Below are 144,179 nucleotides of genomic sequence, written 5' to 3'. Positions count from 1 at the left end.
GTGTGTGTGTGTGTATAAATGTATCGGATACATTTGTTTCAGAAGTCAGGCAGTTTGTAAAACTCAGCTTTTCGGTTTACAAAAATGAATTTTCTTTCATCTCTCCATCCACATTCACCTTAGAAAAGAAGTACTCGTTTCTATGAGGGTAGGAAAACGGAAACCTTGCCACCACAGGGCACTTAATCATTTCTGGCCTGAACTTTGAGCTTTTGGGGGAAATGTCAGTTAATTGAAGGTTGTCACCGTGACACTCTCTCCGTGAGGTGGCGGCCATGTGTCTGGTCAGGGAGTGTCTGCTGGCTCCATCCTGGACCTCCCACTTCTGGGCTGGTCCAGGTGGGCCTGATCCAGTGTCTGCACAGTGGTCTCTGCCAGGCAGAGATGCAGGTTTCCTTGGGCCATGATGGCTTCACGCTGGCTTCCTGTTGCACGTGCCTCTCAGAGGTGCGGCCGCGGCTCCTTTCGGCCTCTGACGGTCTTGTAGGTGACACTACCGCCTGGTTTCATCCCCAAGTCAACCACTGACCCCTTGGGGTGACAGAGAGATGCTGGGTCCCTTTCCATGGCCCCTGATCCTCAGGGAATTGGTGATTATTGATGATGATGGGGTAGAGTGGTCTATCCTCTCATTCTTAACTGGTGAGGGGGACACTTGGGCCAGTGTTCTGACTTCAGAAATCTGAAATCAAGGGGAAGACACAAATCCCCTATATTCAGAGTCAACTTTAATCTCCAGGGAGGGTCTGATCCATCACTCCAGAGGGAAAGGGGCACACAGTTCTTACCCTTCTTTTTCTAACAAGTGACTCCCTATTCCCCTGCCCTCGTCCATCGTCACTGTATCTACAGTACTGCACTGGACTGGTCGCCAGATAGAGCAAGCACTAGAGAGTTGGGATTTTTAGAGCCCTGACCTCTGGGAGAGGTGGGGGGCTGGAGATTGATTTCAATCACATGGCTAATGATTTAATCAATCGTGGCTATGTAATGAACCCCCAATAAAAACTCAGGATACTGACGCTGGTGGAGCTTCCTGGTTGGGGAGCACATTGATGTGTGGGGAAGGTGAAGCACCCTGGCTCCACGGGGAGTGTCATAGAAGCCTTGAGTCTGGGACCCTCCCAGACCTTGCCCTAAGCCTGTGGGGTCAACACTAACTCCAGGTTGTTAGTGTCAGAATTTTACTGCAGTGCACCCGGTTGGGGTGAAACAGCACAAGTGTATATACCTAGGAGCGGAATTGCTGCCAGGTTATTTTCCAAAGCGTTTGACCAATTCACACTGCCATCAGTACTGTATAAGTGTTCTGGTTATACAGTACACTGGTTACTCCTTGCCCTATACAAACGGCAGGCTGTCTAACTTATGCCAGTCTGGAGGTACCATTGCTTTCTTACTGTGGTTTTAACTTGAATTTCCCTTTTACCCAAGGAGATTAAATATCTTCTCATACAGTCATTGGCCATTCAGGTTTTCATCTTTTATAAAGTGCCTGTTTAGCTTATTTTTTTTTCTGTTGAAATCAGTAAATAAAATCTATCATCTTTTTCTTATTGATTACTTATACATGATATTAATTTCTGTCTTGACTTTCTACTCTCATTTTGATGTCTTTTGAAGAATTTAAATATAGTAGTGTTTATTAATCTTTTTCTTCACGATTTGTGCTTTCTAGGTCTTGTACAAGAAATAAATCTTTACCTTCAAGGTCTTTTTTTTTAAACTACTTCCACACATTTTGTTTTATTTTGTTTTTTAACATCTTTATTGGAGTATGATTTCTTTACAATGGTGTGTTAGTTTCTGCTTTATAACAAAGTGAATCAGCTATACATATACATATATCCCCATATCTCTTCCCTCTTGCGTCTCCCTCCCTCCCACCCTTCTAGGTGGTCACAAAGTACCGAGCTGATCTCCCTGTGCTATGCAGCTGCTTCCCACTAACTATTGGTTTTATATTTAGTAGTGTATATATGTCCATTCCACTCTCTCACTTTGTCCCAGCTTACCCTTCCCCCTCCCCATGTCCTCAAGTCCATTCTCTAGTAGGTCTGTGTCTTTATTCCCATCCTGCCCCTAGGTTCTTCATGACCATTTTTTTTTTTTACATTCCATATATATGTGTTATCATATGGTATTTGTTTTTCTCTTTCTGACTTACTTCACTCTGTATGACAGACTCTAGGTCCATCCACCTCACTAAAAATAACTCAATTTCGTTTCTTTATATGGCTGAGTAATATTCCATTGTATATATGTGCCACATCTTCTTTATCCATTCATCTATCGATGGACACTTAGGTTGCTTCCATGTCCTGGCTATTGTAAATAGAGCTGCAATGAACATTGTGGTACATGATTCCTTCTGAATTATGGTTTTCTCAGGGTACATGCCTGGTAGTGGGATTTCTGGGTTGTATGGTAGTTCTATTTTTAGTTTTTTAAGGAATCTCCACACTGTTCTCCATAGTGGCTGTATCAGTTTACATTCCCACCAACAGTGCGAGTACCTTCAAAGTCTTAAAGATGTTTTACCATATTGTGTTCATAATTAAAATTTTTGATTTTCACATTTAAATGTTCAATGTACCTGGAATTTATTGGTGTGTATCACATGAGGTAAGGGCCCAATTTCATTTGTTTCTATATAAATAACCAATTATTCCCAGCACCAATTATTGCTTGGTCCTCCTTTGCTACTAAAGTGTCAGCTTTATTGTAAATCAGTTTTTCATGTATAAGAGGTTTGGTTCCTGGTTTCTAATCTTTTGGTTTTAATTGAGGTATAATTGACATACAGCCTTATTTTAGTTTCAGGTGTATAACATGATTTGATATTTGTGTATGTTATGAAATGATCACCGTGATAAGTCTAGTTAACATCCATCACCACATATAGTTACAGAATTTTTTTCCTTGTGATGAGAACTTTGAAGATTTACTCTCTCAACAACTTTCAAATATGCAGTGTAGTGTTATTAACTATAGTTGCCATGCTGTGCATTACATCCTCATGACTTATATTTTATAACTGGAAGTCTGTACCCTTTGTATCCCTTCACCCACTTCACTCACCCTCTACCTCCCTGCCTCTGGCAACCAATCTGATCTCTGTAACTATGAGCTTCCATGAATTTTTTTTTAGATTTCACATGTAAGTGGGATCATATGGTACCTCAAGATCCATCCATGTTGTCACAAATGGCAAGATTTTCATTCTTTTTTATGGCTGAATAATATCCCATTGTATACACCACATTTTCTTTATCCATTCATCTGTTGATGGACACTTAGGCTGTATCCATATCCTGGCTGTTGTAAATAATGTTACAATGAACATGGGATTTTTGAATTGGCGTTTTTGTTTTCTGTGGGATAAATACCCAGAAGTGGAATTAATAGATCATATGGTAGTTGTTTTAGTTTTTTGAGGAAGTTCTATACTGTTTTCCACACTGGCGGAACCAATTTACATTCCCATCAACAGTGTATGAGGGTTCCCTTTTCTCCACATCCTCACCAACACTTGTGATTTGTTGTGTTTTTTTTTTTTTGCGGTACGTTGGGCCTCTCACAGTTGTGGCCTCTTCCATTGCAGAGCACAGGCTCTGGACGCACAGGCTCAGCAGCCATGACTCACAGGCCCAGCCGTTCCGTGGCCTAGTGGGATCTTCCCGGACCAGGGCATGAACCCGTGTCCCCTGCATCGGCAGGCAGACTCTCAACCACTGTGCCACCAGGGAAGCCCTGTTGTGTTTTTGATAGCAGTCATTCTAGTAGATGTGAGGTGAGATCTCATTGTGGTTTTGATTTGTATTCCCTGATGATTAGTGATGTTGAATACCTTTTATGTACCTATTGGCTGTCTGAATATCTTCTTTGGAAAAACGTCTATTCAGGTCCCCTGGCCAATTTTTAATCAGATTTTTTTTGTTGTTAAGTTGTATGAGTTCTTTATATATTTTGGATATTAGCTTCTTATTAGATATATGATTTGCAAATATTTTCCTCTATTTAGTAGGTTACCTTTTCATTTTGTTGGTGGTTTCCTTTGCTGCGTCTCACTTTCTATTCTATTTCGCCAATCTATTTGTCCATTTTGTACAAATACCATACTGTCTTCATTGCTCTTTTTGGCATCTGCTGAGATGAATTACTCCTACTCATTCTAATACCTTGATTATTCTTGATCTTTTGTTCTATATACATACATATTGGAATCAGCTTAGCAACTTCCATTAAAATAAAAACTCTTGGAATTTTGATTAGAATGTTATTAAATCTAAAGGTTAATTTGAGGATAATTGACCATTATATGATATTAAGTCTCTCAATCCATTACTATGGTATGCCTATTTATCTGTTTAGGTATTTTTAAATAATTTACAATATAGGTCTTGCACAATTTTAATAAAATTTATTCTTAAACATGTAGTCTATATGTTGATATATATTGTTGTAAATTGTAAACTGTTCTAAATTGCATCTTTTAAAAAATTATATTTTGAACTTTTTTTTACCAGTATATGGAAATGAAAAATATTTTTACATTTTGGTTTCAAATCTGACAAACTTTTCAAACTCTCTTACTAATTGTAATTATCTATAGATGCTTTTGGGCTTTCTGTGTACTAAATAATATAATCTGCAAACAACAATAGTTTTGTTTCTTTTTTCCAATCCTTATATATTTTCTTTCTCGAAGAAAATTTTCTTGAAGGAAAAATTTTCTTCTTTTTATTATTCTGGTGTTTTTTTTTAGGTCTCAAGATCAGAGGGTCAAGTTAATTATGCTTCTCAGTTCAGGGTGAATTATCATAATGGATTCATGCAAGACACTTCTCCATCATTTATTTATTCCTTGTTTTCTAATGCTCTCCTGTCCCATTGCCCTCCCCCTACTCCAGAGACAGCCACTCCAATATGTTTAATGTGTAGACTTTATTTTGTATGTATTCTTGGAAGAGAGATATTATTTTTTTTTGTAGGAATATATTTTTAACTTGTGCTATATAGATCATTCTGTTTCTTTTTATATTTAAATATATGAATACTTAATCCACCATTTCTAACTGCTTCATAGTAAATTTATATTTTGTCTCTTCGTCTCTCAGTAATGGATGTCAGAAAACCCCTTTGCCACACAAATACAGCTACAATAAACATCTCTATATATATTCCCTTACAGACCTGCATAAGGGTATATTTGGAATCTAATGAGGGAGTGGAATTGCCAGCTCACAGGGAATGCATATTCCTAATTTGATGAAGTGGTCCCCATGGTGTTTCAGGACAGCTGTTGTCAGCAATACCTGCTGTTTCTGTGCCTTCACATGTCCTCTGATATTTAGCATTATGCCATCTTCCTAATTTTTGCCAATCTAATAAATGTAAGTGGATATTTTATTGTTATTTTAATTTGCATTTCTTTGATTCCTAATGAGTTTGAACATCTTTTCATATACTTGTTAGATTGGGGGTTTCTCTTTTGTAAGATGCTTGTTTATATTTTTGTTCATTTTTCTATTGTGTTTTTGTTTTTTTCCTTGTTGATTTGCAGACATTCCTTGTATATTTTATATATTATTCTCTTGTTGATTTAGTCATCACAAATATTTTTTCCTAGTCTGTCTACTTTCTATTAAGTTTGTCCATGATGTCTTACATAGAACAGAAATCTTTCATTTTGATGTAATCAATTTTATTCCCCCTTCCATTTTTTTTTTGCCTTCTGATTTTGAAAATTTGTTTACAAAGTCCTTCCTTGCCCCTGGATCACAAAAATGTTCTCCTGCATTTTCTTTGATTAATTTTATATTCATATTACCTTTCATATTTAGGTCCATCAGAAATTCACCTTCCTATGTAGTATCAGGTTTAAATTCGGATCTAATGATTCATTCTTTCCACTTGATTCATGGTGTCACCTTTGTTACACATTCAATTCCTATACACAAACGTGTATATGCATTTTGTGTGTGGGTGTGTGTATGTGTGTATCCATAGATTTGGCTTAAACTTGTGGGTTTGACCCTGAGCTCTCCATTTTCTTCCATTGGTATGCTTATCTATTCTTTCTCTACGACCAAAAATATTTTTGTTAATATGTCAATATGACTTTGTAGACTGTCTTAATATATTTTCAGAAAAGACCATTTCTTTATTTTTATTTTATTTTATATATATATATTTTTTGTGGTACGCGGGCCTCTCACTGTTGTGGCCTCTCCCGTTGCAGAACACAGGCTCTGGACGCGCAGGCTCAGTGGCCATGGCTCACGGGCCCAGCCGCTCTGCGGCATGTGAGATCGTCCCAGACCAGGGCATGAGCTCATGTCCCCTGCATTGGCAGGCAGACTCTCAACCACTGCACCACCAGGGAAGCCCCCATTTCTTTATTTTTAAAAGGTGACTTACCTATCCCTGAATATTTATTCTTGTATGTAAAATTTAAAATTTATTAAGTTTCTAAAAAATCCAAACAGAATTTTATTGTATAGAGTTTATACACTAATTTGGGCAGAATGTCTATAACATTAAATCATGCCATTAAAGAAAATGAGATACAATATCTCTGCATTTATTTAGATATTTTTAAATGTTCCTTATTGAATTTTAAAGTTTCTCCATAGATGTATATCCTCAGTGAAGCTTTTTCTTAGATACTTTATAGTTGTATTGATTTGGGGAGCTATGTTTTATTTTTAATTATATTTTCTATATGGTTAGAAAGGTCATGTAGAGATAAGCTGATGAGTCTTGTAGGTTAAACCTCTCTCTGGGCCCTGATTAGGTATGTGTGAAGCCACTCTCATCTCTATGTTTCTTAATCTTTCTTTCCTACTTTCTATTTGTTTTTCCACGTGCTGCTTTTTGGATAATTTATTCAGCTGTAACTTCCAGTCAAGTAATTCTCTCTTCAGCTGTGTCTAAGGTACTCCACCTCTGTAGTCTATTTTTAGAAAAAAAATTCCCTCAAGTTATCTTTCTTTTCAAAAGTAGGTTTATTGAGATATAATTTATGGCTGATAAAATCTCTAATTTTAATTGTTCAGTTTATCAGTTTTGACAAAATTATATAATAGTGTAACCATCACCAAAATCAATATATAAAGCATCTCCAATCCCTTCAAAAAATTCCTCATAATCTTTTATAATCAATTCCTTCCAACTCTTCCAAGCTCCTGGCAACCATTGATTTATTTTCTGTCTTTATAATTTTGCCTTTTCCAGAATGTCATTTAAATGAAACCATATAGTATATAGCCTTTTGTATTTGGCTTCTTTCACTTAAGCATAATCTTTTTCAGACTTATTCATGTATCTTGTAGTTTATGTATTAGCAGTTCATTCCATTTGGCCACTGAACAGTATCCCAACATATGGATGTACCACAATTTATTTGTCCATTCTCCAGTTGATATAATTTAGGTTGTTTCCAGTATTTGGCTATTATGAATAAAAGCACTATGAACATTTGCTTACAGGTCTTTGTGTGAACATATGTTTCACTTATTATGAGTAAACACTTAGGAGTGAGATTTCTGGATCACATGGTAAATGTATGTTTAATGTCATAAAACACTGCCAGAACTCTTCCTAACGTTTCCATACCATTTTGCATTTCCTCTGGCAATGTATGAGAGCTCCAATTGCTCCACATCCTTGCCAGCACTTGATATTGCCAGTTTTTTTTAAGTTCAGCCAATGTAGTGAGTGTACAGTGTTTCTGCAGTATATTTTCAATTTCAATTATTATATATATATATAATTTTTTTTTTTTTTTGCGGTACGTAGGCCTCTCACCTTTGTGACCTCTCCCGTTGCGCAGCACAGGCTCCAGACATGCAGGTTCAGCGGCCATGGCCTATGGGCCCAGCTGCTCCACAGCATGTGGGATCCTCCCAGACCAGGGCATGAACCCGTGTCCCCTGCATCGGCAGGTCGACTCTCAACCACTGCGCCACCAGGGAAGCCTCATTTATTATATTTTTTATTTCTAGAGGTTCTATTCATTTTCCCCCAAATATGCTTAGTCTTTTTAGATATGCTTTCTCCTTCCTCAACTCTCCTTTACTTTTAAAAATTATTATATAAGTTTTAGGTGTACTGCATTATAATTCAACATCTGTATATACTACAATGGCAACTTTACTTTTAAAAAGCATATTAAACGGAGTTTATGTTCTGTGTCTAATAATCCCAGTATCTTACCATGTTTTAAGGTCTTATTCTGTTGTCTTTGTTTTCAGCTGGCTTTGGTTCATGATTTCTTGTTGTTGTTTATGAGCTATATTACTTGCAACTTTACCTGTGGGAATACTTTGAGGGTGAGGTTGGAGATGACTTCCTTCAGATAAGGAAGGCATTGCTTGCTGTCAGGTGTCTGAGGAATTACCATCCCAGGACTATTTAAGCTAATTTCTCACCCTGAGATTTTTCAAATCAACCAGTTAGTTTGAATTCAGTCTGTGAACCTGCCTGAGTCTGACTTGAGATTACACACTCTCAGGGGAGATTTCTTTTCTCTCCTCTACTCACCACAAAGACTTGAGACAGATCATTTGCCTTGTAGTCCTTAGAGAGGTGGGTTTATTTCCAGAGCACTCTTATACTGGGGGATAGCATTTAGGTAGCTTCCAGCTTTTTTGTTGGGGGTCTCCAAATACACACTATTTTGAGGGGACTCTGGGCTTTGCTCTAGCAGCAGGAAAGACAGGAAGGAGATGGAAATGAATTGGCAACCACCCCTATCTACTACAAACACTATTTTAAATAAAAATCACATTAAAGTAATGAATGGAAACACAACCCTAAAATGAGGAAATGCAAGGACACAGGAGTAGGAACAGAATCTTTACAGGTTTAAAAGAATTTTTTTTCTTTTACCTAATGATTTATCCAATTTTTACATTCTTTTCTAAGGTTCTTTTCCATATAGGCTATTACAGAGTACTCTACAGAGTAGAGTTTCCCTGTGCTCTACAGTAGGTTCTTGTTAGCTATCTATTTTATATATAGTAGTGTGTATATGTCAGTCCCAATCTCCCAATTTATCCCTCCCCCCCAACCCCCAAGAATTGTTATAGGTTTACCTGAAGATGTGGAGTGAGTTGACTCCAAGGTCTTACACATCTCTTCCTGCGTTAAGATTCACACATCATTATCCCATTCTAGAAATGTTCCTTGAGTTCTTTGCAGTGTGTTGATAAGAGGTCAACTAGCAATAGCAAAGCATTTTACTTCCTGTTCTTTAAAAAATATTAGTAGATGGGGCTTCCCTGGTGGCGCAGTGGTTGAGAGTCTGCCTGCCCATGCAGGGGACACGGGTTTGTGCCCCAGTCTGGTAGGATCCCACATGACGTGGAGCAGCTAGGCCCGTGAGCCATGGCCGCTGAGTCTGCGCGTACCGGAGCCTATGCTCCACAACGGGAGAGGCCACAACAGTGAGAGGCCCGCGTACCGCAAAATAAATAAATTAATTAATCAAAAAAATAAAAAATATTAGTAGAAGAATATAGTAGAAATAGTATGGTAGAAATTAACACTTTCCAACTCATGTGAAAACCCATCTGGGAATGTCAGTTTATTTTCAATACTGACAGAGATTGAATTTCTTTCTTTCTTGTTGTCTGGTGAACTTGTTAAGATAAATACTAGAAGCAGAATTGCAAGTTCAGATGTATGTTGATTTTAAATTTGGAGAAGTATTACCTAATTTTCCTTCAGATACTCTACTATCAGCAGAATGTGAGGGTTAATTTTCCTCTCTACCCTAGTCAACATTGGCTATAATTTTAAAAATTTGTTTTTTGCATAGTCTTTTGTAGTCTTGTAACAGTTCTCATAAGTTATTACTACTGTCATCTATAAATAACTAATCAAATTCAATGTTCAGAACCTCTACCAGGCCAATATTTCTTCTTTCAAAATGCTTTGTTCTATCTTTTCAAGATGGTGTTTGGGTATAGGGTATAGATGTATGTGATATCGTGGCAGCTAAGGGGTCCTTTTGCCATCCCCTGGATTCTTGATGACTCCTTTGGAGAGAATCTTTGTCATGCCTGCTCAATGGGCATCCTACTGGCATCTGCCTCTTACAGCTGTTGAAGATGGGACTTGGTTCTATCACTACCCCATTGGCTAAATCCCACCTAGGTTCTTCTTGGCCTCACAGAACTTGAGTCTCACCACACTTTCCATCTGGCTGCAGGCTTGGGCCATCCCCTCTGCAACCTCTGCCTTCCATGGGCTCCCCTTCACTCTCACTGCAGGCCTGATGCCTTGCAACACTCTACTACTTCCTGCGTTCCTAGGGTAAAGCAGTGTGAGGATTCTGGCAGCTCTCTCACTAGGGAAACATCCTCAAGGTATCCCAATGTACATATGCTGAGGCAAGGCAGATAAAGGCTGCCAGCCTAGCAAATAGTAGGTACATAAAGTCTATTTTCCTTCCCTTCTCTTTCTACAGTAGGCAACCAAATGTCTGGCTCTGATCCTGTCACTAATCAAACATGCCAGAATAGTGGATTAAGAAAGAAAAGGAAATAGTTCCACTGCTGAAAGATAAGCACTCTGACCATTCTGATAGATATTCATCTCCAGACTTTTTTCCTGTGAATATTTGAAATCTATGTTAAGGTTGAGGTAGGGGGAACATCCTTCTCTTGTCTCCATGTTTCCAAATGGTAGGACCTCTAGTAGAGTATCAATCCTAGCCTTTCTCTAATGCCTCACTTAATCCTCTGAAGAGAAGGGGCTGGGAGAAGAAGTTGGGTCTGTGAGGCTCAGTACCTCCACCTTCCAGAGATAGGCTGAGAGCCCCCATTCTGCTTTGGGGCTCCCTGCTGTGAGTTTTACAGAGACAAGATTTGGTCCTGCTGAGGGAGCCTGTGTTTGTCCAATGTAGCCTGTGATCGAGTAGGCAAGGAAGTCAGTTGTGGGGTTCTGTATTGGGAAGTTCATAATAAGTATTTTCTCTCTCTCTGTCATAGAGTGTTTAACCCCCTATGGATGGTAATTAAGTTGTTTCCATATTTTACTATTAAAACACAGGCTTTGTAAACATTCTTGTATATATTTCTTTTCTGTTTGCCTGATGAACTCATTAGGATAAATTACTAGACACAGAATTGCAGGGTCAAATGTATGCCGATTTTAAATTTGGAGAGGTATTACCCAATTTTTCTTCAGTTACTCTCTCATCACCACAGTGTGGGAGTTCCTTTTCCTCCACACCTTAGCCAACATGAGCTATAATTAATTAAAAAACTTTGCTCATCTGCTAGCTTAAATATTGTTTTAGTTGCCATTCATTTTATTACTAGTGAGCTTGAGCATATCTTCAATTTATTTTTCTTTAATTTGCTTGTGCATGTTCTTTGAGAATTTTTCCATTAGGGTGGGTTTTCCCTCTTCTTTGATTTGTAAGAGTGATTTTTGTGTTAAGAATCTCAGTCCTTTTTTTTTTTTTTCTTGCGGTACGCTGGCCTCTCACTGTTGTGGCCTCTCCTGTTGCGGAGCACAGGCTCCGGATGCACAGGCTCAGCGGCCATGGCTCACACGCCCAGCCGCTCTGCGGCATGTGGGATCTTCCCGGACCGGGGCACGAACCCATGTCCCCTGCATCGGCAGGCGGACTCTCAACCATTGCGCTACCAGGGAAGCCCTGTGCTTCTCTTTTAAGAGAAGGAAGCGTTCTCCCAAAAAACATCCCATCAGACTCACATCAAATATCTCAGATGGTGTAGGCAGCATAGCTCTGAAACCATCATTGACAAAAAGGAGGAGTTTTCTGGCTTAAAATCATGGGTTCTCAAGGTATGGTCCCCTGACCAGCAGCATCAGTGCTTCTTTGATATGAAAATTCTCAGGGTCCCCCCTCTAGATCTACTGAATCAGACACTCTATGATTTTATAAGCCCTCCAGCTGGTTCTGACGCCCCCTCAAATTGGAAACCCACTGGCTCAGGGCCCACCACTGGAGCTGGGTAGGTTTATGCCCCTTGAATCACATGGGCTGCTTAAGGGATGGATGGAGTCCTGAACAAAACTGAGATTCTGTGAGGGAGGAAGGGAGAAACAGATGCTGGGGAGGTACCAATAACGTCCACTATGTGGGACAAATCGTTCATAATTCCAATCCCAGATGACCTTTTATTTATTTATTTATTTGCGGTACGCGTACCTCTCACTACTGTGGCCTCTCCCGTTGCGGAGCACAGGCTCCGGACACTCAGGCTCAGCGGCCATGGCTCACGGGCCCAGCCGCTCCGCGGCATGTGGGATCTTCCCGGACCGGGGCACGAACCCGCGTCCCCTGCATAGGCAGGCGGGCTCCCAACCACTGCGCCACCAGGGAAGGAAAGCCCCAGATGACCTTTTAAAACCTACCTTTTTAAATTGAACTATTAACGTATGCACATAGTGAAATTTTGTAATTGTGGAAAAGTATAGGTGGGCATACAATGCTCACTTGCTTTTTCATGTAATATATCGGGAGATAATTTTATGTCGACGCCCATAAATCTCTTTCATTCTTTCTATTATTCCATTTTATGAATGTTGCATAATTTCTTCCATCAGTCTCCTGTGGATGGACTTTTATGTTGTTTCTAGTCTTTTGCCAATACAAACAATGTTGCAATGAATGCATATCTGTGTCCATATATCTTTGCATGAGAGCAGATATGCAGAGGTGGAATTTCCAGCTCAAAGCGAGGTCCATTTGAAAATTTTGATAGATATTTACCAATTGTCTTCCACCGAGTGGCCACCAATTTACACTCCTACCAAGACTGTATAAGAATGCTCGTTTCCTTGCATCCCATCAACTCTAGGTAGTACCAACGCTTCTAGATCTTTGATTATCTGATAAGCAAAATGTTATTTTCATGTGTTTTTGTTATTTAAATTGGTATTTGCTCATTTATGAGTAAGGTTGGGTTACTTTGTGTTATTTTCTTATGCTTAAAATTCACTTTTACATCTTCTCCTCGGGGCCAGCCACACAGACATCCATATTTAAGTGGTTTCCTCAATGAATTCTGGCTTCAGCAGCTCATGCAAAAAAAAAAAGGGTTCTTAACTCTAAGATTTTAAACAGATGTTTTAGGGACTTCCCTGGTGGCACAGTGGTTAAGAATCAGCCTGCCAATGCAGGGGACATGGGTTTGATCCTTGGTGTGGGAAGATCCCACATACTGCAAAGCAACAAAGCCAGTGTGCCACAACTACTGAGCCTGTGCTCTAGAGCCTGTGAGTCACAACTACTGAGCCCACGTGCCACAACTACTGAAGCCCGCACACCTAGAGTCCACGTTCCGCAACAAGAGAAGCCACTGAAATGAGAAGCCCGTGCACTGCAACCAAGAGTAGACCCTGCTCACCACACTAGAGAAAGCCCACGTGCAGCAACGAAGACCCAACGCAGACAAAAATAAATTAAATAAAATAAAATTTATAAAAAAAGATAAAGTGATGTTCTAATAGAAAAGAGATTAAATAAAGCATCTCTGGGAGTGATAAAGAAGGTCAGTGCTGTTCTATTTGCAAAAAATTTGGCTTGTTCAGACGTTTCAGGAATTCCTGAAAAATGTCTTGGGCACAGGGTGGAACAGGTGTATTTCTTTACCATCCAGAGGCCTGGTTAAAATGGTTTTTAACCCTTCCATTGACAATTACGAATCGCATCAAGTCTGAGCTTTTGGTGGAGACACGAGCTCTCCTTGTGTAGGATGAGGCGTTTACAGCTCCAGCATGGGACTCTGATGGAATCCCTCACAGGACGCCCTGTTCTCACCCTGCTGTTGTTTTCATCCCATTCCTAGGGCCTAGTTGATCTTCTGTGAGTCGCTTTCAAATACCAGCTCCTATGGGTCTTGTTAAAATACTTTATCATGCCCATCTTTCTTGGCAGGGATGACCTTTAACTCAGCTTTGCTGTCACTACCTGACTAGGATAACCTCCAAAGGAAGGTTGCCATGGTGATCCTGCATTCAGCTCACCAAATCTGGCTTCTGTATCTTATTAAATGTTCCTAAAAAGGAAATCACACAGAGACACAGAAGAGGATGGTCATTCACCGTGTAGCTGTCATGTTCTCATCGCCCTCATCCCTCCTCCAACGTGAGTTTGTTCACTCATGGCCCCTCTGCTTCTTTCCTAATCCCAGCTGCCATGCTAAGTGCTTAAGTCTTAGGACTCGAGGGGGGTGGAGGGTGGTTAGGCAAATGTCAATTTGCCTTTCAAAAGACATTTTTGCAGCTCAAATCTAACACCACTGGCAAATGTCAGAAGTGGATGTATAATGAGGTTATGTTAGAAACACTAATTGGATGGATATTCTTTTTTTTTTTTTGTGGTGCTTTTCCCCTTTTTCCTGGGGACTCTGTTTTCACAGTGGCTCTCATTAAATCTGAAGAGATTATCTCCTTTAAGCTACAAGCTCCATGCCCCCTTGTTCTGGGAGAGACAATTGCTGCTGTGGACTTTCAGGAGATTGTTCTGTATTCACCCCATGGTTGAAGGAAGAGGGGAGAAGGCAGAAATATGTGACACGCACAAGAGTCTGCAGGAAGGCAGATCAGGCACTCCATTTTTGGCTAACAGTCAGTCTGGCGAAAGGGATGATTGGGCATCAGGGAAGATAAAGTCCGCTCTCAGAAATAGCACATGGACTCTGCTCAGTATTATGTAACAACCTAAATGGGAAAAGAATTTGAAAAAGAATAGATCCATTATAGGTATAATTGAATCACACCTGAAACTATCACAACATGGTTAATCAACTATACTCCAATATAAAATAAAAAGTTAAAAAAAAAAGGGCAGTGCTGCCCTCAGTCCCTGAGGGGTCCCTACCAGCCCTCCACCCCCGCCTCTAGGAGCAGGGGGCCCACATCTGCTCTGAAAGGAGGGGAGGCCTGACTCTCATCCAGCACACAAGACACAGAGAAGAGCAGTGGGATGCTAAGCAGGCAGAGAAGAGAGCTCTGCTGCCTGGGGCCAGGTCCTCGCCTCCTTCTGGAAAGTCTTTCCCACCGTTAGTTTGCTAGGGCTGCCATAACAAAATACTGCAGACTGGGGAGCTTAAACAACAGAAGTATACTTTCTCCTGGTTCTGGAGGCTGGAAGTCTAAGATCAAGGTGTTGGCCAAGGCACTTTCTTTTGAGGCCTATCTCCTTGGCTTGCAAGACAGCCGTCTTCTCCCTGTAATCTTTACACGGTCTTCTCTCTGTGTGTCTGTGTCCTAACCTCCTCTTCTTATAAAGACGCCAGTCCTCTTGGATTAGGGCCCACCCCAATGAATTCATTTTCACTTAATTACCTCTTTTAAGGCCCCGTCTCCAAACATAGTCACATTCTGAGGTTCTGGGGCTCAGGACTTCAACATATGAATTTTGCTGGAACACAGGTCAGCCCATTATACCCACCTGTTCCTGACCGGGCCCTCTTTTCTGGGCCACTCTTGCCCTCACGCTGTGTTTGTGGGGGGAACAGCCACATGTCTCAGAAGGAAGACATGGAAGCATGTCTCAGAAGGAAGCAAACCGGGACAGTGTCTGGAACCTCATTTTTACCAGATGTCAACTGTTGTTATGATGGAATGCCAAGAAAACTTGATGTTTAAATAATATAATAATCTGCTGTTGAAAAACATAATAAAATATAATGTTCCGATAAAATAATCAAAGTCATAGATTAGGTTGCTCATAATATTCTCTCATGGTCCTCTGTTCTTCTCTTCTGTTGCACTCAGCAGAGCCCTAATTGATACATTGCCTGTAGAATGATTATTTTCTTGTTCATGCCATTCCTGGTGATGGATACTCCATCTGGGCAAGAACCACCACTGCTCTCTTCACCCTGTATCCTGACCACCTTGCACAGGGCCTGGCACACACCATGTGCTTAGAAATAAACTGTGAGTTAATGAATTTATATGCATTCTTATGTCTCCCTCTCTCAGAAAATAAATGACCATGGCAACAGATGCTTTTTGAGCAAGTGAGTGTCCACCTTCCACATACACTGGGGAAATCCACCCACAAGTTCTGAATGGGGAACACTTCTTTAGAGAGGAGAGGTCCCCCCCTCCTCCAGAAGTCTGCCTTGGCCCCAAAGTTAAACACTGACTCTTCCCTTTCCTTTCTTTTTATAAGGCCAGGCCGTGTGGCATGTGGGATCTTAGTTCCCCTACCAGAGATCAAACCTTTACCTCTGCATTGGAAGCGTGGAGTCTTAACCACTGGACTACCAGGTAAGTCCTCTTCCCTTTATTTTCTAATAGACCAACACAAACACTGAGCTTTTTAAAAGCTTCACCAAGACTTGAAGGAATTACATGAAAGAAAATAAAACCTTAAAATTGGCTCTGGGGTTTCACTTCCTGCAAAACACATCATCCTGTCTCTGTCCTCACTCCCCTCCCTATAGCAAGCTTTTGGCTGAGCCCCAGGTCTGCCCAAGTTATGAGGTCTCTCCTTCAACACTTGATTCGGTCTGGTGTTCCTATCCCCTCACCCCAGCTCCCACCTTAGTTCTAGAGCTCCCACCCCTGTGTCTGGCCAGGTTGGAGCTGTCAGAAATGAGCTAGCATCAAAATCATCTTTGGAGAGATATCCTCTAACTCCTGCAGAGATCTCCTTCTACGTTTTCAAAACTTCAGATCCACCACTCAATAGAAGCATTTGCTTCCAGATTTGTTCATCCAGATACTTACACGGGACTTGTGTCTGCACCCTGTAAAAAGAGGCACCAGAATGCTCTTTCCCAGAAGCAGGGAGAGCCTGTTCCAAAAGGAAAATCGCAGCTTCTGTCCCAAAGCCACCTGAAATGAATACTTCAGGCTCTGGCTTCTGGCCATTCGAGTCTCAGAAATATTAGGACTCAATGTCAGAGACCCTTGTTTTGCAGACCTCTTCACCCATAAACTAGGGCCAAGGTGACACTCTCAGACATTAAGGGACAGTGAGTTGGCCTGGAAAGTTCAGCTTACAGCAAAGGCAGTAAAGACTGTCCAGTGAGGAGTTTGCTGGCACAGAAACAGCATGGTCTCGGGCCCCTGATGCTTACCTGGGTCACTCAGAACATGTCCCCCACGCAGGGTGAAGCCTGCTAAGGCTGAGTGCAGTGGGGAGGAAAAGAGGGTATTGTAATCAGCCCTTCACTCCACAAACGCAGGACAAACTCCAGAGCACCCTGGCTCAGATCTTAAAAGACAGGGCTTTCCTGGGGATGGGGGCAGCGGCGGCCTGTGCCCGGCTCCTTGGAGGAGGGGAGCCACACAAACGCCCAGAAGTTCTGGGGAGGGCCAGCCCTGTCTGCATGGGGGGGATGCTCTGTCCTAAAATACTCTGCTGCCCATTCCAGCTCACAACCTGCTTTCCAGGGACGGGGTCCTGGTTTGTCCCTACCATGACCACAGGCTGCCTTGTCTCCAACCCTCTCTTATTTTTATTTATTTATTTTTAATTAAAAAAAATTTATGTTTATTTATTTGGTTGTGTCCGGTCTTAGTTGTGGTGCGTGGGCGGCGCACAGGCTTCTCTCTAGTCATAGTGCATGGGCTCTAAAGCCTGTGGGGCTTAGTTGCCCCGGGACACGTGGGATCTTAGTTCCCCAGCTAGGGATCGAAGCCGCATCCCGTGCATTGGAAGGTGATTCTTAACTACTGACCACCAGGGAAGTCCCTTTCCAATCCTCTCTTGTATCACCTTCTACAAAGGGTGGCAAACAGACCACACCTGGGCTGTTCCTGTGTGGCCACCTGGAGGGTGGTGACATATTTCTAAAAGATGTTGACTGTTTTTGTCCCTTGATTATTCTTGTCTTTGCTTCCCCTACTCCACCGTGATTATCTTGCAGCCACAGCAGCAAGAAGTTATGTCAAACTCAACAAATCCAACAGAGTCCCACATGCGACTGTGCTTCAGGGAAGGTGAGATCCCCAGGCAGTGAGCATGATTATGGAGACATCAAGGGTAGAAACCCGGAAGCTGGGTGACCATCCTCAGCCCCACCAGCCCTACCCTGAGGCCCAGAAGAACAGAAATCAGTCCTGGACCCTCCGACAGGCATAGAAACAGTGGAGGGCTGGCCTGAAGCACACGGAAGAGAGGAATGAAGGGGGTGCTGGTGGATGCCTGGGTTGATAAGTTGACACCAAGGACCAGATGGCACCCCTGCCCCCATGCTGTGCACCAAATAAGTCCCCAGGATTAAGGCATAGTCACAGGGAGGTGAGGAAATTCTGAATTGATTGAGTTAGAGTTTCCCCCAGCCCTGTGGAGTGATGGCTCAAAACAGAAATAAACTTGAGTTATAGAAAGATGAGGCAAGTTTTATTACTTGAGCACCGAACTGAGGAATGCGATTCGTGTCTGCAACACATGTTTCAAGACTGAAAGGCCCTTTCTTCAGGGGGCAGAACGCTGGGCTTATTTACAGATTCGATGTTGGAGAAGGAGGGAGGGGGCGGTCTTGAATTAGGGAGTAGAGGACACAGGCCTGTATGCTCAGGGGCAGAGTGGGGATGAGGGAGAGGCACGTGGAGGGGGGGAGGGTGCGGGTGGCTGGTTAGCTTCTTTGTCCCGGGAAAGTGGTGAGGCAGGGGGCCAGTGACTCAGCATATCATCAATTTTCCAGGACCTGGGCTCAGTAGGGAATTTTCTTTTAGAAGCAGGAGATGGCTCTGAGCTGTGCAGCCAGGCCCTCTTCCTGGGACCAAGCTCCAGCTCAGCTCAGCTCAGCATCTCCTCAACTACTTGTTAACTTTTTTTTTTTTTTTTTTTTTTTTTTTTTTTTTGCGGTACGCGGCCTCTCACTGTTGTGGCCTCTCCTGTTGCGGAGCACAGGGTCTGGACACGCAGGCTCACCGGCCATGGCTCACGGGCCCAGCCGCTCCGCGGCACGTGGGATCCTCCCAGACTGGGGCACGAACCCGCGTCCCCTGCATCGGCAGGCGGACTCTCAACCACTGCGCCACCAGGGAAGCCCCACTTGTTAACTTTTATAATACAACCATGCCCATGAAAACTTGCCGACATTGCCACTTGCTGGGTCAGCTGCTGACAAATAGCTTCTCGATGAAGAACTCTGATGGGTGTGCTCTGTGATAGGGGAACCTGAAATAATTGTGCTAAGCCTCATGCTGGGTGTTGAAATGAAGACAGAGAAGAGAAGGGACCACAAAAAAAAAAAAAAAAAAAATAGAAAAGAACGTCTGATATTCCAGCAAAGAAATTCCCTGATCCATTTTTACAAGAAATCCATATTTCACTGTTTTAGGATAAATTCTTTTAGAATGGATACTGAAGAGCTAAAACCATCTCCTTTTAATTTCCTTATTCCTTTCACCCCATCTTGAAAGCACCAAAAAGACACATAACAAACAGATGCAATGACCTCCTTCAAACCAAGCAATAAACAAGGCACGATCGCCTTGCACGTGCCGCGTGCCTCCTGCAAAAGAAAAGCTGCTTCTGACCAAAGGGTTCTATTAACACTCTCTCCTGGAAATGATTCAAGCTTGAGTTCCCTTGAACTGTACCTTCTGTGATCACCTAGGTGGTATAGTTAGCTTAATGGGTGCAATTATGAAAATGGCTCTTGTTAACCATAAGCCCGGTAGCTTTCCACAGTAACTGTGTTTCCTAGCAAGAAACTGGGAATGGGTCCCTGACTCCAGGTCTTCCAGGATCCTTACAGGTAGAAGGAGGAAAATGGGTCTAAAACCCTGGATTTCCAATGGTGATGTTTGGAACCTTTAAATTCCTTAGAATCTTCAGTGTTTGTCCTTTGGAGGAGAAGAAAGCTAGGAGCCACCTACTCCCTCTTAAGATGGAAGGGTTCTGTTTGTCAGTTTCATTTGAGGGAGGTAAGGTCTATGTTGCTGAAATAGATTTGAAAAGCACTGACTGTGACAGCCAAGAATGGACCGTAAGTCAGTCTTCCCTTCAAAGGGAAAGTTGGGCAACTTGGGGTCTTTGGTGAACTTTTGCCTGGACCAGGGGGATCTTGATCTGAGTCATATAATACGGTACTGAGGAAACCAGTCCCATCCATGTGGGAATGATGCCACTGAGGTTTTGTGCAGGTTTCTGCCCTACACTGCTTGACTGAGGGTCATGACTAGAGTGTGATAGCTTTTCTTGTCAGTCCTAGTTTGAGTTAACTAGTACTTTAAAGAGGGTGGGCTGTCCTACGGAGAGATGCAACAGCTTAAGCGGGTGTTCATAGGGACAGATGCACCACCTTTTGCTGTTTGATCTCAGCGTAGTCTCTGGGGCAGGAATACCAGTGTTCTTGGTCTGCCAGTCACTATCTCTTTGACCGTGGCACCTTTTTTTTAAAAAAAATATTTATTTATTATTTAGTTATTTTGGCTGCGCCAGGTCTTAGCTGTGGCACTTGGGATCTTTAGTTGCGGCACACAGACTTCTTAGTTGCAGCACATGGGCTCTTAGTTGCGGCATGCATGCGGGATCTAGTTCCCTGACCAGGGATTGAATGCCGGGCCCCCTGCATTGGGAGCACGGAGACTTACCCAGGGAAGTCCCTGACCTTGGCAACTTTTTAAACTTCAGCCTCTTCATCTGAAAAGTGTGGAGGACAGAGACTATCTTATGAAGTTATTGTAAGAATGGAATCAGATACTTCACACGTAATGTGTAGCATGGTGCCCGGCACAGAGCAGGATCTCAGTGTATCATTCCCGTTGTCATCATTATCCTGAGAGTGGACGCGTAGCTCATTGACTGAACGGTGCTGGGGCTGCACATGAGCCCAGGGAGATATTCCAGTGGAATATGAGGCACGGAAGCCCAGTGCCATCATTCAAGGATGAACTCCAAGTTCTCTCCTGTTGCATTCAGGAAGGGCAAGGTCTCCTGCTCACTGGGTATGCTACTGATGCTGATGACAAGCGGTCCTTGGAGATTTACCGGGAGGGCATGAACGAGATGGCTCCATTAGGCAGCTTTTGAAAGAGCATCTTCTTGAATTCTCCCTCCCAACCTGGTCTTGGGAAGTTGAAGTAGGATCATCTGTGTCCAGTGCTGTGGACCTTATGAAATGCAGCTCATTACAGAAGCCAAAATGCTTAGTGGATTTCCTGAGGGGAAATGGTACAAAATAACTTAACAGAGAATGGCTTGAAAGAAGGAACAAAAAGGCGTTTTGTTCCTTAAAGGAGAATGTTGAACACTCAGTCCAAACACCCCCATAATAATTCATTACTTTACACCAAGCAGACATCTTTTAAATTAGGCAGAATACAAATGAGTCTTGTTTTGTGCCATTAATTTCAATGGTTTTACAAAATATTTGAAGCACTGGCTTTTCTGCCTCCTTTGGAGGCAGACCAAGTCAGGCTGAATCTACTTGTATTAAAAGCCATTCATGGGACCCAGCCAGCCCCATCTTACAGATGGAGCACCATATGTTTGGGCTTGCCCCCACCCTACCCCCATATGGAGTGGTCATGTGCAGTCCAAGAATAGAATGCATTATTTCTCTACGTCTGCATTTCTGGTTCACCTCTAACCTACAACCACTTTGCATTCTGGACAGAGGTAGGCAAGTTCATCTGGAAAAGATTCAGAGAGATGCTGAGTCAGAAGGGATGATTTTGGTGTTCTTTTGTCCCTTCTAGACTCAAGACATCAAATGCAATCACATCCAAGAGCTTAGTGCATCTATAAAATGGGACTTGGAAGTATTCCATTTTTACTTTTCCAGGAATATATTAGGCCTTTTAACTTGAAAGCGTAACACTGACTTTTTATTAAGGTCATGAGGCTCTAGAAATAATGGATTAAGGTGGTTCTGGCCCATTCAAAAGCATTTGATCTTAATTTGATGCTTCTTGGGGGGAAATCCCAGAATGGAAAAAGCAGAAGTACTGTTGCTCAGATGAGACTGGTGAGTATGGAATCTGAATCATATCTACAACTAGAGTAAGCCTTGAGTGTTTGGAAGGACTTGATGGGAAGAAATGGACCAAAGGTATGTAAGAGAGAAATGCTCGTTTTCCCATTTATTCAGGCTGGAGTGGTTGAAAGAGCATGGAACAGGGAAGTCTGGTCTTTTCCCTGCTTTTGACCTTGAGCAGTGATAGGACAACGTTCCTCACCTGTACAATAAGGGAAATCAGGTAGAACTGGCCAAATAGATTTCATCTTTCATGTCATCTTGCATTGATGGGGTACTGGCTGAGGCTGGGCTTTGTGGGCAGCGTGGTGAGATGAATTAGATGTTTGCCGTGAGCCCAGGATCTGAGAGTGTGTTACCACTTATTGGATTACATCCTCAAATGTCTCCAAGGTCCCCTCCAGCAGTAACATTTTGTAACTGTGATTCAGTTTGTTCAACAATTGACCTTCAGAAGCATGGGCACCATTTGGAAACCTCTCAGTGACTGAAGAAGGGCACTTCGGCTTCCAAATCATTCTCTAACACCAGGAGAGCCTCTGTACAAACTCCTATTTCCATTGGCACATTGCTATGAAGTTTTACTTCCTCGCTAAGGTACTGTTCTAGCAACAAACAATTTGATGTCATGGTAACACAGATGCAGCTAATCTGAAATTCTGATTTCAAGGAGATTGTAAGCCAGGAGCAAGAGGCAGATAATGGAATTTCATCTTGTTTCAGATTGCTATAGTGTGGCCCACATCTTCTTACAGTTCTTGAAGTTTCAATCAGCCATAATCATGGTGCTCGAGTTACCAGATGTCTATTTTCTGGGTCCTTAGAGAGGGAGCTCTACAAATCTAGGTCTCTGACATCATCTGACCCTGTAGGATGGGCTTTCAAGTAAGCTGTCTGAACCATTACCTGTAACAGCATGTTAAAACAGGACTTTCTGTCTCCTTTAGCTGAGATGCCAAAGGCCAAGAACAAAACAAAAGCAGCCAAGCACCTTCATATTCCAAAACCAGGAGCTAGACATCTAAGCAGGGCTTACAAAGGGAGTGACTTAAACCAGTGTCCCGACCCTCAGTCCATCACCCATCTCAAGGGTATAAAGGAATCAAAACTGGAAACTGAAAAGAGAGGATATTTGGGGGGAGAATTGTTGGTATGTGATGCGACCCACCCCATATCCCAATCCACACTCTGTAGGGGAGAGGAGCCATCTGGAGGACCACCTGGAAAGTTATTATTCCCTGGAATTGGAGGACACTGTGGACTGTGACCTGATATATGTATGAGTTAGAAGTTAAGGTACCAGAGCTGGGAGAATCAGGGCTGCTGGGTGGCAGCGTGGTGAATTTCCCATGTGTCAAAGGAGATTTGTCCTAGAGATTCCTCAAGAGGGACTTTGACCAAGAGATACAATTGGAAGGGTGACAGACCAGATGTCTGATAATCCTTGAGTGCCCACATTTTACCATTGTATACCTAAATGGTGTTTGAAAACCGTGTGTGTGTGTGTGTGTGTGTGTGTGTGTGTGTGGCTTTGTGTTAGTCAGGAGAGACTAGACTTGTGTTTTGAAACAATCTCCAGTTTTCAGTGGCCTAACACAATAAAGGTTAATTTTGCACATAACATAAGCAGTGAAGGTTGCTATTGAACTCTATTCCACACTCAGGGACCCAGGCTGATGGAGGTTCCCTCATTCTGGAGTTGTTTCATCTCGATCCTGCAGTCTCTTTGTGCACCTCATAGGGAAACAGAGAGCCAGATGGCTGTGTGCTGGTTCTTATGTTTTATTCCAGAAATACCATGCCACGCCTGCCTATAGTCAACTGGCCAGATCTAGTTACAGTTAACCCCCAACCGAAAGTGGGGTGGGTAGCGTGGAGGGCAGATGGAATGCTTCTTGACCATTGCTGCCTTTGCCACAGGCTTTTTGATTGTGACCCTCAGTGTACAGGGACCTGGCTGGCCTCAGGTGTCAGTATCTTTGTTTTTTTCTCTTGAGTTGGTCATATTCCAGAAGAAGTCTCTTCTACTCTCTTACCTAGAGAGTGAGGCCTAGTAGCCAATCTCTGGAAGAGGGAAGGAGGCAGAATGGGTGGTGAGGGGAGTCTCAGCACTGAGTATGCATAGGGTCATTCAGTTCCTCTGTTCTGTACATATTCTTTGGTTTCATCTGCTTCAATGTTAGGTGTGGGGGGAGTCATCATCCAGTTTCTTAGAGGGGAGAGGAAATCAGAGGGTCTAATCACTTCTTTAAAGTCTTTTAACCAGTTTTCCTGTTTTTAGCCTCATCTTCATACCCAAATTCATGGGCACCTGGCGCCACCTTTCCTGCTGCCAGCTTAGAGCATAGCCAAGCCATTCACCCATCTGTTTTTCATCTTCCCAATTCTCATTTCTCTCCCATATCTTTATGTGCCAGAGAATCTGTATCCCTTTTAAAATATTTTAATAGGGCTTCTGAAGGAAGTAGAGGTGGATGGATGCTTTAAACCCCCATCTTGATGCAGAAGACACGTTCTCACAATTTTTAGAAAATCCCCTTTCTAATAGGACGCCCACACCTTGAGTTGTGTATACATCTTACTTCCAACGTTTTCACTGGAACTTGGGACAGCTCTGTCCGATTGCCATTCAGGAAGAGAAAATGAGCATTTTTACTCACTCTGTCTTCCTCCTCTTTAGCAAGGATAATAAGTAGATTTCTTAATTTTGGAGCATTTTTGTAGATGACAGACCATGGTTAATTCAAGGAAGCTTGGTAAGAGTAGGGCCAATGTATGTGGAAAAGTGTGTTTCCTTTCTCATCAACCAGATAACATATTCATCTACCCAATATGCCCTCAAGACCTAAACACTGTGCTCTGAATGGTACCATAAACCTTCAGAGTGGGAAAGGAAAACATTGTGTGGCTTTATCATAAACTTTTTCAACATAGAAGAGGCAGAGGGTCTCTTAATGTTTTAAGAGTTTATTTAATGGTTTATTTGTAGCTTGATGAGAGCCCATTTTGTTCTCTTTATAGGGAGTCATAAAAGACCTGATTTCCAGAAACACATTGTAATTTAGCTGGTTCATTTTTTTCTCAGAGAATATGGTGGAATGAAGGGAGACTTTGGGGAGTGGGTGGTGTATGTGAGACACAGGGACACCATGTTGAAGTTACAGCCTGGACTGAGCTCTCGCAGGCTTTATTTTGTCTCCAGTAGAAACGAGTCATTGTTTGTGCTTTCCAAAGGGAGGACAAACAAATGCTTTGTGCTTGGGGTTTAGCTTCTGAACCCTGGTATAGTGTTTAGAAGATTATTGGGACTCAGTTAATCAACACTGCTTTTACATGCGATCATTTGACATCTTCCAGTTCCCTGGTGTAGAGCTAAGGCCCTCTGAGTTGAGCTCTGATGGCAGTCACCTGATGTCACGTCTAGGAACCAGGGGCTAGAATTACGGAGCTAGAACAATGTCCTCTGCACCATCCAGGCCAGCTTTCTGCCTTTAGCACATGCTAAGGAAAAGTTCAGTTTGAATCTAGCCTATGACTTAATGTTTCCCAGGGAAACCTCACTGTAATTCCATAATGGAAGTCACATTGTTCTTTAGATTCTCTCTCAGGATTGGCAAGGACAACGCCTAAGTCATAAGCAGGCAAGGCTCCTCTTTGTGCCCCAGTTCTAGAAAAAGGCTAGACCCCCCTCATTCTGCATGCCTTTTTAAATAGGCTGAGTTCAGAGTTACGTCTGGTATAGGCAGGAGTGGAGCTGGTGCCTCGATTTCACCTTGCTTCCTCCAACATCTTTTCATCAGTCTTGATGACTGTCCTGTCAATTTATTACCTTAAATTTTTTTTTTTTTTTCTTCATGCAGGCCTCTCATTGCTGTGGCCTATCCCGTTGCGGAGCACAGGCTCCGGACGCACAGGCTCAGCGGCCATGGCTCACGGGTCCAGCCCCTCCGCGGCATGTGGGATCTTCCCGGACCGGGGCACGAACCCATGTCCCCTGCATCGGTAGGTGGACTCTCAGTCACTGCACCACCAGGGAAGCCCCAACCTTAAATATTTTTGAAAAGGCACCACTTTGTAGAATGGGCTTCTCTTCTGTCCTCTACCCCCACCTCCAGATATGATTCAGGGGAGAACCTCCTGTTAGTCTTTCCCCCTTTCTTTTTAACTGAGAAAGCAAATTGTGAGGCACATGACTCTTTACCATGCTGCATTTATTCCTGCCATTCATTTCTTCCTCTTGTAAGTGGGAGGCTCACATTTAAGACTGTACATCCTTCATGTCCACGGAGAGGGTAAGAATAATGCCCTTGTTCAGGATGGGAAACTGGAGATTATGGTCACATTAGTGGGATCCTGACTGATGACATCATTAGGTGCTTCGATCCTGCTCCGCATAGCCAAGAAAAGTCCTTTTGTCCCTAGGTCAGAAGAAAAAGTATAGGCTCCTGCTAACCCAGCTGAGCAATTTGAGGAGCTCCCACTGCTTTCCTCCTCAGCTCCTCTTCTCTGTCTATTGTGACTCCCATTAGAGGGTGGCAGGAGACTTCCACTATCCCTGAAAAGGATCAGGAGAAAGCTGAGTTGCACCCGAATGGCCTATGCAGTTGACAGCAATCCTGGGAAGCTGTAGTATTTCCTGAAAGATTGGACTGGAGACTAGCAGACTTTCAGAGGTCATCACAGACCTTCTGAAGAGGCACCTTGGAAGCTGGAGCGGAGGGTGGTTGGGACTCCTCCACGTACCTGCTTGGAAGTTAACAACATCAAGTTAAAAGTGGACAAACCCCAGATAACTAGGGATCAGTTGAAGCTGGTAGAGGAGACATGGACAGCCAGCATCTGGACATTCTGAGGCAGAATACCACTGGAGAGGGGGAGACAAAGCTGCATGGAAATGCTATGAAATAAGACACCCATACTGGCTGCCCCTGGAGTGGGAGAAATTTGCTCCTGGCAAGTTTCTGAAGATGCACTGCAGGAAGGACAGTATAGGTTATGAAAGTTTGTGTTCTAAATATTATATGAGACAGGAGACTGTTGTAGAAAGAGCATGGGCTCAGAAGTGAGATCAGTTGTCACTTGTTGGTTGTTACGTCCTTGGACAAATTACCTAACAAGTCTGATCTCCATTTCTTCATGTGGAAAATGTGGAAATGTGGAATTATATCTATATCTATCTACCTACATCTATATCTATCTCCACTAACATAGTGCTTGGAGAAATGTGGACACTTGGTGTATTAGACGTGGGAAACTAACATTCATCCCTACTCCCTTATGAAGTCTCTGCTATATTTGTGGGGTTGGAATTCTGAGAAATACACTTCCCAGCATCCCTTATCAGCAGGATTCTAATTTAGATTCAGAATGGGAGGCATTCAGGTGTGATTTAGAAGCAGAAAATAAAAACAGAAGTCACTATTGCACCTGCAGATTTTTGGACAGTTACATGAACTTCAGAAAACAGTAGACATGAGCTTTTGCCAGTGGCTTCTGGGACTGCCCCCTAAAGTTGACCCACTTTAGGGCAATGGGCAGCATAGATCACTAGTGGCAGTTTTTTTTGGGGGGGAGGTCTCTGTACTTTCTCATTTCCTGAAAGTTAGTTTTGGCTTTCCCTGACTTTATCTTCTCAGTTTATCCAATAGTATTGTAAACCTCTAATTCCCTGCACTAAATCCCTTCCTGTTCAAAATACCTAGGGAGGTTTCTGTTTTCCTGGCTGAATCTTACTAACATATCTGAGTTTTAAAAATACAGAAAGAATGGTGAGAATGAATGGTCTTATGTTTTCCTAATAAAAAGAGGAACATTTGTAAATCTGAAAGATGACACTGAGGGCTAGAATTGTAACAATTGGCATTGAGAATTGGGAAAACTTGGCTCAGGTTTAACCAGGAGAGCTTGAGGAAGAGAGGATAGGAAGTCATAGGTATCTGGGTAAGAAGTGAAATTTTAATTGCTTATCTTTCCCTGCCACTGGACAAGGAATTCTTGACAGCAGAATGATCTCAAGCAGAATAAATTGAACAAAGAAAAAATGTAACCCTGAATGGAAAAATAAGCTTTCTAATACTGATGTACATGAGACTGTAGGTGGAGAAGAGCTGATTGAAATAAAGAGATTTACCCCATAATAGATAGAGGTGCACCCATGTAACCTATGGTGGGAGGAAGAAACCTATAACTGCAATGAAATGATATCTCTTTAATGTTTTATTAGACAAACCTCCTGACCCTTTTAAAATAAATGTCATCTGCACCCCATTCAAATAGCCCTTTCAAAGTTGGTTAAATTATAAGTTTGTCTTCCTATTATCTGAGGGAAAGCATGAGACCTTCCTCCCATGCAGACCACAAGGCACTTCTCAGAGAGGATCTCAGGTGGCACGTTGGTATAACAGAAAGCCTATAGTTTTGATGCATTCAGCAGTGGAGGTGCAGTTGTCAGTCTGCTTCTACTTGTGAGAATTCTCTTCACCCTCTTCTTCCACGCAGCTTTTCAGTAAAGACAAAGCCTTATTTTTTTTAAAAAATTCAAGTACAGTTGATTTACAATGTTGTGTTAATTACTGCTGTACAGCAAAGTGATTCAGTTATACATTTTTTTTTAATATTCTTTTCCATTATGGTTTATCATAGGACATTGAATATAGTTGTCTGTGCTATACAGTAGGACCTTGTTGTTTTTCCATTCTATATATAAAAGCGTACATCTACTAACATCAACCTCCCACTCCATCCCTCCTTCAACCCCCTCCCCCTTTGCAACCACCAGACTGTTCTCTATGTCCATGATTCTGTTTCTGTTTCATAGATAGGTTCATTTGTGTCATAGTTTAGACTCCACATATAACTGATGTCATATTGTATTTGTCCTTCTCGTTCTGACTTACTTCACTTAGTATGATAATCTCTAGCTGCATTACGTTGCTGCAAATGGCATTATTTCATTCTTCTTTTAAATGACTGAGTAGTATTTCATTGTATATATATACCAAATCTTCTTTATCCATTTAGGTTGTTTCCATGTCTTAGCTATTGTGAATAGTGCTGCTATGAACGTAGAGGCACATGTATCTTTTTGAATTATAGTTTTGTCTGTATATAGACCCAGGACTGGGATTGCTGGATCATGTGGAAATTCTATTTTTATTTCTTGAGGAACTTCCATACTGCTTTCCACAGTGGCTACACCAGCTTACATTCCCACCAACAGTGTAGGAGGGTTCCCTAAGACAGAACCTTATTTTAAACTCTGAGTTTGTTATCTTATTTTCCACAACAAAATCAATCCAGATAAAGGAGCAAATATGAAGAGAGACTTCATCAAGTAACAGAGATGTGTCTCTTCCATGATCTGTTCATGACTGCCCACACCAGACTGGGGTTGACAGAAGCAATTTCAATATTTTGAATTGTCCAGATGGCTCCTCCAATCTGAGCTTCCACTTTCCTCTGGGGCTTGAGTGCAGTTCCCTCCAATGCTCACAGCTGACTGGATGGGGGTGGAATACCTGAGGGGTGAGGTCCAAGAAATTCCTGTCTTTGCCCACCTGGGCCACCCAAGGGGAGATTTCTTTGAAGAGACTCTGAAATGAGCCAGGGATCAGTCGCTCTGGGGTCCACTCGGTGTGCTGGGCCAGATGGAAGACAGCAGTAATGAATGAACATGAGCTAGGGAGGACATGGCTAGTCAAGGCCACAAGGAGCGGGCAAATGGAGATGCTACATCAGAAGATAGGGCATAGAGATGCCAGTGGCTCAGGACATGAGAGGGAGCAGACTCAGAGCCCTCTCATCTTGGACATAGTCAGAGGAACTTGTGGTTGCTGGGTTGGGCATCTTTCATGTATAATTTTGAATTCTCATGCCAGAGTACAAGAGATGCATTAAGGTGTCTGGCTACCTCTAACTCCAACTTTTTCTACCATTCGGTAGATTTGGTTAGATAATCTATTGTTTTGGAGGACACACATATATTAGGATAAGTAATGACCATGTTGATAATATATTTCTTGAGGAACTATTTAGGGTGTTTGTAAAGACATAAGGTTGTCCTTATATATATGTGGACATATTCTGCCTGTTGCATTTGGTAGAATTAAACGTGTTAAGTAAATCAAGAGAGCAGATCCCCTACAGTAGGGACTGGGGTAAAGTGAAGAGATTAGGAGGAGGGAACCACAGTGCGTGGCCACGGTGAAGAGGTCCAAGAGCACAGCTTATTGTTGATCGGGTGGAGCCAAGAATGCAGCCAGGAACACACTCAGCAGCCCGCACCCAGCCCAGTTGCTATGGTTAGAGGGTCTCCTGCAAGAAAAAGAGCACAGTCCTGCTCGCCCAGCTCAGAGATCTATGGAGCTGCCACTACTTTCATCCTTAGCTCCTCCTTTCTATCCGCTTGACTCCCACTGGTGAGAAGCAAGAGAATACTATCCTCCATGAGAAAGACCAGGAGAGAGAGGATATGGGCTTAAATGGCCAATGGAGTTAACAGCCATCCTGGGAAACGCTGTAGCATTTCCTCAAGGACTGGACAGGTGACTGGTATTACAATGAGAAGAGCTGCAAACCAACCACGGAAACTGTGATTAGAAATGGAACACTGAGGTCTTGTTAGCCACACCTTGGGGGAAGGCACAGTGGGAAGAAGATGAAGCCATGAGGGCTGGGCTTGGATTGGAAGAAACAAGCTGACACAGTGGACAACAGCTGCCTACTGAGTGAGCACCTGCCTGTCCTTCCTCCCCCTGGCATGGCAGAGACCATTATCCACAAATCAGCATTCTCATGAATCCAGGTGGCCTCCCCTGGGGCAGCGTCAAGACCTAGAGGGGTGGCGGGACTGGTGATGGCAGGGCTGACTCCTTAGGTGGCTTTTGTGAATTGGCAGAAATTGGCACCAGTGTGGCAGCCAGCTGCTTGAGCTGTCCCCTGTCCTTTGCTGTCACCAAGGAGGGGAAACTTCCCAGAGAGGGTAGTTGAGAGTCTATCCATCTATCAAAATTCCACGCATTCAAGGCCCAGCTCATCTATCATCTCCTCTGTGAAACCTGTTCTGAATCCCCCCAGCTTGGATAGGTGGTTCCCTTTTATTTTGCCCTGCCTTGGTTGTACATAACTGTTCCATTAGACTTGAACCTGCAGGGGCAGGGGTTATGTCTCCCACAATGCCCGGAACAGGGCTAGCTCCTTGCTGCCTCTCAGTGTGTCCATGAAATTGAATGAATGACTGGACGATGACGTGCTTAGGCACACTGCGAGCCTTCTCCTTACCTGTTCTTGTTGGTGCCATCTGTTGAGTGGCTCGTTAGTTGAGGGTTGTGTACTGTACATGTGGACTACACTCCAGAGCTGCCCCAGAGCTGGACGGTCACCACGCTTTGGGAGTATGGGAGGATAAGGGCCAGAGTGTCCCATCCCTCCCTCTCCCTTTGTGGTCCCTGTGTGTGTAGAGGAAAGGGGAGCTGTCTTCATAGGTGTGTGAACTCAGTCCCTAGGGCTTGTTTCCAAGTTCTGCTTCCCCTCAGTAGTAGAGGTCGTCATAAAGAATGGTAAGTTGAAGAGGAAGAATCTGTAGTGCGTGAATTAGAGAACTAACAGCAAGGGGAACACCTCACTTTACTGCAGGAATTCAAATGCCCCCTCCTCTGTGAAGCATGTCCCCTAGTGTCCTCCCGGGTGAACCTTCCTACAAGCAGAGTTCTTTGCTCCTTTCTTTCTGTTCTCTCTCTCTCTCAGCAGCAATCTGCTCATTCCTCTACATTAACCCTTACAGCGCTGTACCATATCTCTGCCCTCCCTCCTCCACTCCCACCCCTGGGCTATGAGTCCCTCAAGACCATGAACAGAGTGTTCATGTGTCATGACACCTGGTGGGAATGCCCTGATGTTTCTTAAAGGAATGGATATAGAGATGAATGAATGAGTGAGTGAATGAATGCGTGGGCTTCAATTTCTGTGCAGATAGGGAGGCAGAGATTCATAGAAGGAATTCTCAACCTGGGTTAAACTCTAGCTTGACTACTTACTAGCCATCTGATAAGCCATGGGCCTTGGCCGCCTCATCTGTAAAATGGGGATAAATAATCCTGACCTTACGGCGCTGATGGAGGAGGGAGATTATCTAGTCAAGGTCCCCAAGGCAGTGGCTGGACACATGCTAGACACTCAACAAATGGACAATTCTAAGACTACTTGACTCAGGGTGTTGCAGGGATACCAAGCCATTTGGAAAAAAAGTGCCTCTTCTGGAGTGCAATAGGGAGGGAATTGAGGGGCTGCCAACACTAAACTAGGGGTGCCGACCGGCATTCAAAACCCTCAGCTGTCTGTTCCACTACTATGAACACTCCTGCAGCTCTCTGGTAGAGGGAGGTGGAGAAACCTACCTATTCTGTTCAGGTACGGAAACCGAGGTCTGGGCAGCCCATCTGGTGAGTAGCCAGAGAGAAATGTTTTCAGGAAACAGGGAAGCACCAGGACATTCATTCATTCAACAGGCATTCCTTCATTATTGGGCAACTACTGCCTGTCAGGCCCTCCTACTTGCTGCAAAGACAGCCAAGGAGGTGAGCTGAGCCAGGTGGGAGCTGAGAACTCTCCACACACTCGTCCTTGCCCCTTGAGCCTGGGAGAGTGGCTGGAAAAGAAGGCAGTGAGTTGCCCTGCATTTATCAGCTGCCTTCTGTGGGTGAAGGACTCAAGGTGTCTCATCAGGTTCAATTCCAAGAGCATCTGAGCCAGGAGGTGTCTTTTCTTAGTTTACTGATGAGGAAACAGAGACAGGAGGTGAGGCAGCTGGACCCAGCCCACGCTGCAGACAGAATGCTGTAAAGGAGAGGTTAGGCCTGGCTGGTCTGAGGTCCCCACGTTTCCCAATGCTGCAGAGGGCTGGAGGCCACCTCTCTGCTGTAACCCAGTCTGGTATGAACACCTAATTTTGAGGCATGCTGTTGGAGCAAAGGTCCTAACTAGGATAGCTGGTGACATCTTGCAGAGGCCACAGGGAAGCACCAGGACATTTCCCAACCTGTATCTGTGGTCTTGCTCGTCATTCATGCCTTTCTGTCCTCTGTTTCATTGGTTTTACTTCTCGTTTCCAGCCTGGCCTCTGCCAGAAGGTGATTCCACATTTTTCTAGCAGCCCATTGTTTGGCTGCCCCCATCTCATTCCCAGACACCAGGCCAAGCGACCCAGCATGTGCAGGTGGGAATGTCTAGTTCCAGCTTCCCTGCCAAGTTCAAAAGGTAGCAGCTGCATGCACAGGGCCCAAGGCTGTGCAGCCAGTGCCTGTCACTGTCACTGCACTAATGAGAGTTTCCACTGGGTGGGCCTGGGGGTGACAGCTTGGGGTGTGGAGGGGCTAGCGGCTGAAACTGGTGTGGGAACAGCACCTGTGGATCACTCACCACAGCTGGATCACTCACCAGCAAGGCTAATGCAGACCCCAGGGCATCAAGGGATGCTGATCAAAGTGAAGCTTAGGGGCTTCCTGAACCCCTTTGGAACCCGAGGACTTGGGTTCAAATCCCAGCTCAACCACTTCCTAGCTTTTTGATCTTGAGCAACTTAACCAGCTTCTTTGCCTCAGTTTTCCCATCTGCGAAATGGGAATATTAATAGCATCCACATGAAAGGGGTGGCCGTGAGGTTTAAATGACTTAGTCCATGTAAAGCATTTAGTTAGAGCTCAATAAACATTATCTGTTCTTTTCTGGTCCTCTGCCACCCCCTCCGTGCCCCATCACCCTTCTGCCTGCGAGCCCTCACAGATACTATTCAAAATAGTTGTTTCCCATCACTGGTCTTGCCTGACTGTCCTAAGATGCCTCTCCTTCTCCGTGTGCCTCCCCACATTTCTAGAATTGAATTTGCAATCTGTACTCACAGGGCCACACAGATCATGTTCTCTGGGTTAAGGGATGTACCCATGGAATACAAGAGGGAGAAAAGGCAGCCACTTCTCTAGGTTTGGCTTCCACAAAAACACCAATGTGATGAGGCTCTGGTGTCTTGCCCAGTGGTCTAAAATGCCCAAGCAGCCCTCCTGCCTGGAGCGTGTGGGAGCAGGGGTGATATGTGAAATATTCAACAATTCAGAGGGGCCCTGACCAATCAGACTGGACTCTGGCCACAGTGCTGGATCACGGGGTACTGGGGGCTGGGGTCTGTAGCTCTTGACCAGTTGGCAAGGAAGTAGTTTAACAATCGACATTGCTGCACAGGTATGTTTCTGGGTCTATAGCAGCTCCCCTGGTGGGAAGAGTCAATGAGGGGCCTGTGTGGAGTCTTGGTGAAAGGAAGGCAAGTCCTTTTCTCTCTCCATGACCACATGGTAGAAGGTTGAGAGAATTAAGTGGTCTTGAGGGGCTAGCAGGGTGGGCTGGTGTTAACTGTGTTGGCTTTGACATCAAACTATCCACTTATGTGTTTTGGCATCTTGAGCAAATTCTTAACCTCTGAGAACCTTGGTTATCTAATCTGTGAAATGGGGGCAATGAAACACACAGGGCTATTGCTAAGGATAAGTGTGATAGAAATCACCAGAATGCAGGGCCTAGCTGAGGAAGTGGGAGCAACCTCTGTTCCTCTTTAGTATGCCTTGGTGTCCTTTCCATCAAGTGGGACTCCTCCCAACTTTGGGGATCAATGAGGTACAAGTCTTTCTTCGAAGCACTCACACACCTGTGCAGCTCATGCTTGTTCTTTCATTCATGCAACGGGGGTTTACTAAGTGCCTTCTCTGTGCCGGGCACAGTTTCAGCAGCTGGAGAGGCTTCAGGGAACACACCAGACAGGGCCCCTGTCCTCATGGAGCTTGAATTTTGGAAGGAGAAGCAAGCAATATGGAAGCCAAGCCTTTCCTCCTGCATCAAGCACTCAACAGTCCTGAGTCCTGGACGTGACTGACAAAGGAGCAGTAACAATAAAACCTGCTAACCTGAAATCAAGGAAGAAAACCCTCAGAAGCCATAAATGAAAGCATGGCCTCCAACCAGAGGCCTGAGCTGGGCTGCTGTGGAAGAGGTGCTGGGGTTCAGGAACTGGGTCTGGGTCAGCACTTTCCAGCTGGGGCTGTACCTCAGCACCAGCTGGGGAGCTTCTGGAGATGCACAGGCCACACCCAGACCAATCACATCAGAATCCCGGGGTGTGGGGTCCAGGTACTGGTGGGTTTTAAACTCCCCCAGTGGCTCCAATGTGCAGCTGAGCTGGCCAGGGTCTTTGAAGTGGGGCTGGGGATGAGCCTCCCGTGTAGGGCAAGAGTCATGAAGGTCTCTGAGGAGGTGGAAGGAGACTGGAAAAACTCCACCCACCAGCTCAGCTAAAGGGGTAAAATGCTGGTCATCTACCTGCAGGGGCCACAGGGGACAAAGTGTCACTGTGAGAACTCAGAGCTCGTCTGCGCCTCCTGAGAGGGCCAGGAAAGTGGTCACACTGTCGTCTGTTGCCAGTGCCCCAAGAAAAGACATTAACCATAACCGTGGAGGGTGGTCACTTCTGCCACCCAGGGCACAAGACACTGCTATGGAAAACAAGTCCCCACTGAACAGTCTAGAAGGGCAGGCAAACAATAGACAGGGGAGCAAATATGTCAGTGTTTCCCAATCCTGGCCGTGCACTAGAAGGAGTTTTTTTTTTTTTTTTTTTTTAAACTTATGTCCCTCATTTGTTTCTGGAGATATTGATTAAACTTGTCCCCATTGTGGCCTGGACATGGGGGTCTTTTATGAATTTTCTCAGGGTTGAGAACTACAAAATAAGTGAGATCATTCAGATGGTTTATAAGGACCACCTAGCAGGATAATGTGTATGTAATAGAGAGTGATAGGCTGAGAGAGACTTGCGACAGACTCCCCGGGAGGTGACGTTCAGTTTGAGACTTGAAAGATGAGGTAGGTGTGTCCTGCAAGGAGCTGGAGAAGAAGCTTTCCAGGCAGAGGAGACAGAATGTGCAAAGGCTGGAATGAGTCTGGAAAGTACTAGGAGAAGCAAAAAAGCCTGTGTGGCTGGTGTGTAGTGAGCCAGAGGGAAGGGGAGCATTCAAGACTACATAAGCCATGGTAAGATGCTTCGAATTCTCTTCCAAGGGCGAAGGAAAGCCACTGATATGTTTAAGCAGGGCAATTACACGAGCAGAATCCTAAAACTCATGGCTGCATGGATTTCATTGGCTCCCACTTACCCCCACCCGACTCTTCTCTCTGCCCCATCCTTTATTTGCATTTTCACAATTACTCTGGGAAGAAGGTAGGTAGCTGTCTTCTCCATTTTATAGCTGAGAAGGCACCAGTGTTGAATGACTCATCCGTGTCCCCTGGGTTCTTGAATGGCAGGCTTCTGGATCATCTGGTACCCATCCCAGAGCTCTTGCCCAGAGATACTCCTGAGCACGAGAAGTCACAGTTGTTGTTACAGCGAGTCCCCGACATATGAAGCTCAAAGATGCGAATGTGCGTTCGCATGTCCAATTACGTAAGTTAGTTCACATGTCTGGCGTACATTGTCATGTGTGCGCATCCTCTGCAAGTAGCTGTACTTTTGTGTATTGGGTTGGCCAATATGTTCATTCGGTTTTTTCCATCAGGTGGCTCTAATAGCACTTAGTTGTCTTTAACTTCATTCGAAACGATTTTGTTAGATTGTATGTGACAGCTGTCATATCAGCGTGCATTTAAAAAAAGACTTATCAAACTTGGTGAATTTTTTGTGTAGCCATTTTAATATTGAAGATGGAAGGAAAAAACATTTTTGGCATACTATTCTTTATTATTTCAATAAAGGTAAAAACACAACCAAAACACACACACACACACACACACACACAAAAGATTTGTGTAGTGTATGGAGAAGGTGCTGTGACTGATAGAACGGTCGTGTCAAAAGTGGCTTTCGAAGTTTCATGCTGGAGATTTCTCCTTGCTGGACGATTCTCCATGGTTGGGTAGACCAGCTGAAGTTGATAGTGATAGAGACACTAATTGAAAACAATCAATGGGTATACCATGTGGGGAGATAGCCAACATTACTCAAAATATCCAAATCAAGTGTTGAAAAGCATTTGCACCAGCTTGGTTATGTTCATCGCTTTGATGTTTGGGTTCCACATAAATTAAGCGAAAAAAAACCTTCTGGACCATATTTTCCACATGCGATTCTCTACTTAAATGTAATGAAAACATTCCATTTTTAAAACAAATTGTGACGGGTGATGAAAAGTGGATACTGTACAACAATGTGGAATGGAAGAGATCATGGGGCAAAGGAAATTAACCACCACCAACCACACCAAAGGCCAGTCTTCACCCAAAGAAGGTGATGTTGTGTATATGGTGGAATCGGAAGGGAGTCCTCTATTATGAGCTCCTTCTGGAAAACCAAACAATTAATTCCAACAAGTACTTCTCCCAATTAGACCAACTGAAAGCAGCACTCGACGAAAAGAGTCCAGAATTAGTCAACAGAAAACACATAATGTTCCATCAGGATAACGCAAGACCGCATGTTTCTTTGATGACCAGACAAAAACTGTTACAGCTTGGCTGGGAAGTTCTGATTCATCCATTCAACAGACATTGCACCTTGGGATTTCCATGTATTTCGGTCTTTACATAATTCTCTTAATGGAAAAAAATTTCAATTCCCTGGAAGACTGTAAAAGGCACCTGGAACCATGCTTTGCTCAAAAAGTTTTGGGAAGATGGAATTATGAAGTTGCCTGAAAAATAGCAGAAAGTAGTGGAATAAAAGGGTGAATAGGTTGTTCAATAAAGTTCTTGGAGAAAATGAAAAATATGTCTTTTATTTTTACTTAAAAACCGAAGGCACTTTTTGGCCAACCCGATACTTTACAGTGCTGTATAGAGTACAGTAGTATGGATACCGTTATTTCAAACTCAGGATGTCTGGAAGCAAGCGTAAAAGCAGTGGTATATAGCCGATTGTGTTCGTTGGGTACCTAGGCTAACTTTGTTGGACTTACAAACAAAGTGGACTTATGAATGTGCTCTCAGAATGGAACTCATTCATACGTAGGGGACTTACTATACATTGAGTTATATTCACTGCAACCCTGGCCGTGGGGATGGGAAAGTTCAATCCTGGCTTTCCTTGAGCAAAGCAGCTCACCCCAAAGTAGTCTTCTTTGCAACAGCCAACATCCCATCACAGACACTGTCCTGCAACTCTACCGTGACAGCCTTGTTCTAGAAAATGAAGGTGCTTTGAAATAAATCAAAGGGGTGTTTTGCGGCGCCAGCCTCACCTTGACTTACCTCAATGTTCCGCCCTGGAGTCTGCAGTCCTTGTTGGCTGGGCCTGCTCTGTAGGGTCCACGTGGGCCACGGGGTCATCTCCCCACTGCCTGGTTGTCAGCCAGGCAGTAATATTCTACTACTTCCCCAAGGACTGACTGCTGACAGCTAGTGCTAGATCAGTTTTAGGGAAGCCTCTTCAATACTTGAACATGTTGTCATGGCTGGAGTATTTGGGGTTTTCTTGACACATGTCTTGGAACCCCTTGGGAATCCCATTTACCACCCCAAGTTCTAGGGGGAGGTGGGATGGCTGAGGAAGTGGCAAGGAAGACGGAGACAGGCCACAAAGGACCTTCAGTGTCCTTGCTGAGTGGCTCTGTTGGGCTTTGGCTACAGCCAACTGGGGTGATTCTAAACACATGGGATGACCTGGGGATGGAGAGCTCAATGCACTGTATGTGGAAACTCGTCCCACCACCTGGGCCACTAAGGATGGAAATGAAACTCCTACCCTCATCATGAAGCCCAAAGGTGACAAAAACATTGCTTCTAGACAGTAACCATGGAAACCTCTCATTGCTATGGATGGCCCACCACCAGAACAGCTCCTTGTTCTATGGCATAGAGTGCCCCCCTCTCTCCTCCCCTCCTGCCACTTCACTACATTGCCCCAGGCCAGGGCTCCGGTCCCCAGGAAGAGCTATAACTTGGCTCTCCAAGGTTCACCCTGATCTTGGTGGGTGCCAAGGCAAAGAGCCCTGGAGAGGAGAAAACGAAAGGATGGGGATAAAGATGGGAAAAGATGATGACATCCGGCAGTGCTGGTGAGAGACAGGCAGGCTGGGGCAGACTGTCAGTGTCATTGGGGATGCTATTAAGGGCATTCATGAGGCAGCATGCATGTCTGGAGTCCCATCTGACTGGCATCATTCATTCCTGTTCCTGTTCGATTCATTCTGGAAGGGAAGCCTTAATTAGGCATGAAGAGATTTATCAAACAGCAGCCCCTTGGAGCTGGTAGTCTCTTTGCCATCTGGACGGATGGTTTCTACCTTGTGACAACAGCAGCGGGAATGATTTATGAGGTCCCACAGCTCCACCCCCTGGGCCTGGTAAAACCTGAATGGCTTTTGTCCTCTCTAAAAAAGAGCGAGATTTTGCCTGTGCCGATGGGCTCATGAGCGGGGGTTCACAGTAAGGTTTGCCCGACTCTGTGAAGTTGATGCCCAGACCCGTGGCAGCCAGGAACTTGCCTAGGCTCAGTTTTCAATTCACAGTGACCCAGCTGCAAGGATGAACAGAAAAAGCCCTGGAGTGGGGACCAGAAGACCTGGATGCAAATTCTTTTGGTGAGCTATGGGGCTTCATGTGTTTTTTGCCTCAGTCTTATGACTTATACAATGGGGATAATGATTTCTGCATCTTCCTAACTCACGTGATTCTCTGGAAGTTCCTGTGACACTACTATAAGACACAGAATGACTTTCTTAATTATACAACCCTTGATAGGCATTGAGGATTTAATCCAACAAACATTTATTGAGCAATTGCTGTGTGCTATGCACCACCCCTGGTGCTGTGATGGACATGGATGAATAAAACACAGTCCCTGCCCTTGGCGAGCTTACAATCTAAGAACGGTCATAAGACAAGTGCACAATAGCTATAATACAAGGCAGAATATGGTAAGTGCCATGAGAAAGGTACAAATAAAGTGCTACGGTGGTTCAGCGGAGGGAGAGATCCCAGTGGTTGGTAGATCGGGAGGGGGCTTCATGAAAGATGTGGTTTCTGCATGGGCCTTGAAAGAACCAGGAGAGAGTGTTTCAGGGGATGAGAACAGCAAGACCAAAGGCACAGAGACAGGAAAACCGGGCACCCCTTCCAGGAATGACGGCTACTCTAGATGGACTGGTACAAGGTGTAAAGGAAGGATGGGGCTTTACTGGATGGTCTGTAATGTCAGGACGAAGACTTGCACATTATTTTAAAAGTTTGTGAATGGCTGGAGATAAAAAAGAAAAATCTCTATGAATGTTTAGGATGGACTGGAGAACACGCAAGTGTGCCCAGAGGAAATCTGGGAGAGGAAAGGAGACTGCTGCTGAAATTGAGAGACCAGAAGACAAGGATAGTGCAAGAGTAGCAAGGGAATGCATGGAGAAGACATGAAGATGACTTTAGGGTCTCAGAATTGGGGGGTTGAGAGGATCATGGGTCTTCTAACAGTGAAAGGAGAGATTGTAGAGGAAGGGGAGGCAGAGATGATACACTTGTCTTCAGAGATGTTGAGTTTCTGGCGCTGCCGGAGCAGATGGGGTGAATGACCAACGAGCAGTGTGCAGTCGAGCCTGGAGCTCAGGGGAGGCGCTAGGCTGCCGGAAGTGTAGGACGCCTCCGAAGGAAGGCGGGAGGTTGCTGATGAGACTGTGCAGGGATGTGATGAAAGGGGGCCAAGGAGAGGACGCCAAGGCGGGGAAGATCTAAGTGTGGGGTAAGAAGGAGAGAGGGAAATAATGGTCGGATCTACCTCAGCTACTTTTTAGATTAAGGTAAGGGTGTCAATAAATAAATCATAAATACATAAATAAATAAATACATAAATAAACAACAAAGGGGCGTTGGCAAAGGAGAAGAGTCACGAGAACGTGGCTTCCTGGGCACCAAGGGGACAGCGAACGTCCAGGAGGAGTCAGTGTAGAGCCAAGCAGTGCAAAAAGCTTGGTGATGAGAAAGGGCTTTTGACGTGGCAGCTGAGCCTCTGGTCCCAGGAGCATGGGGGCCACGAGGGGGTCGAGAGGAAAGGCGGTGCCAGCACCAGAAAGCCCCCCACCCCCAGGCCTGGTGGTGAAGGGACGAGCCACAGCAGCCAGGACGGGTGGAATGAGTGTCTGTTGGTGGAAAGAGAGGACAGAGGCAGCAGAGTGGCTGAGGACCGGTGAGAGGATGAATGTCGTTTCCCCAGAAGTGGGAGGAAGGAAGTGAAAGGGGAGGGGAGAGATCAAGAGATTTTGAGGAGAGACTGCATTTCAGATGATCCCACCTCTTCACTGAAGGAGGAGGCTGACGGTAGGGGTCATTTGGGGGTTTGAGGCAAATGGAGAAGATCTGAGGGGCTTCAGGGTGGGTGATGATGGGGTGACTGGGAATTGACTGATGGTCAAAAGGAGGTTGGCTGATGGAGCACCTGCTCCCGGAGGCCTGTGGCCACTGTTATTACAAGGCAGCAGATCAGGGTACCGGGTACCAGGTACAGGCCGGGACTCCGTGGGGCTGCCCCAGACTAGCTGGGCTGCGTCAGAGGCTACAGAGGAACCTCAGGCAAGTTGAGCTCTAAATAGGAGAAAAGGACAGGCTGCCTCCTGATCATGGTGCCCAGATGGAGAGGGCGAGAGGGGAAGGGAAGCCGAGGTCTCTGGAACTCACGCCATCACAGGGCCAAAGTGTTTTGGCAGTACAGGATGTGCGGGTTGGGAATGGTGATGTGTGGATTGTCTTGGGTCCCCAGACTTCTCTGGAGAGAACCCAGAGGCAGGTTTTAAGAGTTCCTTCCCTTTCCACTCCATCAATTTCAGTTTAAGGAACAAAGACCAAGAAGAGACAGAAAGAAAACCGTGTTTTCCAAAGAGCTCTGGCCCCTTTACTCCCCTGCAGGTGGGCACTGGCAGGTACGTGGGATGCAGGGCCAACTCCAAGACCTGACATCGGGTTCCTCTCTGCACTCACCACTGGAACCTTCTGGAACCCAAGGCCTTAGCTAATCCACTGAGGCCCCACTGGCAATTTTGCCTGTTCCCCAGGGCACTGCGAGCTTCAACAACGAAATGTCTTCCAAGGCCTCTGAGATTCTCAAGATGAAAGGCCCTGGAGAAGTGTAAAATGTGATACTAATTATTTCCACTTCTTGTGAGAAGTCCAAACCACTCTGTCCCCATAGAGCCAGTTAGGGCTGTTGCTTTTTTAAATATTAATTTTCTAATGCAAATCCAAATCTCAGACTTTCAAGCGGTCAACAAGAAGAACAACAAGGGAGGACACACAGAGACATAGTATCGTGATCTTGGTTTGGAACTGGAGCGTCCGCGTGCGAGGGTTAATAGGTTCTGAGCACCCTTCCACTGTCTCCACTGGCTTCCCGTCAGGCATTAATTTAGAGCAAATGTCCTGCTTGAATTGCCATTGATTAATTATGTCGTCTCATATGCTTGGGAGCGGATCTTGATCCCTTTTCTTAACCCCCTTCATCTTCAATATAATGTTTTTTGACTTATCTTTCAAATATATTTTAAAACACCGTCATTTATCAGGCAAGGGAATGAATCTAACAAATCAAGCTGGCTAATGGCTTGTCTATATGTGACAGACATTCCAGCCCCTAAATTATCGCATCAAGCCCAGGTTTCCCTGGGGAGACTATGTCCAGTATTTGGATACTACATTTGGCTTTGGGTTTTGAAAAAAGTCCTTAACTCTTAATCTTAATAGGGGGAAAAGGATTTTTGCCAAATTCTAAATCACTGCCACCTGTGAAAAGAAGGAGGTGGGGGATGGACATTGGAACCTCTCCCCACAGAGCTGAAAACCTCAGTGTTGGAGCTCAGTGCCGGCAAGTGCTGGCAAGTGTGACGATCAGGGTAGGAAAGTGACAAGAAAGTGACATTGACACAGCAGTCTGGCTGCAGAGACACCCCCCCCCCCCGCCCCGGAGTGCAGGATGCAGAAAGCAAACACAGTGGCTGTAGAGAAATGGAGCTCGATGCTTAGCATTTTTCCACACTCTGGGGCCTCACACTCTGGGGCTCCTGAGGCACCCAGGAAGGCAATCATATATATTTTAAAGGGATGACATTTATCTTTGCGGTACCCTTTCAAGCTTTTGCGGCGGCTTCCCTGGAGGCAGAAGGGAATAGCACAGTCCTTCCTGTGACATTCTAACAGAGCAGGAAGGAGGCTAACCCGGAGGATGAAAGCCCAGGGTCCCTTCCTCTTTGACAACTCAAGTGGCTTTAAAGAACAACCACCACATGTGGGACACGCTTTTGCCTTATTCGGGGCTGGAGTGCTGACTCTTAGTAGGAAGCTGCGATTTTTCAAAAACACGATTTGGAACACCCTAGCAATTTAGTGTCATCTGCCTGCTTGGTCCCAGGTTCTTGGGGGTTCTTGCAAAGCCAGAATAGGACCTGTCCACTGTCTTCTCCAGCCTTCTCTCCAGAGCTATGGAGGCTGGTCTGGGACAGGTGGGTCAACTGTGGTTCGTCCTATGGGCAGTTCAACTCTAGGTTCATGGAACCAAGTCCTCAGCTCTGACGTGGCCTCTGCTCCTTTTGGTGACCTTGTGCTCCTTGGCTGGGCTGAATGTTCCAACCTCCCTCTTCCTGGGAACAGCACCATTTTAGACTTGGGTCAAGTTGTCCCCTCTGGTGTTGGCTCACCCAGAATCCACATTTCTCAGAGGCTCGGGGCAGCTGCCAACAAGTGGTTCTCCAATCATCCATGAGCCCAAAGATCCCTCCAACTTGGGAGGCAGTCATCCAGTCATGGGACTGACATCTCTTCCTGTCAAGTCCTTCTGCCCCCAAAGATGCTCTGAGTCTCAATCTGATCCAGGTGGGTTCTCCACACCTTCTTCCTGTGGCTTATCTGCCTAATGCTAGATGAACACCACACAGTTATAAATACTCAGGTCAATATATATATGCAGGTATAGATATATATATTCTGGTCACTGTTTTACACTTGAACAAAGAAAACCACGAGCCTGCTTGTTCTAGAGTTTGTGCCACCCCGACTCCCATCTGCCTGTGGTGTAGCTGGCAGGAAATGTGAGCCACTGAGTCCCACAGGGCGCTCACCTTACGTGGCCCCGTCGCACTGGCCGACAGTCAGTTTCAAAGCCCCCTGCTCGTGCAGGTTCTTCAGGGCCTTGAACTCCAAGGGCATGGTATGGGACCGGCCTGGGAAGTGTAGCCGTACTTGAGCTGTCGTAATAGTGGTACTTGACGGGGTTCTGGTTCTGATCTAGCGGAAAGGGCCAGAAGCCATAGAGGTAGATCTGGTTGCAGAAACGCGTGGCCAGGGTATACATCAAGAGGCCCGTGGTGGGTCTTTTGATGTGAACTTTGTTAGTCAGCCAGTATCTGGGGAAAAAAAAAAGAAAAAGAAAGTGAAACAAAGAAACAAAAAAGAAACCTGAGTTTGCGAATTATCCTTTCCAGGAAGGGGAAGATTTTGTCCTGGGCCACAGCCTGCCGCCTGCTGAGGACATGAGGTTCGGAGATGAAAGGGGCTTGCCCAGGTTCACCTGGGTAGAAAGGGCATGACCTTGACTTGAGCTCAGGCTGGTTGAAACCTAAAGCAGGGTCTGGCAAACTTTTTTCTGTAAAGGGCCAGGTGGCAACAATGGCTTGGCTTTGCGGCCATACTCCTGGCCTCTGCCATTGTAGCCCGAGAGCGCCACGGGACAACACACACGGGTGTGGCTGCGCCATAGTTTGCCAACCCTGATAAAGGGCCGCCTCTTGCCTGGTGCCCACTGCCTATTGCCACACCTGACTTTGGCAGGGGTTGACCTCCTTGCCTCCTAAGCATCACAGATTTCTTTCCCATCCCTGCCCACAGGCCCCACACCCCACCCCCTTCCGCCTCTGATGCAGGCTGCCCATCTCTCAGCATACGTGGCTTCCCTGGAGGGCAGAGGGAGCAGCAAACAGCGGCCTTCCCTGTGAGGCTGGGTTCTGCAAAGGAATCTGTCGGAAGTATGAGAGGAAACACGGGGCGGGGGCAGGGCGGGGAGAGCAGAGCTTTAGGCTAAGGGCTTCCTGTGTTGAGTGAGGTACATAGAGGGCCTTGGTTTACCTTAATCGAGAAAGAAGTGAGGAAGAAACCATCTTCATTTCACAGGCTAAGCAACAGAGGTTGAGAGGCGGTTTCAGTGACAGTTCTGTCTACAACTACCGGTGTGCCTTTGAGCAAGTTGCTTCTTCCCTGCTGGACCCCACTTTTTCACATTTATGCAACGATGGGGCACAGACCAAGGGATTGCCAAGACAGCCTCCAAGTTCCACCACAATCCAGAAGTGTCTTCAGAAGTGGGAAAATAGACACTCTCTTTGCCATCATTTTTTATTTTCCATCATGGTTTTTCTACCTGCTTGGATTTAGAACCCACTGGGACGCAGTGGTCCAACCTCTTTATTTCTAGTAAAACCTTCCACGTACCCAATGCTGAATCCTTTTAGATGTAATGTGTATGCCTTGGTGGAAAGCCGTATTTCCCTATCACAAAGTCCTTACTACTGTGTCTCCACCGGACAGTGTCCGTGGTTTTCTGTACTCAAACACACTCTGTGGGCCCCCATCCCACGAGCTCCCATTTGCTGCTGTGAAAAACACCCACCCCCCGTCGGAAGCACAGGCCAACGACGTTCCCCGCGGCACAGTGATGCCCAAGACTATAAAGTCACACGTGTCAGTGAAATTCATGCCGGAAGGTAAAACGATGCTGGACAGAATGCTTATGTATTGCTGAAAGTTACAAGTGTTTTACGTTATTAACAGTGCTTCTAGCTCAAAGTTTGGGGGCAGCTTCTCTAGAAGCCCAAGTACACCCTTTTGCAAGAGGCTCCTTCTGCAGCTCCAAAATAGGAACCCCCGAACATTTCAGAGACTCAAGCTTAAATCCTTTAGCTTTTGGGGGAGGCAATTAGCCTTTGTATCAGACAAGGTTATAGATTCCTAATAACCCATATATTTCAGTCAATCATATACTATTGGATATAATAAAACTTATTTCAAGGCTCCCTCACACCCCATCCTGTCTGTCAGGCCAGGGTGATCTGAACTTCCCCCCTAACATTGATGATGGAGTCTGTGGTCCCCAACGGCCGGAATCAGAGTGACCGTGATTCTTCTGGGCTCTGCATGTGGCCCACTTTCACAACGGCTCTTGTTTCATAAGCCTGTCAGTTGAAGGCCCCTTCCTTTGTACCCTATCCTTTTTCATCTTGTCTGAGCCAAGAAACTTCCCTGAAGCTGAATTTTCCAACCTGGAATCAGACAGAGAGGCAGAGGCAGAGGACAGAAGAATGGCTCTAGTAACTGCAAACACAATACAAAAAATAATAGGAAAAGAGTTGGCGGACATACCACAGAACTTCATCATTTCTGTCCTGCATGGTTGAGAAGTTTCATCCCAGCTGATACGTAGGAGGCATGGTGCTGGCTCAGGGGGGTGCTTGATGCTGAGACTGGGGCTTATTAGATAGGGAGCCCTTCCTTAGACTACCTCAATACTCTATACGCTCAGTGGGGTTGAGCTGAGCTTGGGAGGACCCTGGGGGTTGAAGGCAGGAAGAGTGCATGGAGGAGAAGAATTCAGAAGAGCAGCAGCTGACACCTCGGCTTAACTACATCTAATCATGGAGAGCTCACCCCCTCTTGAGCTACTCCATTGCACTTTCAGCTTTAACTTAATGGTTCACAACCTAGGCTGCCCCTGCCTGGAGCTTTAAGAGGACCCATCCTGGGTCCCACATCCAGATGCAGCCTGGACGCTGGGATTTTTAAAACCTCCCCCAGTAATTTAAATGTGCAGCCAAGGCTAAGAAGCCCTGCTCTAACTGGTAGGTGGTTCTGCCAAAAGAACCTAAGAACGAGACTTATTTAGAGAAAAGAGGGGGAAAAAGTAAGCACAAGGGATAGTCATCGAGTTTTAAAGACAGCTGGGCCTGGAGAACTCATCTAGCTCAGCGGTCTGGCAGGGGATATAGCTGAGCGAGCTGGGAGTTGGGACGTGTGTGTAAGGAAAACTGACACTGGCCTCTGTGTTGCCAAGGCAATAGGGAGTGGGGGGGACTGTGGCATCTAAAGGGGTAGCTGGTTTTATTGTTGTCTTGTACGGTCATGTAAAATTTTCTGATTTTTTCAAAGGTATCAGAAATCTGGATTTTAACACAAATTCTCCAAATTTTTAAATGTTGGCAACTACTTAAAAAAATTGTTTTTAAAATCTGGTGAGTCCCTATTGGGTGAGTTAACAGACCATATCTATGGGTAATCCACGGTTCTCCTGGATTGAACTTGTCCTCTTCTTTCAATTTACAGAGGAAAAAGTGAGAATCCAGGGTGACTTGCCAGAGAAGAGGCAAACCTCTCACACAGCTGGTCAGATAGAGCTTGGATAAAATGCAGCCTCCCCACTCCTGGTTCTTGGGCTTTTTTCACTCCATAGTGATTCTGGGGGGTGGGGGCGTTGTCGGGGTTGGGGATGAGCTGGCTGCAGCTGCTGTTGACACTATCCAGGGACACATGAGCCACGGGCTGTGTCCCCTCATGAGACCATCTCAAAGACTGTTCACTCCCTGAGAAATTCAAGCCCTAACAACGGCCACATGACAGATTAGGGATTTGCGGTTTGCTTATTTTCTGATTGTAAGGCCTTAGCAGAGTAAGGCTTTCAGAAGTAAATTTCTTTTCAAGCCATTGCTGCTCTGCCCAGAGAGAGGCAGTGAAGCATTGAATCAGTGGGGAAACGTCCAAGTAGCTCATAGGTGGGTCTGAGTTTACCCAGACAAGTGCAGTGCCCTCCCCGTAGATGTGCCTTTCCCCTACATGTCCTCTTGGTGAACTCTCTTTTTTTTTTTCCCCTCAAACTGAGCACGTGAATCACGTCTTCCTGGAAATGCTCCCTTTGTTCCACTCTCTTCTCAGCTCAAACTGAATTAGTCATTCCCCCCTTATTATTATGAGTTTTGTTTCCATGGATCCTATTGTGCTTATCAACCCGAGCTGATCCTTCATTACCCTATGGGTTGGACTCCCACTTGAAACTGTACTGCGATCTCCCCAAGAGCAGAGGCCATGCCTTACACTCCTTTGTGGGGTCATCAGAGGCACCTGGCTCAGTGTGTGGTGCAGCCAAGGCACTATGGCCGAGACGGCATCGCTCAACCAATCCTCCATGGGCTTGCCTATATCTCTCAGCATCCCTTGTAAATGAGCTGGAGTCACATGACCAGTTCTGGCCAATAGACTGCAATAGGAAATGGTCCCTGCTGGACCAACTGTTCCCCAAGAGCTTACTCCTGCCTTGGAGAACCTCAGTGCCTCCTGGAAAGATGATGTCAGCCTAAGATGAAAGAAGCCTAAATCCTAGAATCACTGGTTGGAAGACAGCTCCAACTAACCTACATCCCACTTTGCGAGGATGAGAGATAAACTTCTGTTGTGCTAAATCACAAGGGTTTCAGGGGTTGTTATTGTAACATAAACTAGAATTGATTATCCTGGCTTCCATGGCGCTCGGCAACTTAGGACTTAAATGGAATTGAAAAATGGGAAGAAGTAGAAAAGGAGAGAGGGGGAAGCTAGCAGTGCATGCAGCTTTGTGACTCTGGCCAGCTAAGACAGGAATAGAAACACCCAGCCTCTCAGATCTGCTGCCCAGAATCGCTCACTGGGAAAGGTGTTAACAGCAAAAGAGGCTCCGGAATGAATTGAGAGCTCAGTGGCAGGGAGGGACCCTCTCATTTCCGATTCTGCCTCTGTGGGTAAACAAGAGCTCCTGAGTGAGGTCTGACAGGGACACGGGGACACCGTTTAATGAGCAGCTTGTTCTAGAAGCTGACAGTTATGCGGGAACAAATCACTCTCCATTTCCTTTATCGCTCCTCAGTCGCCCTGGCCAATTTAGAGACTGTGTGCATGGCCGACTTGTAGACGATTTCTTTCCTTGAGATAACAGCTGGGTGTTAAAACACAAACTAATTAATTTTGCCTTCCTAAACGAGGTTAGCTGGGTGCATCCAGGATGCTGTATTGACAATGCACCTTTAATATCCCAGTCTGGAGGCTTTAATTAGAAGGCAAAGTCATCTCCAAAAAGGCAGTAATCATTTTTCAAATTCGTTACCCCAATTGCCAAGACAATTAAGTGGCATATTTTATGAGCATGGACGGAAATAAATGAAGATTGCCAAAATCATCACCAAAGCACACTTGTCCTTCTCCCTGGATTCCTGTGCTCGGTATGTGGCAAGCATGGTGGCTGCCATGGTTGGAAAAAGTGACCAAAGGGGCTTTCTCTAAGAAGCTGAAAGCACTTTGTGGGATATAGCTCATATCATCCTTAAGGAACAGGAATGCCTCACAGGTGGTCATCGAGGGATACTTGGTGATGCTTTGCACAGGATCACCAGCAAAGCCAGAAACAGGGCTCTCAGACTCCTGTTCTCTCATCATCTACATCACCAGCCCGGTCTCTGGTCCAGGGGCCTCAAAGCTCATGGCTGTCTTTCCTTGGGAGCACCTTAGAGCTCTGGTGTCTTGGGGGGCATCTCAGGATGTAGCTTCCCAGCTTTGTGGAACTGGAGATCGGGGGGGTTGTTTCAGAATTTGGGGCTGGTGTGCAGAGCTGGTTAAGCCCTGGGGATGCTTGAGGCTGATTCCTGGTCCCCAGGCCTCCATGCTTACCCAAGCCAGTGCTCTCATTCAAGTAAGCCAGGCTAGCCTCAAGTATTACCATGCCACCAAAAGCTCGCCCATGACTCCTGGGGTCCACAGGATAACATCCAGCAGCCTCAGCCCAACCTGTGCAGCCCTTGAGATTTGGGCCTGAAATCCCTCCTACCACCTGGCATGCACAGCCACACTGCCACCAGGAACTTCTGGTCTCTTCCAGGACACCACCACCTCCTACTTCTCCTGGCTGGCAACTCCTTCTCAGCTTCCCTGAAGGAAGCCTTCTAGGACCTGCCTGGATGGTTTTGTGTACTGTATGTTGTTCTTTTCCTATCCTAGCACTGATCATGCTATGCTGTAACGATTTGTTTACTTGTCTTCCTCCTCCCCTACAATTTAAACTTCTATGAGCAAGTGGGTTGACTTCTTGCTTCCATGTAACCCCAGATCCGAGCATAGCTCACCCATAGAGTGGGTGCTTCACAGATCTCTGTTTAATGAAGCAGTGAGTAAAGATTAGCAAGTAAGGGTTAATGTCTCCCTTTGGGGGCACTGGCAGGAGAGGTGGAAGGAGCCTGGCCTCACCCTAAACCCTTCTAGGCAGCCACTGGGTTCTCACATGTGAAAGGTGGGCTAACAGCATCCTAGACAGTATGTTGCCAAAAGAAAGAAGGAAAAACCATGATGCCGGTTACTTAAGGCGTTCCTCCTGCTACACGTGGGGGTGGCCCCAGGGAGTCTAGAGACTGCAGCTCCCACACAGGTATCGCTTCTGTCGCTAGAGGCCCTGCAGGGACCCAGCAAGACCATTTCTTGGGGGTTTAAACCTTCTGGCTAGATTCTGGAATCTAAACTGAGGCCACTACAAATAGAAAAAAAAAGTTATATTTAACCTCATTCATAATTAAAGGAAAATTCAATTTCACACAACGAGATGCCATTTTTCACGGGATTGGCAGAGATAATAGTTGTTGATAACACACCATGTTGGGGAGGTTATGTGAAAATAGGTATTTTCAATAATCATAGGTGGGAGTGTAAATTGGTAAATACCTCTGTGGTGGGCAATTTGGCAATCTCTATGAAAACTAGCAATGCTTATAGCATACATCCATCTCTCTTTTTTAGCAATGGCACATCTAAAAAGCAAGACTACATATATACATATGTGTGTAGATGCCAGTCCAGGACAATTGCTGTAATACTGATCATACGAGCAGAAGACTGGAAAAGCTTGCGATGCCCACTGATGCCTTCTGCTAACAGAAATTATGGTCCAGACATGGTGGAGTGTAAGGCAGCTGTGAAGGAGAATGAGGTGTTGCATGTCGATATGGAATAATTTCCAGAATTTAGCAAAGTGCAGTACTTAAAACATGCTCCCTTAGGTGTGAAAGTGGATATTTCTGGAAGGATACACATAGAAAAACCAGTTTAATAGGCTGCTTCTGTGGAGGAGGGCTCACTTTTCACTTGAAATTCTTCCATACTATTTGGCTTTTTCTTTTGACTATGTCCATTGCTATTTAAAAAAAAAATGGAGACAATCCATTAAAAATGACCAATGCCATCTGTGCTTTAACACCCCAGACCTTCCTCCCTTTCTGTAGGTAACACCACTATGCAATGCACTTCCACACTCCGTGTCCACTGGAGGAGACTGGGCCTCAACTCCTGTGACCAGCCCTGGAGACTTGCTCTGTGGACTCTGATAGGCATGTCTGGGAGGGGCCCCCTCCAGGCTTAGCTGGTCTCTCCCCTGCCTCCCTGCACCCTGCTTCCTCTCTCACCCCGGACCTGCCCTCCGGCCTCAGGTTCTGCTCCCCTCTGACAGGCAGCAAGGTCTACTTTGCTGAGCTGCTGCTCCAGCCCTGGCAGTGGTGCCCGCTGGATCAGTGCCTTTTGAGGGCCTAGGCTCAGCACTCCTGATGCCTAATTAAGCATGAATTCACCGGCCTTCTGTGCACTAGGCTTGTGGGCTGGGCGGCTGGTTACACAGGCCAGCCAGCGAGCTGCTTTCCTGCCCAAGGGCAGCCCTCTCTGTAGGTCCCAGCCTTCCCCATTGTGGTAACTGAATTAGAGCCATTCACTACCAGCTGCTGACCAGAGCTTCCCACTTCCTGCCGCCAAATTCAATTGCCTGGGTGTCCTTCCCCTCCATTGCTCACGCCCCTTGCCAACAGCCAGCCAGGGCACTGTGCCACCTTGAGGGCCGGCAGAGCCAGAAGCTCCTGGAAGCCAGGTTGGGTCAGGGGCAGTGAGTGTCAAAGGGCAGGCCTTCTGCTCAGTGTCTCTGACTCACGCTGCCCACTTCCCTGTAATATCCAGGACCGATAACTGCCACAGATGGCAGGAATCTTGAGAGTACATGGTGGGTAGAGATTCTCCTAGCACAGGTGCGTTGAATCAAAGGCTCTCTGTGTGTGGCGGGGTGGGGGGGGGGCGCGGGTACTATCTAGCCCAACTGTTAAAGGCTGAATTGCATCCCCTCGAAACTCATATGTTGAAGTCATAACTTCCAGTACTTCAGAATGTGACCATTGGAGATAAGGGTCTTTACAGAGACAACCAAGTTAAAATGAGGCTACTAGAGTGAGTTCTAATCCAATATAACTGATGTCCTTAAATCTGGAGACAGACAGGGAGAATGATGAAGATGGCCATCTACGAGCCAAAGAGAGATGCCTGGAAGAGATTCTTCCCTCAGAGGCCCCAGAAGGATTTCTAGCCTCCAGAACTGTAGGGCAATACATTTCTGTTCTTTAGGCCACCCAGCCTGTGGTACTTTTTTACAGCAGCCCTAGCAAACTAACACCCTAACTGTATAATACATATTTCCCTCTCCACAGCCCAGTAAGGGGCATCTCTTGCTGTCTGGACATCTCCAAGAATGCAGAATTCGTCCATTCCTAAGAGGCAACTATACTCATTTCAGATGATCTTTATATGTTGGAATGTTCTTCCCAGTGTCCAGAGGAAACCAGACTTACTCTAGATCCTTTTCCCGACCCTAGTTCATACGTGGAGACTCACAGCCCAAATCTGCGAGCCCTTCAAGGGCAGGAGCCTTGATTTATTGATTTTTGTGTTCTCCCAGCACAGGCCTGGAACACTTGAGGTGCCTGCAAGTATTTGCTGAATAAGAAAGATTGCTCTCATACTCCTTGGAGACTTCTCTTCCCAAATCCTTTCAACTTTTGAATTTCTTTGCCACTGTGGCCCCTCTCCAGCCTGGTACCCAAAACGGAATGTGATTCTCCAACAATCCATCGCTGACCTCCCTGACTCTCCAAGATGTTACCCATCCATCCATTGCTATGGATGTGTATTGCTGAGATCACATTATCCCTTTGAGCAACCACACATCTGCTGATGGTTGGTACTGTTTATCCCTCTTTACCTGTACAACTGTTTGGAACCCAAGTACAGAATCTTGCATTCATTCATATGAAATTTCTTCCTCTTAGATTGGCTCATTGTTTCAGCCTGTCAAGAGAAATTTGGATTCAACTCTAAGGCCCCCAATATTGGGAATTCCCCAAAAGTCACATCACCTGTGAATTTGCTAAGCAGACAATTGATGCCTTCAAGTAAGTCACTGGTAAAAATGGGGACAGTTGGCAGGACAGGGTGCTGGTGGCCTGTTCTTAAAGATCTCCATGAAGTCAACATTAATCTAATCAATTAGTGTCTTTGGGCATCAATGGTCAACAGACAGTGGTCAGTCTATGTGTCAAGGATATGGGAAGGTGGGCGGCAGTGGGAAAAGCAGAGACTTTGAAGCCTTTACATGTGGATTCTAATCCCCCTCTTCCCATCTGAGTGATCTTGGGCAATCCTCTTCACATTCCTGAGCCTGTTTCCTTATGAGTAAACTGGGGATGGAAATAGTATCTATCCTATAAGGTTGTTCTGAGGTGTCCTGACCTTCCCGCTTGTGCTGCTTGGTGGGGAAGCTGCCCTGTGCTTGCGATAACGGTGCTGTGCAGGTGGAGTCTTGACATGCTGCTATCCACTGCGGTCTCCTAACACCACATCTTCAGTGCAGCAGCTCCCAGTCCTCTGAGCTCATAGCACCCCCAAATCCAGAACTGGGTGGGTGTGAATTTCTGCTGCATCTGGTGCATTGCACTAAAGCGAGACAATGTGGTTAAGTTCATGGTTGTGACTCTTACTGGCTGGGTGACCCCATACAAATCACCCAACTTGTCTGGTCATCAAGTTCCTCATTTGTAAGATGAAGACACTAGGGTGCTCAAAGTCAATTCCCACTTGACACTCTGATCAACAAGCACAAGGATTCTAATTTCCTCACACTTGTTATTTTCCACTGTTTTGATAATAGCCATTCTAGTGGGTGTGAAGTTGTAACACATTGTTGTTTTGTCTTATATTTCCCTAGTGATTAGTGATGTTGAGCACCTTTTCATGTGCATATAGGCCACTTGTATATCTACTTTGGAGAGATGTCCGTTCAAGTCCTTTGGCCATTATTGAATTGGGTTGTTTGATTTTTGCTGTTGTTGAGTTATAGGAGGTCTCTATATATTCTGGATATTAATCCCTTATTAGATAATATGATTTGCAAATATTTTCTCCTATTCTATGGGTAGCTTTTTAACTCTCTTGATATATTGTCTTTTTGGCACACGAAGAGTTTTAATTTTGATGAAGTCCATTTTTATCTATTTTGTTGTTTGTTGCTGTTGTTGTTACCTGTGTTTTTGGTGTCATACTTAAGAACCCATTGCCAAACCCAAGGTCATAAGGAGATTCCCTACGCTTTTCTATAAGAGTGAATTTCTTCTAAGTGAATTGTACACTTTAAAATGGTTTCAATGGGCTATACTATCAAAAAACCAAAATAATGAGTGTTGGCCAGGATGTGGATAAATTGAATAACAAGTGTTGGATGAATGTGGAGAAACTGGAACTCTTGTACACTGTTGGTAGATTGTAAAACGGTGCTGCCACTATGGAAAACAGTATGGAGGCTCCTTAAAAAAATTAAAAACAGAACTATGGCATGATCCAACAATTCCATTTCTGAGTGGATATCCAAAAGAATTGAAAGCAGGGTCTCAAAGAGCTATTCACAGACCCATGTTCATAGCAGCACTATTTACAAGAGTCAAGAGGTAAAAGCAACCCAAATGTCCATTGATGGATGAATGGATAAACAAAACATGGCATATACATACAATAGTATATTATTCAGCCTTCAAAAGGAAGGAGATTCTGACACATGCTACAACATGGATGAAACTTGAGGACGTTAAGTGAAACAAGCCAGTCACAAAGAAGCAAAGACTATATTACTTTACTTATACGAGGTATCTAAAGTAGCCAAAATCATAGAAACAGAAGGAGAATGGTGGTTACCAGGGGTTGGATATATGAGGAAGAGGGGACTTGTGTTTAATCAGTACGGAGTTTTGGATTTGCATGAAGAAAAAGTTCTGGAGGGTCTGTTTCACAACAGTGTGAAAATACTTAACACTACTGAACTACACAGTTGAAAATGGTTAAAATGGTAAATTTCATGTGGTGTATATTTTACCACAATAAAAAAGTGTTTATCCTGTCCCACCCCATAAATGGGGTGTTTTTGTTGGACAACAGATTTTTAATGAGGAAATAAGATTATTCTGCAAACTACAACCCATATTGGAACTTTGAGGTAAAGTTCAGGTGAATTTGACTTAGTCCATTGTTCTATAGACTCCTTTATTAAATAGAGCCTAAATAATTTTCCCTCCCAGTGATTTCACCCTCTGGTCCTGCTTCTACCTCTTGAGTCTACAGGACAAGTCTAATCCCTTGGTTGGTGGTTGGTGGCAGCTGCCATGATCACAGTAGTTATGACTGATTGTCTGTCTCCCCTGTGTTGGCACAGGACACACATTCTGTTGTAGGTATTGCTCCCCAGTATAAATAGAGAAAGCAGGGCACAGGAGACAAGCCACCTGGTCAAGGATGTTATACAACCAAGGGAGTAACGGAGCTGGGATGTGAACCCAGGTGTCCCTACCTCCAAAGCTCATGTTCCTGTTGCTAGACCAGATTGCCTCTTAGCCAGATTCCTCCTCGGCCTTATTCTCTATGACCCCTTATTGTTTTCTCAGATGCCTTTGTTCTGCATCCCTCACCAGCTCATTCTTCCTCTTGCACCTGGTGGGAACAGAGGCAAGCCCTTCCTCTCAATACAGACATTGCCCACCTTCTCAGTGATGCCCTACTGGACCCAAACCCTGTAGGGCCCAGTGTCCGCACAGAGGGAGGGGGCCATTGTCAGAAATCCATCCCAAGGCCCCTGAAGCCCTCATTCCTGCCCCCTCCCCTTGCTAAAAGGAGAACCCTTTCCCATCCGTCTCTCCTGCAGTATTTCCTCCCGGGAGTTCCTGCAAAGGAAGATGTTGCAATCTCAAGATTAACAGCCTGTTTGTTTAAAGGGCTTATTACTGGTGCTTAATGCTATTTTGACAGGTGAAAGTGAGTCAATTATAGCTGGAAATAGTTCCAGCTGCATAGTTCCTTCCAGGTGGTTGCCCATTCCCTAGCCAAGGGACCTCTTTTCTCTTTACCAAAGGGCACTTCGTCTCTTTCCCTCATATCCTCTGACCTCCAAACCACATAAAGACTTTCCTCCTTCCAGGAAGGAACAATGTTAAAGGCATGGAGCCTAAATCCATGAGAGGCGGGCTGCTGCAGCATCCCCGCTCCATGAGGGGGTGAAATGGGTGCTAAAGGGAGGCTTGACAGGTCAACCTCCAGGATAAAGAATGCAGCCCTAGCGAGCCTGGGTTCATACAGGTATCACTGTCCTCCATCAGCCACGAATGTGGCTGCCTCTCATTGAATGTCTCTCTAGGTCTTTCTTGAGGGCAATCGGTTCCTGTATTGACACCCATCCTAATTAGACCAGTGCTGGTCACAGGCTTGGGTGCCTCAGGTCGGGGGTCACCTTTATGAAGACAGCAAGAGTCCTTTCTGGGTGGCTCAAAGGACTTCCTAGGGTCACACCAAGTTAGGCTAAGGCCCCAATGAAGATCATTTCAATGTCCCCCAGAAATTGTCTTGTGTCACCAGAGCAGGACTGTGAACTGCCAGGTGGTTGGATGGACCACTGGATTCAGGGCCAAGCTGGCAGTCAGGAGTGTCATGAGATGTATTTGTAACAGGTATCTCACAGTTAATATGCCCAAGAAAAAGCTCTCTTCCTCAACATGCCCAAACACACAGAGACTTCTTCCAGACTCTCCCATCACAGAGAATGGCACCACTATCCACACATCTGCTCCAGCTCTAACTCTGACAGTCATCCTGGATTTCTCTCTTTCTCTCACCCCTTGAGGTCCTTAAATAGAATCCATTAGCAAATCCTGCTGCCTCTACTCCAAATGTTCTAGCAAATCTGACCAAAGTGTTGCATATCTACCACCACTGTCCCAGTCTAAGCCACAGTGATTCCCAACCTGGACTCTTGCAACTGCTTTCCAACAGATATTCCTGCTTTCCTTTTTGCCCCCCTGTGGTTTCTCCTCCACCCAGTGGCTGTCCAAGAATCATTCTCCACACTGCTCTCTGGGTGGGGGCAACAGATTGCTCAGAACTGGCACACACTTGCCAGCCTACTTCTCCAGGAAGGGAGGCTCAGAAAGGCCAGGTGACTTGCAGAGGTCAGACAACGAGTGAGTGGTGGAGCTGGGCCGCAAATGCACCTGGGAAAGGACAACTGCCTCTCGAGCACCCCCCGCACCCCGTGGCTGCTCACCCGCGGACGGCGTGCAGCAGGCGCAGAGAGGGGTATGCAGTACGCACGTTGACGCGGTGCTTCAGGATGAGCTCGTTGACCCACTCGACCCGCTCCTTGCCGCCCCTGGCCATGAAGGCGGGGATCCACAGGATGCTGCCGTTGAGGCTGTGCAGCCGCTGCAGCAGCTTCTCCCGCCACGTGGCATTGACCAAGTCCTCGAAGGCTCGCTGGATGACAGAGGGGTTCATGGTCACCAGGTCTGTCTTGAGCCCCACATCCCGGGCGTACTCCTGCACTGGGGCCAGGTTGCACCTGCCGGAGAAAAAGGCAGCGATGGTCCTTTCGGGGAAGCTGAGGCACTGCTGCTTAGACTTAACTTTATCCATCCTTTATCTCTCCTCGCATCCTTCTCATCCCCAAACAAAGACCTAGGGCATCTTCCTGAATTCACCAGGCCCTCCTGTCATCCCTGTTCTTTCTTCTCCTGACACACATATTGACTGGGCCCTTAGCATATACATAGAACCTTGCTGGGCCCCAGAGTTGTACAATGCCTGCCTGTAAGTCAGCCCTCAGCCCACAAGATGACCATGCTATAGGCAGGTGTGACCTGGTCACATTAGGTGACAGAGTGAGGGCTCTGAAGACACACTCCTGGGTTCAAAATTCAGCTCTGATATTTTCTACCTGTGTGATTCTAGGTAACCCGATCAACCTCTCTGTGCTTTCTGAGAGCTTCCTCCTGGCTAGGGAGAAGCCACAACAGTTTTTTTTAGCTATGATGGACATCACAACAGCATCCCCTCCCAGGGATTAAGGCAGTCCCTAGACACCCAGTACTTAGAACGCTGCTGGACCACAGTGAGAGCCCAGCACATGTTAACTGTTACCATCGTCCTCACGGGGAGGAGCACCGGGTGGGCTTCCTGAGGTGGTGACCATCACAGGAAGTCTGGAAGGATGGCAGAGCAGAAGCCCATCTGTGGATAAGGCACCTCAGAAGAGTGTTTCTCCAGCTTGCAAGAGCAGAAGAATCATCTCAGGCAGTGGTTAAAAATACAGAATCCCGGGCTTCCCTGGTGGCGCAGTGGTTGAGAGTCCGCCTGCCGATGCAGGGGACACGGGTTCGTGCCCCGGTCCGGGAAGATCCCACATGCCGCGGAGCGGCTGGGCCCGTGAGCCATGGCCACTGAGCCTGCGCGTCCGGAGCCTGTGCTCCGCAACGGGAGAGGCCACAACAGTGAGAGGTCCGCGTACCGCAAAAAACAAAAAACAAACAAAAAAACCCCCAGAATCCCTAGGTCCCTCATCTGGAGGTCCAGATTCGGCAGGTGAGCTGAGGAATTGATATTTAGTCTTATAACCAGGCAGTTTAGGAAACATGACGCTATGGCATTTCAGGCCCAATAAATGTATCACGGGGGCCTAGGGGTATGAAGCAGTGTGGGTATTTAGGAGAAGGCAGGTGATTTGCTCTGATGGGGGCATATTGTGTGGAGGAGATGGGGTGAGAGAGGCAAGCAAGGTGAGATAGCAAAGGGTCTGCGTGTCAGGGATGCTGCCACCTGGCAGCCAGTGGGGGTCTGTACACAGTGGCGCCGTGTGACTTTTGTCCTGAAAGACCACACAAGTCGGCCCCATAGACAGGCAGATCTGTGAGAACCATAGAGTAAAGGTCAAAGTACAGCCACACATTGTTCTAAGTGGTTCTCGCCGTGGTGTTTCAGGTCCCTCTTTTCCAAGTGCGTGTGGACCGTTGCGGACGTGAGTCCTGGGAGAGGCAGAGCATGCTGTGGCCGTGCCTCTCAAAGTGCGGTCCACTCATCGGCACAAGGGTATTTGAAATGCAGAGTCTCGGGCCCCACCCCAGACCTGATTACTCTGCATCTTGATAAGCTCAGATGATTCATATGCTGGTTATGTTTGGAGACACTGGGCTAGAGCCTAACGGAAGGACTTCAGAGACCGCCAGCCAAACCGCCCAGGTTACAGATGATGAAACTGAGGCCCAGAAAGGGGAGTGACACACTCCAAGTCACGTGACAAATGGGCAGCAGAGCCAAGACTGGACTCCAGACATCATACCACTCATCTTGCTGTGCAAGTGTCAAAAAAACAAAACAAAGCAAAACACAAAAACTGTTGGTTAGAACCTGCTGTGGCCTCTGGAAATCCTGGGGCCAGGCTGGGTGGAGCACTGAAAACTCAATATGGAAACCAGGTCAGGAAGGCCGCCTTCAACGCTGCCAGGCTCCCCAGGAGGTGATCAGACCCTGCCAGGGTCAGCTTTTGCTCTCTGACCATACCTTTAACGCTCTCCGCAACTACCCTCACCCCTTCTCTGGCTTCCAATCAGACAAACCTGCCACTTCCCTTCTCCTCTCCCTTCTCCCCTCCATCCCCAATTTTTCGACTGGAGAGCTTTGAGAAACAGGACTGAACCACTGGGTACGCCAGGCACAGACAGAACCTGGGAAAGGACAACAAACTAAGACAAGCGTGGCTGCTGGGCTGCCGCAGCTCGTGCATCACCGTGGATGCAGGAGTCAGCACGCCACCTAATCCCATGTCCTGAGGTCCAGGGAGCTCTGTGATAAGGCCGCTTCCCAAAGCCCGGGACAAGGCTCTCTTTGCATCAAGAAAGTCCCGATAGAAACGTGAGATGCGGTTCTGCCAGCGCTGGGGTGCTGTTTGGGATGAAACTCGAGGCTCTGTGTGCCCTACTTTTGACCAGGGGACAGCAAGGCTTTGTTTTTGAGTTGGGTTGGGGGTCAGGTATCAGGGCCGTGAGTAACTGTGTCCAAATGTGTCCCCAGGCGACTGGAAAATGAGAAATGAGAATGAGAGCTCATTCTCTCTTTGGAGAGAATGATGGTCAAGTACAAATACAAGTTTCTCTGTCGCCCCTTCACTTCCCAGATTTTGTCTACAGGAGAATAAAGGAACTAGTAGAGTACACCTTAAAAGAGTTTTCCAAACTTGGGCCAACAACTGGCCAGCCCAGGAGACTTTTTTAACCAACCTTTTGTGCTGGGCTCTATCCAGTGGTCAGCAAACTTTTTCTGCAAAGGGCCAGATAAATATTTTAGGCTTGTGGGCTAAATGCTCGCTCTGTGGCAAATTCTTCAACTCTGTACAACTAATTCAACTCTATATCGCAGTGAGAAAGCAGCCACTGAGGATATGAGAATGAATGGGCATGGCTGTGTTTCAGTAAAACTTTATTGATAAAAACAGGTTATGGGCCATAGTCTGCCTGCCTCTGTTCTAGACCAACGGTTCTCAGTCTTGGCTGTACAAGATCCTTTTTGACCCACGTCCTAGAGAAATGGAAATAAAAACAAAAATAAACAAATGGGACCTAATGAAACTTAAAAGCTTTTGCACAGCAAAGGAAACCATAAACAAGATGAAAAGACAACCCTCAGAATGGGAGAAAATATTTGCAAACGAAGCAACTGACAAAGGATTTATCTCCAAAATATACAAGCAGCTCATGCAGCTCAATACTGAAAAAAAAACAAAGAATCTAATCCAAAAATGGGCAGAAGAACTAAATAGACATTTCTCCAAAGAAGATACACAGACTGCCAACAAACACACGAGAGGATGCTCAACATCACTAATCATTAGAGAAATGCACATCAAAACTACAATGAGGTATCACCTCACACCAGTCAGAATGGCCATCATCAAAAAATCTACAAACGATAAATGCTGGAGAGGGTGTGGAGAAAAGGGCACCCTCTTGCATTGTTGGTGGGAATGTAAACTGATACAGTCACTATGGAGAACAGTATGGAGGTTTCTTTAAAAACTAAAAATAGAACTACCATATGACACAGCAATCCCACTACTGGGCATATACCCTGAGAAAACCATAATTCAAAAAGAGACATATACCACAATGTTCATTGCAGCTCTATTTACAATAGCCAGGACATGGAAGCAGCCCAAGTGTCCATCGACAGAGGAATGGATAAAGAAGATGTGGCACATATATACAATGGAATATTACTCAGCCATAAAAAGAAATTGAGCTATTTGTAGTGAGGTGGATGGAGACTGTCATACAGAGTGAAGTATGTCAGAAAGAGAAAAACAAATACCATATGCTAACACATATATATGGAATATAAAGAAAAAAAAATGGTTCTGAAGAATCTAGGGGCAGGACGGGAATAAAGACGCAGACATAGAGAATGGACTTGAGGACACGGGGAGGGGTAAGTGTAAGCTGGGATGAAGTGAGAGAGTGGCATGGACATAGATACACTACCAAATGTAAAATAGATAGCTAGTGGGAAACAGCCACATAGCACAGGGAGATCAGCTCGGTGCTTTGTGACCACCTAGAGGGGTGGGACAGTGAGGGTGGGAGGGAGATGCAAGAGGGAGGAGATATGGGGATATACGTATATGTATAACTGATTCACTTTGTTTTAAAGCAGAAACTAACACACCATTGTAAAGCAATTATACTCCAATAAAGACATTTAAAAAAAAAAATCTTGGCTGTACACCTGAAGCCCTCAGGCTCCCTGGGCTACATGCCCCCACCACTCAGACGGACTGAATTGGTCTGGGGTGCAGTCTGGACATTGGAACTTTCCAAGGCTACCGAGCAATTCTAATGGACAGTCAAGGTTGAGAAAGGGGACTCACCCAACTAATCTTGTTTCAACCTTTTGGGACAACTGGCAAAGCTCAACTTAAATATGCCTGTCACTTTGTGTCCAGGGAACCTACTGCGGTTACCTGATGACAAAGCTGTGTGTGTCAATCTCCTGCCCGCAGCCGCTGTTCAGCAAGACCCCGGAGTTGCCCACGATGGCACAAGTCCCGAAGTGCTTGTTCTTCAGTGGAGAGGTTCTGGGGAGGAGCTCATAGAGGTTCTGGGACACGTTCATTGTGCTGTCTCGGTCGAAGATGTAATGAATAATATCTCCGGGTTTCAGGGTCCCCTTGAGGACAGAAATGTCCTTTTCAGCATCCAAGAACTTTAAGATTTGCTTCCTACGAAAACCAAACACACATGAGGAAAAAGTCTCCTGTTGCTACCTGCCCTTTGCCAACCCGGCTTTTCCTCTCCCTGGTCACCCTGCAGGGCTGATGCAGTCCAGCACACAGGGGCAGCTAGAGGTCAGATGCCCTCTGAGAATCTCTGGTTACACAGTTTTTAAAGTAAAATCTCCAGTTAGGATCCTCACCTTCCTAGGGGCAGGAATAAAACTTCCCTGGTAATTCTGAGAGGATTTCTATCCTTTTTCTGACCACATCTCATCCCGTCTATGTGCTTGACTGGAGAGTCTCCAATCTCTGGTTCTGGGCAGAGACTGGCAACACGGCCCAGAGGCCGATCTGGTCCTCCTTCTAGGAGATAGGATACCTGCCCTGGGAAATGACTTCATCAGGACTGAATGTGAGCTCATCATGAAGGGCCCTGGAAGGAAGGGTGACCTGCCATCCTGGTTTGCCTAGGAAAGCACGGTTTTAGACTGAAAGCCTTGTACCCCAGGGACAAACTGTACCTGAGTCTTGGGCAAACCCAGACCATGGTCATCCTATCACATACTCCCCTCTCTGAGTGGGATTCAGGGCCACCATCTGACAGGCAGTCCTGAATTAGGACCTGGAAACCGGAAAGACAGGTGTCCCTCATTCCTCAGTGGCCTATTTTCTTCCCTGGAAGCCTTCTCTGTGCACAGGGGCCTCCCAGGGGGCGAGTGGGTGTGTGGACACTGTGAGGTGTGTCGACCACTCCCCGTTTGCAGGACTGCGAACATGGCCTGCCGTCCATGCACTGGTCCTTTCTGGGCTGTGTGCTCCCTGGCCCTCCTCACTGCTGGCTTGTTTGGAGTTTGTAAATATCGATACCTCTCTGGTCCCACAGAGCAGCGTTGCTTTGTGTTGTTTCAGAACAAAGGTGATCAAAAGACAGCTCTCTAGGCTTCAGCGTGACTTTGATTTATGGGGAAAGCTCCGGAATCATCTAGCAAAGCACATAGATGGGATGGGATGTGGTCAGAAAAGGGATAGGAATCCTCTCAGAATCACCAGGGGAGTTTTATTCCTGCCCCCAGGAAGGTGAGGACCCTAACTGGAGGTTTCACTTTAAAAACTGTGTAAACTGCCCCAAAGATTTTTAGAAATGATTCAAGTCATTCAGAGAAGGAAATCTGGTACCCAGATCACCTGGAATTAATTTCATTTCCTGCAGCTAGCGAGCCCCCATCTAGAACAGACACAACGATGCTGTTCTTTTCCATCAAGCCCCAGAGGAACAGGACCTTCACACGCTTTGCAAATGTGAGGATTTGCAAGGTGGCTGCCCCATTGCACAGACGGTAACACTGATCCCTGAGAGCCTGTGTGATCTGAGATGGTCACAACCCGTGGCGTATCCCAGCAGGAGGCACATTCAATTATTTGGGGAACTATAAAGAATTCAGAGGCTCCAGGCTGACGCCTGAGAAATCCTGATTCTGAGTGTGGCCCGGGTCTCAGCATGCTTTCAAAGGCTCCGAAGGGGACTCTAAGGTGGGTCCAGGTTTGGGGGCCTCTGGCGTCACCAAGGGGCACCTAGAATGCTTGACAGGGCACAACGCACCTGTTCCACTGGTCTTGCCTTATCAATAATCTGGATCTCGTGCTTTCATGCAGGGGAAACCACTCTTGATGCATAATTTGTATCTCTTGATGGAAAACAGAGATACAACAGAAAACATCATTTTTATTTATAGTGCTTTACCCGGGATTACACAACTTAACAAACTAATATGGTCTGGAAATTGCTGAAACCTTTGCAATTACTTACCCCCAGAGTATTTAAAAGCAAAGAGAGTCCCCCAGAAAGCCCATGGATAAACTCCTCTGTGGATGAATTAATTTCCAACTAATTGTGAGAAATTACTACTGAGTATTAAACATCATTCCAAATCACTCACAGAATCTTTATTATGAATAATTTTGGTGACTAATTGAAGGCAGATGAAGGAAATCCTTTTCCCCCCTGGGTGAAGGCACATTGTTCCTGCCGAGGTAGCTGTGTGTTTGCAGGATCCCCATGGCGGCCACAGTCTGGTCTTCTCCGAAAGGGGGAAATATCCTTTTCTCTACCCAGTGGTGGGAGAAAGAGTGAGTGGAGATTGAGGTGGGCCTGTGCTGGCAGGAGGATTTCACTCACAGGTGGTGTAGTGGGGTGAATAGTGGCCTCCCAAATATATGTTCACCTCCTAACCCTGGAATCTGTGAGGTGCTTTGTTTGGAAACAGCATCTTTGCAAATGTATTTAAATTAGGGATCTCGAGATCATCCTGATTACCCTGATGGGCCCTAAATCCAATGACAAGTGTCCTTATCAGAGATAGGAGAGGGGACACACAGACACAGAGCGAAAGGCCATGTGAAGACAAGGCGGAGACTGGAGTGACATGGCTACACGGCAGGGAATGCCTGGAGCCAGCAGAAGCTGGAAGGGGCAAGGACAGATTCTCCCTTGGAGCCTTCAGAGGGAGCGCTCAGAATTCTGACCCCCAGAACTATAGGGGAATCCATTTCTCTTGCGGGAAGCTACTGAGTTGGTGGAAATTTGTTACAGCAGTCCGAGGACTCGTGCTTCACAGGGCTGCTGACCAGGGGTGAGTAACGCAGGTTGGCAGCTGTTGGGGTGTAAGAGGAAGGCCGAGGGCCCAGCCAGGGGCCCTCAGAAGAGGCCTTGAATGAGGGGAGGCAGAATGGTGGTGACAGGAGTCAGCTCCTTCAGATGCTTTCTCAGCTGCTAGGGCTCCAATCTCACACCTCTCTACTCCCCACACTTCCTCAGGCCCCAAATCCAAGCCTCAAGAACCTGGGGGTAGGGGCAATTTGACGGTGAGCCCACCTGAAGGGGGAAGCTCCCTGCTCTGTATGGTGGCTACGGTCAAGGCTGACCGCCATGCCCCAGCCCCCTGTTCTCAGCTTCCTCTCCATGATGACGGGCTGGGAAGGTGGGGCTGTGATAGTCGAGGCTTTCCCGTCTGGTCCTGGTTACTGCACTGAGCTCATCACCCCCATTCCCTCCTCCTGATGGGCGCTCCAGCAACACAGCACAAACACCAGACTTCAGGCAGCAGCTTGGCATGCCTGGCAAACTCCTAATTATCCTTCAAAACCCATTGCTCCTGGCAAGCCTTTCCTGGCCAGCCCTTTTATTCCCCTTACAAAATGGAGTACTCTCTTCAGTATGATCTATCTCCACCTATTTATATGAGGCAACACCGCCTCATGTGTACAGCACGCTGCCCTGCTCTATCTTTGTTACATTTGTGCCTCCTGCCAGCATGTCTGATTCATGTCAGCGCCCCTGGCTCCCAGCACAATGTCTGCAAGTGAATGGCTGGGTTATACTGACCACTCTTTGCCGTGTCTATCACAGCTCTGTCAAAGTCAAGTGGCCAAAGTGCTGACATTGGAATCCCTTCCTTACAGTTCCCCATTCCCGCCACCCAGCAATGTCTGCACTGCTCTGGAAATGTCACTCTGCAAAGATCAGGACAAGAGCTGCTCTCTGGCTAAAACAGACCTCTCCCTTTGTGGTTAGGTGTCCCATCGGCTCCTGGGTCACCTGATGCCCAATTGTAGCTTTTCTTCATGTCATCAGGGAGTGGCTGCCTACTCAAGCCACACGGGCTGTGGGAGGAGACAGCTCTCCAAAGACAAATGGGGGGACCATTGCCGCTGAAAGGGCATGGACGCCAGGCAAGGACTGCTGCTTTGGGGTCCTCTGGGAGAAGCCATCTGTGATCCCCCTGCCCCAGGCTCTCACTGCTGCTGACCCAAGAGCCTCACTCCCTCCAAACCCAGGACCTCAGCCAGTTGCTCCTGTCACTTCCCCAGTCTGAGTCGCCGCACACATGTGCTGGGCTGCCGGGCTTGCCTGGGGTTTTTATTTCCAATTGATCAGTGAGAGATGAAACCTGCCTCAGCGGGAGGTAAACATTTTATTTCTATCCTGACTTCTTTAGATGACGGAGAGTGGCAATTTGCCAGCTTGTGCCAAAGAAGGCCAAGTCTGTCTCTTGTCCTAGAGGTAATTACCACTACCTGATCCTCAGAGAGAGCGTTTGGTTGTGTCTCCACTTGGCCGAGGCTGGTTGGATGTTGCGCTTAAAGCCTTCATTACTTCTGTCAACAACAGCCGGGGACGAGGAGCCATTTATTACAACTTCAGCTCTGGAAGGGGGAAAAAGAAAGAGGAAGAGGGGAGACATGATCTGTTAGCAAGCCAATGACAAGTCTAACAGTTTTGTTTTTGCACAAGCTTGAAGGTAAACTTCTTCGGAGGAGCAAAATTGCAGTTATTACCTGAGAAGGGAAGGAAGTCTATTTATCTTCTAGAACGCACCAACTCTCTCCCTCAGGTATTACCTACATATATTCTGGGAGACAGGAAGGGGGTGATGAACTACCTTTCTCCCCACCCCCAGCCCCCGATGTCTCCTCCCAGTGAAACCTAGCCATCACTGTCGTAATAGTAATACTTCTTCAAGCCGCTTTTGTGAAACTCCGAAGAGCAGTTGAATTAACAACCAAATATTATAAGATGGTTTACAAACTTAATAAAGAGGAAACAAAAACTCATACTGGGGCAATGGGATGTAGCTTTATCTCATTATCCCTCGTTTGTAAGATGCCACTTCAAACGTCTGTGTAGTTCCAGAGTTATCGTAGCTCTGTTTCTCTCTCCCACTAGATTGTAAACAGGGGAGTTCCCTCACTCATTTCTATATTCCCCAATGGTCTAACATAGCAGCTGCTAAATAAATGTTTGTTGAATTTGAATTTGAATTTGACCTTGTGGGGGGGTGCCTGGATGGATGAAGTTGCTGGCTGGCTCTGAATGCCCGGGGCCAATCATAATTCTGGGTGCATACCATCTTTCCACCTGACTCAGGCGTTACAGGACCCGCTTGAATTCAGCTGTTTGAAATCTATGCTAGTAGGTTTCTATGAAACTAGGTTATGATTACATCTCAAAAGGCAGTGTAGGAGCCAGCCTGCCTCTGCCGGATGCACACAGATGCATGTGGGTCACATCGCAAGTTCCTTTTGTCTGTGCTGACAGCAGATTCTCTCAGTTAGAATGATAAGTGGATTTCTGATGCCAAATTCTGGAGCTTTAAAGAATTCAAACCAAACAACTATGTCCTCTGCATTTATCTTGGAACAGCCAAGTTAGAAAAGATGAAATCCTTCTAACAGGTCTAAACCCAACGCTCTATTTTGCTTTTTGTAGGTAGAAAGGAATTTATTTGGGGGTGCACTTTCTCCCCACATACCTCCATTCCCAATATTCCTGACCCCTCTGGCCGATATTACTTGTCTGGGATTCAAAAATATGTAACTTTGGCAGCGAACAGAAAATTCAAGGGTTTTGAGTAAGGTGGATGCATTCCTCCAGCCTGCAGGCTTAAAGGGAAAGCTATGAAAGAAAACAAAAGACCTGACCCTTTGCAATTTTTGCTGTTTTCATGAACAGAAGCAGAGGGTGTAGTGAAAAGATTTCATAAGCTGTGTGACTATGGGCAAATCACTTTATCTCTCTGAGCCTCAGTTTCCCCATTTATAGAAAGAAGGTATAGAAGAGGAAGATATCCTCTGGATGGGGACCGGGTAGCGTCCAACCATAGCCAGTGGCAAGCCTGAGTTTGTTGGCTTACAAGGCGTTTGCTCACACCCCTGTATCAAGCTGTCTTCTGGCCAAAGACCGTCATCCGAGGAAACACTCTTAGAATTTAGTGTGCCTTCAGTAATCAAGGTTAACGTTTCTCAGTTGACTTCCTAAATATTTTTAAGAGGTCTCAGCAAAGTTCCTGAATGCTCTATTTTCTATCTTTACCTCCTGGACAAGCCATCTACCACAATGAAATTGGGCGAAAGTCCTGATTCCTTTCAGAGTCTCCATTATTCGGCAAAAATTCAAGTTATGAATAAGCTCATTGGTGGCTCAAGTGCCTCCAAGTGAGTGGGCTCTTTTGCAGAAAGAGACTCTTAGTCATCTGAATTTTCTATCTCTGCAGCCTCTAGACCTTGGGCCATTTCACGGGCTCCTCCTATCGACAACTCCCCCCGCCCCCCCCCAAAAGTGATTAGGGAAATGCAAAGCCAAAGTGAAACGAAACAGATCTCTTTGCTATTTGCTAAGTAAGAAGGGCACCATCCAGCAAAGAGGAGAAGCAGACTAATAGCTGCCTTACAGCAAAAACAAATGAACACAAAATCTAATTTACAAACCTATTAGATTTGCTATGTAAGCTGTTCACAGCTGATCTGATTGTACCTCTGCCTCCAGAATTCCTGCAAGACAAAGGAAATGCATTATTTATAAACCCAGCTCTTCTTTGCAAAGCCCTCTTCAGTTGCCAGGAGATCTCACAGCCCGCCTTGGAGGACTACAGAGGGACAATGAAATCTCACCTAGGCCTCTCCAGAAATGGGCAACCTCCTGGCCCAGCCACAAACCCGGGCATTTTCAAGGAAGTAGACCTCCTAGATCCTCCCGGGCCTCTCACTTGGACATTGTTTCAATTCTCACCAAGGTTTCCACTTGAGAATTTCATCTGAGCTTTGAGACAAACTCCTTTGTCTCCTCTGGTTAAGCCCATAGGCTAGCACGCTTGAGCCTGACTACGCACCTGCTGCAGCATGACTCAGTATTTCCTTTAGCCAGACTCATCCTTTGCCCCTGGTCTTCGCTGGCCATCACTCACCCGTGGTAAGATGTTGTCCATCACATGATCTCCAAACTTGAGACATCAGAAGTCCAACAGAGGCAGCAAGACTGACTCAACCAGTGCCTCCAACCAAATGTGAGAATGATTTGCTTTTTGGGGGCAGGAAATATAATATTAAGTGGTGTCACTTTACCAGGGAGCAGGAGATGGGCGAGTAATGGGGTCCTTTGCGTCTTCCTCTGGAGGAAAAGGTTTTTGGAGTAAAAGCATTCTAAGGCCCTTTCCAGCCCCACCACCTCTTCAGTTCTGTCAGATTCCATTCTGGATGGGGGCCATGAAGTTTCACCCTGCTTTGCTAATCACACTGGGCCAAGGGGAGAGATGAATCCATCTGCCCCTGGTACCCAGCCCACTTTGTGCTCTGTGTGTGTTTTTTTAAAAGTTGTATGTGAGACTAATTATTTTTATTAAGTTAGATAATTTTTTCACCACTGATTTATAGGATATGTGGTTTGAGGAGATATTTCTTCACACTTTTCTCATTTTTTATTTGGAGAGCTATAATCTTTTTGTGATTTTATTTTAATTTTTGAATTAACTTTTATTGGAGCATAGTTGCTTTACAATGTTGTGTTAGTTTCTACCGTACAGCAAAGTGAATCAGATATATGTATACATATATCTCCTCTTTTTTGGATTTCCTTCTCATTTAGGTCACCACAGAGCACTGAGTAGAGCTCCCTGTGCTATACAGTAGGTTCTCATTAGTTATCTATTTTATACATAGTATCAATAGTGTATATATGTCAAGCCCAATCTCCCAATTCATCCCACCCCCTTTTCCCCGCCCCCCGGTGTCCATACGTTTGTTCTCTACGTCTGTATCTCTATTTCTGCTTTGCAAATAAGATCATCTATCATTTTTTAACATCTATCATTTTTTAAAAGTTCCATCTAGCCTTTCAGCCAAGGTGTTGGCACACTCCAAAGAAATAATTAAAATCACTGCAAAAGCTGTATATTTAAAGAATCCTGTGATTTAATAAGAACTCTTTGGGGGAAGTTAATGCCTAACTCCTCACTGGTTTTAAATCTGGATTTTTCTATCTGCTTTCTTTAGGATTCACATACTTGTAGATATAACATTGTGTGTGTCTGTGTGCGCGCGTGTGTCTTTTCCTGATAGACTGAAATGTCCTTTCAACATTATTTGGCAACAGGAAATATTCTGCCTCATAGCTGGATGACCAGGCAACAGGACGTGTGCTATGACTCACCCAGTGCCTCATCTCAGGTCTCCCTTCAGGTCTCAAATTTCATTACACACAGTCTAATTCTTAATTACACAGAGTATCATTGGTTCTTCACATTTAAATCAATGCGTAATATCTCTTTTTTGTCTCTCTTCATTTACCCTTGGGATGGCGGCTTTCTCACACGTCTAATCCAAGGGTCTGGGAATACCTGGCCATCTCTGGCCTGTAGCCATAATCTACTTAGGTCAGCACCCAAGGGCTTTCCTGGGCCCGCTGCTGTCCACATGACACTGACCTTTCACATGTCCTGACCCTGACCCCAGTCCTCAAAATCAGCACTCCTTGGGGGAGGGAAGACTTGCTGGGCCAGATATTAAGTCAAGTAAGTAATTAAAAGTGTGGTCATAGCTCAATACTAACGAAAGGTTATTGGAACAAAAAAGATTGTCTAGAAATGCTGCACACGAGAATTGACGTATGATTTTAAAAAATCATTATCAACGAGAAATTCAATAAATGGTTTGAAGTAGTTGATTAATAATCTGGAGGTGAGTTGGAGGGAAATCATGTAAGTGTTCCCTGACTTATAAATTTCAAGTGGATTTAACTAGTGTTTCTCAGACTTTAGTAATTCTCATATTCCTATCAGCAGTTTGCCATACTACTGTCTACTTAAGTTTTTAAATTGACTCATCTTTTAAAAACTTCTTAACCTACACAACACCGTCCGTGAAAATATGGGTTTGATATCATGATTATATACTCATTTGAAAAGAACACAAAACCATTACCACAAAAATATTTATCAGTGGAATTCCCAAAATCATCTTACTTATTACCAAGCATACTTATAGCACCTCTGGGGAAGACTGAATTAAACAGTTAAATATTTAAAGAAGGCAACCCATACAAAATTGGTAAGAAAATGGAAGAGGACATTTATCAAATCTTGATGAGGTATGAGGAATATATGTGAAGGACTTTTAAAATTCAGAAGTGGAAGAAGAAATCCTAAGAGAAAATATAGTTTAAAAAAAAATCTTCATAAAAATTTAAAATTCTGCTTATACAAACAGCAAACCTCAACGAACTCTGCTCAGTACCTTTCTTGAAATCTGAGAGGACTCCAGGTGAGGTGAGAACTGCACCTGTGCATCTACCTGGTTTAACGCAACCAGGGGTTTGGAGAGGACTCAATGCTGAGCAACAACTTCCTCCTGCTTTCTCTTCTCCTGCCTCCAGGCCAGGTCCTGGGGAGCATCCAGTCCTGCTGACGTGGGCACCACAAACCATGCCCTTTTTCATACCGATCCTTCCTCTAACTCTGGGTTTCCCCACCTTGGCACTATTGATATTTCAATGTGGGTGTTGAGGTTGGGCAGCTACCTGTGCACTGTAGGGTGTTCTAGCTGCATCCCTGGCCTCTACCCACTTTATGCCAGGAGCAGCCCTCCCCACACCCCCAAATTGTGACAACTAAAAATGCCTCCAGACATTGCCAAATGTCCCCTGGGGCAGGGAGGCAAAATGGCCTCCATTTGAGAACCTCTGCTTTGACATTTGTTTTCTACCTAATGCCTCTGAGAAGATGAATCCCCTCCATCAGCCAACCCATCCCACCACCTTCCTGTGCTAAACCCCAAGCCCAACATCTGTGCTTCCCCTCAAAACCATCTTAGTTTTCAATTCTCAGCCACCTTTTCCTTCTCTTCCTAAAGCATTCTATTACAGCATTTGTCACCTTTTCATATATAATTATTTCATGGAATCACAGATGGGAGACTTTAAATAAATTTTGTCATTGACATAAACTCCTCCTCTTATAGTTGAAGAAACCAAGGTCTAGAGATTTGGTTCTGGTTTCGTCTTCCTCAGCTGCTCGCCACACTAGAAGGGAAGATCCTGGATTGTGTGCATTAACCATGTCTTTTATTTTCTATATCTGATGCTTTGACATCTGGGACCTTGCTGACTGTGGAGGGACAGCTCCTCTCAGGGTTAGCAAATTCCTAGAGATAGTAAACAACTGGCCTGGGAGTGCACCTTTCAAATACAAGTCAACTAATCTAGAGCCCATACCCCTGCCACCTCCCTTAGTGGGATCTTATTCTCTGGGCCACTATCCACCTGCCATAATCACCTGGAGCTAGGTACCAGACATCTATGCATCTATCGGGTTTAATTAACGAGGGGTTACAGTTGTCCCAGACAGGTAGGACAGCTCCTATGCCCCAGAGTCTGCTGAAGTTATCCAAACTAGCCAATCTTAAGCCTGCTTACCCTGCTTCACCCTTCCTTCCTATGGAAACCACAATAAAGGCTTTTGTCCACAGTTCCCCCTCCCCTCCCTCCTAAGTGACCTGGTGCTACTCCACATGGCCCTGCATGATGTGGTGTGCCACCCCTCTTGGAATGTGGGAGTATAACACACTACATTTTCAATGGTGGTCACCTCCTGATCTGTTGGCCTGACCATACCTAAATAATAATAAAACCTATATTAAAACAGGGGGACCCTGTTTTGTTCACCTTCCCAGCCTTGCATAGTACTTTGTCCAGCTGGGGCTCAGTGAATCAAATCTAACTTCAGTGCTAAGTGGGACTTTTCTTCCAAAGTCTTCCCTGCAGTTTGCATGCTGTGTTCACACATATTACTTATACCTGTACAAGACACAGTTTCACCTCTCAGATACCCAGAGAACGGGACAGACTGTCATTCAAAGAAACTCAGGTTGCAGATAATTTGGCTCAAAATGAATCCCATGAATTGGCAAGGGATTTTTTTTTTCTAATTAGGTTTTGCCTCCATTGTTATTAAAATAAGCTTTCATCCCTTGTGATTGGGGAATGCTGACACCTGCTTGGTTGGGTGACAGAGGAAGATGGTCAGGTGAGAAAAATTTGCTAAAGAAAATTCATCAACTTCTGAAATCATAGAAACAAAGATGCTTAGGTCATCCAAATGAGAAAATATATGGGAAAGCTCTTTGCACACTATAAAAAACTCTATAAAACAAGGTATAATATTAGTAATAATCCCTGTCCACTTGACCCTACCCAATATTCCCAGCCATAGTGAGGATGGAGTCTGATTACTCCAAAGCTCTACATTTTAAGATGTCAGTCTCCTTTCCACCGTGAACATAATACTCTTTCCGAGCAGTAAACTAAGACAAAAAATAAAAATAGCCTGTTTAAAAAAATAATAACAGGGACTTCCCTGGCGGTCCAGTGGTTAAGACTTTGCCTTCCAACGCAGCGGATGCGAGTCCAATCCCTGGTCAGGGAGCTAACGGAAGCAATATTGTCACAAATTCAATAAAGACTTTAAAAGTGGTCCACATCAAAAAAGTCTTAAAAAAATAATAACATGCATAGTTGGATTTGTTTTCAGTGAAAAGCAATTAGCAAACCTGAAAACTGCATTTCTGTTTAGCCTCTTCATCCAAGCCCAGTTGTTTTACAGGTAAGGTCATGTTTCAGTGTGCTGGGGTCTCATAGCTGTGTTAGAACCTCCCACATCCTTGGCTCCTCACTGAAGAGTCAGGCTCAGTAAATGAACTTTCAAGAGCTGAAAGCTTTAATTAAGTGTGCGGACCCAACTTAAACAGTTGATTAGTCCTGAGAATAAAAGATTAAACTAAAACACAATTCATGAATTCGCAGATGATTCTTCCTTTACCGTTTTGGGAAGATACTGAACGTGTGCTTTCAACTTGTGCATATAAACCACTGGGGTTCCTGCCTGTTGATCCTCCAAGGACACATTATAAGTATGTGGCCCCACAAACACATGGTAGGGAGAAAAGAAGCAAAAGGATGATTTGCAGTCATTCACATGAACAAAGCAAGGGGTTCCAACAGGGTTCAAGGGTGTTTTTTTAAAGACTTTTTCTTTTTTGTGGTGAAATATACTTAACATAAAATTTCCATGTTATCCCTTTTTAAGTGTATGATTCAGTGGCATCCAGTATATTCACAATACTGTGGAGCCATCACCAGCGTTTATCTCTAGAATTTTTTCATCACCCCCAACAGAAACTCTATACCCATTAAACAATAATTCCCCAATCCCTCCTCCCCCAACCCCCTAGTACTCTATTCTATTCTATTCTTCTATCTCTGTGAATGTGCCTACTCTAGATATTTTTTGTAAGTGGAATCATACAATATTTGTCCTTTTATGCCTGGCTTCTTTGACTTAATAGAGGATTTCAGGGTTCATCCATGGAGTAGCATGTCGGAAGCCTGGCTTTGGATGTGGCCATTCTCAGGAGCTAGAATATCACAGAGACGGGGGAAGGAAGGTCCCTTCCAAAGTGTTTGTGTCTGGATCATTGAGCACCTGTGATTAGGACAGGAGCAGAGGTCCCACCAGCTGACAAGTGCTTGGGGCCCAAGAGCTCAGGGGCTCTCCTGCCCAGAGCATACTTGGCTAGGAACTTCCTGAATTTTTTGCTGGCAAAGTGAGCTTTGATGTCCATTTCCTCCTCCATTTGAAGAGCTGGTCGTACTTGGCCAAGTGCTCAGACGGGCAAGGGGGCAGCTGCCTTGGTTGGTCCGGTGCAGATCCAGTCACAAGGCTGGCAATGACAGTATCTTCAGTTTCCCCGGCACAGTGAGAGACGTGGTGCCCCGTCCTTTGGACTGGACCAGTTTGAACTCCTGAAAAGACTCTGTCACAGGGTCTTTTTCATTCACTCTGAGCAGAAGGCATTTGCACAGAGTCTTTGCCCACAGGCTTGGGCATACGTTTCAGGTTGGTCACTGTGCAACCATCCCCTACCACCTGGGCACCACCTCCACTAGTGGAGAACTTCCAAGCTTTCCAGTCATACTGGTCTAAGGCATCTTCAGTGGATGCCACTAGGTAGTCCTTGATGAAGGACTTGTACTCATTCACCAACTCATCAGCGTGATATAACGGCTGGGGTCATCGGGAGACCCAAAGTTGAAGGTCATACTTTCCAAACTCTAAGAGTTAGATGCTGCTGCATCTGTGCCATTCACCAGCCTTTCCCACCACATTCCACAGCCACTCCAAGGCCTTGAATTCTTTAGGATATAAGTTGGCAAACTTTTCCTTAAAGGGCCAGACAGCAAATATTTTAGGCTTTGTGGGGCCAAGAGGAATAAGTGAGGATCTTAGGCAGATGAAGACACTTAAACGACAAAAGAGAAAACAAATTTCGACAAAGTTCTTATTGATGAACTTAAAAGTATAATAATGATGATCGAGTACATTATTTTGGGTAACAGGTCTATTAATAAGAAGAATGTAATTTTTGGGGGGGGATGAGACTTTAGTTAACGGAGGTTCAAAGTTAGTGTTCCTGTCATCATGGTAGAAAGGTGGCCTCATTCCTCTATAGAGCCTTCCCTTGCTTCCCTGAAACACTGTTACCTTCCCTCTGGTGAACTCACCGGATTGTGTCACCTGAATCTCCCTTTTGGACTTATACTCTATTCACCCTAAGAGTGTTGGAGAACTTGTCATATGGGGAAGCAAGTTAAGAGCACAAGCTCTGAGATAAGACTCCCAGTGTCTGCGTTCCAGATGAACTAATCATTAGCTGTGTGATCTTTGACTACTGCTAACCTATCTAGAAGCTTCCATTTGTTTCCTCATCTAAAAAAATGAGTGATAGTATCTACTTCATGGAGTTTTTATAAAGATTAAGTGAGCTAATGAGTGCAGAGATTAAAACAGTGAATGACATATCATAAAGCACTTGGTATTAATGTTATACTTATTTAGATTTTTTTGCAACCCTTTAAAACTGTAAAATCATCTCGGCTGGAGAGCCACATAATATCAGGCAGCTGCCCGGCTTTGACCTGTGAGTCGTGCTTAGCTAATTCCTTCTCTAGTACGTTAGGAGCAAAATGCCCCTCCACAAAGCATCTCTGACACATTTCTGATGACATCCTTCTGGTTGAGGTAGGCTTCTGCTGCCCTGAGCACGGCTTTCCTGAAGTCACAGCTCCAACAGTGAGGATCACAAACTCCTGTATTGTCGGCTCGTTAGCAGCGTGAGAACTACCCTGGATCACAGTGAAAGCTGGAACTGGCCAGTCACTTCCGCACTGCCAGCCAGCACTCAGTGTGACGGTACGGGGGGCCCCCTCTCAGCAGCTTCGGCTTCGCAGGCAGCAAACGACACTTCTGGTATGATGTTCGCACCAAATTTAGGTTTATTCCCAGTGCCACCCGTGTCTGACACCAGTTTGTTACCCTCCTCCAGGTCCCCCCACTCAGCTTCCAGCTCTTCAGGCCAGGTCTAACACCTTCACTGATGTGCTCGACAGTCTTTGAGATGCCTTTTCCTATTCAGCAAGTCTCATGATGGCACTGGAGCTCTCGGACCTCACAGACACTGAAACGCTGCTGGGCATAGAGCTCCGAAGAGACCAGTGTAGGTTTCAGCCTTGACAATGGTGTTTCCATGACAATTGAGACCTCTGGCTTATGTGGGTGTTGTAGGTGCTAACAGGAGGGTTACAGCAGCAAGCTCATGGGCTTCTGTCTTCTTATGCCCACCTCACTGAATGCTCAGCTCCTTCTTCTGCCATCCCCTCTTCCTTCACGTTAAATATTAGCTTGCTCTGATGTATCTGCTGGCTGCAATTTCAGCAAACTGTTTTTTTTTGTTTGTTTGTTTTTTGCGGTACGCGGGCCTCTCACTGTTGTGGCCTCTCCCTTTGCGGAGCACAGGCTCCGGACGCGCAGGCTCAGCGGCCATGGCTCACGGGCCCAGCCGCTCCGCGGCATGTGGGATCCTCTCGGACCGGGGCACGAACCCGCGTCCCCTGCATCGGCAGGCGGACTCTCAACCACTGTGCCACCAGGGAAGCCCAAACTTTTGTTTGTTAATCAGCTTCCATCAGTGTTCAAAAAGGTACCAGCTCACTCTTGGCTCTTCCCTCTGCTCGACCTCAGAAAATATTCGTGAGAACGGAGGGCTTTGATTCCAGCCAATTTCCCCAGTCTCTTATACTAGTCATCTGCACATCAGAAAAGTAAACAAGCCACTTGGATGCCAAGCATTTCCCATAACACTTATTCCTGATCTTTTCTCTTTCTCATCATGACCAACAACCAGGAGAGAGACCATATAATTTATCATCCAGACCAAATACTTTCGCAGTAAACCGAGGCACCAGCCAGAAATGATACATGAACTGGGATGACCAACTCATGTGATACTGGTCCTCCTCCAATCTACACTCATTTTATAAAGGAGACAGACTTAATAATACAAAGACTTCTAAGAGAATGCTGCATTCCAAATCCAGACCACTCAAAACCCCAGAATCCAACGCAGTTAAAACTCAGAGGCGATACATATCTATGCAGTTGGTTGAACTGGAGCTGGTGAAAGCTGTCAGTAGAGATGACTTCTCCAGTAAGTAGTTCATGGCTATAGGGCTTTTTCTGAGTCCCTCCCACCCCCCTTCTGAAGACCCTTCTTTATAGTGAACTAGCGTCCCTTGACCTGCCTCGGTGTCCTGGTCACACCTGCAGCAAGGTTCTCCCTACCCTCAGCTACCACTGCAGCTTCACCTAGCACGTGGCTTCACCACCAGCCCCTAGACTGGGGCCAAGCCTAGGACAGGGTCCTGATCATCTCTGCATTACCATGGAGGGGTGGAGGTCACATATCTCCTGCACATCCAATGTGCTCCAAAGAGGACTGCTGAATGAATAGATGAGTCAAAAAAGCTGAAGCCATCCCTTCGCTGTAGAGAAGAGGATTCAGCCCCCGCCGGAAGCACGTCTCGGGGAGGAAGAAGGGAAACCCCAGCCTCACTCCCACCTCCACTGCCCACCTACCCACACCTGCCAGGAGTGCTCCAGATACAGGGCCTTCACACTGGCTGTTCCCTCTCCCTGGAACATTTTTCCAACAGATACCCCATGGCTCACTCCTCCCTTTCCCCCTTTTTCAAATCTTGGCTCATATCGGACCTTCTCAGAGTGGCCTTCCCTCACCATCCCATTTAACATAGCATCTGCTGTCCTACTCCCCCCACTGTGGCCCTTCCCACTCCCATCCCCTTCTGTCTTCTCATCACCATATCATGTATCTTGTGTACGGTCTGCCTCTGCCACGGGTGTGTAAGTTCCATGATGGGAGCACTGTGTCTGTCTTGTTGATGGCTGCACCCCTAGTGCCTGGACATCATCAGAAGTCAGTGGATATTTACAAATAGAAGGAATCTGCCTCCTCCCGTCCTTCGTTACAAGAAGCCAGCTGTCCTCTTATCCAAACCCAGTACCTCCACCTGTGTTCGGAATTGCATTCCCTTCCTGCCTTTGGTGATTCTTATTCCATCAACTACTTCTTCTCTCTTCCCCATATAGTTAAAGCTTCATTTCAGCTGCGTAATCATTCTGGTCTTTATCTTGGACCTTGTATATGTCAGACTCTGTCCTACAAATTTTATATTACTTCATTTAAGCCTGACAGTAGCCCGAGAATGTAGAAATGATGATCCACTTCTACCTGAGAGGAAACAGAGGCACAGAGAAGGGGAAAATCCTGCCCGGGGCCACACAACTACTAAGAAGGGATGTCAGGATTTGAACCCAGCAGGCTGGCTGAGAGCCTTATGACTCTGCCATGTTGCTGGCTCATCCCCACTAGCATTTATATATATGTTTGCTTTTCTCATCTTCAATAAACGACCCAACTTTTCTTTCATATACCCCTCAGCTACTTCTCTGTCTCTTGCCAGCACTTTGCAAACTTCTACACTGTCTGTGATTCCTTGCTCCACCCTCTCCCCCTACCACTCCATTCTGGTTCATGTCCCCAACACTCTATCAAAAGCACTCTTGTATGAACACCTTGTGATGGGCATGTCTGTCCCCATCTTATTTGAACTCTGTCAACATTTGGTGGCATGTCCTCCTTCCTGGATAAGTAAAGTCGGGACTTCCTGGTTCTGGCCACAGGGTGGCCCTGGACAAACCTTCTCCCTCTGGAGGAAATAAGCTACTGGGAAGAGTCATGATAAACGATCCCAAGTGAAGAGAAGGCTTAGAGTCCTCAGGGCATCCTTAAGATTCCTTCTGGCTCTGAAAATCCATTATTTTAAATCACACTCCTCTCAACACTTTAAGGTTCCATTAATAACGACATAAAATCCCTCCTTGATTCTTTCTGTTCCCCTAACAGAGGGTGCCCCCCAATTAAAAAATCTCAATTTTTCTCTATATTCACACCCAACAGGATTTTGTCCAGCATTACTTTCTATCAAAATATAGAAAATATTTTTCTTATAAAATATTAGTTTTATAAAATTTTCAGATAAAAAATATGGTTGAATATTTTTGTCAACATCTTCCTGCCCCCTCACCACCACCAAAATTTACCCCCCAAGAGCGATGGCTTCACTATTCCAGGTGACAATCCCAGTCCCAGACGTACATGTTAACAAAACACATCCTTAGGAAGGGGATGTGGATTCCAAGAGAACAGTGAAAAGTATTAATAACTTCATTTGCTTGAGCTCCACCCTGTGCCAGGCACTGTACCAGCGGCATGTTAATTTTCATATTTTGGTTTTAGAAATAGGACATGCAGGCTCAAAAAGTTTAAGTGATTTGCCCAGGGTCACCCCCAGCAAATAAACTGTCAGAGCAGGGATTCAGTTTGCATGTAGTCAAACCACGTGTGCCTGCAGAACACTGGCTCCTGCACCCTGCCCTTCACCTGCTGCATGTAAAAATTTAATACACAGCCAAAGAGATGCCAGAGACTTAAGAGGAAGCAAAGGTTACTCAATAAGTAGTTGTGAGACACTTGGTGAGCTAATTGGGAAAATATTCAAGTCAGATTCTCCACTGGTACCACACCAATGAGGACAAAATGTGATCTAGCCATTAAAAACTACGTTTAGGAAGAGTTTTATATGAAAATTCATTCAATCCTATTTTAGTCCATTTGGGCAGCTAGAAGATAATACTGTAGTCTGGGGGGCTTATAAACAACACCAATTGATTGCTCACAGTTCTGGAGGCTGGAAGTCTGAGGTCAGGGTGCCAGCATGGCCAGATGAGGGCCCTCTTCTAAGTCACAGACGTCTTTTATCCTCACATGGCAGAAGGGGTGAGGGGTCTCTCTGAAGCCTCTTCTATAAGGGCACTAACCCCATTCATGAGGCCTCCACCCTCATGACCTAATCACCCCCAAAGACCCCATCTCCAAATACCATCACATTGGGCATTAGGATTCCAACATGTGAATTTGCGGGGTGGAGGACACAAACATTCAAACCATAGCACTTCCACTGGCCTGTCACTTAGTGTCCACTATTGACAGTTGCTGCGGGCTCCTGCTGCAGACACAGTGTTAGCCTTGCCTGTCGTTTTTCGCTTTTTTATTTTATTAGAAATATACCACTGCAAAACCTTAACGGAGAGGTTGGCAGCCCTGAAAACTTCACATTTCATTCATGTCACTCGGTGTGGATAAATCCGTGCTCTTTAAAGAGAAGCAGAACGTCTGTCCAACGTGCCGTGCTCTGCTCTTGAACCCGCCTCGCTGGGACTTGAAAGCTCTCTGCCTTAAGCTGGCCTTTCTTCCCTCCCCTTTGTTCACTTCTCGACAGACCTGCATTCAGAGAGGCCGTGTCCCTATTAACACAGCTGCAGTCTTTTCCTCTGAAAACCCCTGGAGGGCACCTGGGTTGGGGACGACTTTAAAGTCACTTTTCTTCTGGGTGTTTGATATGTCTTGTCCCCTTCCCTACTCTGCTGGACCTGGATAAATGCGGCTCCCCCGACAGCCGATACCACTCAGGGAATGTTGCTGTCACCTGGAAGGAGCACGGCGGGACCGTCAGTAAGGGTGCTGGAGTTCTGGTTCCCAACGTGCTCTAGCTTTGCAGTCCTTGGCCTCTCGAGGTCTTGAGGTCCTTCTCTGCAAAGCGGGGTCCTGTGGTGGGATTAAAGCAAGAAGCTCCGGGCAGACGTGAATGTCAGTTGCAGTGTTGTTATTGAAGGTGATGGCTGCTGCCTTCGGGGTCAGAAGAAACCACTGCTGCGTGTGGACTCTGCCGAGCCCCCTCGGATCAGCTGTCCTCAGGGAAGCTGCCTTCCAACAGCATGGTCCATTAGGGAGAAATAAGGAGCGGTGGATGGAAGAAAATGGAATGTGTTATCTGTGGCAGAACTGTGATTCTCACCGCTGCTGCTGCTCTGTCGGATGGCTCTGCAGCGGTCCAGTGGAGAGATCTGCCCGAGATTAAATTAGTGCATTTTCTTTTCTTCAGCAAAGAAGTGCTCAGCTAACTAGCACGAGAGGCACATCTGACAGTCATGTTGCCAAGACCTGGGTGTGGTCCATCCACCAGTCACGGGGCTGTGCTGGATGGAGCCCCAGTGGGACCCACAGGGTGTGGCCTGGTCCCTGAGTGTGTTGACGACACATCAGTTCTCCTGAACGAGACCCTGAAATGTCCCTTAGGTCCTAGATTCCCTCCTTCTTCATCAAGTGTCAACACTCCTCCAGGTTTTCCTTGAAACTCTTCTCTGCTGCTCCCTCCCAGACCTTCCTCCTAGGCCCTTCCCCTAGATGTCAGGGCTGCTCAGAGCCCACCCGTAGCCCTTGAGAAGCCCCGGCTTCTATTGTTCATCTACATGCCCACAACTCCTGATGCACTTCCAGGTTCCAGAATCACAGAACAGACTAGTCACCGCCACACAGACCTCAGACCTGACCGGCACTCACACCTCCAACCTGCTCTCCCCCAGGTTTCCCTCAGGGAATGGCACCCACCCAGTCATGCAGAATCTGGGTGCTGTGGACACTCCCCATCCTCTCTCACCAGGTTTCCCCTCCAAGATCACCCAGCCTTCAGACTCTCCCACCTGAGGACAGCAGGTGCCATGCCCTCATGCCTTCCCTCAGGTTCCCCGCCATGGTTTCTGTCTTACCTCCCTGTCTGCAGAGAGCCATCCTTTGCCAAACGCTCCTACGTGGGACCTGGATTTCCAAAATGCAAAGTGCAACATGGCGCTTCCTCCTTGAAGCTCTTCTGGGTTCCCTCTCTGAGCCCCATTGCTTTCAAAATAAAGTTCGGGTTCCTTAGCATAGCACAGAAGACTCTGAGTCTGTCCTCATCTTCACTTTCTCACACATCCACCTGCTAACTCCACCAAGCAATGGGCAGTTTCCGGAACGTGTGAGTCAGATCATAAGATTGTGCCTTCGAACATTATCCTCTCTCTCCAGAACCCTTTATTCTGTTTTCCATTTACTTAATTCAGAGTTTATGACTTGCCAGCCCCAGGTCATATCTGGCCTGGGGAGCTTTCACAGTGTTAAATCTTTTAGGATTAAGAGGCCAATTGTAAAAACCCAAGGGATTAGTCATTAAAAAATATCTTAAGTTTTGGCTTCTTTTGAACAATCAGAACCCTGAACCATAGTAACTGGTGGAGATGAGAAGCAGCTGTGCCTCACGTTGGGGGCGGGGTATAAACTATATTTTCCCACAGTCCACATCCCTCCTTACTGTCTTACACTGTACGGTTTCACTTATTTATGTGACCTGCCTAGACCTTGAAGGCATTTGAGTTTGAGATCCCTAGACCCGCTCCTACTCAGGTAGCAAAACTCAGCTCATGTCACCTTCTCCATGACCTTCCCTGACTCAGAAGCCCCGCTTATGCCAGGTACAGCAAGGCTACGGGAACTGAGGGTGTATAGGAAGTGGCAGGGAGTACTAGTTCCTTGCTCCCTTTCGATGACAACTGACAAGATGCTTATTGATAAAATCAACCAGAGCAGAAGAGGAACACCCAGAGGCACCATCGTCCCCACCCCACACACAATATTCAGAAGAAAAAAGTTCTGGAAAAGAAAATTTGGGAGCTCCATTCTCCCTATGATGTGGCGCGAGGCTGCTTTCTTGGACTTGCTGATTGAATCACTAACTGATAGACTAGTAATGGAAAGCCAGCCCTGACTCTGGAGGGATACTCAGCCCTAACACCTTAGGTGTGAGCTGTGGTCTCCATCCCCACTCCCCAGCGCATGTTCTGCGGGAGTCCAAGGCTCTGGGGAGGAATTGCCGGGGGGGGGGGGGTGGTTCTGCCCTTTGGGTCCCCCTTGTGAGCTGCTTTCTGATTGCCTTTGAGAAAAGCCCCGAGACAGTGCTCAGGGTGGAGAAAATGAACTCCAGCCCTGTTGCTTCAGGGCACGGAAAGTGACATCAGCCAACAAACATCACTGCAGCTGGTAGCAGGTGGGGGGTGGGATGCGGATGGGCATAGGGAGGATGCTGGCACCCAAGGCTGTGTCCAGGTTGATGCTAGAATCGGGTGTCTGAATGGGGACTTGAGGAGGCATCTGCTCAGATGGATAGTGGAGAAGCGACCATGAATTCTTCTTCCTTCTCTTCTTTTTGTTCTAATTAACGTGTATGATGGGCCCCGGGCTGGGCTCTGGGGTCACAGTGGGGGATGGAGACACTCTCCAGTCTGAAGGTTCTTAAAATTGAAATTTGGAGACAAGAAACACACACATACACATACAGGAAACGCTGCAGCAAAGGAACAGAATCATAACCACCCATCCATACACTGGGTGATGCTAAGAAGAAACGAGGAGAAGCAGTGATTAGAGACTGAGGGTATCCTTGGGAGCAGGCAGGGAAGAGCTGTCTGGGGGGCTGGCATTTTGTCAGAACCCCAGAATACGAGGAGGGCAGCCTCAAAAGGGCTGTGGGAAGAGCATCAGGCGGAGGGGTCTGCACAAGCCATGGTCCCAAAGCAAGAGGAGCCTGATGCGTGAATGGATCCCAATCTTCCCTCATGTAAAATTCATGTTGTTTCTGGGCCCTCCACGCCCCATAAGATGGTCTCTGAATCTTCATCCCCACCTCTGTTTATTGGCCCCATTTTCTCCTCAAGATTGTGACTTTCTCATATAACCTCTCCCTCTTTCCTTCTCTCCCGTCATTGCTTCTTTACCTTATTTTTACAAATACACTTTTAAAATTTTTAAAATATTCTCCTTCTGCCTGGTCCTGCTCTCGACCTGCTTCTCTTTGCCTTGCAAACCTCTAGCAAGGCCGGACTGTAATCATGGCCCCCTTTTATCAGGGACCTCTCTGAAATCTCACATCACCTCACCACACCAAGGAAAGAGGTCTCTCAACTGTCACCCAGAGCCCACTGATGCCCCAGCCAGTGGCCCTGGAGCAATCCTCATCCCATGTGCCCTTCCGCTGGGGTTGCTTGCCCTCCTTGGTCACAGCTTTGGTCTCTCGGTTCTCCCCTCACTTCTTTGTCCTTCTCCATGCCCTTTGCTCCCTTGGTTCCTCCTTCCAACTCTCTAAACGAGGGCAAAGACCGAAGCTTAATCCTGGGGTCTCTGCTACGTTAAAGATGGCTACACTCATGGCTTCAACCGTCTCCCTCCAAATGGCTTCTGATCTCCATCTCAGCTCCATCTCAGCTCTGACCTCTCTCCTAAATCTCCAATACGCTTACGTAGTGGCTACAGTTGCCCACCATCCAGGTGACCATGGACAAGTCCCTTCCCATCTTGGGGTGTCATCGCTGTACCTGGAAAATACAGGGGAATGGGCTGGCTGGCCTCTTTTGTACCTACACTCCAATAATTGGTGATTCAATGATTTTTAAATGTCTTCATTCCTACATAGATGAACTCTATCCTCTTAAAATCATCATGTTGAAAGTCAAACTCATCATTGGACCTTAAGGCACAGATTTCCCTCTGGATTCTGATACCCACAGTGGGCTCAGCCATCACTGACCATCTCAGAGTATTGTCATTTCTCCTCTGTAACCAAGACTCCCTAGCTCTCTCTTCTTTTCCGTTTATAGCCCCTGACCCCCAGCCCAGACCCTCCATGCTGCTCCTATAGATGACCTGGGTGGTCTCCCTAGCTTCTGCCCCTTCCAGCAACATACAGTCTACACATTCCTGTTCAAAACATTTCAAGGGTCTCAATTGTTCATAGCAGCTCCTCTTCAGCTTTGTGGAATCCTTTGAGAGTCCTTTAAAATGTATGGATCCTCTGCCCAGAGAAATGCCTAAGATTTCAAGAGGTTCATGGATCTCCTAAAACCAATCACAGACTCTTTAGAGGTCTTTGGACCCCAGATTAGACCAAAGCAACCCTCCAAAGAATCAAGTGTGAGTTCCTCAGATCCTGACAGCCTGGCTCTGCACCCCCTGTCCTATCGTATTTTCCTCCACCCTCAGGTCGTCCCGAAGCCCCCCACTCCAGCCAAGTCCCAAAGGCAGGAACAGCTCTTTGATGTGCACTTGAACCTTCTTTGTCTCAGGCCATTCTCCCCATCTGGATCATCCATTTCATTCTTCTTCCAGCTAAGTCTTGGACCATTCCTTCAAGTTCCCACCCTGATCCCACCTCGTCTAGAAAATGTTTCTCTTGCCACCGCCCTTTGTGGGGACTCCCTCTTTGGAGCTCCTACAGATCTGAAGCATCATCACTAGGACCGCAATATTGTCAATTTTTGTTTCTGTGACATGGCAGGGCACACCACTGAGGACAGGGATGCTTACTAGGTTGAGATGCTTGCTGGTGATAATGAATCTTCCTGATAACTGAAGGAAGAAGGCTTCCGAAATCCTCCAATTGAGCTATGACTGATGCCAGCTTTTCTATATTTTATTACATACACTCACATGCTTTTCTAAAATGTGGTACATTGAGCATAACTGATCAGGAACACCCATCCTGGTGTAATAGAATGATTCTCCAAGTGGTACTGAGAGGCGGGGAATAAAGATGCTGCTGGGCCTGTCTTGCCAGTTCCTCAAGAGGCTTCGTTGAGATGTGAAAGCATCCACTGTGATGCCTGGCATGTGGCAGACCCTCAGTGTGTAAGTTTGCCTTCTACCTCCCTTAGAGTGGCTTTTTCCCCTTTTAAATGTAGAGCAGGTGGTAGGTGAAAATAGCTCAGCACCTATTTATTGCCCTACTCTAAGATTTCAGGGCAAGGAATTTAGAGGCGTAGAAAAAGGATTAGCTATTTCCATTGAGTCTGGACTCACTCAACAGGGAAGGTATCCAGTGGTGATGCTTTGCAGCTAGAGAAGACCTGTGGGGTTGTTGAACCTCATTTACAGATGGGGAAATTGAGGCCCTGAGAGCTTAGGGCCTGCCCTTGAGGTGGCAGATCTCCCAGCTCTCACTCACCCCAGACACGTTTCTCATCCTCACACAGGACGATGTGTGATGCACATTCCTGTTCACAACATTTCAAGGGTCTCAACTGTTCATAGCAGCTCCTCTTCAGCTTTGTGGTATCCTTTGAGAATCCTTTAAAATGTATGGGGTCCTTCCCTGGTGGCTCAGTGGTTGGGAGTCCGCCTGCCAATGCAGGGGACACGGGTTCGATCCCTGGTCTGGGAGGATCCCACATGTCGTGGAGTGGCTGGGCCCGTGCGCCATAACTGCTGAGCCTGCGCTCCAGAGCCCGCGAGCCACTACTGAAGCCTGTGCTGCCTAGAGCCTGTGCTCCGCAACGAGAAGCCACCGCAATGAGAAGCCCACTCACTGCAGCCAAGAGCGGCCCCCTCTCGCCACAGCTAGAGAAAGCCCACGTGCAGCAATGAAGACCCAACACAGCCAAAAATAAATCAATAAATATTTTAAAATGTATGGATCCTCTGGCCAGAGAAATGCCTAAACTTTCAAGAGTTTCTCCTCCATCAGACCACAAACTCCTCAAGCACTTTTTCTGTGCTGGGTTCATCTTTGCCTGTCACCAGCATCTCGCACAGGGCTTGTGAGCCCTTGTGTGTGACAAATCAGATGGATTTTACTCACACGGCTTTGTGATGACCACACAAGACTCGTGGTAACAGTCACGGGAACCAGGTACCAGGGAGCCTTCCTGCGGCTCTTCTCCAGGGGCACTGGGATGCCTCGTAAGGCGGCTGTTTCTGCACCTAACTGGGAACAGACTGACTTTTCCAGCAGACTTGGCCCCTGGCAGAGGGTGTGCTGGTTACCCTAAAGTGCTGTACTTGGGATATAGTCATTGAGCATTTACTGGGCGACTTGCCCTGCGTATATGGAGATGAACAGGATAGAAATGGACCTTTCCCTCATGGAGAGTCATCTTGTGGAAGATGAAAAAAAGAAGAACAGAAGTAAATATACCATCACCTGGTCCAGGCAGAACAACCCTCTCCAGTGGCTAATCTCCACCTATTTCCAAGACAGAAAATAAAAACAACACTACACAATGGGAATCTGATGAAGACCCCAAACCCAAAAGTCAACACAGTTTGCTTTATTTTATCTCAATTGATCTCAACTCTCAAATATTCCAGCTTCAAAAGGTAAGATTAGGTACCATTAAGCCAGCCAGACCGGCATTGATTAAAAAAACCCTCCTTGATACTACAGGATGGAGGAGGTTGCAGACCCTTATTAATCTCTTTGTTATCAGCATGATCTCAGCCTGCCAGGAGCCAGAATACCTGATTCCCAATTCTGGCCACATCCACATCCTCCGGTCCTCTGGCTTCTGCGTACCAGGTCATGGAGCTTGTATATAGCACCATGAATTACCCTGTTAAGATACCTTTAACAGTGGGCTGGTCTTTTCTCCAAGGAATCAGGGAAAAGGAAAAGTGCATTGCATCTATAACCAAGACGGAACTCAATGGATTTCAAATCAGACAATCATGTGGGAGCTGATATAAACCATCATATTTTCTCTCCTTTGGCCATGGAAAGGAATATATAAATGATTGCAGAATGTAGGTGGCAGGAGCTGTTCTGAGCTTCTCTCTGGAACTAACTCCCTCCTTCCTGCCCTCCCTCCTTTCCTTCCTTTATTCTCCAAACCAGCACTTACCCTCTGCCAGGCCCTGTGCAAGGGGCTGAAAGTACAACGCAGCACAGATGTGAAATGGTCCTAGCCCTCCTAAAGCTACAATCTACCAGGCAGGAAAGGCACCATGCAAGAAGTATGAACCGTGAGGAGGAAAATATAGAGGGCGCCGGGAGACTCTAAGACGGGAGTCTCACCTAGTGGTGTTTCTGGGAATTGGTGGCAGGGCTCAATCATCCTTGCCTTTTGAGTCATCCACGAGGTTGTTTCATCGGAGAATTCTTTTTCTGAGCACTGGGCAACTTCCCAGATACAGTGAGAAATCGTATCTGTAACTAGGTACTTTTTTTGAAGATTAACTCACTTACTCTCTATAGAAGTTTTACAAGGACTTGTCGCGGCTTTGCTGCCAAGGGGGCAGATAATGGTCACAGAGAGAAGTAAGGCAACCACAACATCACAGCATCGACTTCAGTCATTTTGGGGGTCTACCTTTACGTGTTTTGCTAATCCCACTTTATTGACTTAATAGTTTTCTTTAAATCGACTCATTAAAAAACTTAAATGAATTAATCATCAAAGGAACCTTTATATCACTACCATAAATAGAATACCAATATCCCTTGCCCTAAATAGAAAGTAATGGCAAAAATAAATACAATTAAATTCTTGGTTTCCAGCCTGCCCAGAGGCTGTCTTTATCTGAAGTAGCAGATTGGTTTTTAAAGGCTCCCCTCTACTTGCCTTTGATAGCCCCTAGAGGCCTCCCCCATCAATTCCTCTGCTTTTTATAACTGAGAATGGAGTTTGGAATTAGATTGCCGGCTGGGCAGGCCACCAAAACCACTCAGAAACCCCAAGAAATCTAAGGAACTGTAACCACGTGTGCCAACTGTGAAGTGGGGCCAGGAACTGTGTGAATGATCACATCCAAGCCAAGCTCATGAGGGGACTTAATGACACAGTCAAGGAGTACTTGGCTGACCAGCTTCTCTGGAAATTTCGATCACATGCTCCAGCCCTGGGTCAAAGTTATTCTGGTACAGACATTGCGGCCTCCTTAAGCTTATTTAATAAATCAATTCAATCTTGGTTAAGATTTCTCCTTGCCTTGGGACTTCCCTGGTGGTCCAGTGGTTAAGACTCTGTGCTCCCAATGCAGGGGGCATGGGTTCGATCTCTGGTGGGAGAACTAATATCCCATATGCTGCACGGCATGGCTAAAATAAACCCAAAAAACAAGTTTTAAGAACTTCTTGGCCAAGAAAGTTGCAAAGAAAGGGTTAACTCTGAAATCTAGATTAAAAAAAAAAAGCCTCACGGATGAGATGGAAAATAAACTGCATTAAAAAAAAAAAAAAAGATTTCTCCTTGCCTTACTTCATGCCTCAGGCCTCATTTGTGGGAGGGTGAAAGGGAGAGAAGAAGGTTAATCCACAGGCCTAAACCCCGGCACCCTGGAAACGGCCAGGTAGACCTTCATAAAATTCAGTTCTTTTTTCTGTGTTTATCAAGCAGTTACTTTACCTGAGTCTCAGTTTACTCATCCATAAAATGGGTTTTCCCAGGGTTTTATAATGAAATAATGTATGAAAAACCCTGGCGTGCACACAGGCATCCAGCTGTAATAATAACCATTACTGATTTTTCTGACATCCTTTTGAGAGTCAAGGCCAACTCTGATGGGCAACAGGGATCCTCAGACAAGTTTCCCCTGGTTTGATGGGCCAAGGTCTTTGCCTTGGGCTGGGGCTCTGCAGAAGGTCAGGAAACCAATTATTCCCACCAGTGCAGGGAGTGTGTATGCACATTACCTGGGGTCTTGTTCTGATGCAGATTTCATCAGGTGTGGATCTGGGGTGAGGCCTGAGATTTTGCATTTCTACCAAAACTCCAGGTGAAGCCCATGTGGCTGGTCCAAGGACCGCACTTTGATTGATAAGGCCCAGTGGTTCTCCAAGTGTGGTCCTCGAAAGGGCCAGAGATATCAGCGTCACCCGGAACTTGTTAGTGATGCCAGTTTTCAGGCTCCGCCCCAGACCTGCTGAATCAGAAACTCTGGGGTGGGGCCGGCACTGTCTGTAACAGCCCCCAGTTTTGGGACTGCCTGACCCTGGAAACCGGGGCACTTGCTCACTCCAGTTGTCTTCTGGGAGTTGCCTGGCATGAGCCTAAATGGGGAGAGTCAGCTGTATCTCAGCAGATGGTAAGAAAAGCGCAGCTAGGAACCCAGATCTGGGAGAGAGGCGTGGTCTGGGCTATCTGCACCCTTGGCCTCTCACCTCTCTCCCCACTGCTTCCCTCCCCCACCACTCCCTGACTTCCATGCAGTTTAGACTTTGACAGAGACCTTATGGACCCCTCCACTGAAGTTAGACAGGAAGGCAGGCCAACGAGTAGTTACAGAGAGTCCATGAAAAGTGTATGTTTGCACTTTCCAAGGTCCTAAATCCCAGGTGTTGGGAATTTGGGCCCCCTCCAGCAAGTGTATCCAGATATGCTCACAACAAAGAAATGGTTTGTATATCTCTAATTCCAGTCTACGTCCCTTTCTCTTTTTCTCCCTCTACTGCCTCCCAACCATGATTTTTGTGCTATATCATTTTTTGAATTAAATAGTACTCACATTGATGTTGCTTTGTTAATACCACAACTATGCTCTTCAAATAAATCAATGTATCTTGAGCACCTGCCAGGCACTCTTCTGGCTGCTTTCATTTGTGTGTGTGTGTGCGTGTGTGTGTGTTTAGTTGTGGTAAAATACACCTAACGTAAAATTTACCATTTTCACCATTTCCAGCTGTACGGTTCAATAGTGTCAAGTACATTCACATTGCTGTGCAACCAATCTCCAGAGTTCTCATCCTGCAAACAACACTGAAGCTCTGTGTGCCAACTGAACAGCAACTCCCCTCCCGCAGCTCCTGGCAACTACCCCTCTACTTCCTGTCTCCATGAATTTGACTATTCTAGTCATATAAGTGGACTCATACAATATCCGTTCTCTGTGTCTGGTTTATTTCACTTAGTATAATGTCCTCAAGGCTCATCCATGTTGTAGCATGTGTCAGAATTTCTTTCCCTTTTAAGGCTGAGTAACATTCCATTGTATATACATACCACATTTTGCTTATCCATTCATCCGTTGATGGACATTTTTTGGCTATTGCAAATAATACTGCTATAAACACGGGTATAAAAATATCTGTTCAAATCCCTGCTTTTGATTCTTTGGGGTATATACCCAGAAGAGGAATTGCTGGGTCAGATGGTAATTCTATTCTTAATTTTTTGAGGAACCACCCTGCTGTTTTTCACAGCAGCTGCACCATTTTACATTCCCACGATTTATCATTTACTCCTCAGAACACTGTGAGTTGGATACTAGTAACTCCATTATACAGATTAAGAAACTGAGGCTCAGAGAGGTGAAGCCACCTGCCTGAGGTCACACAGGTAATAAGTGTTTCATCAGCGATTAGAGCCTCAGTCTTTCCATAGCAGCTCCCAGGGGCTCCAAAGGTGTGGCCTAGTGTCCAGAGGCAAGAGCAGTGAGTCTGGCTCACAGGGAAGACTTGACAGTCCTTACTGACCGGAGAAAAGGAAGGCCCCAGGCTGGCAGCTGGGAGAGATTTACAAAGAAGCCCTAAGGGAGTCATCCTAATGACGCTGGAGGGTAGAGCTTTGGCGGCAGTACCCTCTGGGGAAGGGGCTGCAGAGCCTTAGCTGGCTCCACCCCCAATGCTAGATGGTCCCCGTCTTCTGGAGCTATTTGTCGAGGAGCTGCTGCTCTCTCGTGCTGCATGCAGTCTAAGAGGCTCTCTGCCCGGGCCAGGACCTGTACACCACTGTGGGTTTCTCTCTTGCCCTTCTATTTGCCTCTCCTGGGAACTAAACCTATGGACTGGGGTATAGTTTGGACATCAGGCAGAGTCCGCTTAGAGCTAAATCCCAAACTTAGGAACCTCAGAGGTGCAGCAGGAGGGGCTTTGCTGCTTGCAGGAGAAGAGCAAACGAAAGTCGCCTATCAATTTACCAGCTCATTTTCTCCGGGTATCTTAGCCTCCCCGCTGCATTATTTAATGGCATTTACTAAGCAAGAAGGTGTGAATTAATCCTGTGTAGCGCTCCTCCGAGCATGGCCAATATTCTTGTTCTTGAAATTGGAGATGGGAAACCTAACAGCAAGCGCCCACACCTCGCTGGACAGAGTTCAAGGGTGTGTGCCCCCCCTCAGCCTTGGCTGAAACGTTGCACCCAAGGGCGTGGTCGCCATAGTGCTTGGGAGGCTCACCTGACATGCCATGAGTCCTTTCTGAAGTCCTAATGTTTCCAGCTTCCCTTTGCAAACTGTCTTTGTGGTACAGAAAATGGCCCAAGGCAGGAGACGGGAGGCAGGGGGGACAGGGGCAGGCGGCCCAGTGATTCGGGGACACAGAGTCACTATGAACAGCGTGGGTGATGGAGTCGGGCAAACTTGGCTGGCACCTCATTTCCTTGTTACTGGCTGTGTGTCCTTAGCAAGTCTTGGCACCTCTTTGGGCCCCTACTTCCTCATCTGCTGATGAGCAAACGTGGCAGCTGTGAGGCTTAAGAGATTGCCCCGTACAGCTCTCGGCACAATGTCAGCTCCCAGGAAACGGGCTCCCTGGGCCTGTACAATCTCCCTGCAGAAGCCTGTCCCCTCCCAGCCTACTTTATTCCCTCCTTGCCAGGTTCCGGGAAGCGGACTGCACTAGCCCTTCTCTCTTTCCCCAGAAGAAAATTCCTCCAGGCCTTAATCGTCCGTGCTGTTTTTCTCTCCCATCAGTGTGTGCGTACGTGTGTGTGTCTACTCTAATGAGTTGGTCAAACAAATGTGCTCCAGAACCACTCTGATGAGACCTGGTGGGGACGAAGAGGGGGCTGGACGGGAGGGAAAGGGGGAAGGTGGAGTGGCGGGCACCATTCCAAAACAAGATGCTGTGGATCTGGCGACCCTAAATCTCGTTGATCTTCTGGGCTGCCATATTCCATTACGGCCTCACCTCTAGTTTCCTGTCTCCTGAGCTCTCTTCCAGCGTTGCTGCTTTCCGGGTTTCTCTCTCCCACAGACCTCTCTCTTTCCAAGCTTCACCCTTTGGAAGCTCGAGCACGCATATTTTCCCCACCGGGTGTCATTTCGTACGTCCGTTTGGGAGAGTTCTACTGATTCCCTGGAACCTGGGTTCCCATCCCAGCTCTGCAAGTGACTAGCTCTGTGACCTTGGCCAAGTTACTTAACTGTTCTGTGCCTCAGGTTCCTCATTATAAAATGGAGATAATAACAATATGGACCTCATAGGATTAGTTGGGGGGATTACAGGTGCGAACAGAGCTAAAGTGCTTAGGCTCTCATATGGCACACAGCAGACCCGCCCCAAAAAACATGACTGTTGTCACCGTCTGCTGGCGTCAGCCTCCACGGAGGAAAGATGTATGAGGAATGAGCCCCTGTTTCTAGAAGCGATGCCCTCTGTTTACTCTTCAAGGTAAACTGAGACCCCAGACTACAGATTTCAGTGATCGGTAACATTTCCAAAGAATTGGGGCTGGGGACTCAGTTTAGGAAAAAGATCACAACTACTCTCTACCATCACCCTCTTTCAGGAAAGAAAGGACATCAATACCCAAAAGAAAAAAAAAAAAGAACAGCATCTCAAAGGATAGTTCTTGGGAAATGACAGTTGGCATACTTGAAACTAACATAATTGTCATGGCTACATTGTGTTTTTTATTTTTTCTTTTCTTTTCTCCTTCTGGATCAGCACTGGGAAATGCTGATCTCAGGGTCATTTCAACCTCCAGCCATCAACTAAGAGAAGGAGGAGAAATTGTAGCCCGGAGCCTTAAAAGGGGACCAGGAAGCAGAGCTGAGCGTCTCCGTGTTTCTCCAACAATAAGAGCAAAGTGCTGAGGAAACTCTGTGACAGAGCCAGGAGCTTCCTTCTCACAGAGCAATTTCAGAACTCAAACACACACCCACACAGCAAGGCAGGACGCTGGGTTTCCAAGAGCAGCGAATCAGGATTCCAAGTGCTAGAAGTGTCCCTGCCGTGTGTAATACAGACACCCCTGGAGCAGTTCCCTTTGCCACTGCGAAGTCTGTGACAGCTGAAGCTAAGAAAATGCTGTGACAGACAGGTCCTGTCAGGACACTGGGTGGCTTCCTAGCCAAGTGACCAACTGCAGGAGACTGGGGAGAATTTAAATCCAGCCCAGCTGCCCCCCAGGAGAGTGACTAACCCCAACACTTAAGGACAAGCCCCAGACCAGCAGTCACTCATTCACAGGGGACGGTTTCCCTGCGCGCAGATGACACCCAAGCGTCTCACCTTGGGGCTTCTCCTGGAGAGGTGGACCTGTTCCTGTTCCCTGGCAGGAGGCGGCCACCTGACCACCCCGCTGGTGGCATTCATGTTCCTGCCCCTGCCTTACTCCTTTCACTGTATCTTTCCACCTGCCTCTTGAATTTGTTCTCGCTTGAGGCAGCTGAGAGGTGCGAGGCTCCTGAAACCCACTGAGGGTCCTCGCAGCTGCTATGAGTCTTGGCTAATCCATCACGATTCCCTGGTTTGACCAGTGTTTGAAAATCATAACACCACTTAAAAGTGCTTAATAGAGAAAATCTTTGAGATGACACACATCAACCTGACCTCTTACTTCTTACTCCCTCAATGTTTCAAACACACAACACAGCCTTTCTGTTCAGCATCCTTTCTGGGGACCAGCCCTTGGAAGGAAACAGTTGGCCCCAACTTAAGTCTGCTCTTAACGCCAGTGTGGAAGCCGTTAAGGTGATAAAGATGGACAGAGCAGGCATTTCCTCTCCAGGCAGAAGGAGGATGCGGGAGGTGCTGGCACTGTCGGCAGTGGCAGGGCCAGAAAGGGCTCTCTGGAGAAAATGAGCTGGACAGAGGCTTGGAGGTGGGGCTCTATATCTTTGCTTTTTATCTGAACTGACAGTGGGAAACTTATCACTGGGTCCTCCTCTTTTACAAATTAGAAAGGTGCTTTCATTCCCATTGGCCTGTTCTACAACATTCTGAGACAATGAAAACTGTGCCCTTAACTGGGCTGTGGCCTCCATGTTGGATACACATGTTGGGAAAAGCAAGGGGCTTTCTGAGCAAGCGGAGGGTGTTTAATTGTTATTAGAATCGTGTAGACCTTTGGGGTCAGAAAGGCTGAACGCTTACTTTTGCCATGTGCTAGGCCCAAGTTTGTTCATCCTAAAAATACTTTATGGGCTCTATTTACTAAACCATATACTTGTCACCAGGGGCTGGGGATAAGGGAAAAAAATAAAACAAAATTGTTGAGTCCATCTCCATAGGATACTGTCACTATGGGATGCTAAGTGTACACACAGGAGAGGCAGCTACCCCAGACTGTCCAAGGAAGGTCTGGGGTCCTGGAATTCTTTGCAAAGGAGGTGATACTAGCTTTCGCCTTAAAGGAGGAGGGAGGGGAAGTAAGGATGGGTGGGGTGTGGGGTTAAGAATAGTGTGTGCAAGGAGGTTGTTCTAGAAAGCAGTAAGAACATGTGCAAAGGCACAGAGGCATGAAGTCATGGTACATTCCAGGGAACTGTGAGCAATACAGAATGTCTGGAGGCCAGGAAGGCTGAAGAGAGAGGCTGGGGCCAGATTAGGTATTACCTCGTACGCCATGCTAAAAGCAATGGGAGCCTTTATAGAATTCCACTATCTCTGAGAAGTATTTATCATTTGCGATCTACAACATCCCCAATTTGTAAAACCTAAGCAATTTTAAAATCAAGCAACCCCGCTTTACAAGGGGAAAGAGGCCCTGAGTGGTGAATTGGTTTCTAAGATGGATATCTATTTGCAATTTAAATTTGATGCTAGGAACAGTTGGCAACAAGGGCTTGGAGCAAGTCAGTTAAACACCAGACTTTCTTTCTGTCCTATTTTATCCTCCAATCATGTTTATACTTGAGTGAAGTACATGAGGACTGGGGCGAAGAATGGGCTTTAAAAAAATGTTGCACGGTCTTGTGTGAATATGTGTGTTTCTTACAGAGTGCCTGGACTGCAACTGCCCAAGGTCATTTCCTTTCTCATCCACCTGGACTCATCCACTGAAAGGTGCACCTCACCTCATTCTCAGCTGATGGCAGTAGTTGCCAGCCCACGGATCTGAGGGTCAGAGCTAGTCCTTCCTTGTCTATTACCTTCCCAGACAGTGTCCGATGTTTGGGGGGCACCAGGACCCTGACCATGGTGTACTGGACGGCATCAGTTCTGACCAGTCAGATGTCCATTCTCGCAGGTCAGTGCCCGAGAGGGACCAGTTGTTAAGCATCTTTAACTATCACCTAATCCAGGTTCCTGGATACCCAATCTTGTGGTGTGTAGAAGTGAGGAAGGCGTATTCAACTGACATCAGAATCAGGGTTGCAATGGAATGGGAGTTTTCTCTCCTTCAGAAGCTATATAGCCCAAGGCCCCACCTATAAGTCTGGGATGCTCAGGCCCATGGCCAGTGAGCTTGTCTGGCAAACCAGGGTATAGCATCACACTGAACTTTGACTGCACCAGAGGGGCACTTTGGGGAGACGAGCCCCGAGTCCTTCTCCAATCCTCATTACTCACCTTCCCTCCTTCTAAACCGCTGAGGGCAGGGGAGCAGGTAACTACTAAGTCAGACCAGGCTCTTAGGAAAACTGGGCCTTTGAAAGGATGTGGGGGGATGAGTTAGGAAGGCTAGTTCTGAGACCTATTATGTAATGTTACTGCAGGGGGCAAAGAATTCGAAGGACAGGGCAGTCTAGCACGGCAGTCAAGACAGGGGCTTTGGCTTCTCTTAGAATTAGGGTCATTTGCTTTATCACAAGCAAGTTATACAACCTCTCTGAGCCTCAGTTTCCTCACTGATGAGCTAAAGATAGCCACCCTACCTAGCTTCAAGAGGTTTGGTGAGGACTGAGTGAGCTAGTGCTTCAAAGCAGTAAGCACGGTGTCTGGCAGTATTTGTGCTCAGCAAATAGTAGCTTTTGGAGCCATTAGTAGGTGACCATTGGGTTGCCAGGAGGATGACATGTGTTAGCGTCTATAAAGCACTTGGAATAGCTCTTGGTTCATAGCAAGCACTCAATAAATAAATGAATGTTAATGACCACCATCATCTTCACCTTCACCATTGCCATGATTTCTGTTATTACTAGCTACATCCTCTTTAACAAGAGTTCTGTAACTATTTTACGATTAGAGACCTCATTTGGGGACTAGGGCATTGGGTTATAAGTGAGGAGACCTGTGCAGGCTTGCCCTGTCCCTAACCAGCCAGGGTGTGATCTTGGATAAGAGATGCTACTTCTCAGGGTCAAATTTATCCTAATTGTAAAAAGAGAGGAGGTTTTTTAGGGGGAGCCCTGCACTCCTTTCCCACCCTAAGGCTTTGTGAGTGTCAGCCTTCCCTAAGGATGCCGTGTATGCTCATCACTGGGCCAGACCCCAGAAAGATATTTATCCAGTAGATGTTTACTGAATGCCTTCTGTGTGTCAGGTTCTGAAGGCATCACGGTGGGCAAGACAGCCGTGCCCATAACTCTCTCTTGAAGGTTACACTCAAGACTAAAGCCCAGGGGATAATCAGAAAAAGAGTTTTAGCTTACGACTTGGTCCAACTGACTCTAAATTTGGGGTGCTGCGTGAGTTGATGGGGGCTGTTTTACCAAAGCTCCACCCAATCTCTGATTTAGAATTTGAATTCACTCTTCGAATGCTTTGAAGAGCATTTTACATTTTTTTTTCTCATTCAGCCCTAGGGAGACATTTCCCCAAGCAAGCAATTTAGAAACAGAACTTTGAAAATCATCACTTAGGAAGAGACGTGTCTCTAGGGAAATAGCCCCTGGAAGAAAACCCCTGCCCTTCATAACCCGTTATATGATTCCTTGGGCAGGACAGAACTTCTGAGATCACCACAGCAAAAGCCTTATTTTATAATAAAAGGAATCAAGAGTTTAGCAAAAATATATCTCAGTTTTGTTCCTCTAGACGATACACATGAAATTGTCTTTCCTCTTTTACTTCTCATGTGTTAATCCTTGGAAAATTTACTTCAAGAAGAGATTTTTCCTTCTTTCCTTCCTTCCTTCCTTCCTAAAAGATCACAGGGTGCCACCATTGTCTTCCAGAAACAGCCATCCTTTCACAGAATTGTCTTCTCCCAGGGAGTGGTACTGGCACGTAATTTGTAATCTTCCCTAGCACAGGTCAATATCAAGTAGGGGAAGGGTGGGCAGGGCTGGTGCAATAGCACCGTGGTCTCGAGGATGATCCCAGGTCTCCCGGAAAGGCAAAGCATAGGGGGAGGAAGATGAGTCCTCCTCCTGGCGCCGCCTCACTGGCCACTGTGCTAGGGCACTGAGCCCCCGCTGGCTGCTCAAAGCTGGGGTGCTTCCAAGGATTAAATAAGAGACTGAGCTTGAAACTTGGCTTGAAAAACAGATATAGGGGGCTGCGGGGATTCCGGTCCTCTGTTTCATGTCCTTCCTCCCCCAGTTATGGCAAATCCCAGATGAGTTAACAGTGTGTGGGGAAGACTGGGGGTGGGGCTGGAGGAGGGGCTGCAGGAGAGGGGTCTCAGGCCTGGGTCAGGACTGGTCAAGTCAGGGGTCAGCCTGCGGACAGGGGCAACAGAAGGGGGGATAATGTCACACCAGATGACACAAAATTGTTAGACAGTTTTCCCCAGTGTGGGTCCAAGCAGGACCCCCCCACACACACACAATGAAACACATCCATAGCACAAGAGCCCTGGGATTTAAATATATATGTAAATGCCCTTCTTAGCTCAGGCCTTGCAGCTTATTTCTGGATACCGTTAGAACAACCTAACGTGGGGAGTAAGGGCTTTACAACACATTTGGCAGGGAAGTGTAGCATTATGTGCAAAGTGATTTATCGATTGCATTTTAAAACTTAAAAGTCACTGGCCTATAGAAGAAATTCGGTAAAAGTTCAGTGAATGGACAAGCGAGGGATGCCTGAATGGGTGCAGCTCTTACGTTTTCATAGCAGAACAATGGGCAGCTGCTGGTCCTTCCCTCACACGTCAAGGTCAGCAAGTGGTCTGGGCCAGGCGGAGCCCACATCTGGGAGAAGAGTGTAGGAGCCGAGAGGAAGACCCTCCCCACCGCGTCCTCCATCACCTCAAGCCTTGCCTTGCCTGATTTCCTTTCCGATCCACGTTTTTGAGGCGAACAGCTACAGAACGTAGCGTTTCTCTATCTCCGCGTGGGAGCATGTCGTGTATTAACTGAACACTATTTGTGAAAGTTTTCTGAGCTCTTGGGGAAACCGAGAATGAGGAGGAGGGAGAGGCAGAGAAACGTTTGGTGCTTGAAGAGCACTGGAGTTCACAGAAGGAATTCTGCGGTGGCCAAGATGGGAAGGGGCAAGGAGAAAAGGAGAGAGCAGGTAGTGGCGCCTGCCCCAGGTTTGAGTCCTTAGGGCCTTGGCATCCTGGATCAGGACTGGCCTTTCCCTTCTGAGGGATCTGTCAGCTTAGCGAGCCCTCAATTAGCGCTGATAGTGAATGAAATAACAGATGGGACAAAGGAGGGGCGCACGCGGTGCGGGACTAGCCCCACGGAGGAAGGGACTTTCTGCCCACTCTGCGACCTCACTTTCTCTCTGCCCAGGGCCAGGAGGCTCTCCAAAGGGCCCCTCAGAACCCTGGCTGCACACTCCCCCCACCTGCCTACAGCGGGTTGGTGGCTCTTTGTAGCGCCGAAGCGGAGAGGGGCCGGCCCAGGGGCGGGGCGTTACTCTCAGCCTCCAGGACCCACAGCAGGTGCGTCCCGCGCCGCAAGCGCGCACTCTTGGAAGTCCGGCGGCAGGGCAGGGGCTCGCGGTTCCCCCGCTGCCCCCGGAGAGATCGGGAGAAAAGCGAGGGCTAGAACGCGTGCTAGGCACCCTCCTCCCCAGCCCCCGAAGACGAGAGGGCGGTGGTACAGACTTTCCCGAAAGGTCTCCATCGCGGCGCTGCGAGCGCACAGGAACCCGGGGGCGTAAGGGGAGCCGCGGGATTAGCTAAGCGCCCAAAGCCAGGTGAAGGTGGGGAAGGGATCTCAGCTAACCCCCGCGCGCTCCGCCTCTAGCGGTGTCAGCCCACACCCCTGTGCTGGGCTCCCGGGCCGGCGGGAGGCGCGTGTGCGTGTCTGTAGGTACTGGGGACACTCGCCTTCCCGGGAGCCCGTGAAGAGCCCCCGCCCTCCGCCCCGGCCCGGGGATCCCCTCCCCCAGCACAGAGATCCCCGCGCGCCCCCTGCCCACTTTGCTCAAGCGAGAAAGCGGCCGAGCAGGAGACAAAGAAACTCCTGCCTCCTCCACTCTCGGCCCCTCCGCCCGCCCCAGACACTCCCGGGCGCCCTCCCTCGACCCCGGAGACAACGCGCGCGGACATGCAGAGGAAAGGAGGCAGGGTGGGCGAGTCCGCTCCCCGACGCGGACCAGCTGGAGGCTGGCAGTGCTCCCTGCCCGGGGACTCCCAGTGGCAGCCGCGCCCCCACCCTCCGCTCCCCAAACAGTCCCGGGCTCCCTGCACAGCCACCCCCGGCCCAAATCGTCCCCCGGCTCTCCAGCGGAGCGACAGGGGGGCGCGGCGCACACAAAGCGGGCGTGAGGGAGGATGCGGAGTACCGGGGTGGTAAGAGATCCCGCCAGGGCTCGGCACGGGCCCAGGCGCAGCTATTTACCCGATTTCTTCTTCGATCTCCGAGATGTCTGCGAAGATGAGGAAGACCACGAGCAGCGTGAGCGCAGCCAGCATCCAGCTCCGGAACTGCAGCTGCATGGTGGGTTCGCGCCCACCGGGACCCGCGCGGGCCGGCGCAAGGAGCTGGGGCTGGAGGGCGCAGCGGCAGGCGCGGGAGCCTCCGCGCGCGGCGCCCAGCGGGGCAGACACCCTGCGCTCCGGGCGAGTCCGGGCCGGCGGCGGCGGCGACGACAGCGGCAGACAAGGGTTGCTCAGGCGCGGCGAGCCGGCTCGCTCCCTCTCAGCTCCCGTCCGCCCCTCCTCTCTACTCCCCTCCCCTCCCTTCCCCCGCCCCGCGCGGGGCTCCGCGCGCAGTTTGACAGCTTCGCTCAGCTCCTCTGCCCTCCTCCTCCCACCCCAGTCAACTCCAGTGTCCAGCCTCCCGCCTTTGCTTCTCCCGCCCGGCTTCTTTCAGCTCCCGAGGGCGCTGGGATGTGGCCGGAGCCTGCCACTCCCCGCTTAAGGAGGCTGGGCTCGGGGCACCGGGTGCGTCCGCGTACAGAGCTGAGCCCAGGGAAGAGCGCGCACCGCCCGGCGTACCCCGCCGGCTGGCAGACGCCCTCCCTCGCTCGCTCTTTGTCCAGAGCCCTCGGTTTCTCACAAAGTTTTCCCGACACAAAGACTAACACCTGGGGACAGCCCCCGCGCGCGACGAGGAGGCCGTTTCAGCCAGTCAGAGGTTTCAGCAGTTGACGAATTAGGAGGGGTGGTGGAGGAAGGGGAGGGGAGAAGAAATATCCAGGACAGGCCAACTTCGGCAGGGATGCAGATTGCAATTTGTGGGCGAGGTGCTCGACCGCCGAGAAACCACCGCCTTCAGGAGCTCATCTTGGTCTCCATTGATAGACCCAAGGAGACCGGGTCCAGAGAGTCCCCTGAGTTGACTGAGCTCTTGCAGCCTTGCCTAGAACCCTGGCTCCTGCTGGAGTGACTGCTCTACCCACAATGGCAGACTCAGTGCCCGCCCTGCCTGGGCCCTCGCGGTGCTAATTCTGAGCTGGGCTTCATCTTACCAGCTCTTGCCCTCTCCTGGCAAAATCAATAATCCCCGCCCCGGAGTCTTATCTTGATCTAAAGGTCTGCTAGAAAATATGGCTCCCACAAGGGGTAATGCCCCCTGTGCTGAATATTTTATGCTTCCCCAACCTTAGACAGCTTAACTTAAATTACATTTTGCACCAACCATTAGCCTGGGGTGGGAAGGGCCCCATTAAGTTTTACTGGAATTAGATAATTACCCAAATTTTCTTTTTCTTGCACTAATTGTAACAATCCTGAATTCGGAAACTTCCCAGAGATGACAAGCTGGTTATGAAAGTGAGAAGCTATATGGAATGTCCTCTCCGTAAAGCCCTGGTGAATGAGTGGGAGAGGCAGATTGGCTGTGCCCCCGGAGCCACCCATACAGAGCCAGGTCCCAGAGGGGCGTGGAGAGGAGCTGGCAGTGTCTAAGCCCCTTCAGAAGAACCCTGGGTTGGTAAGAGGGCCTTTTTGATTTCCCCTCCAAAGCACTGGCTGTGCTCTGCCTCTTTGCCTTCTTCTGCCTCTCTGTGTGTAGGAGTTGTATTTGTTATCATTTTGCCTTGTTTTTCCGAGATGAATGGTTGGGATTGTGGGATAGGGAGAGGACAGAACAGGATACAGCTGTTACGCTGCTTAACATTTCAATCACTCATCTGTTCACTCCGTCACTTGGCAGTATTTATTGAGCACCTACTCTGTGCCAGGCTCTGTGCTAGGGGCTAGAGATAGCGTAAGAAGAGAGAGGCCATGTTTCCTGCCCTCTAGTGGTTCATGGTTCACGAGGAAGACAGACCTGGAAATCTGTAGTTGTGGTAGGGGGCTGTGAGCTACAATACAGCTGTGGCCTCTTGAATAGCTTATAATTGATTAATAAGATCACCCGCAAAAGCAAGAAGGAACTGGCTGGCCTCTCTCTCCCCAGCTCTCTGCTTCTCTACCAACTACACTCTTACTATGCGGAACATCGTGGAGAGATTGCCACGATCCTAAATTTATCCCAGGTCAGGTAAACGTCACTGCTATAAGCACTGCTACAATAGAGTCTATTTCCACTTCCTATTAGGTGACCCGTGTTATCATCCCAGCCTCAGAGGCTTCCTTCTTTGGACTCACTTGAGGAGTCATTATAAGTGGCTAGGAGGAGTAGAAACTTGGTGAATAGTTCCATCCCTTATAGAGAAATCCTTGTAACCAGACCCAAAGAGCAACATCCCTCAAGTACATCTGCTGGGAAGTAGCACTAGCTTTATAACGTGGAGGCTGTCCTTGCACTGAGAGTCATTGAGATGGGATTTTACTCGGAGAATAATAGGGAGCCCTTGTGATAGTTGATTGTGGAATGCTGTCCCTAAACACTTGGGCTTGAGTCTGTGTGGGCCAGCTACTCTTACAGCGATCTGTGTACATTCACCGCCCCTTGCAGCTGTCTCCAAAAACTGAGTTTGTTCCTGGGATCTGGAAAGAGGAAGAATGATTGGATCAAAGGTGTCACGTCGGCTGATGCTGGGTAACCTGCCGTGTGGGCCCACGCTTGGCTTGGCCATCCTGACCCCTCCTCTCCTTCTGACCCCTCTGTTTAAGCGTGACTTTTTCCTGCCTTGGTTTGTCCAAGAAACTGGAAGGTCCCACAGTAATCATTTCTTTAAGCTAAGTCATTGAATGTGTGGGTTAAAATATAGAAGTTTATGGGAGTGGCAGCAAATGAAAAGTCACTACTACCCATTAACATTTTAGCTCAAATTAATGGAGTCTATTAGCTATTCAGGCTCCTCCTCAGGCCCCGGGAAGTGCGTATTAATGAGGGAAAGAGGAACAGGAAGCTCTGCAGAGCCCTGAAGGGGCTCAGTCGAGTCACACCCAGTCATGGGGCGGTCCCTTCTCATCCCTGACACTGGCTAAGGGTGTGCTTCCCCTTCCAGGGTCCAACTTCAGGAATGGGGACCGCAACCCAGAGCTGAAACTCGGAGAAACTCAAGATTGCATGTACCATTTACACATCTAACTGAACTCCCTCCACCTCTCACCCCCAGATATATAGACTTTTCACCAGAACTACTTCTTAGGTGGTAGTGAAGAATCCTTTTGGCAATCCTTTCACATGTGTACCACCTTCTTCATTTTACACTGGAGGAAACGGAGGCTCAAAAGAGGCTAAATTGCCCAAGGTGTTTCACCTGGCAGAGAGGAACTTTTAATTCAGTTAGGCCTCCCCTGGGCCTCAGCAACTTCTGGGATCAGATTGCCAAGGCCCCCTCCGGCACTCCAGGCAGCTCTAAATGGATTTGTAAGCTACCATTGCCTTTGATTCTTACTGTATCTTCTTAGTTCTGGGATGTCAGGATTCAAGGAACAAATTTATCTTCATTCCCTGAACACCCTTCATCATTGGAGAGACCATGATCATAAATCTCAATTCTTGTCTTTCCACATGAAAGAGCCTAGGCCTTTCAGTCCATCCAAACTTGATTTAAAAACTCAATAATAAGTAATAATTTTCTCATTCAGAACTCTTACCTGGTAACTATCACCCTTGACCTCTCTCCGAGACAGAGAGAATTTTGACATTTTTAACATTTTAGAATGTTAACAACCTGCAAAGTGGTAATGACCTGACTTTTTCATCGTCCCTGAAGCAGAAGCTATGAACAGCTATCGGTGGGACAGGGTGGGTTGGGGGGTGTAAGGAAGTAGAATATCTTAATCGGAACAGACTAATAGGCTGTTGTGTTTCTGCACCTCCAATAGCTGAGAGAACCTGCCTTCCTTTCTGAAATTTACTCTAAATTTGAATGTTCTCAGAAATGCAACTTTTCACCCTTCAAAATCAGAATCGAGCCATAACAAGGAAAAGTAAACAGGCACATCTGCTTTCCATCTGTAGCTTTTGTAAGTGGTAAAACTGTATATTAGCCAAAGAAAGGAAGGAAATATATCCAGGCAATTGCTGTAAATGTTTCTGGGATTATCAGCAGGAGATCTTGGAAGGGACTTAGGAATGTGCTCCCCAGAGAATTGGAGGTGTTAGCAGAGAGTGGGGAAATGGTTCAGTTTTGCTGGGATTTTTCTAACCCTTCAGACGGTATTAAAGGTAGTTTGAACCAAAGCATGAAGTCAGGTACCAGATGGCAAAGGTAAACCTAAAAGAATGTCCTCACTTTGCTGTACATCTGAAACTAGCACAACTTTGTAAATCAACTATACTTCAATAAAAAAGGGTTTAACCAAAAAAAAAAAGGAATCATACAATTAAAAAAAAAAAGCATCCATGATACCAGTCCTTTGTCAGATACACATATTAAAAATACTTTCTTACAGTCCAAAAAAAAGGTATGTCCTTTCTCTATTCTGACCAGTTCTTCAGCAAAATTATCACTGCGATCCTGGAATCAGCTTTCTCTGAGTCAGCTCACCCAACTTTGCTCAGAGTCCAGCGTGACCCCTCACCTGCCACCACCCCTTGAGGCATCTGAGGAAGCTGGCCTGAGCCGGCCATCCCTGGCACTCAGTTCTGTGTCTCTTCTTTTAACCTCAGTTTGGATCACGGACCTCCATATTTTCAGAGCTGGAAGAGTGGGTATAGACAGCTCCTGGCCACTCATTTACTTAAGTGTTGCTGTATCACCTGTCATGTGTCTGGAACTCTGCCAGAGGGCTGGGATGTAGTGGGGATCCGTAGGTACAGTTTCCGCTCTTCTGCAGCTTGGAGTCCTGGGGGATTTTACAGATGGAAAACCCTGGGACCCAGAGACAAAAAGACTTGACCACAGCCCCACTGCTAATTTCAGAACTGAGAACAGAATTCAGCTCTCCTGTCTTCTAGTTGAGTTCAGTGCTAGCTCTCCTGCACATACCAATTGTATTTAGTTTTTCATGACATTTCAGTGAGATTGTAAATTCTCAAGGGGTGTGGACCTCTATTTCTCTTCTGGTCCCATGTTATCCATTATGGTAGAAACTAACTCAATACCTGTTCCAGCCATGGCCAATCTCAAGCCCCAACCATCACCTCACTGAAGGCAACGTTGAGAAGAGTTGATATAGTATTTCTACCATGTACAGACCATACATGAAATAATCTCAAGAACATAGGTAGGGGACTTCCCTGGTGGCGCAGTGGTTAAGAATCTGCCAGCTGGGCTTCCCTGGTGGCTCAGTGGTTGAGAGTCCGCCTGCCAAAGCAGGGGACACGGGTTCGTGCCCCAGTCTGGGAGGATCCCAGATGCCGCAGAGCGGCTGGGCCCGTGAGCCATGGCCCTTGAGCCTGCGCGTCCGGAGCCTGTGTTCCACAACGGGAGAGGCCACAACAGTGAGAGGCCCACATACTGCAAAAAAAAAAAAAAAAAAAAAAAAAAAAAAGAATCTGCCTGTCAATGCAAAAAAAAAGAATCTGCCTGTCAATGCAGGGGATACGGGTTCAATCCCTGGTCCAGGAAGATCCCACACGCTGCAGAGCAACTAAGTGCGTGCACCACAACTACTGAGCCTGAGCTTTACAGCCCGCAAGACACAACTACCGAAGCCGGCGTGCCTAGAGCCCGTGCTCCGCAACAAGAGAAGCCACCGCGATAAGAAGCTCATGCACTGCAATGACGAGGAGCCCCCACTCGCCACAACTAGAGAAAAGCCCACGTGCAGCAACGAAGACCCAATGAAGTCAAAATAATGATAATAATAATGATAAATAAATTAAAATTATAAAAAAGAACATAGGTAAAACGTAGAAAATAAAATTAAGAAGTGATGCATTCCGAGCATGCATTGCCTTTAATATAATTTATTAATGTAAGTTTATATACTTTAATGTTTAATGACAGCCCTGTTTAACAGTCAGGCATTTCCAGCACAACACTGGTGACCAGTGGCAACAGGAAGTTGCCACAGTCACGTCATCCTGGTGAGCAGGTTTGGTGAAATACCATTTCTAAAGTAGACTCCAGATGGGATAGTCTCCAAAGCCATGGTAGCGTTCATCAGAATATCCAGCTGCTGGGATCTTAGCACAAAACACTGGTTAAAGGGGAGTGCCCCTTGGCCCCAAGTGGGTTTCTTGTACAATGTCCCTTTAGGAGTCCTCTTCTACTTCTCCTCAAATGTATTATTTGTGGTTGTATGTCTTTTTTCCCCAGTTCCCCAAGTCAGGTTTGATAAAGCAGATTGGGAAAGTTGCAGAAGGATCAAGAGGCCAGTGGTTTTATGAGTGAATTAGTTTGGATTAAGTTTAGCTGCAAGCAACAGTAAACACAAAATGCCCAAAACCAAGTTTTTTGTTTTTTTGTTTTTTTGTCATGTGCGAGTCTCCAAGCACATAGCCAGGGCTGGTTTGGCCATGGGGTCCCCAAGGTACTTAGGGACTCAGGTCCTTCCAGCTTTCCTCTCTCTCATCCCTACAGTGAGGCCCTTTCCTTGTGACCCATCACATCCAAGTTCTAAACAATAGCATGGAGGAAGAGACACAGGCAAAAAGAAAGTTCTTGAAACTGGTCACATGATACTTCTGCTTCTGCCCCTTTGTCCTGAATACTGTCATGTGGCCACGCATAGCTGCAAGAGAAGCATGAACAGCTCTTTATTCTGGCCTTCTATGTGCTCAGCTAAGAAGTCTATCATGGAAGAAGGGAAGGAGAGATGTGGGAGACAACTGGCAGGCTCTCCCATAGTGGGGATGGAAAAGACCACGGCAGGCTTTTTCTCTCCCACCTCTAGCTCTGCACACAAACCCTCATTAGGCCTGCCTTCAGATGACTGTGTGAAGCAAGGACTTGCTGGAAGTTGCTGACCAGAAATAAGCATGTGTGTGGGTAGCAGAGCTGTTTCTGTAGCTGAGTTTCATGTTGTTGCATTTTCTGTTTCTTAGCACCCTATTTTCCTACCTTTATTTCATTGTTATCACCCTAGGAGGCAGTGTAGTGGTTTGTATTAAGCAGGTATTTTGGTTCTAATGCTTTGACATCTGGATCCTTGCTGACCCCGGAGAGACAGGGAGACCCTGCCCAGGGTAGTCAGTTTCTAGAGATGGTAAAGGATTTGCCTGGAATTGTACCTTTCATGTGCAAGCCAAACAATCCAGGGTCTACACCCCAACCACCTCTTTATGGGGCTCTCAGTCTGGGCCACTATCCCCTTGTCCTAAATACCCTAAGGCCAGTACCAGATACCTAGAGACAGCCCCTATGCCCCAGAGCCCACTGAAATTATGCAAACCAGCCTATCCTAAGCCTGCTTATCCTGCCTCACCTGTTCCTTTCCATGGAAACCACAATAAAGGCTCTTGCCCACATTTTTTCCCTACACATTCTGCTTTCTGACTGACCCTGGTGCTTCCCCTGGTGGTCCTGCATGGCATGGCATGCCCCCTCCTCTTGGAACTGTGAGTAACAAACTATCTTTTCGATGGCTCTCCTGATCCATTTGCCTCACTATAGCTGAAAAATAACACCTACATTTAAAAACAGAGCAGTGCTCCTCAAACTATTCGTGGTGCAGGACCAGCATTTTTATTAGGTTTTAAATTGCTCATTGATTGCAGACCAGTGCATGTCCTTCTGCATGCCTAGTATGCATTTCACACCATGGGCTACTCACTGTGGCTGTCAGGCATCCCCAGACCCTCTTCATCTAGGGGAGCCCTTAATCACACACAGAGATGTTGCAAATGTGAAATTGTTATAAAAGTTTCTAAATGTTTGTCTTTACTTTCTGTACTCCTCTGAGCAGGGATCAGTAACACACAGTTCACACACCAGTACTGGTCCATGGACCACACTTTGAGTAGTTCTGGTTTAGAGTTGATTTCCACATCACACAGATCACTGTTCAGAACTTAGCTTCTTGTGTGATCTGTATTCAAGTTTCAGTCTCCTAAATAATAAGTGAGGAAAATAACAATACTCAGCTCACAAATTTCAGTGAGAATGAACTAAGATAACGTATCTAAAGTACATGGAATTCTAGCATAAAGTAAATGCTCATCACATATGGACTTTCATTTATTATTTAGGATAATGCAAACATAGAAAGGATATATAAATAAAATGTGAGCAGTGGTTATTGCTGGATGGTGAAACTTGAGTTGATCTGTATTTTTCTACATACTTTTCTCTGTTTTATAAAATTTTCTACAATGATCATAAATGACTCTGTAATCAAGAAAAATGTCATTAAAATTTGTCATGCCTATTTTCTCTGCACTGAATTTTTTTCTCCCAAACTTTAATATTCTTTCTCAATAACCCAACATAAACACACATATTAAGAAAATTGGTTTTGCGAACAATTTCCAATCTTTCTTTGATGTTTCGTAAACATCTACCTAGTATTCATATTGCAATTTACAATGAAGGAAAGCACGGTCTACAAAACCGTGCCCCACTCATGTTGGGAGCCTTGGAGATTCTTCCCTCTCATATACTTCTCACCTGACGTCACTGATCATCACTTAACCTGGATTTCTCTGTTGGTTGTCCTACATCTCAGCCCAGCCTCAGCTTCTGGAGCAAAGGGGCGATTCAGAGAGCCACCTGCAGGGAGAGGAGACAGTGGCTTAACGCCCACATGGTACCCAAATCTTGCAACTCGCAGGGGCTGAGGGGGCCTCTTCCCCTCTGCCCCACCATTGCTCAAATTCTGCTGACCATGGTTTCATGCTGGCAACAATACTGACGATCTGTTAAAATGAAGAGTGAGAGTGAAAGAAACATGAAGTTCATAAAGACATCCTTTCTTTTCAAATCTTCACAAATAAAGTTCTTGTCCAGGCCTTCAAGGCATCCTATGGTGTGCAGCTCTCTTTGAGAAGAATAATCCTCACTTTAAATGCAGTTAGGTGACCACTACACATCTTGAAATATCCTCTTTTTTGCTGGGAGGAAATTTATTGAGATGAAAAAGAAAGCCGTAATTTAAGTTTCCTCGGACAACATATATTTTTTTAGAAATGTATTAAATCCAAATTGTCTCAAACTCATCCAAACTCTAAAAGGGTATTATTACTACTCAAGATTTATTACAGTGAACATTTTCTTGGAAAGACTATCTTTACCACCAAGTAGAATTGCATGTTTTTATGTTACAGATATTCTTCATAGTACATTGGGATCCCACATGCAATTGAAGCTTAGACTAAAAGTTTACATACAGGGAGATAATTTTGACAATTCTGAATGATTATGGAGATTTGTAGCTGTGTACCTGCCTTTACATAAGCATATTATTGGTGATAGCTATGAGTTACTTGCTTCCAAGTCCTTAGTCAGTAATAGAACCCCAGCTATAACCATGATCCAGTGAAGAAATACAGTCCGTTTCTTAGGTTTCTGGAAATTCACTGAGATGACAGATGAGAGCTGGGTCCCTCTTTTGGTCCGAAAGCTGTTTAGTACATTTTCCTGAGTGGCCCTGGGAGCCGCCTCTAGCCATCTGACATCAGTGGGAGGTAGACTGGGCACCTAACAGCCACCCTGGTGAGCCCTTAAATTGCTCACATACTGAGTCAGAGAAATGCCACAAGATTTTCCCAATATAGCAGCGCATGGGTCCGGAAGAGATCAGGAAGGCCAGTTTACTCTTTCAGTTTTCTTCCAAAAGGAAAAAAACTGGAGTCTCAGATCCAGAAGGGCCCCATTGTGGGTTATTTTACCTCTGTAAGTGCTCATGAGGTCCTTGGCCAAACTCTCTCACATCCACTGAGTCAGCTGTTTGTCTGGATTGTGCTTCTAGAGCTTACAGGGAAGGTCAGGAAGAAAGAGAGACCTAGTGACAGCTGGAGAACTTGGAAGACTTTCTTTACAATGTCCTTCCTTTCCCCTTTTCCTTTGTGTGAATAATCCCCATTTGGACAATTTGATGAGTTTTGTAATTCTTCTTTCTGGGGGGTGTATAGTTGATTTACAATGTTGTGGTAGTTTTAGGTGTATAGTAAAATGAATCTGTTATACGTATACATACATCCACTCTTTTTTAGATTCTTTTCCTACATAGGCCATTACAGAGTACTGAGTAGAGTTCCCTGTGCTATACAGTAGGTCCTTATTAGTTATCTGTTTTAGATATAGTAGTGTATATGTGTCAATCCCAGTCTTCCAATTTATCCCTCCCCTCCCCTTACCCCCCAGTAACCATAAGTTTATTCTCTACATCTGTAACTCTATTTCTTATTTTGTAGTTTTCAAGATATAAGTGAGTTCCTTTGGCCTTTTATAACAAACCCCCCCTCACATTCTCAGCACTGTCATCCTATTTTCTACTTGAATTGGTAACGTCTTGGCTTTTATGTGTTTTATAAACCTTTTGTTTTTTTCCCTATAGTTCAGCTCATTTCAAAGGATACTATTCTCTTGTGGTTCCAGGCCTAGCAAAGGGGATGTCATCTTCACCTCCCCTTCCTTACCATGTCTGTGTGCCAGCCGCTGGGAGGGGCAGATGTCCTTCATGCAGGATGAGTGCCCCAGGATCAGACCACAGCTGGCCTCTGGCAGAGGTGTGCCACTGCAAAGGAAGAAAACAAAAGCAAAGCTGCATTCATTTCAAGCTCCATTAGGGGCATGTGTTGGGAAAGGAAATCAATGGGAAAGATGAAGCTGGCAGGAAAGGAACTTCTTTTCCTTCATTTCTAGAATGGAATTGACCACAAATAACGACAAAGCAGAAATCACTAAGCGACATCTATTTTTAAAAATAGGGAAATTTAAAAATCACATCCCAGAAACATTTTGTTGTTATTTCTAAAGCATAGCTAAAGAAAAAAAAAAAAGAAGATAAATACTAAAAAGATTACTGCCACTTGGTTCTTTTTTCCTTCACACGGAAAAATATTAGCCAGGACCCAGGACAACAGTGCACAGCTAGCCATTGTGAGATTATGAGAGGGAGACTCTTTGAATGAAGAGACTCTTTGAATTGTTGTTCCAAGGTTGCTGCAGCCGAGTTTGAGAGGATAAACTCTTAAGTATCAATAATATTGATGATTCATCATAATTTTCTAGATAATAGAAAACCATTTTACAGTTTTGCTTTCAGAAGCCGGTAAAGAGAGGGCTTTCACAGGGAGAGGTTTACCACTCAAAAGTCATCCTCATTCACTGACAAAATAAAATATAAAAGGTATTTTCAAAGAAGATGTGGATAGGAATAGAGTTTTGGATGTTTGTAAACTAGTCCCTGCAGAATCAATCCTTACTCTGCATTCATACAACTTGTGAATTTATGGCCGTTCCACAAAAGGAGGAAATTTTTTCTATCAGTCATTTGATTTCTTTTATGCAGTCAGTCCTGGATGCTTTCATTTCCACTCATTTGATAAGCTTTTCCCCCCAACTGCTTTTGTTGTCCTGCTGTAATAGCTGAGGGGAACCACCAGGTGGCACTGTGCAAGATGGGCGGCGGGGTGGGGGTCGGGCTTACCCAGAATGACGTGGTATCCCTGGGCTGAGCCAGTGCCAGGAAAGTACTGGACCACGAAGAGTCGAAAGGGAAATTGGGAGAATGGGAGTATAGCGAGGAGACAATCACCTAAAGAGGCAAGAATCTCACATTTTGCTTATTGACCTGTCTCAGAAGCCAGTTTCAATCACAATGTAACTGGAATTGAGATGAAAAAGTCGTTACAGTAGTATCTCTGGAGATGAGTTTCCAACGCAAACAAGTCAAGGGGAGATGGATGTGGATTATCAAAAACTGGTTGGAAAATCCGAGTTATTCCTTCAGAGGAATCCAAGGTAGTATTTCTTCAGAGGAGTCCTTTTCTTAATGCCCCTTCTAGCTTGGGTGAAGAAATTAAATTTGAGCAGTTCTTCAAACAATCAATAACAAAAGTCAGTAATAGAATGACACCTTGCACCATCAGTGAAAATCAATAATAAATCAACACTTTGCACTATTCCTGATTTGGGCACAACCACAGTAAGATGTACATTTCTAGCTGTTTTAAATCAAAAAGTTAAAAGTATGAAATGTCCCCACTTTCCCCAGATATCCTGACATATAATTAGGACAAAAACCAGAGTCTTTCTCTTGACATCCCTTCCCCTCCCCCAAAGAAAGGGATATAAAACAGCAAATCCACTTCCTTGAAGGAGGAGGAAGAGGGTGATATTAAGACAGTATTTGTGTCCTCACAGCTCACACACCTGCCACAAGATCCTAGTAAACATCTTCCCCTTATGTGCCCAGCTCTGTGTCCAGCAATCTGATTTTTAAGAAACTGAAGCCAGAGCTTTTCCCTCAGAGTCTTTGCAAAAGATCCCCAATTCAATTATGAGGTGACACTTGTCACATGTTGCATAGATAGAGCTGCACCCAAATCCTCATTAACTTAATGGATTCCTATAGTCAGTCCTCCAGGGATGTGGAGATTCATGGCAAGTGTGGGAGTGTTTATAAATGCATCTCCCATTACTCGCAGGTTCTGAAAGTGAGAGTGTTCTACTCCTGTAGCAGGTAGGGAGGAAGGGAACACAGTACCAGAAAAGCTGTCATCATTTGTTCTTTCATTTATGCTTTTTATGACACCTAGTTTTGCTTCCCAAGAAGAGAATGTTTATTAATCTTCATGCCCTTTGTCCATCTTGGAGTTCCTGCTGACCCATTTCATATGACATTTTTGGAGTAAAGACTTAAGTGTCACCTATCTAGGGCAGTTGGCTTTGCTTACAGATTGCATTTTTCCATGTCCAGAGGAAATTATTTTTTACCAAGTGTCTCTCAAGTATAAATCACGGATCATAAACTCATAGCCCAAGTTTACGCTGAGTCACAAAAATATCTTCTTGGGCCAGCAAAGTAGCTTAAAATGTTTTGAGTCTAAAGGCCTTTAGTGGGCCACAGACTTCAGCTCTCAACAGGGTCCACCACTCCCTGTTGTTTTAACATCTAGTCTGATTCACATACCTGTGATCTGTGCTTGGCTCCAGGGGCATCTAAGAACTAGATCTGTGTGAAACTCACATTGTTGTTAGGAAAAGAACCCAGAATGTGTGCACTTTATTGAGGATGGGTCAGCACCTTCTCATATAATAGATTTTAAATAGAGGGGGATAATCCCATATACTGTTCACAGGGGGGTAATTTGGAGCAACTTCTCTGGAGGGCAAACCTAGTGATATAATGGAAATCATGTTATATGGGACATCTGTTCTATAGAGGAATTGATGGTCAGTGAGAATGGAAATGGGCAGACCCACCAGGAAGAGGCCTGCTCCTGCACAGCCATTATGCTCTAGGAGCAGCAGTACGATTTACAGAGAGGAATGAAGGCCTTTTGTTAACCTAAGTCCATTAAATGGAGATCAGTTAAAAACACCTCATAACATAACAAAAGTCTTTAAAAAGAGTATGTCCTCAACCCAACAATTCCATCCATCTCTAGAAATGTTTTCCTAAGCAAACATATAAATGAGCGTGGAAATGTTTAGTTACAAGGATGTTCACAGCAACATCGTTTATAGAAATGGAAAATCGAAAACAACCAATTGTCTGGCAATAGGGTTTCATGAATAAATCATGTGATGGCTATTCAGTGGAATACTATGCAGTCCTTAACTCATAAATAAGTGACATTTGTGTATATAGAAGTTAGGTTGCATTTTAACCTAAGTGTCCATCGACAGATAAATGCATAAAGAAGATATGGCACATATATACAATGGAATATTACTCAGCCATAAAAAGAAACGAAATTGAGTTATTTGTAGTGAGGTGGATGGACCTAGATTCTGTTATACAGAGTGAAGTAAGTCAGAAAGAGAAAAACAAATACCATATGCTAACACATATATATGGAATTAAAAAAAATGGTTCTGAAGAACTAGGGACAGGATAGGAATAGAGACACAGATGTAGAGAATGGACTTGAGGATACAGGGAGGGGGAAGGCTAAGCTGGGATGAAGTGAGAAAGTTGCATGGACATATATACACTACCAAATGTAAAATAGATAGCTAGTGGGAAGCAGCCGCATAGCACAGGGAGATCAGCTAAGTGCTTTGTGTCCAGCTAGAGGGGTGGGATAGGGAGGGTGGGAGGGAGGCACAAGAGGGAGGAGATATGGGGATATATGTATACGTATAGCTGATTCACTTTGTTGTACAGCAGAAACTAACACACCATTGTGAAGCAATTATACTCCAATAAAGATGTTAAAAAAAAAAGTTAAGTTGCATTTTTAGTAAGTTGAAGTTTAAACAATATGATCCCACTTTGCAAGCATAAACATGTACATATTTTCATGGTGGAGTGGGCATCGTCCAAGATGGTGCCCAGGGATGTCTGCCTCCTGGTATTCATGGCCTTGTATAATCCTCTTCCAATGAGTAACTTGTTTCTTACCAGTAGAACACAGCAACATTAAGGGGATTTCAATTCTATAATCAGCCTACAAAAGATTGTGACTTTTGTCTTGCTATCAGACTCTCTCCATTGCCTTCTTGGCTTGTACATTTTGATGAAGCCAGCCACCATGTTGGAAAGGCCCATTTGGCAAGGAACTGAGCACAGCCTCCAGCCAACAGCCACTGAAGAATTGAGGCCCTCGGTCCGATAGCCCATGGGGAACTGAATGTTGCTAGCAACCACTGAGTGAGCTTCCCCAGTTGAGCCTTCAGATGAGACCCAGCCCTGGCCAACATCTTATATGCAGCCTGTTGGAAACTCCAAGAAAGAGGATGTCCAGAATCCTGACCCATAGAAGCTGTGAGATAGTAAATGTGTGTTGTTTTAAGCTGTCAAGTTTGTGGTAATTTGGTACTAATAGATAACTAATACCTAGGATAAGAGGTCTGGAGGTATATATTGGAAAATATTGGTTGTCAGTATGTCTAGATGGCATGAATGTAGCATTCTTAAAATGTTTGGGGGCTACAAATCACTTGCACGTGATACTGGCAATCTTTTATATTTTATTCTGATGAAAAATTTGAGATTTTGACACTGTTATTGAATAAACAGAAGAGTGTCTTAACAGTTTACAATGTATTTGGCTGATTTCATATACTTATGTCAGAGCGATCATGTCTCTGAGACACGCTCTCTATTTATGGTGGGGGTTGTGATTTGGGGTGACTTTAATTCACATAGTTTTCCTCCTCTTTATTTCAGTTTGTGTTCTCTGGAGGCAGGCACTAAAACAGAGTTTAACTTCCAAGATTGTTAAGGATCAACACCTGTGAAAGGAGGGGGACGAGTGGTATTGGGTAGAAGGAGACAGTGAACTACAGTGCAGGTCTTATAAAACCTCATCCACCCAGAGGGGAACCTGGAGACAATATTGTCTCCTCCATGGTGGATGCTCTCTGGTAGATGTTAATATGTGATATAAAGATCTTCATACCTTGTGTCCACTGCCATATGGGCATCTGCATGCTGCTACCCAAGACCTCTTTGTCTTCAATCTCCAAATCTTTCTCTGTCCAGACTCCTGACCACCCAGACAAACTACTCATATTACCCATGAGCTATAATGTGTTCTTACTATGGTCCAATTCTCCTTCTGCACAAAGTGAATGATGAGGTGCACTGCATGAAGTAGAACCCATTGGAAGGGTTTTCCTCACCTCTGACTTTCAAAGCCACCCCTAAGCAAGACTCTAGAGCAACTGCAATGGCCATCCACTTTTAGCTTGTATTCACATACCAAGATGACTGTCTCAGACAGCTCAGCTACTATAACAAAATACCATAGACTGGGTGGGCTAGATAACAGACACTTGTTTCTCACAGTTCTGGAGGCTGGAAGTCCAAGATAAAGGTGCTGGCAGATTTTGCTCCTGGTGAGGACCTTCTTCCTGGCTTGTAGACAGCTCCCTTCTCTCTTTATCCTCACATGGCAGAGATAAGTTTTGGTGTCTCTTACTCTTTTTATATGGGCACTAATCCTGTCATGGGGACTCCACCCTCATGACCTCATCTAAACCTCATCACCTCCCATAGGTCTCTCCTCCTAATGCCATCACATTGAGGGTTGGCACTTCAACATATGAATTTGGGGGGGCATAAATATTTAGCCCATAACATTGACCCATTTGTAAACCAAGCTTGGGTTTTTCCTCCTTCAGCTTGTCATACAGGCTCCTGTATATGATGAGCTGAGAGTGAAGTCATGAGGATCTAGGCTATCTATTCATGCAGCTTGCTTGCACCCTCGGGGCCAACCGTTGCTCAGTCTCATCCCATTCATTTTTGTTGGGCTGCTGCTGGGCCAGCCCAACCTGAGGACATGATGACAGACTTAGACCATGATGGAAAATTCTGGACTCATGGTCACCTTGTGTTCCATGGTCAGGTGCTCCATCTCTACCAGGAGCTATTTTCTAAAGGTGTATAATGCTACACTGCAGATCTATGGCCTTGCAGAGCCCTGGATTCTTCACTGTGGTTATTTCACTGGAATTTACCATTTGCTTCACACAGCATATTTGTCCGCCACCATCAACTCAATGGCATAGGTTCTTCTGGGTCATACAGCTCAAGTAGCAAGGCTGCTTGCACTGCAGTCTAGACTTGCTACAAAGTCCTTTCTGGCTCTGGCTCTACTCGAAGTATACAGTATTTCATTTCAGCCAGTATATGAGCTAGAACAGTACTGCAAAGTATATGATATGATACTTCCAGAACTTGACAAAATCTACCGGTGTTTTCTCAAGCTCTGTGCTTCCTTCCTTCTTCATGGGAGGTATAAATGCAATACTTTACCTTTTTCTTGGGAGGAGATGTCTTGGCATGCCCCTGACCACTGTACTCCTAAAAATTGTATTGATGTGGCAGACTCTGATTATTCCTTTCACTCTCAGAAGCATATGTGTCACACTAAAGCATCCCATGTGCTAGCCAATTCTTTCTTATCTGACCCAAATTATTGCAATATCATCAATGTAGAGGATAGACCGAATGTGCTGTGCTGTGGGATGTTCAAAGCATTCACATCTCTTTTGCAGGGAGAGTTCATATATCCCTGGGACAAAATTATGAATGCATATTTTTACCTGTTCCATGTGGGTGCAAACTGTTTCAGATCCTCCTTTCTGGTAGGAATGTAAAAGAATTCATTTATCAAATCAATTACCACATATCATGTACCTGAGGCCATGTTAATTTGAGCTAACAAAGTCAATACATCTGGCATGACAGCTGCAATTGGGGCTACAACTTGGTTGAGTCTGTGGTAGTTTATTGTCATCTTTCAGGATCCATCTGGTTTCTTCCAGGGTCCAGACTGAGGCATATATGGAGATGGCATATTCTGACATCTTTAGATCATGAGTCAGTAAACCTTTTCTGCAGAAGGCCAGATAATAAATATTTTAGGTTTTGTGGCCATACATTCTCTGATGTAACTACTCAGCTCTGCTGCTATACTGCAAAAACAGCCATAAACAATATGTAAACAAATGAGTGGCTGTGTTTCAATAAAACTTTATTTAGAGAAACAGGTGGTGGGCCAGATTTTGCCTGTGGGCTGTAATTTACCAACTCCTGCTTTAGGTCTTTAAGAGTGTCAGCAATTCCTGCCATCCTTTCCAGGACGTGATCCTGTTTTTGATTTGCTCTCTTGTTTTGGAGGGGGATGGAGAGTCAGGCCAAGCAATCAAGCAGTTCATAAGGTTTGCTTTCTGCACTTTCATACATTTGATTGGTAACAAAACAGTGAGGCAAAATGCATCAGACAATATATTTATTAGTTATGGCACAAAATGTTTGCATGGATTCCCATTGTCCCCCAAGCTCCATGGGACAATGTGGAGTGGGCTTAGTGGATGCTACACACACACACACACACACACACACACACACACACACACACACACACACGTCTATGTCACAGGCAAGGAACAATGAGCTTAGGAAACACTAAATCCTACATGAGGCTGCTGGCAAACACACCCATCCTCCTCTCCAGAGAAAGATTAGGCTTATTACTCTAGAAGGTAAGAAAATCTTCTGGGAGGAGGGAGATTTTATCATCCTGGAATGTGTCTGAGGGTCTCTATCTTAGAGACACCATTTCTAGCTTCTAAGACTGTCTGTTATAGAAACACTCTTGCGGCGTGCTTGGCTCAGAAGATGAGCAGAAGTGCCATAACTACGGAGAATTACCTCCAAACAAGGACAGAGTTCCAAGGCTTCCCCTTTGCCTTCCCCACTATGATAGTTCCCACCCTACTGATCAAGAATCCTGTATGGGGGTTGCACCAACTACTGAATACATGAATCGCAAAGATGCATATCGAGCCCACAGAAGTGACCGCTAGGGGGCTTCGCTGGTGGCGCAGGGGTTGAGAATCTGCCTGCCAGTGCAGGGGAGGTGGGTTTGAGCCCTGGTCTGGGAAGATCCCACATGCCGCAGAGCAACTGGGCCCTTGAGCCACAACTACTGAGCCTGCGCGTCTGGAGCCTGTGCTCCGCAACATGAGAGGCCGCGACAGTGAGAGGCTCGCGCACCGCAATGAAGAGTGGCACCCATTTGCTGCAACTGGAGAAAGCCCACGCACAGAAATGAAGACCCAACACAGCCAAGAATAAATAAATAAATAAATAAATAAATAAATAAATAAAATTAAAAAAAAAAGAAGTGACCACTAGGTGGGTCCATGGACCCAGTGGATCCATTGTAAGCCAGATCTTGGCCAGGACCCCACTTATTACCTGGTCCCTATGTACCCCTGACTCTAACAGAGGGGGAAGGATAGTGATGCCTTAGTTTTTTGAGTATCAGTGTTAGCTCAGACTTATGTCCAACAGTCCTCCAAATGTTTGACTGTTCCCCTTTCCCCAGTGTACAGCTACCCAAGTAAACAGCTATAGGTCCCTTTGAGGAAGGACTGTGGGAGTCATTACTGTGTACTTGTCATGGTGTTGTAGACTCCTTCCTCCTGGGACAAAGCCACCTCTTCAGTCAATTGGTCTGAGTCTGAAAACTGGCTCAAATCAAGAATATGGATAAGAGGATGTGACATTTTATTGGGGTGACAGCCTTCAGCCTTCTGCTCATCTATTCTTGTTTTCTTCTGGTGGTACAAACTTAATGATACCATTGTGGGATGCCCATCTATCTCACCTCTAGTGACATAATGTTCTGTTACTTGTCTCCATAACAGGAATTTTCTGTGGGTCTAGCTCCCTTGGATGCCACTCCTATCACAATTACTGTGTACTCATCACAATAACTGTGTCCACCTGGGCTTTATTGTTCCAGGGTCCCATCATCCCCATTGTTCTCAGTGTGCCTAGCTCTGTAACAGCCTCTCCACCACCAGCCCAGGCTTACAGAGGAGAGCTTTTTAGTGATGCTGGTGCCCTCCAACCACTGACTTTAGAAAGTGGTGTCTTTTTCAAGACTTCCTTGGAACATGCGCTGAAACTTCTGGCTTTACATTGTGTATCCACTCCAGCCCATCCACTTCTCTGAGCCTTTTAATCCCTTTCTCCAGCATCTGCATGGTAGCTCTGGCATTTCAACTTCACTTAGCATGAGCCATCACTACTCCATGCTTCTAGGTGCCATCCTTGTGGCAAGTCAGCACCATCTCCTGGGGTCCTTGCTAGGGTGCATCTCGTCCACTCTTAAATGAAGTCCTGAGCCGAGGCCTCAGTTTTCTTTGTCCTCTCACTACAGGAGATGAAAGCCCCTTTTTTGGCTATCAGAGAAGACTTCTGGCTTTCACACTTGACTTTTGTCAGCTTTTTGTGAACTTTCTCTAGGGTACCAGTGGTGCTTAAAAATAACCATCCAATCCATTGTCTTTATAGGTACTATGCCCCACCCCCACCCCAATACACTCTTGATAAGTTGCACCAGCTAATGCATTCCCTTCAGCTGGCTCACCATTCCAATTGATCAAAGGTGCGAATTCTAACAAATGAATTCTCTACATTTTAACTACCACCGGTCATGGGGTCTTCACTGCCAACCAAGCAGCCAGTGATCCTCCAAATCGTCATCCTATTGCCTGCTTTCTTGGACCACTCCCAGTACCGGTTATCCCAGGTTGGGTTCTCTCCAAGTAGATGTCGAGATGGGAGTTTTTAATGGGGCCCAGCACCTGTGAGAGGAAACATGATTGGGCAAAGAAGGAACAAAACTTGCATGCATGCTTAGTAAAGCCCTGGCCAACCTCCCAGAGAGTTCTGAAGCATGCATGGCCCATCAGAATTGTCCCCTATTGGGCTGAAATGTCCAGGCATCAGTGATGAGTCACTGGGCATGAACTCCCCTGGGAAGGGCATGTTCTTGGTCAAGGTGGTGCTCAGGAGCTGAGGCAGACACTGAAGGGCCTGACATCTGGAGCTGTCTGCTGACTGCACACCCAGTAGCTGAGGCAACAAGTCTTTCCTTGATTGGGAATCTGGGTGAGGCATCCGCCTGTCCACCATACTGCTGAAATGTAATTCCTCATTTTTTTCCCTCCAGTGTTCATGTATTATTTTTCTAACTAAATTAAGAAAAGAAGAAAATAAGACAACATTTTTTATTTCAAGGTGAAATTCAAATCAGATCAACCTCTCCTAATTTGATTTTTTGTTTCAATTAATTTGTTTACAATTTCTAGGGTGCAAGGTAGCATATATGATCAAGCTTCCAAACATCTATTTAGAAAGGGGTAAATTCAGTAAATCAGTTGATCAGTAGATAATTTTAACACCTTTGTGGAGCCCACTACTGACTCTCAGCCTCTCTTGGGTTGACTATATCAGGTGCATTTGACATCCACACAAGATGAATTCAGATTTCACAGCCAATCAGATAGCCCAGGCCCTGGGAAGTAATGTCATGTGATGTCCTTAGGAAGACAGTGAGTGACAGGCAGATGGTAATCCCATCTCAGTGTGGCATTGACTTGTCCATGTTGTACTCATTTTTGGAATTCTTTTTTCTGAGTCCGGCTTAGATTCATGTGGCCATTAGAGTCAATCCATTTGCGCAAATACTGATGTATTAACCTGAAACAATCAAGGGGAGGGAGTGTTCTTTCTTCTCCCCTTTATCCATTTGAATGTTCTCTTTCTGTGAAAGTGCTTTTGGGAGTGAATTAGTAGAAGTCCTTTACTTTTGAAGATATGAAGACCTGCCTCATCCCTCAGCAGGATGGGGCCTCATCCCTGCTTCTGTCTAATAAGATCTCTTTTCTAATAAGAAAAGTCACCTTCTGACAAGAGGCTTTGAGGAGTAAGTAGGGAATTTAGTTTCTTTCCAATAACCATGGGAAAACAAGCCCAGAGGAAAAAACAACCTGAAAAATTGTGGAGGGTCTGTCCGGGGGAGGGAAGATAACACAGGATTTGGTGACAGTCAAGCTCAGGGGTAGAGGTTTAAATACCACCTATTTGTATGAGACTTTGGTCAAATCATATAAACTCTCTGAAATTCAGTTTCTTCCTATAAATAACCAAGATCCTGGTGTTGGGCCATTTCTCTGTCCCTTTTCATAGCAAAATGTGCTTGCTGTCAATTCTCTGTCTCCATTTCCTTTATACTTACTTTCTCCTCAACCAATTCCCAACAGTGCTTTGCCCATCATTCTGCTGAAGTGGCTCTTAGCTACCTCACCAATGGCCTCCATCTTGCCAACCAAGGAGTCCATTTTCAGACCTCCCAGCAGCATCTGACTTGGTTGGCCCTTCCTTCCTCTTCAAAGACTTCCCCCTCTAGGGTTCCAGACAAGACACTCTCTTGGGTGGCCCTTTCTTCTCTTGTTTTTGACCATTTCCTCTTCCTCTGGCAGACCAGGGCCAAATTATGAGTCTCTTCAGATCTTCTGTAGTAACACACTTTCTCTAACGATGTCATCTTGGGGATTCAAGACTTTAAATATTACCTGCAGGCTGAGGACTTTCACACTTAGATCTCCAGCCCTGACTTGCCCCTGAATTTCAGTCTAGATATCCAGTTGCTTACTTCACATCTCCATTTGAATGACTCATCAGCATCTCAAACAGACTCTTGTTTTTTCCCCGCTGTGTCAGTGGGGAATGGGCTCAGTGAGGAACCCAAGAGCATCCTCCCCTTTTTACTCTGCTCCCATAAAAGGTGCTGGGAATCCAGCAACTCCATTTCCCCAAATCCCTGACAATGGGTTTCCAGTTTAGATTCCACTAACAAGAAGCCTTTGTATGAGATTTGGAGGAAATTAGAGAAGCAGAAACCAAATAATTGCTCCTCACGGAATCAGCAAATGAAAGATTTTGCCGTGGCCCCTGGCAATTTCCTATGAATCATGTACCTCTGAAGCTGAAATAATTTCAAGAGGTTTTCCGAACTTCCACAGCTTCCTCTCTCTCTGTAAGCTGGAGGTAAACCAAGCTACCCGGGGCACCTTTCCCTGACCTGTATTCTTTCTCCATTTCAAGGGTTTGGTAACCACCTACTACCTTAAATCCCTTCCTGCTTAAAATAACTCAAATTCTTTCACTTCTGGTATATCCTCCAAATCACCAGCCCTCACACATTAGCATGCATCAGAAGTACCTGGATGTCTGTTAAAATAGACTGGTGGGTCCACCGCAGAGTTTCTGATTCAGTAGGTTTGGGGTGGGAGTGAGATGATGCTCAAGCTGCTGGCCCAGGGGCCATAGTTTGAGAACCATGACCTAAACCTTTGCCATATGAGTTAATGGTATCACCATCTATATAGTTGCTTAGGCCAAAAACCTGGGAGTCATTCTTGATTCTCCTCTTTCCTCCATGGCCATGACCATGATCTTGGTTATATAGATGAAGAAGCTGAATTTCAGGGAGTTTATATAACCTGACCAAGGTCTTTTACTGATATGTGGCATTTAAACCCATTTACTTCAGAGGCTGACTGTCACCAAATCCTATGCTATCTTTCATCCCCATGGTAGACCTATCACAATATTTTAAATTGGGGAAACAGTTTGTATCTGCATCTCTTCATCCATGAAGACAGAGGAAGGGTCACCAGCTAAAAGAAGTTGGAGGTTTAAGAAGTGAGGGGCCTGTATGATCTGGTCACCTAGTAGAGCAGAAAGCCCTTGGACTAGGTAAGAGTTGAATTGCTAGGCATGGTTGGGGTGCATTTTGAGATTTGAAGTTAAATTTTTACTTTTTGGTGAATTATACTTGATTTACAATATTGTGTTAGTTTCGGGTATACAGCAAAGTGATTCAGGTGTATATACATTTATGTGTGTGTACATATATATATATAATATATTATTTTTCAGATTCTTTTCCATTATAGGTTATTACAAGATATTGAATATAGTTCCCTGTGCTATACAGTAAATCCTTGCTGTTTATCTACTGTATATAGAGTAGTTAATCCCAAACTCTTAATTTATCTCTCCCCTCCCCTTTCCCCTTTGGTAACCATAAGCTTGTTTTCTATGCCTGTGAGTCTGTTTCTGTTTTGTAAATAAGTTCATCTGTATTATTTTTTAGATTCAGCATATAAGAGATATCATATAATATTTGTCTTTTTCTGTCTTACTTCGTATGATAATCTCTAGGTGCATCCATGTTTTGTTAAATGGCATTATTTCATTCTTTTTTAATGGCTGAGTAGTATTCCATTATATATATATATATATATATATATATATATATATATATATATATATATCTTTATCCATTCATCTGTTGATGGACAGTTTGCTTCCATGTCTTGGATATTATAAATAATGCTGCTATGAACATTGGGGTACATATATCTTTTCAAATTAGAGTTTTCATCCTTTCTAAATATATGCCCAGGAGTGTGATGGCTGGATCATATGGTAACTCTATTTTTAGCTTTTTAGGGAACTTCTATATTGTTTTTCATAGTGGCTGCCACAATTCAAATGACCACCAACAGTGTAGGAGGGTTCCCTTTTCTCCACACTTGAGGTGAATCCAGTGCGTCCAGTCTGCACAGGCATGGAATTTTCTCCAGAAATGTTTGCATGGGCCACTGTAGCTCTTGAAGAGTCCAGGAGCAGAACTGCTAAATCAGGAATCATATACACTTTACATTTTGGTGACCATTGCCAAAGAGCTATGCAAATGTACTCCCCCATCAAAATGTTCTCCACATCTGTTAATATAGCATTGTATCAAACTTGTGTATCTTTGCCATCTGCTAGGTAAAAAAAAAGTCTATTTTGTTGTTTTTAATGAAATTATTTCATTATATGTGAGAGTGAGTATCTTTTTGTATGCTGCTTCTGTGAACTGCCTGTTCCTGATGCGGACTACTTATGAATATGGCGATAGTCAAGTTCAAAGAAAAATACATTGTTTGTCCAAGCTACCACGCAAATACCTGCTATTAAAATATTAAGGAGCAGGTCCTAATACCTTGGGGCTCAGGTTTAGACACTGGCATCAGAGGTGTGACTTTTTCTAGAAAGTAAGGTTTCCTTTGTTCTGGCTAGAAGCATTTTGGCTGGGGCCACAATCCTTCTCAAAAACATCCTCATCCTACCAAAGTGTAGGTACCAGCCAATCAGAGACTGGTACCCAGATGCCCAGCTCCTACCACTGTAACCCCATGACAGGTGAAATTTTGCCCATGACACAGCCCTAGGGAAACACTGAGAGGGAAGGAGAAGCAATGAATAAAATGAAACAATAAAATAAATCCTCTTGCTTATAGGTTCAGTGGGAACTGTGAGTCAGAATGAGGCACTTGGCAGCATAGAAATGATGCTAATGAATACAAAACTTACAATCATACACTTTTTTTTTAAAAGAAGATGTTGGGGGTAGGAGTTTATTAATTTATTTATTTTTGCTGTGTTGCGTCTTCGTTTCTGTGCGAGGGCTTTCTCTAGTTGCGGCAAGCGGGGGCCACTCTTCATTGCGGTGCACGGGCCTCTCACTATCGCGGCCTCTCTTGTTGCAGAGCACAGGCTGCAGACGCGCAGGCTCAGTAGTTGTGGCTCACGGGCCCAGTTGCTCCGCGGCATGTGGGATCCTCCCAGACCAGGGCTTGAACCCGTATCCTCTGCATTAGCAGTCAGACCCCCAACCACTGCGCCACCGGGGAAGCCCTGATCATACACTTTTTAATCCACTGTACAGCTCCTTAAGAGAAAATAAGACTCCTAAATCTAGTAAGTTTGTCTAAACTGAGACCCATGGTGCATACACATACTGTGCTGTTCCAAATTTTTAACCTGGAGTATGAAAGAAATAAATCCCTTGGACTGCTTTTCTTTTTTTGTCGGGGGAGGGTTATACATAGATTCTGTTGAAAAGTGGCTGAGAATCACTCTAAGCCCATGCTTGCAGAGGGGGCATGGTGCTGATATCGGAGAAAGAACATAGGGTATTGGGATAAGATGCTGGTACAGAAGTAGACGCCAGTCCTGAGGGTGTGGTTGTGGCCCCAGGAGTCCAGGCAGGTAAGAGGGAAAGAAGTTGATGTGTTTTGGGAATGTCCGGGAGGCTGATGTGATGGGTATATGGTAAAGCTGGGGGAGAGAGAAAGAGACAAGCACAGAGGGGGAGGCAGTGTCAGGCCACATAGGGATGGGGCTAGGGTAAGGGCAGTTGGATGAATGACCTCCACATCACCATCCCAAGTAGTCAGGTGCAGGGAGATGAGGAAGGCAGGGAGCAGTGAGAAGTACCTACAAAGGTAGAGCTTTATTGCCAAAGGGAGTGAGGTCTGCGGGCTCCCTGGATGCTGCGGCAGGTGGGCACATAGCTGAGTAACCACGTCCTAGACGGCCCCGCTGTGGGCTGTGTTAAAGCTCTTTCTTACTGGGAGCTTCCTTACTGGGAGCCCAGTCACTGTGCATATAGGAGGATGTGGTTAGTGGCTTGTTTCACTAGCAGCAACAAAGCAATTAATCTTTCTGGAGCTGCATGAGCCTTTGCCTGAGCATTTCACAAGTGTGCTGCTGGGAAACAATCCCAGGTAAGTGTCTGGGCTTCCTTCAAGCCCCCTGATTATAACAGCACTCCTCTAGGGCAACTCTCAGGCCGGCATAATCCCATATTTGCCAAGGGCAGAGCGGGAAGGGCATGGCTGTCTCCAGAATCCTTTTTCCAGATGAGAAAGCTGGGGCCAAGGGAAGTGACTTATCCAAGGGAACTGAGGGTGTTGGAGGCAGAGCTGGGACTAGACCCAAATGGAGGGCTGAGGAACTGGTCTTGACATTAAGCCAGGGTCAATGCACCTGACCTGGGTGAACGGGTGCTGCTTCCTCCCTGGAGGTTTCACTTGGGTTGAGTTAACAGGAGTTTGGTCTCAAGGACAAGGGGGATGATTTTATTTTTCTCGAGTTGAGGTCACAGCAGGCACACTGAGGGATTTTCTGGAAGACCCCATATTTAAGGGGTGCACATAAAATGTCTAGAATGCATCAAGAGAGTGAGACCAATGGCGAGAGAGAGTGACAGCATGGCACGTGGACAGTGGGCAGTGGAACCGACAGCATACAGCTCAGAGGATCTGGGGGTTGGCTGCGCAGAACATGGTAACAAAGTCCAAATATATGAAGGGCTGACATGAACAAATAATGTACTTTGCTTGATTATTATTATTTTCTCTATCATTAATTAATAATCATATTGCCATGGAGCTACTTCTCATGTTTTATTCCAAATATGTAGGACTGTAATTCCTTCACACAGGGTTAACTGCTTGGGACCTGAATCATCCTTTAGAAGAAAGAGTCCCAACTCTAGCTGCACATTTTAGGGGCTTTGCAGTTCCCATACCCCACCCCAGAATTTTTATTTAATTGGTCTGGGATGGAGCGCTGTAGTAGTTTGGACCCTTAGGCAGAGTATTTTTTCCCATCTTGTTGATATTGGGCTTGGCTGTAAGATGTTACTGGACATGACAAGAGCAGAAGCCTTAAATGTGCTTAGTTTGGCTTGTCTCTCATATTCCATTGATGGGTCATGAGAAGCATTTACCCCAGGTAGTCACTGCTCTAAGGAGTATGAAACATACATAAAGCTCACCAGAATACAACCTGCAGTCCAGAGCGTCTCCACAGTTGAGCCCAACGTAGATCAGCCAAGCTCCGGTCCACCCACGGACCTGTGAGTGAGCAATGAATGCTTGTTGCTTTAAGCCACTGAGTCTTCAGATGTTTGTTACACAGCATTGTTGCAGTAATATTTAACTAATACAAGACCTCAGCCCTAAGATGTTCTGATTCAATTGATCTGAGTTCAGGTCCAGGCATTAGTATTTTTCAAAATGCTGCCCAGGTGATTCTATGGACAGCCAGAGTTGATAATTGCTGATTTGGAACACTGCTTTTCTGCCCAGGATCTGGGTGATTCTATCACAGCTCAAGCCGGTGTTTCTTAAAACCTGGCTTTGGTACCATGTACATCAGAATTCCTGGGATAATAGGGCATCTCACATATTAAGAATGGAGATTCTTGGGGCCTGCCCCAGACTTACTGAATCAGACCCTCTGGAGTGGACCCAGGACTTTGCATTTTTAACATGCATACCTTCTCCCACCTCCCCTTCCCAACCCCGGGCATGTTTCAAGCACACTGAAGTTTGGGAATGGCTGGTTTAGGGTTGCTTTCCCATTTCCCACCACTCTGCAGGAATAGAGTTGATGATAATTGAAACTTTCTTACTAAAAATTCAAACCATTTCTGCTTGCCTCTATGAACATTTGACTTTAGTCTTTTAAGTATAGTGGAGCAGAGGAGAAATAGGTTCTGATCTGATTTTGATATAATGGAGAAGGTTGGACTACATTATTTTGTCCAGCTCTAATACTCTATGATTCTACACCATTATATTTGTCATATAATCTGTGTAGCAATGGTATGAAGTGGCTCAACCATTAGCTACTGCAGCCAGAATGGTGTCTAAGAGCTGTAAGCAGGAAGTCACAGGTCCTTACGGGTCCTGCCTCAGACATTAAGCCAAGCTGAACACTGGGGCTCTAGATACCTTGGCCTTCAAGTCTGAGCTGTAGCGCCACCAGCCAGGGCCCTTGCAGAGGACCAGTCTGGATCCCTGTGGCTCTTGTCTGGTTGACTTTCTTTACACTGTGCTCCATTTCTGCTCCACTTTGAACTCTTGGCTTTCCAGTGTGGATGCCAATCCTGTTGCTAGTCCTTTGGACTTGAAGTTGAGATTTGCTCTCCCCTGAAAGGGAAGCTCACTTTTTCTTGATGACTCTGATTGGCTCCAACCTCTAGCCTAGCAGTTCTCCATCTCACCTGGGGAACTTGAAACGACCTTGATTCAGGCTCCCTCCTCCCCAGTAATTCAATCAGAATCTCTGGGGTGGGACAGAGGTGTCAGAATTTCAAACACTCCCCAGGGGATTCCAAAGGGCAGCCAGGGTTGAGAGAGCCACTCTCTGGCAGAAACCACACCACTCTGTAGCCCCCCCGCCCGCCGCTCTACCTCCATCCCCAAAGCTTCAGTTAAACCTCCCTTACCAGGATGCTGCTTCTGCCAGGAGGATTTCAACACAGTAACCATGTTTCTACTCAATAGAAGAGCTCTTTTTAATGTCAGTCCCAAACTGGTCATTACCTTCCCCACCCACAAGAAGTAGAGGGCTTGAAATATGCCCCCAATCATCAGGTTGCAGTCTGAGAACAGAGGCAGCTGACCAAGGAAAACAGAGCACTCAATGAGAGAGACAGAGACAGAAAGCTTCGGGGCCATGCAAAATAGGAAGAGAAGCCATTCCCTTTAATGAGTAACCAGCGGCAGGCACTTTGCTGAGCAATACAGTTGATAAATACTCTGTACTTAAAGTGAACTTTGAACAAATGCATAAGCAGAGATAGAGTGTTTTCTGCAAATAGAAGCAAGCAAGGGCTTCATACAAAGAAGCCGTGTCCCAGCACAGACTGAAGTGCGACAGGAACGGGGTTAGAGACACAGCAGAAATAAAGTAGCCAAACCTAGGTGGTAAAATAAACTTGAAAACACCCAAATGAATCAGATGACAGGCAAGCTTCTTAATGATACTAAAGAGGGGTTGCACGAGTTCTGTAGTGAGAAGAAATTGGAAACTTCTATCAGAATCTCACTGTATGTTATTTACAGTTTGCTCTTTGCTGATTGTAGAGTAAGTGGTTTATCATTTTTCTTTCCACAGGGTGGGCTCATCGTTTTCCATTAATTCTTTTGTTGTCTTCACAAAGGCCAGAACTAAGGGTTCTTTTACGGAAACATACCTGGACAGAGGGGTTTGGACATCCAGCCTGGGGGCAGACCAGGTAAGAAGCTCCCCTTAGAGAATGGGCCTTCGGCATCTTAATTTCTCTCTAGGGATGATGCAAGTTAAGTCTATCAGCCCCCAGAACAGAAGATAATCAGTGGCTGTGAGAAAAGATGAATGTTAAAGTCCCGGGAACGATGTGGTTGGGACCGTCTTCATTGAGACGAGGAACCAGAAAAATCTGGAAAGGGTACTTGTCGTCAAACCGGAGGGGCTGAGAGAGTCAGGAGGAGTGTTTCCAAGCAGCCATGTCTGCCTTTCATTAAGATGAAAAGCCAGATAACTTCCTAGTGCAATACCAACAGATCTCAACAAGGCAGCCCAAATTCACCAGCCCATCAGTTCCAAAGGCAACGAGCCTGTGAGAATGGGATCTGACTCCCTTGTCTGCCAGGACCAGATACTGATTTTAGTTTCTGACGGAAATAAACAGAATTTGCTTTTCTCGGTGATTTAAACACACATAATTAAACAAGAAACATCAGGGCTGAAAAGAGTAAAGTGGCGTGAACAGACTTATTCTTTTAGCTTTCCCTTCGTTCCTGATCCTCCAGGGAGGCACCTCTCAGCTCCCCCACTGCTGGTGATTCGTTTTGGAGGAGTTTCTGGAAACTCGGCAGAGGAGAGGGTTAAACGACATTGTGGCTGAAAACGGATTAAGAGCCAATGATTACGTGAGAGCTGGGCTGAAACGGAGCCCTGCCCTGGCAATAAGCTCCTGACGACAGCACGAGGTTACGTTATGTGGAAGGTCTCCTTGGATTTTCACAGAAAAGGGCAGATTATCAGCAAACAAAAGGATACAAAGCCCAAACCCTAAATAGCTAGAGAGAAGCTGGGTGGGAGAAACAGTCCTTGCCAGGTCCTGTCTCTTGGAGCCTTTGAGGCCAAATCCCATTTTGCACCAGATTTAATGGAGAATTCTTCTGAAAGTCAGGATCTGCCCACCGCCTTTGAACATCTTCTTTTAAAACGGTATTAATGAGCTTGACTCCATCTTCAAGACCACGAGACCCCATTGCTGCACCGGCAGTGTTGCCATCTATCTACCCAGGCCCTACCGTCTGATGGGAGATTCAGTTTCACCCCCGATTTTCCTTTTTTATTCCTTTATCTGAGAAGAAAAGAATATTTAGACATTTAATTGTCATGTAACGAGATAACTATAACAAGTTAATTCGTTCTCAATTAAGTTGCATTTACCATACCACCTGAATGTGTTCTCAGCAATTAGGGGCGTCTAATGAACTTGTAGTAGCTGCCTGCTTCCCACAGCCAGCAGCACCGTGAAAGCATCGCTCCCGGGATCTGAGGCACCATGTCCTCTAGAAAGCTAGCATCAGTGTATACATCCAACCTGTCTTAGAATCAACTGGATGTAACAGCTGGTCAATCCTCGAAACAAAAAGCCGGACCAGCTCCGTGAAAATGGAAACAAAGAATCGTGGAATTCTTGTAACGGAAAGAGCACTGGCTTTGGAATCCAAGGGATATGGGTTCAAGTCCTGACTACTACTTTCTAGTAATGTGACTTTGGGCAAGTATCTCCCCAAATCTCTGAGCCTCAGTTTCCCCATTCCTATGACAGGCATAACAGTAGGGAACTTACTAAGATTCCTGGGTAGACTGGTCAGAGAGTGAGGGCAAAGCCTCACAGGTGCTGTGTATAGTAGACATTTTGTTAGTTTGTGCATGTCTCTCTGCAGGCTCTGTGGTTTTGTAGGATTTGGGCAAAGAGGTTACCTGGCTAACCATTTGGGGGGGTGTTGTCATTTTAAGTCATTGCAGGAACCCCTAGTGACATTTCAATGTTCCGTCAGAGGAGAAAGCTCCCCGCAAGCATTATCAAAATAAGAGGGATGGCCAGGGGCTCTAGGTGGATAAGGGTAATTATTCAGTTTATTCTGGTGTTTCCCTTAAGATTCAGTGAGATGGAGATCAGGAAAATGATGGGAGTTATCAGTCAAGCACTGGGGAGCAATCATGAAACTAGTCTCCTCTGGGGAGAAAACAGAGTGGTGGAGGGGGAAGGAGGAGGAGGAGAAGGGGTAAGGCTCTCAGAGAATCAGCACCCAGCCACAGTGAATGGGGTTCAGAATTCCAGCTCTCCCTCTCCATTCCTTTCTAGCCACGGGTTCACCTTTCGTTCAGCACCCACTATGATTAAAAAGCCACATTGAGGAATCATCAGAAGGAGAGAAAAAAAATTTACAAACTAATTTGCACTTTAATGAATTTTTAATTGAACCCAAATCTGTTGTTTCTCTTTAAAGATGCAGCACTGACTTTTTTTCACCCCGCTGCTGTGGGCCAAGCAGGAACTTAATATGATAAAAACAATGATAATGTTAAGCTTAATTAGGTTTGAAATCTCTTCTAGAAAGGCTGCATGGAGTCTGGGAATGGTGAGCATTTGCTAGCAGCAGGCTTCCTGGAAGCCAGAGTGCATTGGTAGATACCTTCTTCCTAAAACCACCAAGAACGCGCCCAAATCAGCCAGGCGCCTATGCTGGGCCAGGACACCATCAAACAGTTCTCTCCTGTCATGGTGCTTTTGGGTTTCTAGGCATGGGTACAAGGCAAGCCCAGCCAGTGCGAGGTGGACACTGGATTTCCACCCCGGCTTTGGTTTTTGTTATCATCAACTGCTTCACCTTCTGTTTATATCACTCAGCAGGGTCACACTAAGGCACATAGATGGTGGTCTAGGTGATCCATGCACGCTTTGGGAGAAGGCATTGAGGTTTGTTTCTTTACTGGAAAGGAGTAAGTTATTTGTGGAAATTATTACTCAGGCAGTCCTCTGTTTTTTAGTATTTTTGCGGTAGATAAAATTCTGGAGTATTAATTGGTGAGTACCACTCGACTCCAAATTTCTCCATTTGCTCCAAATGTCCTGCTTGCTTTCTCTCCTCCCTCCATCACCCTTTCTGAACCCTTCAGCCCCAGCAGTCAGATGTAAGCCCAGTTCCCCCAAAAGTGATGACCACGGCAGAGCCAGAGGAAAAGACATCACATACTTGGCTTTAAAGATTAAAGAACCACTGCACCAGAGTATGGCAGGAAAATTTGGGAAGGATGTTTGTTTGCCAAGCAGCTCTTTTTTCTTCTCCAAACCAGACTAGATAACAACTCCACAGCCTGAGGGCAGGAGAGAACCATCAGAGAGGAAGAAAGAGGTGTGGGTCCTTGTGAACTGGCCCCTCAGGCTGACTAGGGGGATGCCTACTCAATAGGACCCTCAGATAAATTTAGGGATAAGCTACAGCGGGAGCAAAAAGGTGTCCTGGAAAATATGGTAGAGAGAACCTGAGAAACTCACAAAGTTTCTTAGGGTGTGCAAGAACAGCTGAATTTTCCCTGTGGCCTAAGGTCAACTTCTGCAGGTGGCCCGGTCATCAAGGTTGACGTAGGTTTTAGTCCAGCCTGTGAGTTCCAATTTGTCCTTGCTCTCCCTCATATTATACCCATCTTCCCTGCCTGCTTATTAGTTCTGAGGACTTCAAGTGCAGTGTCAGACAACAGCCACACTGGGACTGCTTATAGTTGCGTAAGGTCAAATCCCTGCTGTAGCACACACACCCACCTACCCATCCATGTACCCCTCTACCCACCCACCTACCCATTCACCCACCCATGTACCCCTCCATCTACCCAGCTATCCACCCATCTACCCATCCATCCATCCACCTATCTACCCACTCATCCATTCACCCATCCACCTACCCACCCATCCAGCCATCCAACCACCCACATACTCACCCACCTACACATTCACCCTACCCCCCCCACTCATCCATCCAAGTGGTTCTGCCAGTCTTTGATTTATATAGGTCACTCTGTTTCCGTCTAGAAGGAAACATCTGGAAAATGGTGGGCCTGTGGGCATGGAGAGGAGAGAAGGAATTTAAGAGAAGCTTTTCCTCCATGCTTGCTCCAATCACTGAACTCTTTCCTCCCCCAAATCCTTTGAACTCTTAAGTCTACTCATCCTATAGAAGCTCTATGACAGAAGAGGGAAACCAGGCCATTTTCACTGTTGCCCAGACTGGGAAGCAGGATCATGTCTCTGCAGGGGAGACAGAGAAGCCCTTCTGATTTGACAGCTCTTCAAATGCAACTCTTACAATAGTAACTCCAACCAGAGAATCAATGAATCACACCAAACAAACCTAGTTATTTTTAGTACTTCTCTTTATATAAGGTGAAAGTACAAATGTTTGCAATTTTCCAGTGGTCTGCTGGGAATTTTCAAAGATAGGTGTAGAAAATATCCTGAACATTTTATTTTATTTTATTCTAAATTAGGATCCAATCTAGGGAAGGCAAAAATCTAAAGAGTTGCCAGAGGATATTCAGATACTTGATTAAGATAGGATCATCGGATGCTTGAAAAAGAATAATTGGCTACCTATTTATCAAAGTGATTATTAAATATTTTTAAATAACAGGCTTATAAAACATCTGAGCTCTTTTTATGTGATGAACTGCTTTTTCATAATCAAGGACATAATAAAGTAAACATAAAGCTCAGATAGAGGGATAGAAAATTATTCTGGTAAGACAAAGAATCTTTGCTATCTAGGAAGATTACACAGAAGGTAAAGAATATTCTTTTATGATAATGACATTGGTCAGTAAATCAAGGAAGCCAGCCCTTCAAAGCTGGGAGAACTTTGTCAAAATGTTAACATTTTCATGGCTTCTTTTCAGAGTCAGGTGTTATAAACCAAGGCAACTAGATTTCCCTTTCCAAGTTGTGTCCTTCCCTTATATCTTGGAATAGACTTGCTTAAAAAGTGAAAGCACACAGACACTTGTATTTCTGTCACCATCGCTCCTAGTATTGTCTCAACCATCCATATTAATTATGACTTCTAACTAAAGTAACTAACTTCTATTTCACAGAGCAAATTAGGGGGTAGATAATGGAGGACTGTCTGTCATATATGAGTATTTTAGCAGACTAACAGAACTTGTGATCCATACAACACAATTTTATATAGCTACAGACACCACTTTTACACTTTAAAATGAACATGTTTATTAACATGACCCAAAGATTTAGCTGTATAGCTTATAAAAATAAGAAGCAAAAGCACATATACTTTAAATTATAATTTGTAATCAAAGTCTCATTCTATCTTATTTTGAAAATAGCTAAGTATCTAAGAATTATCCACTAATTAGCTCACTCTGATATCTGTCCAAGCTTTTAATTCACCTAAAGATGTTGGAAATTGTCTAAACTGGTTCAATACAAAATATAATTACTGTTGATATGAAAAGGTCAGATAATGACTCAATTCAGTTGAATGCAAATTTACATTTTTCATAATCTTAAACCTCATTGGGAGTAATGTTCGTTTATTTGATTAGTAAACCTATATAAACTTAGGAGACTCAGATTTTGTTAGGAATACAAACCCAAGTAAAATAAAATGTACCATTGTATTACACTTAACACTGATAAATCCGAGAAAAGATATAGCTAGTGTTTCTTGAACTGTGATTTGCCAAAATTTTCTGTAATTATGTGTTTGGTTCCCTACAATGTTTCTGAGCTAGCAATTTATGTAAGATGGATATTTTCAGGTCTAGCACATCGAAGTATTAGAAATTCAATGTTTCTATTTCCTGGGAATTTTAGGAATATTCCACTTATATGTTGATTTTTGTTTATAAACAAGTCAGAAGAGTGCTCCCATAATTTAAGAAACGTAATATCTTCCAAAGGTAGGAAAATATTTTATACTCTTACAAATGAGAAATCAAGGCCTTTTTCATTTATGGACTAATAGTCATATAGAGAATTTGTAGCTTCAGCTCTACAACTTTAGCCAGAAGTCAAAAGTAAATACAGAAACACGAAAATTCACTGGTCCATATTTAAAAGAGCCAATCTCCTTCCTTGTAGGCTGAAATTCTTAATTGAGCAGAGCTTAAAATAGTCAAATAGACAAACTAGGTAATCTGTCACCTGTCTCACCCAACAGAGACTCTAACATCCCTCTACAGAGATTACTACATGGTCAGATCATAAAACCAAAATCCCAATCATTACTGCCACCCCAGGGATTCATTTATTGGTGCCAAGTGAACCACAGACAAGACAAAGATACCAAATCAGTAGAAAGGAAAAACCTTCTCTTTCTGCCTTTCCTCTTGACTGACCCTCACGTTCAGCGCAAGTTTCTGCTGCTATGACCTGAGTCACACAGGCAGATCTGGGGAGCAGATGGTCCAGTGTGGTCCTTTGTGGTATAAGGCAACACAATTGGTGTGTCGATCTCAGTGTGATGCTCTTAGAGTGACAGAGCAAATGCCACACTGGGAGCTAACTAACACATGTCTGAGGCAATAGAGAAGGGGGGGTTTCCCCATGGACTTAGAGTTTGTAGGGAACTTAGTTATCTTCCCACCCAATGTCCTCATTTGAAGAAGGGGAAACTGAGTCCCTCAGAGGCCAAGATTCTCTCCCAGGGTCCCACACCAAGTTATAGGTAGCTCCAGCACCAGAAAATGCAGACCTTCTGTCTTCTAATTTTCACAACCAGTGATGTTCATAGTAAGTTACATCATGTAGCCAAGTTATTTTTCTGGTACTGAAAACCCCTAAAAGTCTTCGTATGTATTCAGCACCCTGGTCAGTTATTTTCACTGCTTTTGTCATTATCAGGAGTCTGATTATTTGATTCTGTAGAAGCTTTAGAGGAGGCCAGATACTGTGTGCTCAGAAATGGCCTCATTCTTTTCTGGATCAAAGATAATTATAATAATAGAAATTCCATTCATGAGTCTGTTCTGTAGGCTGGATATTCTACTCTGGGCTTTACATTCATTCCCTCATGCAGTCCTTTACACTAACCCTTCAAGGAAGGCACAGTCATTGCCATTTACAGAAAAGCAACCTGTGGCACAGAATGGGAGAGTAATTAAGGCCAAACTTTCACAGGATTAAATGCCAGCGCTGGGATTTGAACTGGGATCTGATTCTTGATCCTGAACTCTTGCCACGTTTGAAGAATATTAAGTCAAGATTCTGGAAGGTTTTGAAAGTCAAGTTACTCAGTCTGGATATTATTTTTTAGGCAGGCCTTTCCCAAAGCTTATTCTATAAGATATAGTCTTGAGATTTTAGCAGATGTTTCAAAGGGCAAAGGAAGTACAATACATTTCTGTAGCCCAATTCATTAAGAAGACCCCAAAACACAGGCAACAGGTCTGTACTCCCTTTCATATGCTACTGTACATTGCAAAACACAGAGAGGATCTTATCTGCAGCATCTCCCCCAAACTTATTTGGCCACATTTCCATGCCCAGAATATCATCTGTGGACAAACTACAGCAGTGGAGAGCCTCCGATAATTTCTGAGCAGAAACATAGTCAGATCTGTGTTTACAAAGGCAACCGAGGCAGTGGATTCAAGCATGGACACAGTGGTTTCCACCCTCTGGGAGACCAGTTAGAAAGTAGCTAATTCCACTGAGGTAGAAAGAAAAAGAAAAGTAACCTCACTCATCCATCTGCTAATGGGCAGAGTAGGATCCAGGGACCACGATTACCAGCATGTTCAAAATCCTCGTCCAGTTAAAAAGCCATCCTGTTTGAGACAGCACTTTGAAAGCCATGTAGAGCTACACACACACACACACACACACACACACACACACACACACTCACACACACACACACACACACAGATTAGCAAAGACTAGACATCAGAGATGCTGTGTGAACACACAGACTCCAGCCTTAGTTCATCCTGTGTCTAGACCTCAGCCCACCTGCTCTGTGTTGATCCCAGTTGTAAACACGCACAGTCTAGGAACGTAAGCTCCCACTGTATCAATCCAACCACCAGGCTCACCACGGACATTCATCCACCACATCATTCACAGCTCCCTTCTACACCAAGACCAAGCCTGCTCATCCAGAGATGCCATCCATTGGCAAAGTATGTCTGTGGCACCATCCAATTCTCCACCCACATGGAAGCACTCGAGGCAGTGAGTGTTTGTCATGGGTCTTGTCAACTGATGTCATCTTTTCTTGTTTCTCTTGGCAGGTGTAGGTGTGTGTGTTTGGTTCTTTGCATCTCCTTACTCTTCCCATCATAACAGACCTTGCCGGACTCTCTGGATTGTGGGTGAGTTCTACTAAAAACATGTCTAATTGGGACTATGTGAATATTTGGACCATTACTTTTGTGATTACCTTCTAAGGGTCGGTTAAAACAAACCACAGCAGTGTATAAGGGGAACACCTAGGCTTGTGGTGGAGGGGACAGACTAACTGCTATAGAACCAGATAGAGTGGATGGGATTCCTGACTCCATGTCTTAATAGACATGGACCTTGGACAAGTTATCAACCCTCTCTAAATTCCAATTTCCAAACATCAAAAATGGGAATCTGGGACTATTTCTACAGTGGGTTTAAGGATTAAAAGAGGATAAAGCACTCAATAAATGACAGGGCCCAACATCTGTCCACAGGGAGGACTTGGTGGTTAGTACAATTGGCTTCTGCTGCTGGCACAAATCTCTTTCCTATTTCACTTTGCTTTTGCCTGTCAGCTAGTCCCCATTCAGGTCCAGTGGTTCTGATGGCCAGGCAATTGCCTTTGCAAGCTTATCCAGATGTTCCAATTTTAGCCATATCTGATTCATATCTCTGTATCAGGGACCTAAATGAAAATTGCTATGAGTATCAATTCCATCAACTCTGGAAATTGCTGGGCTCCAAACTCTCCCTCAAGGGAGACTTTTGGCAACATAACTTAGATTATAGTTCAGCTAATGTTTAGAGAACACCTGCTATGTGCTAGGCATTATGCTCTGTGCTTTCACACAAGTTATTTCACTAAAGTTACAGAAAAATGCCAATTGTATGGTATCATCAGTAGCTCGAGGTAGCATTTATACATATATGTCCAATCCTAGCAGGGTAAAACTTCTCTTTTCTGTTTCTTTTTTTTTTAATTAATTAACTTTTGGCTGCACTGGGTCTTCGTTGCTGGTGCGGGCTTTCTCTAGTTGCGGCGAGCAGGGACTACTCTTTGTTGCGGTGCGCAGGCTTCTCATTGCAGTGGCTTCTCTTGTTGCGGAGCATGGGCTCTAGGTGCGTGGGCTTCAGTAGTTATGGCTCGCGGGCTCTAGAGTGCAGGCTCAGTAGTTGTAGCACATGGGCTTAGTTGCTCCGCGGCATGTGGTATCTTCCCAGACCAGAGCTCGAACTCGTGTTCCCTGCATTGGCAGGCGGATTCTTAACCACTGCACCACCAGGCAAGCCCCTCTTTTCTGCTTTTAGGAGTAATATTCAATATATTTATCAACGTGTATAGCTTGAGTTCCAACCAATCAAAATGAGACCCTGGAGGATGGCACTTGGGCAGGGTCGGGGGTGGGGGGTATTTGAGGACTGCAGCTATTTACCAGCTGGAATAGAATTATTTTAACAATTCAACTTTCAATATTTTAACAATTGTTATGACTGATCTTGGTCAACCTGGATGAATATTAACCCCATCTTCCTTCCCAATGGTTCAGACATTGGAGAGATGGCGAAATATTCCTTTACCTCCCTGCAGTTGCTGTTACGGGAAAATGCAGAAAGTGTTACCCTTGGGGCTCCAGGGACAGAGAATGAAAACAAGATCCATGGTTTCTGGACTTTGGAGACAGACAGAAGCTGAGTGGGCTAGTTGAGGCCATGTATATAGTGCTTAGGACCTCCAGCTCTGGATCACGTGGACCTGGTTGGAGGCCTCCCTCCATCACTTACTACCTGTGTGATACTGGACATGTTATTAGCCTTGCTGAGCCTCAGTTTCCCTGTTTATGAAATTATGATAACAGGACTACCTCACAGCTTTTTTATTTTCTTTTTTTTTTTTGCGGTGCGCGGGCTTCTCACTGTTGTGGCCTCTCCCGTTGCGGAGCACAGGCTCCAGACGCGCAGGCTCAGCGGCCATGGCTCATGGGCCCAGCCGCTCCGTGGCCTGTGGATCTTCCCGGACCGGGGCACGAACCCGTGTCCCCTGCATTGGCAGGTGGACTCTCAACCACTGAGCCACCAGGGAAGCCCTTTCTGCAGTTTTATGAAACAGTATAGATAAGTCTCTTAACACTGTTATTGGTTACTAGTGTAACTGGAATAATATTTTCAAAATACCCGTCAAAGTTTTCTCTCTTCTCAGAAATCCGGTTTTCTGGAAATTCCCTGGCGGTCCAGTGGTTAAGCCTCCGTACTTTCAATGTAGGGGGCGTGGGTTTGATCCCTGCTTGGGGAAGATCCCACCTGCTGTGGTGTGGCAAAAAAAAAAAAAAAAAGAAGAAGAAGAAAGAAATCCAGTTTTCTTCTTTTGACTTTTATGCCCTCATTGCCTAAGGGAGGGAAGACCAAATATGTGGAGGAAGTAAGATTTGTCAGAAAGGAAGAGGAAGCAGAACGCCCGCCATTGCTGGGGGGCAGAGAGAGGGGGAGGGTGAAGAGCAAGGGGTCAGACATGAATGTCCTTGCTTCCTCCCCCCTCCGATTCCTTGGGGAGACTGAGGAGGATTTGTAGAAACGTTCGAGAATTTGGGTGAGTCTCAGAATAGGAGGGTTTGCTCCCTGTTTCCCAGAGGGTAGCCCAGGAGAACTGCAGCCTCTCAGAGAAGGCCTGCCCTCGGCGTGGACCAGTACGGAAGGTGCCAGGCTGACAGCCGGGGATGTTTGCCCCCGAGAGACGGCCCAGCTCCCTTGTTGCCCAGTTCCCATGGCATCTGGGGCCCCGGAAGTTCCTGCTTGTTTCCCCTGGTGGGGGACACAAAAGAATGAGAGATCCCAGCATGTAGAATATCACTGGGAAGTAGCCCCAGCACGTGGGGACCTAAGTGGGGGCTTATGGCAGGGACTCCAGATGTCACCTTGGACCTCAACAGGACTCCCAAGAAACAGACAGTAGCGGTTGCCCCTCAGTGAACACCAGCACAGGAAACCCAGTGAGGGTGTGAGAGGAGGGTCCACCTAGCAGGGTGCATGTGGACCCAGAGGATGGTGGGTGACCGGAGGGTCCCTCGTTACCATTGCGGGGCTATGCCAGCTCCCCTCTGCCCTTGGTTCCAGCTTGGGAGGGAGAAGGGGGAGGGGAGACCCCTTGAAATGGGAGCTGAGAAATTGCTACCACTTCCCTCCTGCCCAGCCCTGTTGTCTGCAAAATGGGGACTCAGATGAGGGCAGTTACAGACATTAACTCTTGTCGTATATTAATTTGGATAGGTCACACCAGCTGTTATTAACAGCAACAACAATGATGCATTGTGGCAATGGTCAGGTGCAAGGCAAGAACAATGCAACACCAGGGGGACTTGATACTTCCCATCAAGAGGGTGTCTCTGGAGCACCCTATCACACCCTTCTGAGGGGGCCCCCTGGCAGCTCCCCTCCCCCAAAACCTCAGTGACCACAGCCCAGCTCCTCTGTCTTTCAGCTTCCCGGCTTCACACTGCCCCTTTACCTGGACCTGTTTGGATTGGTGACCTGAATTCACACTTTTTCCTGGTCCACCAGATACCACCTTCCAGTGTATCTCTAGTTTGCTTCTATTAGAATCCACCTCTGAAATCATAACATTTGAGACATCCCATTCTTTGTTCACAACCCTGTCTCTGCTCACGTGTGTCACTAGTTATTCATCCTCCTTCAGACAGCCTGTCCCTTGACCTATCTATTTCCCTCTGTCCATCAGCAACTCCCATCCTCCCTGCCCAGAGTCCGGGATCCATCCAGAGTGTCAGCCACTCTCTTGCCAGCATCCTCAACTCAAACCCCTTCATCTCACCCTCCTGGCAAAATCCAGCCACGGCACCACTTCAACTCTTAGCCCTTTCTGCTGAGCGTTGTGAAAGGAAAACAAAAAAAATCACACAAGCCTGCAAATTGGGGCCAGGATAAATTCCCAATATTCAACCAGAAGTAGAGCTGTGACACTGCCCAGGATGACTTCTATTTTCTCCTGTCAGCCCTCTGTCCCCATTCTTCAGTGGCTTTAATTGATCACACCTACGCCCACCCTGCCTCAGCAGACGATCTTACTTACAGTCTACCTCCAGAGAAAAGTAACACCGCAAGCCAACGTCCTCAAAAGGTCCTTAGGCTTCCTCACACCTCCTAATGGATTTATACTTCAATGTACCATTTCTCCTTTCCCTCTACATCCAAGGCTTCTCCAACCCCTGTGCTTTGGACTTCATTCCCTCCTGCCTCCTCTTCACCCTTGTTCTATCCCCCCTTTGGCCCCATATCTTCAACTTCTCCTTCTCTCCTGCTCCTTTTCCCTCCACATTCAAAGATTCTGAAGTCATTTCTACCCTAAAAATAAAAATAAATGAAAAACAAGCTCCCTAGGCTCCACATCTCCCCTCTAGCTGCTGGCCCCATTCTTCTTCCCTCTTTTCTTAAAATAGTGTTTTTTACTCATTGCTTCCAATTCCTCATTTTTACCCACTCCTGGGTCTCTGCAATCCACCATAATCCCACCACCCTACTGAAAGTGCTCTAGTCAAGGTCAAAAAGGACTAACATCCATGGTCACTACATGCAATGATGCAGATCTTACCTTATTTGACCTTTCGGCGGTATTGCTCCCTTTACAAAAACGCCCCCTCCTTTTGATGCCAGTTCACACATTTTCCTGGATCTCCACACACCTTGCTGGCTACTTGTACTCCATCTCTTTTTTGGAGGAAGGGCTTCTTTGTCTCTGATGATCATCCTTTAACCCAGTGGTTCTCAGAAATGTGAGCATGCATCCGAATCATCTGGAGGGCTTCTTAAAATACAGGCTCCTCGGGCCTCCCTGGTGGCGCAGTGGTTGAGAGTCCACCTGCCGATGCAGGGGACACGGGTTCGTGCCCCGGTCCGGGAAGATCCCACATGCCGCGGAGCGGCTGGGCCCATGAGCCATGGCCGCTGAGCCTGCGCGTCCAGAGCCTGTGCTCCGCGACGGGAGAGGCCACAACAGTGAGAGGCCCGCATACCACAAAAAAAAAAAAAAAAAAAGAAAATACAGGCTCCTGGGCCACACACCCACAGAAGCTCTAATTCAGTAGGTCTGGGGTGGGTCCTAAGAATTCACATCTCTACTAAGCTCCCAGATGCTGCTGACGCTGCTGGTCCAGGGCCCACACTTTGAAAACCACTGTTCCCAGGTGTTTGTCTTCGGCTCCTTTCTCTTTTCTACACCAGTGGCTCTTGACCCTGGTTGCACATTAATATCACCTGGGAAGCTTTAAAAAATAGGAAGGCTTGGACACCCAGGCTGAGTTAATTAGAATAGCCAGGAAGGGAGCTCAGGCATTTGAAAGAGCTGCCCAGGTGATCCTAATGTGTTGCTAGGGGTGAGAACCACATCACCCCTGGTGATTTCATCCACCAATATGGCTTCACTTACTCTCAAAATGCTAATGACTCATAAATTTCAGACTTTAGCCCAGACGTTGGTCCTGAGCATCAAAGCTGTATTTCCAATCACCTGCTAGACATCTACCCTCCAATAGCTCACAGAACCCTCACATTTACCATGGCCATGCTGGAACCCACTATTACCTACCTACTTCTCCTTTGGGGTTTTCCATGTTCAAAGTCCACCCAGTTGTCCAAACTAGGAAACTGATGGTTAGAATTTACTCTTCCGCTCTCTATTAGTTTCCTGCGTCTGCTGTAAATAAATTTCCACAACTTGGTGACTTAAAACAACAGAATTTTTCTCCCACAGTTTGGATGCCAGAAGCCCCAAATCTGGTTTTGCTGGACTGAAAGCAAGGTGCCTACAGGTTTGCGCTCCCTCTGGAGGCTCTAAAGGAGAACCTGTTCCTTGACTATTCCAGCTTCTGGCCAGCATTCCTTGGCTTGTGGCCATATCACTCTAATCTCTGTCTCCATGGTCACACTGCCTTCTC

The 144,179-nt window shown here is 45.9% G+C and overlaps 1 protein-coding gene and 1 non-coding gene across 2 annotated transcripts; both read right to left on the bottom strand.

Annotated features, from left to right (window-relative positions):
• Positions 1–44,060: 44,060 nt before the first annotated feature.
• Positions 44,061–101,090, bottom strand: ST8SIA2 (ST8 alpha-N-acetyl-neuraminide alpha-2,8-sialyltransferase 2). Its single transcript, XM_032623694.1, is given in 8 exon segments — positions 44,061–44,155; positions 44,158–44,187; positions 44,190–44,344; positions 57,439–57,732; positions 62,179–62,436; positions 66,505–66,633; positions 68,695–68,757; positions 100,993–101,090. Coding segments are annotated over 8 exon segments (1,122 nt in total).
• Positions 80,778–80,916, bottom strand: LOC116750280. The gene has a single exon (XR_004348976.1). It is a non-coding gene; the product is annotated as a small nucleolar RNA U109 (small nucleolar RNA).
• Positions 101,091–144,179: the final 43,089 nt, after the last annotated feature.

The sequence above is a fragment of the Phocoena sinus genome, chromosome 2, assembly GCF_008692025.1.
Source record: "Phocoena sinus isolate mPhoSin1 chromosome 2, mPhoSin1.pri, whole genome shotgun sequence".
NCBI classification, from domain to species: domain Eukaryota; kingdom Metazoa; phylum Chordata; class Mammalia; order Artiodactyla; family Phocoenidae; genus Phocoena; species Phocoena sinus.
This window is presented reverse-complemented; position numbering and strand designations above follow the sequence as displayed.